The following is a 135,289-nucleotide window of genomic DNA, read 5'->3' on the forward strand; positions in this document are numbered from 1 at the left end:
AATTGGTAACCATATATAGACACTAATTATGGTTTAAACAGGATGAATGATTAAAAAATACGTTTCTTTTCTCGATAACAGCTGTTTGATTTCTCAAGGTTCGTGTTTGTTTTTGGGCTATAAAGTAATATTGTTTGTGACAAAGTGGATTTTATACTAAATGAATGATTAAAAAATATTTTATGCATACAAAATATTAAATTTTTACATCTTGATTTATATTCTAGTCCAGCGGGTCGGCTTATAAAGGTGATATGCATCATAGAAGATAAATTTTCTTTTGACAACAAATCTTATGAACGAACTTAGTTGTATTCATTCAAAAACAAAGCTTTTTATGAAAACCAGGAAACAAATATGGACCATTGGATCAGATCTAATCTAAGGTCATGATCATTTAATAAAAAAAAAAAATAAAGGGGGCAAAAAGGTCATTTTGCAGACATCATATAAAACGGAAAAAAACACGTCCTTCTCCTTCATTCTTGTTTTCTCCGGCGACCAAAACCCTAACCTCGCCACAAACCACCGCCCGATGTCCCCTTTATTACACTAATATTGTTCATCGCCGTCAGTAATTGCCGTCAAACAATCTCCCCGCCGTCATCTTCATCTTTCTTCAATTCGTTCTATTTGTTTGATTTCGTATTGTTAATCGCCGCCGGAATTCAATTTCAATTAACCTCACCGACGTCAATTAAAACAGTAACTGGTTTCGTATTGTTAATCAATGGAGGAAGACGATGTGATAAGCAATGAGGAAATCAAACAAATAATAAAAGGTAATTTAATCTGAAACATAAGTTGTTTGTATCTGTTTATGGTTTCAGTTTATGGAATCACAAAATTGTTGATTAATCTGAATCACCAGGTGTTTGTGTTGCTCAATGACCATTAGATTTCATGTACTTGTGATTATTGTAGGTTTGAATCAAATTGATTGATAATAAATATGCTTAGAATGTGAAACACAAGGTGTTTGGATGGTTTAATGCATTCAATGAAAGAAGGATTGTATGGAATCACATTATTAATCGTAATTACAGTATTTGCTTAATGACAGTAAGATTTTATGGAATCAAGTTATTATTGTTAGGTTTGAATCAAACTAGTTGATAATCAACATGCTTAGAATGTGAAATACAAGGTGTTTGTGTAGCTTAACGTATTCGATGAAAGTAGGATTGTATGGAATCACATGCTTAAAAATCGTATTTAATTGCTTAATCCGTGTTTGCTCATGAACTTACTCTTTGATGCACCTGAATTAAGGTGCTTCATGTGTCCTTGATCGAGTCTGGCCGATACTATGCCTGAAAAGTCTTAGCTTTGATGTATCTGCGATTATGACGCAAATGTAGTTACCTTCTAAACTTTGATGCATTTACCTTTAGAATTTTGATACACATACCTTTCACACTTGATGCGTTTAACCAGTGCACTTATTTGAGGTGCATCAAAGAGTTAGTTAGTTGCATCAAATGCACATAATGTAATTACTTTAGGTGCATCGAGGAAGCGGTTTTCTATGGGGTGATGTAGATTAAATTTTTTAGATATCATTTTTGATGGTTGACATTTAGTCACTCATAGATTTTATAATTAAACTATTGCACATTGTAGGTTTTTGAAAAGTACTAGGGTTTAGCATTATTAGTTTAAGAACATTTAGCTTACCAAAGGTTTGAATGTTTACCTAGGATTTTTTCAAACAAATGCACCATGTTACCTACAAGTTTACATGTGATATTGAGTGTTCCCTTAGAATCAGTGACTTTGTCAAGGTTTAATTTGGCATAATACTAGGAATTTTTCATCTCTAGATTTATTTATGCACAGCTTTGGCATTTCTCTTATATATGAAGAATCTATGCTTGAAATTTTAAATATTTGGTGCGTTTTGATGACTTACTGCAGGATCTGAGCTTGCATTACGTCTTAAGTTCTGCGATATAAACATAGCTCTTCAACTTTTTGTCTTATTTTATTCGTTTTATGTTTATTTTTAGAGAATTTATTTTTATTCGCTATGTATTTAATATTATAATTTTTTAGCTTTGATTAATATATTTTGGGGTCTTAAGTACTAGTGTATGTATATATATATATATTTGAGTTTCTAAGTGTACTTATATGAAATTATATACTTTAAAAGCTACAACTTATATTTGTTACAGCCCCAACTAAAAATTATAACTACGAACTACAACTAATCTTGTCATACATGCCCTTCAGATTCAGGACATTTCCAATTGGTGCCCCCATCTCACCGTGCTTAATTCCCTTTTGCGTGTCGACTCGACCCTAGCACGCTCAGTAAAGGGTGTGACGTGTTGGCTGACGCGCACATAAGGTTTATTGTTATTGGAAGGCATGCTACCTGAACAATTTATAATAGTCATGTTGAGATATGAAATCTCTCAAGATAACCCTCATTAATGAAAAAGTTTTTAGATTACTTGCTAGGTAGCAAAAAAAGAAATAACACACTATGTCCAAAATATGGGTAAGGATTCCCTTAATTACATTATTTCGAACTAAGGCAACTCAAATTTTCAACTTAGGATGACAGTTAGTTACATTATCAAATTGTGTATCTCAATAAATGTATTATTAAATTATCAAATGTATGTTTGAATGTGAGTCTCGGTACAACATTAGATACCCATCAACCCATACGGGCGCCGGTAAAATGCCTTCATCTTATTATCACATGATTTAAGCACCCTTAAAATTAAACCTGCGTCTCTCAAATTCACATGTACGTCTATGATTATCATATATAGATTTTGGTAAATTTGTTGTTGAATACATATATGTCTTTTGATAATTAAGATTTAATAGATCATCTATATGGATACATTTATTATGTCTAACTCAATTATATCCATTGATACAACTTTAAAATAAGCAAAAAATAATTATTTAGGGTTTTTGCCCGTGCGATGCACGGGGTCTAAACACTAGTGATATATAAGCCTTAGATGCCATGCATATTTTATATCATTGATCAAAAGATTTAAAGATCATGATTGTTTTAAGGTTCTCAAAATGACTAGTTTCTTCCTTTTTTTTGATAAGATTCTATGAGAACCAAACGCGACCCATTCCATCTTTGAAAACATAAAAAATAAAAAAGGAAGGAAGGTTAGAGGGTTTCCTAAACTAAATAGGAGTAATTGATCATTAGGAAAAGGAAGGTTAGAGGTTTTCCTAAACTAAGTTAACCACCAATTATAAGGGTAACACTCCGGTGAGAACACTCTTAAAATAAGAACGGTGAGAACACCTTAAAAACATCATTTTGATGCATTAAAAGTCCATAAAACTAACATAGTGCATAACTAATTATCATTATTTAAGTGTTTAACAACACATTCATCTGTCAAAATAAAAATAATCATGTTTTTTATTTTGTGCATCCATCTTGGATGCATATTCATCAAAATGATGCATCCAACAAAAAACGTGATTTTTCAATTTTGATGAATCAATGTGTTGTTAAACACTTAAATAATGATAATTAGTTATCCACTATGTCAGTTTTATGGACTTTTAATGCATCAAAATGATGATTTTAAGGTGTTCTCACCATTCTTATTTTAAATCTGTTCTTATTTGATTGTCCCCCTATATAATAAGTATATATAATAAACATATATTTATGATGATAGACACGTACATTACAATCCAGCGGCTTTACCGATCCGATCGACCTACGATATCAATTATTTATTTTTAAATTATTTTCCTAATTGATATAAGAAGAAGGGAAAAATGAATGAAGAACAAGATGATGAAAAAGAAGAAAATCGACGACAGGTGGAGGTTTCCCAGACAACGATGATATCGTTGAAGAAATAAAATTAGAGACCTCCCTGCCAAAACCCTAATCCAATTCAAAACTACATGTAAGCAATGGCTATCTCTAATCTCCCATCCACAATTCGCACAATTACATCTCACCAACAACGCCACAATTAACTTGCCTATACGTACCTCTTCCACCTCGACACGGACACTCGCCCTGAGGGCCAAATTCAGCCACCCTTTCTTCACTCAAATCAGCGGAGGCTTATTGGGAGTTGTTTATGATGATCGCTTGGTGGAAACCAACCAGTTAAATCCATATCTAGATATTACAAGACCACGAAACAAGCGTTTGGGTCAGAAAAACCATTACCCTGTCCGCCAACAAGTCTTGGGTCAACTTAGACGAGCCTGTAGTACCCCTTGACTTTTCCAGCAAGGACAACCAGTTTGTGTTTTTGCCTAAAAGGTTGCCTAAGAAGAACTCCATCAGCGTACCTGTATTTGACTTGAAAGATGCAACTAACTTTTAAATCCTTGAACTTTTTCGTCGGTGATCATCCGTTTCTGCGCTCTGAATACGCGGAATTCGTCCAGTTTAAGAGCTACATTGGAACCATCTCTCCTTTGATCAACAACATCAAGGCCCAATTCATCGATCTTCTGATCGCCAATGCATCAGCCTTGGGCTTTAATTATTATCTTTTTCAATCTTAACGCTTGTATTTGTAAAAGGATTCTGTTTTATTTATCTATAATTAATTTAAGTTCCTATATTGATGTTTTCTAGCTCTTTGATTCACGGAATGAAATCTGGTGATGTTGGTCTGTTTTAGATCAAAGACATGCAACCTGCTTATGACCATTTGTCCTTTTGGATAGATGCCTTCACTTTGACTCGTGGTGATGGTGGTCTCTTTAATTTCTAAGGGATGCAACCTTATGATCGTTTTTGCTACGAATGTTAAGTACGTAGTGTTGCTGGTGAGCTTCCATTCTTCAGCCAATGTGATTATTACTATTTTAAAACTGAAGTTCCCCTGCCCGATAATTGAGTAGATTAATCTTTAAATCATTCTAAATAAACATTATTAAGGAATATATGTTATGATCTATAACGAACTCACCTTAAGCTAGCTTCTTCTCACAGAGTTGCTTGGCCGGTTACTCGAGGTGTTGTTTGTTGTTTTTGGTTTGCTCCATGAGGGAGGAAGATGAGAGAAGGGGCGAAGTACAGAGAAAGTTTGATGTGAAATATAATTGATAGATCGATTTGGTTTTCAAGTGGAGAAGATGGTATAACGGCAAACACGTCATTTCAGCAGTAGTTATTAACACGTACTACTTTGAATTGTTATATATTATATATAGGTTTTAGGTAAAATTAAACAACTATTAAAGTAAAACAAATAAAACAATCGGTTTTTCTTTAGTGATAGTCATCGTGCATCATGAAAATCATCGTATATCAATTGCTTCGTGAATCTTCGTGCATCAATTTAACCATGATCTAAGGGTCAAAATCTTGTCTTATTTGTTTTACTTTAATATTTGTTTTACAATACTCAACCCCATTATATATATATATAACTAGTGGGTCTATAAGCCCCACTGCGGGCATGGACTATCGTATTTACATGCACAATTACGTTTAAATGTTTGTGATATACAATAAAAAAGCCAAACATGTTAACAGACAACTAAAAATATAAAAAAAAAACATAAATATATGTCTACCTTTTTTTGTATCAAACATAAATAAATATGATAAACGCGGTTAAAAGTTTACATATTAGACACATATGTTTTATTTAATTTTTTTTTAAAAAAAACTGACAGGCAGTTGCGCAAGAAAAAACAAAAAGGATTGCAACATGGTAAAATCCGAAAGGTATTACAGGATGAGACGTAAAAAATGAAATGTAAAAAAATAAAAATAAAAAGGTACTAAAATAACCTTGCTTAAAATTTTGTCATATTAAATACATATATTTATTATTTAAAAGAATCTAAAAAACAAAGCAAACCATTATAACAACATGGATGAGCCAAATAGAAAATAAAAATAAACGAAATCTAAAAAAACGTTACATGAAAATAATAAGATAAACCCGTTAAAAAGTTTAACATATTAAATATATACGTTTTTAAAAAAGTAATAATAAGCAAGCTAGCAGGCAGCTTCGCAGCTACCTACCAGTCTGCTTTACTGTTCATCATCTCATTCCTCTTAATAGAGGTATATAATTCTAAGTATTACCTTTTTATATCTTTGTTCTTAGCATTTTCTAGGTTTAGTTTCAATTCTGTGACTAGAGAGTACTAGAGTATATGTCACACATACATTTGTTTCGCAATAGAGCCTTTCTTTATATTTGAGACTAACAAAAATGAAGTTTTTATTAGTGTAATTGATGAACCAACTAACAAAAATGATTTGACCAAAAGTTGAGAAATACCAACTGACAGCCCAAGCTCGTTTTATTTTCTTTTTTTTTTTTTTTTTGTTGTTTTTCAATTCTTTTTTTTTTCTTTTGTGAGCTACTTTTACTCTGACTAATTGGTATTCTCTAAATAATTTTGAAACAATGACAAATCATGTACTCATATGCTGATATGAACGATCCTGACTTCATCTAAACAAGCATGACAAAATCAATCTGTTTTCAGTAACCGATAATATCCTAACCCGACATAAGGGACAACCCCAATACATCCACTACACTCCACTAGCATAGGCAACCAATAGCCCATCGGGACTTCGACTATCGGTATAGCTAGGAAAGTTGTATATTTATGATGGATTTAATAACAAAGAACATGCTAATGATAATATGTTTTCTATTGCTTCTTGCACTAAAGTGAGTGCAACATAAGGGTTTCACAAGTGGTTCACTAACTAGTGTAGTTAGCTACTAAGCACATTAACAAAACATGCACATAACAAATTTTACAAAAAAAAGGGTGACCATACAAAGAACAAAGGTTTTGATCCTAAATTTGCCTCTTCATCATCTAAATACACAGAATGATCAACCAGGACAAGTTCTAGAATTAACGCAATCACCGACACACTCATAGCAAATGAAAATAATTCGGAAATGGAAAAACCAACCTCAAACTTGCACATCAAAGTTCAAAGTTTTAAATAGAACCCTTACTCTTGGATAAATCCAAAAGCCTATGACAGGAACAAACTTACAAGGCTAATAAATCCAAACCCGTAAACACTTAGCATAACTAGAAGTGAATCAATAATCTCACAAATTTGGGCGTTTGGTGTTATAAGCGTGTTAGTCATATTATTAATCCAGAAGGGATTGCCTAATTAATCACTCAAAACGCATTCCACCAATTAAACTTTGTACAAAGGGTGTAGTTACATCGCTCATTAATATATATAATTAGGTGGCAAAAGCAATTAACTACAAGGAGAAGCATGCAAAAGTTTAAAAATCTTCTAAAGTACCCGACTTTTTCCTATTTAACCCCCCCCCCCACCCACCCACCCACCCACACACATTTTAGTTGGACAATGCCCTCAATGTCCAATGAACTAAGCAAACTAGGGGAAATAGGGAAAAGTAAACAAAAAAACAAAATCAAGAACAAGAAAAAACTTGTCGGGTATGACGAGTGTTCCATGCTTCAATGATGCCAATAAAATATGTCGCTTAACTTACTGCCAGTATATGCATATGACACCAACTTGCTATCAACATGAACACACGATTAACGGACAACGATAATAAACCATGTCAAAGCCAACCAACAACCATCATCAAAGAGTTAATTCACAAACGAAAAAGAAAAATGCAAAATTTAAATATAAACAAAATAAAAGACACAGGATGCCTCCCGACAAGCGCTTAATTTATTAACGAGTCGTTATCTAGACTCCTACCCCAAATAATTACCATGGTGGAGTCTCTGACGCCCTCACACTTAAAGTGTTAGGCGGTCTACCTTTAAATGGTGAAAAACAATTACCTTTCACCCCTGTCAGAATCTAATCATCAACATCACCTACACAAAAGTCTGGTGGCCTACACGAGTAGGGTGAAAAATTTGTGAACTTAACTTTCATCATTACCCGATCTTTAAAATTCACCTTTTTAAAAACTCTCCTCACATGATTTATCATGTCTATTTTTAAAACCGAGTTTTCTACCCATCGTTGTTTATTATACTCAAACAATTTTGGGTTACCTGAAGTATAAAAACGACTCTTTTGAGAGATAATAAAGCACTTATCAATGAGGAAATTAGTCGATGCTCCCTCTAGCTTCCTCTTTTCGCTCATCAGTTGAAAACATGCTTGAATTGTCGGTAATTCATCCATTTTGATGTGTTCAAGCTCAATCCTCTTCGTTGGACCAATTACCAACTCCTCATCCAAGTCGATCATGACTTCATCCTCCAAATATATATTTGGCAACATTTGTATCATCACAAGAAACATCACATACCTTACCAAGGGAAGAGGAACATATCTTCAAATCAACATCTTCGACCACCAGCTCTCTGTTAATGAGTAATAGTTTGTTTTGTTCCGAATGAGTCAATTTATACTCATCTTCTCTCGAGTCGACTCCAATCATAGGTTGTGGAAATGACACTTGTTCTTGTGATACTATCTTAAAAATGCACATATATCACCAATCAATCCAAGATACATTAAAAGGGAGAAATACGCTAAGATCTCAATATAACGTTAAATGAAATCAACATTGAATTATTAAAATTGTACAATCCTTACATGTAGTCTCACTCCATCAAGATAGATGATGAAGCGATTAGCTACTCATTGAAATAAGAATAACAAATCAAATATGAAGAATTCATTGTACCGAATGAAAGAAATCGAAAGCAATGAATGAAATAAATTCAATCGTAATCTTGATCTTCAAAGATGAAAGAACTGATTAAAATCCCCTTTTTGATCTTTAAAAACAGCTGGAGAAAGATGGAATAGGGTTTTGGAATTATTTGCAAGCTATTTATATTTTTCTAAAAAATTACAAAAAATTCGTCCCGGACTGTGGCACGGTCTACTCACTTCGGCGCAGTCAGGGTTGATTGTTTTGACTTTGTTGACTTTTGTTGACCGGATGGTTGCTGAACTCTTGTGGTACTACGGCGCAGTGTAAATGGCTGAGGCACAGTCCAACTCTCGTCCTATTGACTGCTGCTCAGTCAAGTCACTATGGCACAATATCTCTTTACAATCCCACTGTGGCACAGTTTGTAAACTTAGGTGTGGAACTTCTAACATCCTACTATTTTATTATTTCTTGTTTAATGAATAAATGTCTGAGCCCCATGATTTTTATGGTTTAAAAAATTAATATGTGAGTATCCAGCATCTAAGCTTAAGTACCTAACAGCCTTATATTCCCATCCTTTAACTTAATTATACAATACTACCGTATGTCATTATCATACACACACAATAGGCTTAGAACATTTATACTACCGTATGCATGTCATTATTATCATAAAATAAAAAATGGACACCATATAAACATATAGTTGTATACTATGATGACCAAATATTTTTTGGGGGTTTTCAAAACTGATCGACAGATGCAAAAACCAAAATCCCGATGCTATATCAAAAACTGATATAGACCTAGACCCACACACACAAATGATAGAAAAGAAAGACGTAATGCTAACCAATCATTGACTAAAGAGAACGTGTAATAATATACAATGCTACTATACATTCACCACATGCATATACGAGTAATATACTCTCTAATAATTTAGCAACTTATTATATGTAACATTTGGAAAAATGATTCATGAACCGATCTATAGCTCAAAATGGATCAAATTTGTAGATGAGTCGATAGTGCGGATCTATAGCCCAGGTTCCAACGACCCCTTTTTTTGGCTGCTTACGTGCGCTTTACGCGATCTACCTTTGAATCTACTCTAATTGGCAATGAGTCAGTAGTTTGATTCTCGAATTTTTAAAATTATTACTTTGTGGATCTGGATATATGTGACATCTATATAGGTTGCGAGGTCCAGTTCTACGTCATTTGTTTAGAAGAAGATTTTGATTTGTCGCATACATAAAATAGTATGCATAAAAGCTGGATACGTACAATGAACTCATTTAAAGTCCGATACTACTATAAGTTTTAAGCTATAGTTTAATACATTTTCAAGCAAGTAGCCCTAAACTTGACAGAGTATGCAATATATATTTCATTTTACTACTTAATATAGTTGCACTAAATTGTAACATATATGATCATTAATATAATGGACTTTTGATTATTCAAGTACTTCCCATTTTCTTGGAGTAATTTTGTGTTTGCAATTCATAAGCCGAAGAAATCACATGAAATACATAACATCGGACAACTTTTGCAGAAGCACAAAAAAGAAGTATGGTATTAACAACTTTAAAATGAACTAGATACAAAAACCGTATTTCTATCGTAGATGTTTAAACATATAAAATCATACTAACAAGTTATCATATCTTTTATGCCTGAGTAACTTAGATTTGTTTGTGTTCTGTACAATTTTTGCTTATACAGTGACAATGAATTTGCAGTGGAAATGTGTCTAGTGTTTCCGGTGACCAGCTGAAGCCATTAGAACTCCGACAGCCACAATAAACATTGATAGCATGCCTACAAGTAATACATATGTTCTCTTGGACGATTTGCGGTATTCACCAAAAAAGAGCACACCCCAAAAAGTACTCACAAGTGGAAGTGCCTGAAAGAACCTCATATAATCAAATGCATAGATAGGAATTAGAAACTCTAAACTTATAAAGACTTTGAACTGACCTGAACTGCATCAGCTGCAGCATAACCAGCGGCTTGGCCTCCCATAAACTGGAGACCATTCCCAAAACCGCACAAAAAACCAGCCAAAAATGCCCAACCACGACCATCCCAGTCATTCAGATATGCCTTGATTGTAGATCGTGGCAAGTTGAAAGCAGGACGGTAAAGGAATGTGATGTTCAAAATTACGGCAACCACAAAACAAGAGCAAGAAAAGTAGAAAAACGCTGTGTAGACACTTAAGTGAGGAACGCCTTCGTCTAATGTATCCCATTGGTCATTGGTTGCAAGATTAAATGCCGGTGAGAAGAGAGAGAAACAAACTCCGGCAAACAAACATATGACTAAACCAATCAAAGTGCTTTTCCCAAATACCTGCAATACCAATTATATAAAGAGTGTTTAGCACAATACTCGTATAAAAACTGCAAATTTGTCTGGATAATATATAATCATCAGTGGTGGGATATGGATATCGACTCGTGCAAACAAGAAAACAATAGGCCGGAATGCAATCAGGACTAAAAACTCGCATGCTTCTAACCGATTACTACAGAATAATTCAAAATAAATGGACACAAAGGTGTTGGAAGGTCAGTAACCTGTGTCCTTTTTTACCCAAACCCCTTTTGAACCGTTATGTAATATGTCTGACCCAGTGACTGGCCTATTTGTGCCTTCTAGATTGGGGATCAAAACCCCTCAGCATTCGTTTGAGGCAATCAGATACCAAACAAAGAACAACAAGATCTAGCATAATCAACACTATTTCCTATGGTTGAAACAAAAAAGTAAACTAATAGCATATCATGTGTTGTGTAACCTTGATAGATCTTCGACTCTCAAGTTCAATAAGAAAAGTCGCAGTCCCAGCTTTAGCTTTCTCTACTTTACCAGCTCCGTGTTCCAAATCCTTTCCTAGAAATTAAAAAGAAAGATTAAACTAATAACAACTAAAGGTTAAGTTGAAAAGTTAAAAATTGAAGTACTCTTACCCGCTGAATTTGGGTTTGTTCCATTACTCTGTAGTCTGTCAAGTATAATTGCATGTCACTAGAGTTTTAAAACAAAGGGGTATTAATTTGGTAAAGGATTGTATTCGAAGGAGGTATACCCTTTTTCGGCCATGTGAGAATCTTCTAACTTATTAAGTTTCACTTTATTATCTTTGGCATTGGATGCATGCACCAACGAACCAAGACAAACAGCAATCAAGAAACACGCAACGCCTGGGAAAAGTATCTCAGCTCTGTTGATCTTGTCGTCTAAAAAGTAATTTAAAGTTGTACCTATAGTCCCAAGTGAGAAGTTAAAATCACAATTCCAAAGATGTTTCTGCTCTAAGTATAGTCTTTGGATGCCAAAATGGACAAAGTGTGTTGATAAAAATGGTTTATAGTCAATATGGGTAAAATGGTTACAAAAAAATACTATTAGAAAGAAATTAAATCTATTTTTCTTAATAAAAAGATTTATGATATCATATATATATAACTGTATACACCCTGAGTGACTTGCACGTTTAACCGTTCCACCCGTTTCAGTTTAAACACTTAAGTTTAACCTGTTTGACTGAATGTAAACAAAACATAACCCAAAAATGTCATCAATACATAACTGGGTTGAGATTGCCTATTTCTGTATCGATTAAGATGACGATGATAACGATAATGAAATTACCTATGACAACAGTAATACTTGAAGTCATCACCTCGGTTACCGATAAACCAACAAATGCCCAAGCATATTGTGTCGACAAATTTCCAAGACTTAAAACCACCCCACCTGCCATCGCAAATAGAACACTTGGCCAATTATTCTGCAACAAAACATATCACAATTTCCAATTCAACAACGGACATAATATCCACTTCAACATGTCATCAAATAGTTACAAGGTTATATCATACCTGAGAAAGTTGGACTAAAAAGTTGGGTTTGCCATCATTTGTATGGCCAAATTCCCCAAATGTAAAAGCAATTATAACAGCAGCCAAAAGATTGGTGATTGTGTAATCAAGATAAGTGTGTTGAGGAAGCCGGCCTCGTCTTTCTAACAACGTTAAAATGGCAGGCCATGTTCCTAGGAAAAAGAGTGCAAGCAGCATACATGCTATGGCACCACCTCTGCTATCCACTACATACATCTTTAAACCCGACCCGAATCTGTCTGTTTAGCAATCCAGAATCAATATACCCTGAAACCAAAATATCGAAAATGTTAAAGGGTCTTAGTATATATCATTAAGAATCTTGAATTAATCTAAGAGGATAAAGATTAAACTGATGACCTTATTAACATATCAAGTCAAATGCAATAGAAAACAAAAGATGGTAACTTATTTTGGAAAAACACTAACTGCCCATGAAAACTGGGAATAAAAATAGCAAAAAGTTTGAATCTTGATGAATCTTGAGTCAATCCAAGAGGTTAGGATTGGTGAAAAGATGTGTAGGTGATAGTTGACTTTTGCAGTTGGTCAACAGAAACAAGAACTCAATTTTGTGAGTGATTTCAAAAGTGAGAACTTATCTTTAAAACCACTAATTGCCCTGAAAGTTGGGAATAAAAATAGCAAAAAAGTTTGAATCTTCAAGAATCTTGAATGAATCTCAAGATACCGTTGACTTTTCCACATGTAATATGCAACTGAAATTCTAAATTGATAAGTGAGATTCAAAAAAGAGAGCTTATCTTTAAATACTACGATTGTAATTATAATGACATAAAAAGAAACTTGATTATATGAAATATTGAAAACAAACAATAAAGTTAAAGAACAAAGTCAAAGGTTGACAAAATGTTCAAATCCACCAAAGCAGAAGAACAAGATTTAAAAATCAAGCAATAGATAATTAGATAGATAAAAATAAGATGAATCTCCAAAGAACAGACAAGTACCTAAAACAATCACTAAATCCAAGGAAAAGCCAAATAGCATGCGTTTAACAAATCATTATCTTAAAAACATAAAGAAGATGAAGAAACCAAAGGTAACCATAAACAAGATTAATGTCCCAACTATACATGTAACTAATAACAATTAAACTTCATAAAACTCCAAAAGAAAAATAAGAAAAATGATAGAATATCAACCAATCATGGACCATATATTTAGTTGATTACATCTACAAGAAAAAAAAAAGCAGCTTAAATAAAGCCATACATATCATATGCATAAAAGATGGTGGTCACTTACAATAATAGAGACAATATTCAAATATTGTGACCTCAACAAACTATGCAAAAATATATGCAATCTTGGATGATATGATATTTACCTATATAAATGGCTTCAAGATTTCTTGAAGATGAAGTACAAGAAATGATGTGAGCTTGAAAAGATGAATCACCATTAATGGAGACCTGTTCTTATAGCTTTAGATGCTCAAGACTCCAACTTAATTGGTTATAGCTGTTAAGACAACTAGACAAGCTGTAGAATATATAGAAGATGGGGGAGAGATAGGAGATGGTGTGAGACTGAAAATATGAATATGTATATCACTAAGTTTTTCATTTACTTTATTCTAAGATTTGTGACAAAAAGGCTTATTTTCTTTATATATTCTGACAGATACTAAATAGATTCTATCTTATGACATCATGGGAGAAAAATGAAAAAAACAAATTTTGTCATCCAGTTGTACATGTGGACATTAACGTAAGAAATCATGTTTTGGTTCATCATTAAGTAATACGGAGTAATATAGAACTAGTAAGTTTTCGATTCGTGCTGTGGGGCTTCAATTGTCTTGTTGAGATGGTTATTTTATTTTGGTATCTTTACATTGAACCTTCAATCATTTATTAATTAAAAATCATTCTGTAATGAATATGTTTGTTTAAAAATGTGTAATAAATTAAAAAGTAATTTGTAGTAGAAAACAGAATGTGATATGACATAGCAAAAACATTAATATATTAGTTGAGAATTTAAGAAGGTCCAATGTAACAAAATGCAAATAGTGGTACGGCGTGTGTCATAAAAAGTTCGGAGGACTCAAACGAAGAATAGTGTCGAAAAAAGCCAAAAAGTAACTCGAAGTAAAAATCCTACACGGATATGATTGGCAAAGTTCGAAAGTGGTACGGGGTGTAAAATCAACCATTGATTCGGTGACACGTGGTAGGCAATGATTGATGACACGTGGCAGAAATTACAGGGCTTGGCTTGGCGAGTTACTATTCATAAAAAATAGAAAAAACTTAAACAGGATATGATATGACACAATCCAAATAGTGATATACGGGGTGTAAAATCAACTATTGATTCGGTGACACATGATGGGCAATGATTGGTGACATGTGGCGGAAAAATAAAAGGTATGGCACTATTCATAACCATGCTCTTTAATATATATATATATATATATATATATATATATATAGTAATTATCTGTAAATATGTAACTTAATTAGAGGCACTAAACAGTCAAATATGTAACTTAATTAGAGGGACTAAATTGTACTTCTCATTATAGCCCAATGGTTGAGCACGAACTTTACATGTTGGAGGTCTTGAGTTCGAGACATGAGAAAGATATTCCAAAGATTTTCACAAATAAAGTCATCTAGCTAGTGAAACAAGTTTGAGTCTTGCAAAGGAGACAAGGTTTTACCCCAAATTAATGTCGTGTCTTCGGCCGGTACATGGTTAAGACCCTGTTGAGAGCAAATGATACACATCTTTCAAGAAAAATTAGATGGACTAAACTATAATAATTAGTTATGGTTTAAACAAGGTGAATGATTAAAAATATGTTTCCTTGATCATAGTTCATATCTCAATTTGATCCTTAAGGTTCGTGTTTTGGGCTAAGGTATGTTTGTTAGAAGAGGATTTTATACAAAAATGAATGATTAAAAAATAGAATAGTGATCGGTAAATATGTCTAATTTGTATGTCTAAAAATATATTTAAGGATAAGATCATAACATATTGCATGATGAATGGTAAAAATTAACACATGATAAATATGTCTAATTTCTATGTCTGAAAGTATGTTTAAATTTATGTTTTAGAAATATCAATTATTTTCATAAAAAAATATCTTTATGTGAGCAGTTATGAATACAAAATAATTTAATTTAACAACTTGATTTATATTCAAAGTCTAGTAGGGTTGGCTCATAGATCTTAAAGGTTGTGTCAAAGACAAAAAAAAATTCTAAATTGTGTACTGGGTCATGCATTGTTCAATTTATCACTTATTAATAAAGTTATATATTTTTTTTTTACCATTTCTTGATTTGTGTGTTGTTATTGGGCAGGGTCATATTAATCTTCTCTGTATCGTTTCAATTTTATTGGATGTCTCGAAGGAAAACTAGCTAAATACAATCTTACTATTTTATTTTTGATTAATTATAGATATTTTGTTTTAAAAGTTAAACTAGCTTTAAATATAAGGTTAGAAGAAATTTTTATGTCACAATATTTCATTAATTAATTAAAGATACCTTAAATAACAAAAAATAAATAAAAATGTGTTGGATGAGGTATATAAAACTTGAATGCAAATAGCTGGCATTCATCCCATACGACATACTCAAATAAACTTCATGGTTTTCTAACCAATGATAAGTTCCTAAAAGAGGTTGGTAACACCTAACATAGACCGATTTTGAGATGTGATGATTCATAAACCATAGAATTATGTGGGTTCTATTCTATTAAATAGCTCGATGGCATTTCACACGCATAGTTAATTGTATAGTACTTGAATTTTTTAATTTTCCCCCCTTGCTTTCGATCGGTTCATATTATTGTTTAATTAATCAAAGATTGCTACATACAGAATTTGTTAAGTTGTCAAAAAAAGGTTCATCTTTAGCTTGAATTTAAATGGAATTGTTCAAAGGAAGGTGTGTTAGTTTATTATAGTATGAAAATTAAATTAATTATTTTCATTTTAACAAAAGTTTTTGCTTAAGCTTTGGCTTTAAGATATATCAATCTTGCTAATTTAGTTATGATTTTTCTCTAACAATCATTTTTGGGTATGTGACAGCATACATACACAGCCCAACTAGGTAATTCATGGATAAAACTCTACGGACTTATCATTTCAAAGAGTAAAATCCTATACTTCTGGATTAAAATTAAAGAAGTCTCCTCACACTCTTCATACATTTATTAGTTGATCTAAACATTCAAATTATGAAATTTTTCATATGATATTGATTTATAGTTAAAACATAGAAGCCTCCAATGATTAATGGATTTTTAAATTCAAAAACTTCGGTTAATTAACTTATATATGATTTTACGTGTTGTGTGTATATACACAATGGCTAGATAATTATTTTTAGAGAACATTATATATGATGTTTTATCACATGTTTGCAGAGGCCGATTCCAAGTTTGATCCAAAGAGTTTGCGGTTTCTATAAGTCAATACTCGGGACTTTACTAGTAATGGGTCCTATTTGTCGCTTTACAACATAAAAAGTCAAATATGATCACTATATAATTCAACTTTTGACGAAGCTAGTAGTGATATTTGTAGGTCGTTTTCAACTTTTCATTAATACGACACGATAAATAAATACGAAGAAGAAAAAGTATTACATAACCAGTGGCGTGATGTTTATAATTTCTGATGCTTACAATTTCTTACAATTTAGGTAAGCATTTTAAGGTAAAGCATTATGATCAGAAAAATGGTCGTATATGTTCGACACTACTACTTGAAAGTTAAATATTGTTAAATTGAAAGCCTATTGGTCAAGTGAAAAAATAAAAATAAAAAGAAGCAGCAAATTAAAAAGGAAAATGCTGACAGGGATTACCCTTTACCCATGGATGAGGCTGCAAATCTAAATTATAATATACGTATTTTCCACATTAAATTAGATAACCGAAGACATAAGTTGTTTTAACAAAAATAAAAACTATTGCTGTGTCTGACTGTGTCTTAAACTCTTTATGTACCTATCAGTAGTTAATTATAGTGGATAATCATTAACGGCATGTCAAGTATTTCATAGTTCGCTTCTTCTAAAACAAGCATAGTGTCCGCGTGTTACGACGACTAGAAGGTGATGACAATATAGAAGGGAAGCGATGGTGGAGATCGAGGGAGGCGGTAGAGAAGGAGGGGGGCGGTAGAGGGTAATAGAAGATCGATGAAAGTGTGTAATGATGATGAGAAGAATGGGAAAAGGAAGGTATATAAAGATTTTACGTTTAAGTAGAGATGTTTTGGGAAGAAAAAAAAGTACCGAATTTTAAAAAATTCAATACTCTTTATAAGAGAGTATAAATATAATTATAGATATAGATAAATGTCCTTTTTGTGTTTTAAGCATCCCAAAAACAATATTCAATTTCAAAATACCTATCGAAGTTCAAGGGCATATTTTTGGACTCTTTCCCCGACCCATCGATTATCTATGGTGATTGGTTAATGACTTAGGTGTTATATTCGAAAAGAGAAGTAAGTTTTATATCAAACCTTTTGATATATTCATCAAGATACAACTATTTTGATGCATAATCTAAATCTAAACTTCCAAATCTAAACTCGCATTTCCCCTCCAAATTTTCTATAAAAAAAAAAAAAAAACTTGATCTACCCAAACTACCTCTCTACTAAATACACTAATTTGAATAATTTCACCTAATATACCTATAATATCCTTAATGAAATTATTTACAACATATATCCCTTAACCCTAAAAAAAATTACACTATCTCATTTTACATCAATTAATTTTACATTAACGACCACACCACCATCGCCGCCGTCACCACCATCCAGGGGCGGAACCACATATAACTTAGGGGTAGTCGGGGCTACAGGTCCTCTAAATTCATGTAATACAAATTTTTCGAAAAACAATGTATTTTTTATTGGTGCTACGGGTCAAATAAATATGGGATACTGGTCAATGTGACCAACTTTAAACTTTTGAAACATTTTTCTATCAATAAAACTTATAAAAACGTGTCTGTACAACTAAATGATAAATAAAAACTACTAAAAGTGCAAAAAAAATTCTTAAAATTTATTATAAATAGCAAAAAATCATTAAAAAAGGCTAAAAATCGTAACAATTTAGTCGTTATCATTGTTATCGTTACTTTAGACCGATACAAGACTAGTGGGAAAAATTTTGTGCTACCGGTCACTTTTGTTTCTGGTTCCGCCACTGCCACCATCACCCGTCTTCGCCACCACCACCACCATACTGTCGCATCGTGCGAACATATGACTATCTATACTACTTATTAAATAAAATACCCCCATGTTGAAAGTTACATGGGGGGAAATGTCTAAAATGCCCTTCCATGTAATAATTTAATCTACTACCCTTAAAATATATAATATTTTCACTTAGCACTCAGATATTTTCAGTGACACTACCCCTTAACATTAATGATCACGTTACACTATCAATCTTTTATCTTTTAAAATATCTCCATTAACCCTTTATATCAATAATCTACACCAATCGACGCCTCATCTGTCACCAACCGTCGCACCTGCCACCACATCGTCGTCGCCACGATCACCGCAGCATTGCGCGGGTAACGTGCTAGTATAATAGATGTATGTTCTAGGTATACAAATCACGCTCGTTAAAATGATAAATGCAAGCTATTATTAAAACTGTTACTATTATCATATATACTTCTTCTACAACTCCTAGTATCCAACTATCCATGGTCTTTATATTGAAAGTACTTGAGTGATCATTTGTCGACTAAGTATTTGATCTGACGATTGTCTATCTATAAAACATAAAAATAAAAGGAGATGTAATTAATGTATTTTTTGGTAGATATAAGATATCTGTATTGATTACGAACATAGTATACCAAAATATGAATAGTTAATGAACAATAATTTTTAATCATATAAAAATGATAAGGTAAACGATTTGAGGGTAGGACTAACCATCCGAACAAAGATGCCTAAGAGGATAGAGAATAAACTAACATGTGATAGGTCTTTCCAGATCATAAGGTGATACAAGGTTTTTAATCGAGAGATTTAATTGTGATCTATTCGACGGATCCAATTAAAATAAATAAAAATTCAGACATCTCAAAAGAAAACAAAATAGACATGTGATAAACCGCACTCTCACTAGGTTCTGTATCTAAAGCCCAGCTGTTGTAGTCCATGTTTAAGCCCATAAATCCTTGTAGATTTCATGTAGACCCCATATTATGTTGGCAAAAAGGGCATGAGATATGTCTAAACCTTTTCTACTTGGGTTAGAATGAGATGGTAGTCGATCTCGTAACAAACGCCACATGATGAGTTCCACCTAGTCTTGATCGAGCCGATCATAAAATATTTAATCTCATCGTATTATGCGGGTTTGTTTCAGGCCGTTAATGCACTAATCCAGTAATCCCAAGTTTTGTTATGTCTTTGTGTGTGTAGAAAAAACAATAAAATATTTGCTAATACAAGTGACTCATTCAACAAAGTTAGTCAGAGTGAAGGAGCAGGATTACCACATGACCGATAAAAGAAGACACGTGTCCTTTTTGGGGCCGTAGTTGACCAAACAAATGATTTTAAAAAAAAAAACAACCTTTGAGGCGTTTGGTTGTAGAAAATGTTTTTTAGTTTTTCATCTCTAATTTTTCAGAAAATGAAAGGAGTTTTTATTTCTTAAAAAACAAATAAAAATTTTGAAAACGCGTTTTAATTAGAAAACTAAAAAACATGTTATAGATGTGAAGAGAGGGGGAGGAATGAAATGAAAAATGAAAAACAAGAAAAAAATGTTTTCAAATTATCTATGGAAAAATGGAAAACATTGTTTTTGTTTTTTTGGAAAACATTCTTAGAAAACTATGATTAAAACGCGTTTTCTATTTTTCATGTTTTCTTAGAAAACAAAAGGTGTTTTTCGCAACCAAACAACTCCTAAATTTCTTTGTTATAGTGAGCAATTTCCACAAAGAACTCTTTAAAAGGACTCTAGTATGAGCCATATCTTTCATTCTAGCTACTCGATATATAGTAATTATTAATTAATGCCTAACGACTTCCTAATAGTCTTATAACAAATAAACCTTCCAATTAGTCAGGCTAACATAACCTTGTGTACTAGATCGGAGAAGGTACATTCCTTTGAATTAGAGGCCAAGTAGCTAAATCCATTCGACAGTACATTTGAGAATTTTTTTTGAACATTAAAATTGAAACTTTTATTGCTATGAAGACTAGTGAGAAGCTAGGATGTACATAACAAAGAAAACTGGGAAATTACAACCATTGATAGACTAGAAAATGAAACTTTTCCATTGGGGCCACGTAATGTTGGATGTAGATCTATTGGAAAGCCAAAGGAAGCTCGTAGCTTTAAGTTCTTTATAAGCAAAACGAAGAGATGGCTGCTTGTTGTTGAAGACCCGATCGTTTCTGCATTTCCAAATCACCCAGTAGTAAGTGATAGTAATTAGTCTAATGCGCTTTTGTTTGTCACGGTTCATTGAACTAAATTTGTGTGCATCCATGAGGTCCTTTAGCGATTGTGGCTTATGTGTAGGGATACGACACCAAGATTGAAGATAACTCCAAAGGGGAATCGGCAAAGGAGCAATGCAGAAACAAATGATTGACATTTTCCTGATGTAAGTTGCAAAGAGGACACATAGGGTTTGCAGTCGAGATGTTCCTTTGTGAGAGATGATCCATTGTTGCAATTCGGTTCATTTCGATGCGCCAACCAAGAATGTTTGCTTTTGATGGGGAAAATTTGTTCCATGGAAATGTCCAATGGTTAGGTCCATGGGTAGCCGATTGAAGTCGAGACCTGAGTGACTTGACTGAGAAGCTGGGGAGTGAGTCTATATTCCATTTCCAAGAGTCATTTACGTTGGACAAACTAACGTTTTGTATCTTGAAGAACAAATCTTGAAACTAGTGTAATTCAGGAGGTGTTGATGGCGGTTGTATCCACTTCCATTCCCAATTTGAATATGTGCCTTCTCCTGTGCATCGTTCGTTGATGAGGCAGCTCTTATGTTTCTCCAGCTTAAAAAAGTCAGGGTGTGACAAGTATAAAGGGGAATCGTTGATCCAGTTATCAATCCAAAATCTGAGAGTATTGCCATTACCTAGTTTACCTGCGAACAAACGCTCAAGAGAAACATCAAACTGGGAGATGTGGGAGTTTAGGCCCACGATGGACTTCCAAACTCCCACCAGGTTGCTTCTAATCGGAAGAGGTGAACAATTTCTCGAGGAAGAATAAATGGCCGAAATAACCTTGACCCACATGCTATCTGGTTCAACACGGAATCGCCACCACCATTTGGACAACAAGGATATGTTTTTAAAAAGCAAACAACCCAACCCAAGCTCGCCCGAATCGATGGGGGCAATAACCCTATCCCAAGAAACCCAAGCAATCTTTTTATGAGAGGCAGACCCCCCCCCCCCCCACCCAAAAAAAAAAAAAAAAATGATCTACGAATGGACTCAAGTTTGGAAAGCACACTTACCGGTGCCTTGTACATGGAAAAGAAGTGAAAAAGGAGACTGACAAGCACAGACTGTATTCAAGTGATACGACCACCCAAGGAGAGAGTTAGAGTTAGTCGATGCATTTAAGGTTCATTGTACGTGACCATATGTTATATGGACACACAATCCAAAAAGCTTATCACCTGTATATCTTCACTTATTTCTCCAATCTGTATCCATACCATTGGTTAACAAACACGTCTAACAAATTGGACATATAATTCGGCGTGTATTTATTTTGAAGTTAGTAAAATGAACATTCTGGTTGAAACATACAACTCGACAAGATGAAGTAACATTTAAACGAATAAACAACTTTCGGTAGCAAAGTTGGTTTTAAATCACTTAGTACATGTATATATTTTAGGATGTTAGAATTATTAATGAATAGTCAAAAAGTTTAAATTAAACAATATAGGGGAAGCCTAGAATTTTGATCAGCTTATCGGAATGAGGTGGATTTCCAAATTCTTTGTTGATTATTTACATTGCATACATATTAATCTTGGTTTGAGAATTAAAATAGTTTTTTAAAGTATGATTACTGTACATGTTTTTGCTATAATTAAATTGGTTAATTATAGATTATTAACTTTAAACAATAAAAACGTGTTTTTAATTTTTTTTAGAAAAAAACCAACAAATGGTTCAAGATACCACATGCCCTGGTATCTTGTTCTGCTCAAATTCTACGGGATCAATTAATTTCTTGGTCCTCTATGCCAACATGAGGGTTCTTTTATATGCCTCTCCACATGTATACACTAGCAAACGTACTTTATTGTGCAATCGTAACGAACCTTGTCTGGTTGTTATTGCCAATTGGGGAATCTCATTTCTTTTATCAACCTAAAAAAAAAAATCAAATTTATCGTATCTATCTAATATATAATACTAGCATACAAAGCATTTACCTCCTTTCATTTTCTCAAAAAATAACTTAATTTACCCTGATTATCTGTCTCTTTTATCCATTAGTTTGAATATTATCACCTAATATACCTATAATACTCTTAAATCTCAACCCCTTATTTTTTTTTTCTCCTCAAATCCCAACTACTCATTTCTTCTTTCTCCTCTATAAATCGTTTTACTTCTCTACTTCTTTCAAAAACTTTTATATTAAAATCGATAAGTTATGAAAATTATATGGGTGTTCTTAAAACTTCATGATCTTTCATTAGAGATGTCATTCGATATACTTTCGACGAATTTTTAAATCCGGGGCGGAACCCGTCAGGTAGATCACTCCCATCACCGATCCCCCTTATGATCGATTACCTCCTATGACCTATCATATCTTATGACCTATCACCCCTATCATTTCACCGTTGTACCGCGTGGACATTTGGCTAGTACTACTATATAAAAATTATACCCTCATGTTAAAAAAATTAAGATTTTTAGGATGTGAAATTATCATTTTACCCTTAACGAATTAACTTACACAATCATTTACATTATCTTCTAAAAGATATTCACTACTCTTTTAAATCAAATATCTTTATATCAAATACTTACACCACTTGACGCATATACCACCCACCAACGGTTGCCGCCGCCGTCACCATTCGTTGATGCCACCACTTCATCGCCACTGTCATCGCCGCATTGCATAGATACCATGCTCGTATAGATTGAAAACAAAACAAATAATAAGCATACTCAAATAAATCGGTCTAGTTAATGTTAACCACTTCCAATGTATGCTAATGGTTAGCATCCTGGATCCGTTGACGATAAAACTTACATTCGAATCTCAAAAAATACAAGCTTGATGATGGACAGAAAATTTTGGAAACGTTCAAAAGATAGCTCGATTAGACTCTATATCTATAATCCCTTATAAAGAGTATTGGGATTAAGTTTTAAGCACTTTTTTTTATTCCCATTATACCCTCCTTAATTACATTGTATTTTACACCTCCTTTTCTAAATTCCAAAATTACCCCTATCAAAATTTAAACCCATATCAAAAAAAAAAAAACAAAAAAAAAACATCACTTTTTTCCAGCCGATCTCCCTATCGCAACCCTTGCCATCAATTCATCCCATCAACAACTAAATCACAACTTCTCTCTCTCCGGATTCACCGCCCCCAACCACCGTCGCCGGATTCCTCACCATCAACAAGGGTTTTTCTAATATTGACAGCTGTCTTCCAGCCGCCGCAACGCGCGGGCACTAGGCTAGTATTTAAATAAATAAACAACTTGTCTTTCTCTTATACCCTGAATTGAATAATAATAACCCATTCGTTTACCCGTCAATATATGCAAACTAGATGAGCAACAATGCGGGAAATGTTTACAACTATAAAGGGAATTATCTATATTTCTATACTACTATATATCTACATGGTGAAAGTTAAAATAAATTAAAACACACTGATCGTGTATACAAATATCCACTAGATTAAGCATGAATGAGAAAACCATTGGACAAAAACAATTAACAAAGGAGCTCGAGTTATGGCATATAAGCTCGAGATGCAAAGGCAGGTATAAGGCATAACATACATACTCGTGATACAAGAGGAGAGGACCGAAAAATATATATATACATATATATTAGGGGATCGACTCACAAAAATCAGAGATAGACTCGAGGCATGAAAAGCTTGCTCGAATTATATACATATTGGATCTCAAAATAAAAGGCTCGAGATATAATAAAGAGCTTGAGATAAGGGGCTCGAGAGTGAGGAGCTCGAGATGTGACCTCGAGATGTGACAATAGGCCCGAGATATAACAATCACAAAGAAGGCTTGCTAAGGAAGGCTTTTGCTCGAGATGCCCTAGTTCTTGCTCGAGATATGACAAACACATACATGCATATATATACATATATATATTTAGTCTTAAGGTTACGATATATAATAAGCTTGAATAACAAATGGTATAAACTGAGAAACAAAATACCTATTGCTTGATCAAATAAAGTAGGGCTCGAGATACTACTCTTTTGCTCGAGTATCAAAGGAGGGGCTCGACTTATATATAAGTAAAGAGAGGCTCGACCTATACAAATAAAGAGGGCTCGACCTATATAAATAAAGAGGGGCTCGACCTACATAAATTAGAAATAGGCCCGAGATATGAAGGGCATGAGATATGACATACATACTTGATTCGAGTTATGTATATATATTAAGGGCTCGACTTACAGGGACTCTAGATGCGGGACTCGAGATGCGGGGCTCGAGATATGACAAGTGACAGCATGAGGCTCGTGACAACCAAGGGCTCGTGACAACCAGGGGCTCGAGATGCAACAGGGGGCTCGAGGTATGACAAGCCCGAATGCTCGAGATTGGAGATCCCCCTCAATCATATATATATATTTTGATCTATATATAAGGCCATTTAACCTAATGGGCCAGAACCTTAGGTGTAACGGGCCAAAAACCCCGAATCCACCTATAAAACCTTTATCACTTTCTAAAGCCCTCGTGCCCTCTCAACGTATACCCGAGATATGAAAATACCCATTCGAATTATATATGCACATATATATATATATATATGAATAGTTTTATAAATGAGTATACGTTACATCATTACTACAAGAAGGATATTCACTGTAGGTGAATCTTAGAAAGAGTTTTGTCAACCCTCCTGATTATTCCTATATAAATACTCATGCAGGGAATTGTCAGGAGACAGAAAAATTCACATTCAATTCAATCTCATTCAATACCTACAATCAATCAATATTCAATCGTAGCAGTCAAATTAACATTTATTACCCAATCATTCCACCTTAAACTCGCCAAGAGTTTGTTAGGTTTGCATGATTTATCAGGAGAGTAATGATTGCGTAATAATCCTTATTTGTCACTGAGCTAATTAATTTAGGTTCAAACACACACAGACCAAATTAATCTTAATGAATTAAATCACTATTAACTTTTAATATTAAATTACAACATCACTTATTTATATTATAAATTATCTTGTTTACCCCTTAAAATCATATACCTTTAAATTAATTATCTATATTATTTGACGACGTCATCATCATCCGTCGTTGTCATCACACCGGCGATATCTTAACCGCATTGCGCATGTACCTTGTTAATCATTTTCTATATATGTTTTTTTTTTTGAAAGGTGAATTTCGCTGAAAATTTCGTGTCGCGATTCGACAGCGAGAGGTCTAGCATACGTTGTCTTAACAGGATCCGCGCTAGAGAGCTCCCTCGAAATAGAAATGCCTATTTTAAATACCCAGTAGGGGGAAAACCCCCTACTAATCCGCCAGAAGGCACGACGATTAATAGGAGTAAACTCTGCCCCTTCAGACTTGAACCTGTTAGAATATAAACACATAAACATACATAATCACGAGTAAGTGCAACGGAAGAAATCGAAACATATATGCAATCAAATTAATTAACAAAGACTAGAATTGAGTCGTGTACCTTATGCAAACTCCAATAAAGATAATAATAATAAGATTATTATTAATGCTTAGGGTTTAAAGCAAAACCCCTCTACGATCGCACACTAGACACCCCGAATAACATATGCTAGTGCCCGATCACAAACCAAACAAACCTTTGCTTGAACCTTAAACTTCAAAGTCGAAATCCCCTAATGAAAGGGAAAAAATCGGCCACTTCAAAGAGAAAGGAAGAAAAGGAGAGAAAGCTTATGTGAAAAAATGTGTGTAACAACCATCAAAACCTAGAATTAAGCCCTCTATATATAGGGGTTAATTAGGTTAAACCTTGCTTGGAAAATAAGCTAAATTAAGGCTTTTCCAAGCCTCAAAGTGGACAGGCCCCTAACTTTAGAGCCCAAATTCATTTTCCAATTTTCACATTTTAATCCTCCTCTTTAATTAATTAAATACAATTAACCCTTTAATTATGTTTAATTAATCATTTCGTGATCAAACTAATTAATATATTATTTTAATATATCAATTAATATTATCGAGTTACCGTGTCATTTCGTGTGACTCCGTATGCTTAAATTATTTTCGGACATGCGATTTATAATAAAATGATCACACTCCAACAGAACCTGAGTAAACCTAAACCAATCCCTCGTAAAAAGACTTCCTTATGTCCTCTCCAAGGCTTGAAGACAAGATCTCATAAATAAGAATGTTCTTTCAACCATTGAACAAATGATAAAGGACAATTTTCTATATATGTTCACTTGCGGTCAATGGAACATAGTCCGTTCGAAGTGGGGTTGGTGGAGTAGGAGCTCTAACATGGTGAAAGCATTTAATAAGCCCATTTACAATTTTCTGTTTTTGGATCCCCTGTGAACGTGATCATTGGACGCGTGTTTCCAAAATTAACTATCGTGCTTTTCTTTTAATTTTACCAACATTTACCCAAACATAGGTTATTGTGTATTTCTAACTTTTTTTTATAGGGATTCATATCCCAACCAAACTTTTTTGGTATCTAGACCACACCTACTATTTGCTACTATTTGCAGCGATAGTCGCTGCAAATAGTGCGGGCCCCTGTCTGTAATGGCAAATCTGGCAAAAAATAATGGATCCCCTGTCAGTAATCACTGCAAATAGTTGGATATGGACAAAAACACCACTATTTGCAGCGATAATCGCTGCAAATAGTCTAGTTTAATTACCAAAAAAATTGTCGAGATACCAGCCGCCTTTATAGTTTTAAACAGGAGAAGAGATCAATTTTATTCAAAACAAGACCCTCTCTAGCAAGGAGCTAGAAAGAAGTCACACCAACAGAATTACATTAGAGTATATGTATAGTCACAGTTCCATGCCATTATCGAGCCAACTATTACAATTTAAAATATCCACATTATCTTTATGTTTTAACCACAAGTATGAGGTTTCCTTTATTTCGCTTATCCACCTTAACTCTATGTTTTAACCACAAGTATGTGTTTCTAACTATGTATTTTATACAAGAGGATATAATACATGATTAAACAAATAAATGTTTGTTTTTCAATGAGAAATTTTTAACTTTTTAATATAACTTTTTTGTTATATAATTATATGAAAAATATTATTAACGGATTATAAGGGGAAAACAGACGGCTAGTGCTTGTTGAAGCAGACATCAATTTCCTTTAAGAGAATATAATACACAGATGTGGACAAAAAAACCGATTCTAAAAAAACTGATTTGGATAATCTTAGAACCGGAACCGGTTCCACTGTTTGGATCCAAAAATCGGTTCCTACCCAGTTACAATCGGTTCCAAACCGGTTTCAAACCGAAAAAAGCGGTCAAACTTTGACCAAGAACCGGTTTTTCCTCACGTTAACTAGAACCGGTTCCGATCCAATGCCCACCTCAATAATACATGATGAAATTGATCCAATTATTTAACGAACTTTTAATATTTGTTCACATACTCACATAGGAACTTATTGTTATCGATAAATTTATAATTTTTAGTTACAAATGGTAGTTGATTTTAAATTTTTATTTACATATTAAGATCAAAGTTTGAATTTTATAGTAATAATGCAAATTTTGAAGGCTTTTAATATTATAATTTTTTTTCATGACATATATCTAACATCAACCCCATCTCAATCATATAAAAACGATAGCCACTACCCGATAAAAGAAGTGTTTTTAATCATGTTCCGGTTATCAGTGTTTTAAATACCGGTACGTACCGTCCGCTTTTCTTTTTGTTGGCAGTATTTTGTCTGATATTTTCACTATTCAATAGCGGCCGGTATTTCCGGAATGGTAATATCGGTATTTTGATTTTATTTTATTTTTTATTTTTTTTTATAAATACTTTAATATTATGTTTTGTTATTTGTAAACTTTAAAACATATATTTTGTTATGAAGTAGCTATTTGGTATTATTTTTGAGTGGATTGTTCTTATATTTTGACTATTTTCATTAAATTATAACAAGTTTTGTAAAATTTGTATAAAAATAAAAATACAAAAATTAAATTGTTGTGCCGGTACGTACCGGCCGGCATATCGGTAATACCGGTACCGGATACCCGACCGGTACGACTAAAATACTGGTATTTAAAACATTCTCGGTTATCATACATTGGCTTTTTTAAAAAAAAAAAATAAAAAATATATCACTCATAACTCAACCAAAATTTAAGAGTAATGTTTATTGTTAGAACTATATTAATATAACGGTCACTAATCATCTATTTTTTCTAATATGATAATCGATAATAATTAAAATCTTTATGCCTACTACCAACTAAACTAGCTTCATTTGTGTGAGAGGTGTTCAAGAATCTTTACTATCATTCTCTCACAATATTTCCTTTTCTCGAGTTTTTTTTCCAAACTAGTGTAGTGGGAAAAATTATTTACCAAATTAGTATAGTTTTAAAAATATTTACCATTTTGGGTTAGAACTTAAGTTAACAATTTTTTTCATTTAGTTTAAAACTAATTTAACATTACTTTACCCGCTATAGTGTTGTTATTCAACTTTTATAAATATAACAATAACAGTAATTGGTTTTCTTACAACTTATACGTATTTAATGACTGTCAATTTCTTTTTATGTGTTTTGGAAAAAAAACTTGAAACTTTTGGTCAGAATGAACTGGAAAAAAAAAATTTAATTTTTAAATTTAACGGTTGAACTGAATAATTTTGTAATGAGATTCAAAAACGTTATCAAAATTACATATTTACAAATATATAAATGCGAGTAACACTTACCCTTTTGGTTAAAAAGGAAATGAATAATATGGACTTTTGGTTAAAATGAAATGAATAATCTGGTAATCGGATCAAGATCCGACTTTCAAATACCGCTACAAAATTTTAATTTTTAGAAAACCATTTATTATTAAAATCGGCTAAATGGGTCGGCATGAGTAACCCTCAAGGTCTTATGCAAAGTTTATCTTTTATGATTCAGTGTCTAAAATATAACTACAAAGTCATCTTGTTTCGGTAACAAATCAAACTCTAAAAAAGATATTTAAAGAGTTTATTTATTAGTTATAAAAAAATATAATAAAATATAATATAAGATGGTTGACGAAGATTATAAAAAGATAATATAAAAATAATAGTTTGTGAAAAAGATTATTTAGAGAGTTTACTCATTAGTTATTTTCAGTATTTTTAAATTTTAAAGTTTTAATCAATTTCATATAATAAAATATAATGTAAGATGATTGGTGGAAGTTATAAAAAAATAATTGTTTGTAAAATTGAATGTATATTGATGTAATACCATAGTGCTATATAATGTTAAATTAAATTTTAAACCAAAATGGTAAATATTTTTAAAAACATACTAATTTGGTAAATAAAATTCTCTATTACACTATTTTGGAAAAAAAACTCTCCTTTTCTCCGTAAAAAACTAAAAACATTAAAAAGAAAAATAGAAAACCTGACGAGCACCACCATAAATCGCCATCAACCAATTTACATCCATTTAAACTGTCGTTACATCAACACGGTACCCCTACACGGCTAGAACAAGTACTCTGTATAGAAAAATAATAAATGCTACCCGACGTTTAATTAATTCAACGAACTTGACCAAAATCACCCATAACATCTACTATCTTTTACATATTTTTGAAATGTAAAAACCTTACATTTTATCATATTTATTTTTGAAATTGAAATGTAAAAACTCAAAGTAGCCACACTTTGTGAATTTGCTAATATCAACTTGCAAATGATTGAACCAGTTTAGAAGCCTATTGTTTGCATAAATATCGCCATCCTACTTATGTCTACAAAATCATTATTAAATCAACGTATAAATGCCTTAGGAAAAAGTAAAAATACAAACCTAGAAGAATAATTTCTTACCGGCCATATCTCATTTTGGAATTATTGATCTAGAATAATAAGTTACCTTTTCATTTTGGGAAATAATTCATACACGACAACTTTTAGCCATACACGACATTGTATGCATTATACAGTTATACAGTACAACCATATAATGCATATATTTGTTGTGTATGATAAAATAAGTTGTGTAGGAATCACTTCCCATTTCATTTGTACAAAACTGCCCATTGAGACAGTGCAAAAACATCCAAACTGGCCTGGGTGAATAATGGAGCAACATTCGTTTTCTAATTATTAATTAATGAGTGCATTTCTCATATTTTCGATAAGACGAGAGCAAGTATCCGTACGTTTCGGCAGTGAGATAGTGAGTATGATAGGTCATAGAGTATGATAGGTCATAAAAGGTGATATGTCATAGAGTGTCATAGCCAAATGTCTTAGCCGTACGGGCTCCGACTTCAGATTTAAAAATTCGTCGAAAGTTTATCGAATGACATCTCTAATGAAAGAGCATGGAATTTTAAGAACACCCATATAATATTTATAATTTATCGATGTACGGTTTTTGAGATAAAAGATTTTGAAAGAATTAGAAGAATAAAATGATTTATGCAGGAGAGAGAAAGTTGTAGGCAATGTATGATACATTATATATTATCATGTGTACATTGTGTTGAAATTGAAAGTTAAAATCCTATATGCTTTATAATATAGTAAAGATATGTGATATTGTCATCAATATGTGAGTGCATCGACATATCGTAAGATTGGATTGCGATAATAGACATGATTACTATTAATTTAAGAATGTTCCAAAAAAATGTTACTGTATAATATTGACTTCTAATCTTTCATATTAGAATTACAAGTGCATTAAGATTCTCAATTGGCAAAAATATGAATTTTTTTTTTATAACTATTTCCTGTCTATTATCTCTTATTCTTAATGAATAAAAAGTAAAATAAAATGGGAATTGAGCACAAGTGCACAACTATATAAATTGTTGACCAGTACAATTATATTCCAGTTTCTTTTATTTTTTAATTCGTGTAAAAGGAGCAATGTTTGCAGGAAATAGAATAATATAAAATTAGTATAAAATATAATATTGAATAATGAATGTATTAACACGTTAAAATATGTGGCATTTAAATGCGATGTTAAATAGTTACCAAACCCTTTGGCTCATAGTCAGAAACCAAAGATCGGACATAAATATGCTTCTTTGTAAATTGTCGCATTCCCCTTGATGGTGTGAACCATATAATACAGTGACATAATATACGTGCAATGCGGCGGCGATAGCGAAAAGGGGTGGCGGTAACGGCGTTAGCGATAGCAATGTGGTTATAAATGTAAAAGTCTTTGATGTAAAGGGTAATGTAGTTATTTTAAGGTTGAAAAATGCATTATTGTAAACGAGAGCAAGTACCCGCGCGTTGCGCCGGTGAGATGGTGGGAGTGATGAGTCATAGAGTGTGATAGCCAAATGCCTTAACCGTACGGGCTCCGTCTCGGATTTAAAAATTCGTCGAAAGTATATCGAATGACATCTCTAATGAAAGAACATTAAATTTTAAGAACACCCATATAATTTTTATAATTTATCGATGTACGGTTTTTGAGATAAAAGATTTTGAATGAATTGGTGGAAGAAATGATTTATGGAGGATAGAGAAAAAAATGATTGGTTGAGATTTGAGGAGAGAGAAAGGGTGTTAGGTAAATATAAAATTGATATATGGATTTTTTGATAAAGTAAATGTTGAAACTTAAAATGTAAACATGAAATATATACTTTATAATATAGTATAGATATAGATATATAGATATAAATAATTCATTAAGGATATCATATGATATAATATATATATATATATATAATTATAATTATAATGGAATAAAATTTAACAAATCAATTATAGTTTGTGGAATGATAAAATGGTTGCTTTGAAAGTCATATACAGTATCCCTCTCTTGCCCACAAAAACAATAATTGATTTTTCAATATTTTAATAAACCCAAATGTATTTTCAGCTTTTCAAAAGTTAAAAAGTTTAAATGGAAAAAAGAGTCGTTTGTTTTTAATAAGGGTTTAAAGATACAACTATACAAGTGCTTGATACAGTTTTAGAACATTTAGCTTAAAAAACTTCTTGACATGACCTCTGCCTGTCTTATAGTTTATTTGCTTATTATTATGGAAATAAATATTTTTTATCAATGACATTTGATAATCTTTTATAATGATAATAATCACAAGTGGTTTTAATAATTAAGAAGACATTTGTCATACTAGAGTGATACCCGCGCGATGCGGCAGAACCTGAAGAAAAAAAATGGTGGTTAAGTGGCGATGTCGTGTTATTACATAAATATGCGATTCAACTCATGTGTTTTTTTGTCCGGCTGAAGGTGTAAACCGCCGTTATTGTTTGCGGGGAGGGGTTTATATGTTGATGGGTTATTAAATTCATTAACGCAAAATTATTTTGAACAATAATCTGTATGAAGCTATCATCATAACGATTGTTTATCTAAAAGTAAGACAGATGCAAACAAAAGTTTATAACGATGGATTAGTATCAATAAGTCAAAATACATAAATAACACCTTTTTTTAAGGGTAATTTCGGTACTTGCATGATGTATTGTGTGGTGGTAGTTTAAATATAGAGGGTATATTTGATAATTCAAAGGTAGATAGTTGAAATGGGGAGAGGGTAGTTTGTTTATATAAAGAGTATAGATATAGATAGATTATTCTTTTTGAAAAGAAAACAATTTTCAATGAGAAAGTTTTTTTTTTTTTTTTTTTTGTCAAGTTTAAGGTTTTCATAATTAATTTTGAAACTTCTAAAATACGAGTACTAAACATTAGCGTCATCTCATAAAAAAAGAATAACAATCTTTATTGAGTTTTTTTAAGTGTACTTACAGTATATGAAAATATATACATTAAAAAGCTAAGATACAAAAAAGAAATATGGGGCCCGTTGAAGTGCGCCCTGTTCCACACTCTTGTCCCCGGCCATGTTACTTTTGATATCTTATTTCAGGTATGTTCGTCTAAGAGTTTTTTAGAAGCTTTAATTTTTAGTTTAAATAAAAATTTTATTATGTTAGAAAGTTTTATCTGAATGTAACCAGTTTTAACTTTTATTTAAAAGATAAAAAATCTAAATTGAAACGCTACTTTAGAGTTTTAATTTGGATAGACCTTTTAGCTTTTAGCTATCACTTTTAAAAAAATAAAATCTTTAACTAACAGTTTTACTTAAAAGCTATGACAACCAGCTAAAAGCTACAAATTATCTTGTCACAGCCCTAACTAAAAGCGTAACCAGTTATGGTAATCTTGTCAATCATACCCTTCATATTCAGGTCATCTCCCATTGGCGCCCCCATATCGCCGTGCTTAATTCCCTCCAGGGTGTCTACTCGACTCTAGCACGCTCAGTTGAGGGTGTGACGTGTTGGCTTACACGCAAGTCCAGTTTATTATTATCGGAAGGCATGCATATCATGTCGTTAGGCTTGTTGTGTGTTTTCTTTTCTAACAATCAAATAAAAGAGTAATATATTTCAAAGAAAAAAAAAACAACCCCTTTGATATAGGAAAGTAGATTAATATAGGGTGGTATCGGAAAGTAGTTGATAGAAACATTATTTATTGTAATATTGTCATGGGTAATTGAATGAGAACTCTTGATCTCAAGTATCATTTGATACCCATTAATCTTCTAATTAAGTCAGGTAAATCACAATCACTTAATAATTTGTTGAGGACCTCTCTTAAAAAGTGATAGCTGGTGACCTAAGCTATTACCTATTGATTTTATTAATTGGAATGTTGTTATACTTTTTATTAAATTCTACTGTACTATTAAAAACTTGAGGGTCCATTGCTTGAACCAAAATATTAACATGATGAATGGTGTGGGAATGAATGTCCAAACATATATTATATACTTCTCTTATTCTTCGTCTGCTAGCCCATCCGGTGATCTCCAAACTTAAGAAGAAAAAAAAAACTATCTTTCTAAATTTAGATTCTTACTAAGTAAAGAAAATTATGACAATGTTCAAAATAAACATGATGACCAATATTACTGCTGCCATTAATCCATCAATGGGTGGGATATCCTCAGTTTCAAGCAAGAAAAGTAATATGTTTTTCGGAGCATCGGCTGCTGACGTGTTCCCTCCCATTCTGCTCAAAGAAATGGAGAAAATCCAAGACCCTTTTGCTCAAAACTTAGTTTCAAGAATTCAAATGCTGCCTATTGAGGTACAAAAGAAATTTCGTTCTAGTGTCAAAAGGGACTAGTTTGTTAGGGAGTATTTTTTTTTATGAGTAATGATACATGCGACTAATTTGATACTCTTTAAAATCCGGTGGCCGGTGCTTACATTTATATGGATTCCACTCATCTTTTCTCTTAATGTTACGTGTCTACACCAAATTTTTAGACATGTTTATAGGCTTATCATATTAGTCACATTTATCATTTTTGGTTTTCTATATTTGTTGCCTAAACGTTAACTAAGTAAAATTTGATAGGCTTTGGATTGCATAATATGAAAAGAAAAAGAGAGAGTGTAATACACTAATATCAATATTAATAATATATGCATGCAAGATTATTTGCTCTTTTTTTACTGTTTATATAAAATGGACTCATGTATATAGTCATATGTGAACAGAAAAGTGAAGTTTACTCAATATTATCAGATTGTCAGTGGCGAATCCAGAAAATTACAATGACGGGGGCACAAAAACTAGAGGTCATATGAGCAGGTTAAGTGGCATGTCAAATAAGTTCTGGTCAAAAATGTTCGTTTTGAAAGGATGTTTGAGAAAAATGGTAATCATCACCATGTTCTAAATTTATATTTTTCTAAAAGCAAATTGCAAAAAATGTAACATAATCTATCAATATAACGATTGATAGTTGTTGGTTAAAAAGGTAATATACTCCTATCCTTTTAAGGAAGTATGGAAATATAAGCATTGGTCAATAAAGAGAGACAAGAAAAAAAATGATAAGAGAAAGATAATAGAAAATATTATGATTATTATGATTTAACTTTTTACTCTTATACTACAAGAACAAATATGATTTATATTAGTTGAATATAAAATTACTTTATTTGCTGTATTTTTTGTTAGCTTACAAAATTGATAATACTCCTTAAATCCCACATCTTAGAGTGAGCAAAATAGAAGACTGACGTTAGATTATAAAACAAACAAAATAATATACTAAATTATCATCCTTACATTAATGTATTTTAAATGGGATGAGGGCACAGTCAAATTAAGGAGAGGGCACATATACTATTGTGTTGGCTTTTGCATGAAATATGTAAATTTTTTCCACTATTGGATTTCATGCATTTCTCCGCTAGTAAATTCATATAAATAGGTTACTTTTTTATGGATTTTATCTTTTTTCTTACCCTTAATGGCACACACAAGGGACAGATTTTAGAATTTTTAATTTTGTTTTGCCAATGTAAAATAATTTTACAAATTTCCTAAATAGGGGATTTGAAAATTATAAGTTCAATTTGATGATTCGAAATTTCGATCACAACAATCACTTTTAAATCGCACATCCAAACATGAATCCATTGTATGTGTACACTTTAATGTCTGGTGTCTACATTCATATATGGTTTGCCTTACTAACATGGTATTTACTATATGCCTGTTTGGTTGGTGGAGGAGAGAAGTGTATTCAATATTGAAAATTATGTGTGGTAATTTTGGCTTTTAGATAGATAATATTTGTTCATTAAGCTTGTATTCAATATATGGTGATAATGGAAGTCAATGCAGAAAATCAGAATCAAGAGCTTGATCTACCAAATCAAGTCCCGATCGAATTTAGAACAATAAAACAAACACACAATTATTGGAATAAGCTCTCCAATTTTATTCAGAAAATAAACTCAAAATTGAATAACCCTCGTAATCACAATGATCCCTGATGGGTTGATTATATAGGGGTGATCACGACTTGATCAACAAGTAAACATAGATTTAGAGTAGGATATTAATTTCCTAATTAAATAATTTTCCATAGTTATCTAACTAGGAAACATTAACAAAAATAACTCTTTTGTTTATTCTCTAATTATGTTTATTATATCTCATGGGCTCGAGATATTCACAACACCTTGACCCATTTGATCGGGTTCGGATAATTAGTAAGACAGTCCAACACTAAATCATTTAATGTTATTATTTGTGTGCATGTGTTTTCATCTAAATTTGTATGAAGTTACCTTGTTACTTGAAAAAAAAAGGGACAAAACTCTTTATTTCTGATAGTTTGGATGACTGTTTATGTGTTATATCCTTTTCTATTTCTGTATATGCTATACAACCTTCATCATTCAATGTAATTTTTCAAACTATAATTGGAATTCGACCGTTCATTTAGGCAAACTGTTGAACCGTGCAATTACTATGTTTCCAACTTTCGCTTCTTGCAACTATTACTTTGTTTGTGATAACCGATCGATCCTGAAAAAAAGACGATACTAGTTTTGCAGTATGTGATGTTTCCTCCACTTTTGTTAATTGGTACTAATTAACTACTGAATGACTTGTATAGTTTGCTGTTAATTGTATCCAGAATACGATGAAATTTTTTTTACTTTTTCTTGTATCTGAAATGTGATGAAAAATCTTTTTAACTTTCTCTTGACATTAACTGCAGCTTAATGTCTCGAAAAATCATATTATGAGTAGTTGTGTCACGCCAATGGTACAGGACACCGCCAATCCAATTGTTCTACTTCATGGCTTTGACAGGTATGTGGCTGCTTATTTTGATCCAAACGATTGCATTATGCTGGATCTCATGAAATTCCGCCATTGCATTTATGGATTCCATGATCACTGCTGAAACTCTGTTGCGCCCATTGCTTAATATTTTTTAGGGCTATATTTCCACATTTGATTACTTCTTATTCTTCAGTTCATGTCTAGAATGGAGATACACACTTCCGTTGCTTGAGCAGGCCGGATTAGAAACCTGGGCAATTGACATTCTAGGATGGGGCTTCAACCAATTAGGTTACCTTTTTAGTTAGTTTTACTTGCATATGTTATAACAAAAGTATACTTTCGTGTTCATGTTCTTTTTCATGTGTATTTGTCTTTATCAGAAACGCTTCCACATTGTACCGTGGAATCCAAGCGCGATCATCTCTTTCAGGTAACTTTAAAGTTACTATGTAATATGTTATTTAGCTAGAGATGGGAATATGGTTGGGTTGAGCAGGTTGATTAATGGGTCAAAACAATTAAATTTGATACAAGCATTATCTGCAATTAGTTGGTGTGTGAAATATGGTTACCAAATACAATTTTTTTAAGAAAAAATGATATTATGGCCCGGTTTTATGCATATAAGATCCAATTTGAATAACTTTCGATTCGTTTCTGTTTGACCCATTAGAGATAAATCATAAGCTGAATCGACGTGTTCGTAAGTATTGTCTATTTTGTCACCACTAAGATATTTTATACCTCACTGTTTGGCAAAGAACAAACAGATCTGCCAGTTTCAAACAAATATCTAATATGTTCTCGACTAATAGTTTTGGAAGTCATACATTAAAAGGCCTATGTTGCTAGTGGGTCCGAGTCTTGGAGCTGCGGTTGCAATTGACTTTGCTATCCACCATCCAGAAGCTGTAAGTGTTGACAAGTACACTATTATCATGATAATTCTCATTAACTTTAGAGCTATGAAATTCACAAGTTGATTAAGTTTGGGACAAAATATTTAGGAAATTTAGATATCTGGTCTTGTTAAGTTGGCTGTTGTTGTTGTTGCAGGTTGATAAGCTGATTTTGATTAATGCAAGTGTGTATTCAAAGGGCACGGGAAATCTTTCCAAATTACCAAGAAGTGTAGCCTTTGCTGGTGTAAGTACAACGGGCTGCTCATTATAAATTGCATGTATGATAAAAGTTGTTAATCACGTGTTCTATTTTTTGCAGGTCTCACTTTTAAAAATCTTACCATTGCGCTTTTACGCTACTAATCTGTCATATAATTCATTGCCATTTGATAAATGCTTAGATTGGACTTATGTAAGTTCAACTTGAATGACTGTTAAGATTAAATGCATCTTCATTTCTTTGTAAAGTAAATTGTTACCATTTTTGTCTTTTCTGTTTCATCTCTAGATTGCTCGATTACATTGTTTATTGCCATGGTGGGAAGAAGCAACAGTTGATTTCATGATCAGTGGGGGATATAATGTTTCTGCACAGATTAATCAGGTTTGTCTTATAAGCAAAAATATAAGTTATGCATCTTTTAACTTTCTCGATTACAGGATGTTACGTTGACTAGAAATTGAATTTTAAGAGATTTCATCACTAAAGATTGGTTTGGGACTGCAAAAATGCTTTCAAATCAGAATCGCTTTTAGAGAGCAATTTTGCCCATAAAAGCGAAGCGAACTACTTTCCAAATCCAGTATTACCTTTGAGATTTTTACTCACCATTTCTTTCCAAAAAAGTAGGCCTTAATGATTTCCAAACTTAAAACTAGTACATTTGAGGTCAACAGAAAAAAACCTCGATGAGTCAACAATTATGCTCATTGAGGTCTTCTTCTAATCTGGGCTAGTAGAGCTTAGAGGGTATAAAAATGTTTGTTTTACATATCTGACTATATTCCAAAATGTTACACTTTCTACATCAGGTTGTGAACAAAACCCTTATAATATCAGGAGAAAATGATCGAATCATTGACAGCAAACTTGCAGTGGTTAGTATCTTGCCCGCCCTTCTCGTTGTCAAGTTGAATGTCATCACCATTTAACTTGGAGATGACAATTTCAATAGAATCACTATGTTTATCTCCACATGTCAAATGGATATAAGAAAGTTCTTAGAAGGAACTAAGTTGAACGGGCCCAACATGTCCGAAATTTACTCACAAAGTACATTTTTAATGCATGAAACCTGTGTAGTCATTATATTTATATATCTAAATTATTGTTGAAATAAACCTATTGTAATCATATCTGACACACCAACTAAATAAAATAAAAAGTTCAGACAAATTGTGTTTCAAGTCAACTGCGCATGGCCCGGCCCATTTCAACAATGACAAAAATCTTAATTTGACCCATTCCCCAACTTGCATCTTAACCTCTTTGTTTTGATTACACAGCGATTACATTGTGAGCTACCCAATGCCATTATTCGTCAAATATCAAATTGTGGTCACATCCCACATGTCGAAAAACCAGATGTTGTTGCTAAGTTGATCACAGACTTTGTGCCCTGTGAGATGAGCTTCACTCCTACATCATTTCCAGAGAAGCGAAAAAAGATTCTAGTACATCAAATTTAGTCGTTAGCGCCCCCAATTCTCAAATTTATATAGTGGTGTGTTGTCAATGCTAAATGGGACCCAGGTGTGGAGTGTTTTACAAGCGTGTCATCTTGGTTAGTAACAACATTATATAATTAAACTCCAAGATTACTACTTATACATGTCTAGTATGAATGATTGAATGTACAAGTGGCAAAATGGGTTATAAAACTAGTTCCTTTAAGTTGGTACTTGGTATGGGCAATTTAAAATTATGCCAGGAATGTAAAATAGTTTAAATCGTGTTCATTCCATTTTAATGAGTAGTAATCTAAGGGAAATATAACGTTTGAATTATATTAACTAAATATGTATATGTGTCTTTCCAAAATTACGACTAGAACAGCTTGTAAGATGTTTCATCATAAACAACTGTTTTGATTTTTTATTGGACATGTTAGTGTTACAAACAAAACATAACGAATAAATCTGAATATGATTATACAGGCCAAAATTGCTTACAAGCATCTGGGCCACCAAGGTTGAACCATTTGCACAACTAATTTACATTATAGATAATGAGTCAAACATGATTCAAACATCATACAGGTTAATTTGGTTCAACCTATTTAGTGGAAGTACACTTTGATCAAATTTATAACATGTCTTCTTAAGTTGTTTATCGACCTGTTAGAGATAAAACATAACCCAAAAAATTAGTTATGTTAATCCAACCATTACGGCCAAGTCTATAAAGTAAAAAGTGTAAGTAGTATCTAAGATATAAAAAGGTGACCTTTTAGATATACAAAAAGGTGAAAATTTCCTAAAAGGCATCATAAGAACATATTAGTACCCCCACAAACACCCATTCACAGATTACAGCCTCATTTCAAAAGGCATAAATTCCCCACATACGAAAAAGTAAACAAGAGAAAAAAAAAATACCCTCTAATAGTCTAATGGAATACAACCAATAATCCATTTCCTACTAAAACCGACCACCGCGTAAATTACAACTGGATTTATGGATAGACCACAACCATACATTGATAAGAATTGTCATTAGATCAACCTTAACCATAAGATCAAGCCCGGGACCAAAAAAGATAGTAAAGTAAACGATATGGAAGACTCGGCACCACTGGTGTCAGTCGTGCCTCCTGATGGGCCAAGCCCAAACGGTGGGGTCATCCCTATACCCGTGCCTGTGCCCGTACCCGGGTTAGTTCCAGTTCCTGTTCCTGTCCCCGTTCCAGTTCCAGTTCCGGTTCCTGTGCCCGTTCCAGTCCCAGTCCCAGGTGAAGCTGGGGTAGTGGAGCTGCAAAATTTAAAACATTAGAAGAATCGACTTAAGAATAGAAGGTTTCTAAAGTAATTTAGTTTCTGTCGCAAGGCATAATTTATAAAGTGCAACTCAAATTTACAACTGTACATGGACTAGAAATTCAGGGGACAACCGGACAAGAAGAAATGACAAGTATAAAGCAGATTGTACAAGTTCATGTTCGTATTGCATAAGTTTGCTTCAAGAAACAAATCCATATTGAATAGAAATCTTCATTTGATCCTAATAAATATTTCCAACTTTCCAAGTACAAGAATCATAACTACTTTGATTTGTCTTTAAAGGCCCTTAAAAATTTTACAGTTCAATAAATTGAGTACTAGCCGTTTAAAATAAATATATACAGTTAGTACTACAACTTGTATTTCCGTTGTCTCTAAAGAAATTCAAGTTGCATAAAAAATGACTTTTTCCATGAAAGTGTGTCCTGAAGGCATATGATGATCATATGGCCCGATAACTCTAGCTTTCTGAACACTTGATTACAAATCTTTCTTCCAAAATTCGAAAGCCGATACTACTTGGTCTCATGTTGAGTTACGTTAATACACTAAAGCTGGGATGCAAGGTGGCAAACAAGTGCTACTTTCCCCTACCAAAATGATTCTAATTATATCCCGACATGTAATGCTTTGTGATCATCTTACTTAAAAATACCAAGTGCGACAATTTGGCAAATCAATGCTACTTAACATGATTGTTGCTCATTTTAGTGATGATGCATCATGACACAACTCACGGTCATTTTGATCAGTCATTTAGTATCTAAACATTTAAAACATAACAAACCACAAAAGGGTAAAAATTTCAACTTCTACTATTTCCTATTAGGGTAAAAAAGATATTACTTCTTTGCGATAATCATGATCTTGAATCTTGATTACAAACTAGCACTCCCATGGTGGCCACTTTGTAAACATGAGTTAAAATTTATGTGGATTGTGTATTTTTATTTTTATTTCTATTAGGGTAAAAAAGATATTACTTCTTTGCGATAATCATGATCTTGAATCTTGATTACAAACTAGCACTCCCATGGTGGCCACTTTGTAAACATGAGTTAAAATTTATGTGGATTGTGTATTTTTATTTTTATTTTTAATTTTTAAATAGCACTCACATACCATAACATCATAAAGGTTAGATTATTGCTTGTTACGTACATTCCCTATATATTTTGGCCATTATTTTATTATGGTAGGGACATATTTGACCAAAAAGTCAAAGATGGATTTCCAGTCTTGCCCATGGATGCATTTTCATTATTTGTACCTACTAATATCATTATATATCAAAATGAAAGCACAATATGACCTAACATGACCTTTGCTTGTTATACTATCAAAAAATAGGAACCAATATCTTGACAACTCACATGTGTACTAAGCAGTACCTAATCTATCATGCCGGATCTACCAAATGATTCCTGAAAGTTGGCTCTGAACATAATATAACTTATAATGCAACATGTACAACACATTATCATCACCAAGTTCTCACCGAGAGATATTTCCGTGTTGGGTTTGATTCATCACCCTAGACATATATTTGGGGAGGGGTGGCCACAAAAATGGCTGGAAATTGGGTGGAATGTGGGGAAAAAGCCGGGGGAAATGGGTAGAATGTGTCATGGGAAAAACCCAATTAGACTGGTACAAATGACCCAAAAAAACATGCCATCTGGGATCATTTTTAACCTAGAAAAATCTTCCAAATTTTTTTTTTAAAGATTAAAGAAAATCTCTTGAATATTGAAATAGCTCAACAAACCTAAAAATTGTGAAACTTTCAAGTCAAGTGAGACGCCCTATGCAACTACAAGCACTAAACAAAAAAGTGATTCCTTCTTTCCATAGCTAAAACTTCAAAATCTAGAGCATTTACACACAGCACTTACACATTATGCCACAAAACTTGTACATTGCTCTCAGTGAAGTCATAACTCTAAGTGTATGATTTGTTAGGTGACCAATTAGATTTGAACTACACTTATACATGAAACATAAAGAAAGTGAAGAAGATATCATGAGAAAGGCATCACTATGAAAGGATGAGCTTCTTGGAAAAGTAATTCACTTTTTATTTCTTGATCAATTAAAAAGTAAACTCTCTTTACATTTTCACCTTTATAATTGCATAAAACATACACATTTATGCATCAGGAAACATAGCCACATAACTTAATCTAACCATGATGAAAAATAAGCAGTTCAATATGAAAATGAAAAAAGGGGGAAATGTTTTTAGTTATAAAGTTGCAAAAGAAAAAGATACACACCTGGCACTCCCAGCATAACAAGCTGAAATTGCACCTATAAATCATCAAAAAACAACATTTAGAGAGACCACAAATACAAATACAAATAAAATAAAAATCCAAAAGAACATATTCATTTATCCAATGGTGAAAATGACTGTAATACAAAGTACAGCATTCATTGCATAAGGGACAAGTCCTATAGAGGTGATGTCATATTGATGTGTTTCATAAATTGATGACTTACCAGCAGGGGCTGTTTGGCTGACAGTACATGTGCCTGAGAAATCACAACTTCCACCAAGTTGACTCTTTCTTTGATAATAGCTATTGACAGCATAATTGCAGTGATCTTTGACAGTGTTAGGGTTATAACAAGCACCATTTTGAAGGATTTGAGCACAATCAGCACCATTTCCACATGCATAGTCTATGTTCTTTTGAAGAACTGTGTCACTTAATGCAGAGTTACATACACAATAAGCTGCACCTGTTTGAAAATAAAACATAAACAAAAAAGGTGTTAGCTTTAAGCTTAAAAAGCAAATCTAAGTCAAACCCATTTGATAAAAACCAAGAATATCAAAGACCCAAGTCAGAAAAATCATAATTATCAAAAACAAACAAAACCCATATGAAAAATTTTGTTTTTCTAAAAAAAAAAAAATGAGAAACCATGATCCAAAAAAAAAAGACTTACTTGAATAGCCAGCCATGGCCAAGAGAATCAGCAAGGTAAGTGCAAAAGCAGTCATGGTTGTAGCCAGGTGATGAGTGAGAACTAAGTTTGCTTAATTATGACGGACTGTTTGGTTGGTGTTAAAAGTTGGTCCTTTTTTCAAGCTACTAAAAATGAAGAGAGGCAGAGAGAAATAGAGAGAGAAAGAGTGGCAAGTTTTAGAAAAAAAAAAAACAGAGGGGGAGGGTGCATGGGTGTAGACTCTAGAGTGATGGGTGTATATATTTTTGTTGTACTGTATGTATCATGTATGTATGTATGCATATATTCCTCGTAAACTTAAAAATTATTAAAGTAGTAATTACTGCCATTCCAAGACAAAATACTCAACGGATCTATTTCATGGACTGGAGTTTGTATTTTTTGGTACATAAAAGATAAAAAAAAATACTCGGCCAAATTGATGTTTATCTGTATATATATTATGGAAGGGGATCCCTCAAGTTAGACTAATATAACTAGGTTAATTTTGGCCCTTAATTTCCAATCTAAGGGTCAAAATGTCGTTAACTTGACTCAAGTTATAAAAATAACTTTGATAGAATTTTTCTCAATATTTTATTTTGAAAATATTAATGCTTTAACTTATTTCCTTAAAGATAATTAAAAGAGAAATTTAATAAATTACTTTTAAGAAAGGAAGGCATTAGGAAAAATATCAAAAAGGATGAGTTAAAAATACCCTTTTTTATTTTATAAATAAAAGAGATACATATGTTTTAATTTTTAAATTCTTATACTGTATTCTCGAGTTGTATCAAAAGAAAATTAAGGAGAAGACTGAATAGGGAAAGAAATGATAGATAATTACATAAAAAAGAGGCATTCTCGAGTTGAAAGAAAATAAAAAAAAGGAAAGTTGATAGTTAAATGTATTCTTGAGTTAGAAGGGAAAGAAAATAAATGATAAAAAGATACAATTTTACATTTATAGTCTTGTAGTAATTAAAACCTTTATATAAGTTTGAGGGGTATAATAATAATTTCACCACTATTCCTTCCAAATCTTGCCACTTTTGGCAAGAAAGTTTTGGGATCAAAATATCATATTTTTCCTTTTCTTTCCTTTCCCTTTCTTTTAAAACAAAAACTCAATAATACAAAAATTAAAAGTTTTTTACCCTTTCTTTTCTTATTTCTTTAAAATAAAACTTAAGAATGCACTTTTAAAAAATTCTTTAAAAAAATTTATATATGAACCTAACAAACTTTCGACTAACTAGAATGTAACCCCTTTTTTGCTTCCTTTTTGATTCGGTCAAAAAGAAATCCAAAGATAAAAAATATATAAATCTTTTGTTTATAAGAAGTGATATTCGTACCATCAATTTTAGTTGATAAATATACCATAATGTATAAAATAATATAAATGACTGTATTAACTGGTAATGCACAATTATAGTACGTTTATCAAAAGAAATAACATGAACATCATTTCCCTTTTTTATTAGCCAAATACTTTTTTTCTTTTAAATTATGAGATGTACAACTTGAACTCTCCTTTTCCTTTTCTTTTTTTTTTAAAAAAAAAAAAAAAATATTTAGAACTTCTATTGTCTAGTATAAACATAACTTGTAGAATCAGGATAGATTCGTAGCATTAATTTTTCTCACTAGTCTCGTATCTGTGTAAAGTAGTAACAACTTTTAGATTGTTACGAATTTTAGCATTTTAATTTTTAAGGATGTTTGTCTATTGTTGACGGGTTTTAAGTGTTTTTACCACTTTTGGTCGTATTCTTTTCATACTTATTTGCACAAATAGATTCTTATAGGCTATATTGATAAGAAAATCTTTTGAAAGTTTAAAGTTAAATACATTGACCAATATATCATATATTTTTTATTTGAGGCAAATATAGAAAATAAGTCATTTTTCATAAATAAATAAAAAATTTATACTACCAAAGTTTAACATATTCATAGCTCGAGCTACCCTTCTTTTAGAATTCCATTTTGAAAATTAAGATTTGCATTCGTTTTTCCTGTTAAGAAACCATACAACCAAATATTTTTCTATGGAAAATGATAATTCTCTTAAAGATTAAGCTAAGATTAATCTAAAGAATGTGACATGTGATATCTACTAATTCTCTTTATTAATTTTGTCCTTTAATTTTTTTTCACATGTCATCATTTAGTTAGGAAGATATTTAGGCTATTAGTTTAGGAGGATTAATTAATTTCTTATTCATATTGTGTAATTGCGACAATCAAATAAAGCATTCCAAATGCATATCCAAACACAAAGTAAGTGCTATCCCGTCTTATGTTTTTTGATACAAAGAGATCGTCGCTATATCATCTGTTTTTAGCTAAAATGACAAAACACCGTGTAAGAATGTAAGTTATACACTAATTTTAACTCACTTGCTTTTTCGATTAATTGAAGTATTGAACCTAAAATTTTATATTTCATTTTCTTTAGATAAATATTTTATATTGACAATATTAACGGATAACGATAAATATGCCTAATAATGCACTTAAAAGTATGTCTAATACATTCAAATTTTGACAATTCCATATATTTTATTTCATGATCTTTACCATTAAATTTGTCATGTATCAATCTCTCCTCATTAGGCATTCTTTTAGCCCCCATATTTTAGACACAAATTATCTTCCATATTATAATCATGGAATCTTTCAATTCTTCTTACTTGTCTTTAGCTTTCGCCGTTAAAAAAAAAAAACTTGTCTTTAGCTTTCAACATCTATTATATGATGTCATTTGTATGTAGATGCTCTCTATTTTGGTTTCACATGCCCCCTTTCCGTCTTGAGTTTTTATCTGTTTCTTATACTGAATATATATTTATACTATGTTTCCTTTTCTGGCAATATTAGGCTAAATAAGCAATATAAACAAAGTACCTAGCATTAACCATAGATAGAAAATCTTTTAACTTAAAAGATATTGACTTAATTTAATTCACATTCATGTCTTTGCACTAAGTTAGAAAAATGGTTTTAGCCCTTCCTTTTATACTTCAAAAACTTTGAGAAGTCGTTCCAACTTTGAAATAAACAAATTGATTAAATCAAACAACTTGAAATGGACTCATTAATTAATAAAATGTTTAAAACGTTTATTTTTCTTTTGAAAATAGTGACAACATGCAAAACAAATGACCATATAAAGTAGTCAAAAGAGAAGTAGAAAATATACATTAAAAACAAACAAGGTTATAAGTTTAGATTAAATAGTAATAGTATATCTTTTCAAAATAATAATAGCAATAATATATACACAAGTTGGTAGTATCCTTTTCATAAATATGTCAATTTTTAGGTGGCTTTTACATCACTTTACTTTATATATAAACTAGCTAATAACCGGGTGTAACCGGGTTAACTTATAAATGTTTTTCAAATAAACTGAATAGTATCTCAATAGCTTTAAAATATATTGTCATATTAAACTGTATAATAACAACGTTAAATAAGTTGAAAAGTTGTGCTAAATATTTATGTAAAAAACGAAACTAAACAGAAACAAAAGTTGTGTAGTTGTAGATACATGTTGAAACAGATACGGTTGGAAAAATAAAAGGTAAAACCGTTACCTGAAAAGAAACCATAATTTTTGGCCTATTATAACAAAATTATAAGGTTATTAGAATCTTACATAATAATGTGAGTATTTAATGAAAATCTATATAATGATATATATTTTTTAAAAAGAAATATATTTTGAATTTTAAATTAATAAGATATAACGATGTCATAATTTAATTAAAAAAGATAGGTGGCAATACAACATACCACAATTTTTAAGAATCTTATATCATGACAAATGTTTCTTTATTTATATAATATAATATATATATATATATATATAAATGATGAGGCGCATGGACGAAAGACGGTGTTCATTGAGGTTTGAAAATTTTTAATCGTCTCATGTTAGGCTTGGGAATCTTGCAAGACTATCACTACCAAAAAGGAAATTTATCGAATATAATTGTTGGGAGTAGATACACCGTATACTTGTTCGGTGTAGATGCACCTATTTGTGTGTGACAGACATCATATGGACATTCGCACAAAGAAAAAAAAATTATTTCAAACTTTTCAAATTTCAATAGCTAGTTAAATGAAAATATTAAACTTTTTAAATATTGACTTAAAAATCTTCCTAAAAACATATAAATGATAAATATATATAAAATGATAATCGAATTCTACTCTATCTCTTTTTTAATTTACCCCTTGAATTTTCACATGTTACCATCTTATAAATTAAAAGGATTTTTAGGCTTATTAATTAGGAAAATTAATCATTCCCCCTAGCTAAAAGCTAAACTATAATAAAATCAAAATTATATAACATAATTTCAAGATTAGAATATTCTTAATGGAGGGGAAGATCCTGACGTCGAGGGCCAACCATCCCGGCATCCTTGTGTCTCCCGTTAGGTACCCGATGTCATGACGTCGAGGGCCAACCATCCCGGCATCCTTGTGTCTACCATTAGGTACCCGGTGTCATGGTAGAGTGGAAGAACCAAAGTGGATGTGTCACCATTGAAATATGATGGTGTCATTTGATATTAAATGTGTTTTTTTTTTTCTTTTGATTGATTATTAGTATCATTCCTTTTCAAAAAAATAAATAAATAAATAAATATTTTAGTATCATTCGGTTTAATTCTTGAGTGCTGTGGAATCTAGTTTTATAGGATGCTTGCTATGAAGAGAGTGTGGTTATGGCGTGATGCAGTGACCCACTGATATGAGACACCACATTTGTATGTTGATGTGACCATTAGTAATAATCTTATAGCAACGTAAGATTATCCACATATTCAAAAGGGCTCTTTCAATGATATAAGTTTGCTTGCTTCGATCAACATAGTTATTTATTGTATGTAAGTTATTATAGTCATTTTGGTTAAATTCACACAATCACACGGCATGGCTTCGCCCTTAATGGTAAACTAGAAAATTTTGGACCCGCGTTGCGGGGTCTCAATTCCTTTGTTGAAACGGTTCGTTATTTTAGTATATATGTCGTGAATTTTCGACAGCTTAACAGAAATAATTTTGTCATTAATATGTTTGTTTAAAAGTATGCAAGAAAACAAAACGTAACCCGTAGTAGAAACCTGAACGGGATGTGATATGACAAAAATATTAATATATTAATTCAGATATCGGGTGGATGCGATATAGCAAAATGCAAGTAGTGGTACGGGGTGTATCACAATAAGGTTGAATGACAATTAAAAAGTGTGAAAAAAACAAAAGAAGTAACCCGTAATAAAAAAAATCCGAAAAGGTAAAACAAAACTAAAAAAGAAAAAGACGTGACAAAATCCGAACAGGATGCAATGTGGCAAAATCCAAACTATAGGAAACGTGCGATGTGTCACTTTATAACCGATGCGACGTGTCAAGTTTTAATAAGCATGGTGACTATTGATAACCATGCCAAAAAAAAACGAATGAAAAAACTCAAAATGGGATCCGTAATGTCAGAATCTAAATAGTGATGCGGGGTATATGATGAACCAATAAAAGAGATCATATAAGCAAAAAAATGGTATCAAAAAACCAAGAAAAACCAAAAAATAAATAACCTTAACGAAAATAGAAATAACAAAGGAAAAATTAAATTGTGTGTAAAAGTTTCCAATATATTAATTCAGAACACAAAAGCCAAAAAACGATGATGAACACCAAGAAAAAACCCCAAACGGGATCCAAAATGACAAAATCTAAACAGTGATGGGGGTATACGATGAACCAAAAGAAAGAAAACTTAAAAGCAAAAAAGCTATGTAATAAACCAACAAAAACCGAAAGAAAAATAACCTTAACGGGATCCGATATAGCAAAATCCGAAAAAACGCGAGGTATAGGTGGACCAATAGAAAGAAAACACAAAAGAAAAAAAAACTATGTAGGAAACCAAGAAAAACCAAACAAAAAATAACCTTAACGGAATTCGATATGGCAAAATATGGGAAAAACGCGGGATACAGGCGAGACCAATAGAACAGCGCCACGTGGCACTGTTCATAAGCCTCGCCATTAATGATATAGTAATTGCATACACTATAAATAAATACGCGCACGTTGCCGCGGAGCTTTTATAGTAACGTCGTAGACAATGATTCATTAAGCTTAAACACGTTGCCGCAGATTATATTACACAGCTTGCAGCGAGACTCAAGTAGATTATCTTTTCAGATGACAATGCTTTGGTACAAATTTGATAAAGTCACCAACAAACATTTATTTGACATTGTAACAATAAAAACTTTAGGGGGTTAAAAGGTAAAGACGTAAAAGTTGATGGACTAAACTGTAAAAGGAAAAAACTTTGGGAGTGAAAAAGTAAAGAGAAAACTTTAGGGAGTTAAAATGTAAATTAGTAAAAGGTGATGGGCTTAAATGTAAAAAGTAAAATCTTTAGGGGGTTAAAAGGTAAATAATTCAAAGTTGAATGCATATGTAGTTGTACCATGTGCATAGAAACTTGTAAAAAACCACTTGGTTTTTAGTATATATATAAATGTATTTTATGGATAAATTTATTCAGTTGCATTTCCATTCGATTTTAAATGTTTTGGTTTGTTTCTTAAAGTTTTTTCTATTAACTTTAACGGTAAATATTTTTGCATGTATTATATGTTTGTTAATAAAAATTATATAAATAAAAAGTACAGTTAAAACTTAATCCATTCATGTATTTTTTTTTATCAAATATTATATGAATAAATAAAAAAATATTATGACCAATGTTGAAATAAAAAGATTCTAAATATCAAACTATGACATTTAAAATGAGACAGATGAAATATTAGGTTAAATTATACTATTTGTTATATTACGGGTAAAGTTCAGGAAAAATAAATTGCCTGAAGTTTAAAATTTTAGGTCTTACTCGAATAAAATTTGATTCACATTATCATATTAGCGTTATATTATTTTTAAAATAGACTATTATTAATCATATTCTTTCTCTATATGCTTTAGTTGAAAAGAAATTTTTCATGCTAACGCCATTATTTAGAACAAGCTTTGAGAAAACGCCTACAACACGATGATTGGGTGAGACCTAAATTGGAATCTTATAACGAGACCAAATTTCTATTTGTGTAATGCATGACGGTTCATAATTTCAAAATTTCGGGTAAAGATTTAGCTAGAAGCAAGGTTGCAGAATTCGGAAATCGGGATCGGATCAGCGAGGGGGGAGACAAGATTTTTTAAAAATCGGATCGAAATCGGATTGATGAATAATGGGTTTTTTGTGTATAAAATAATAGTTTTTGAAATTATATATAACAAAAAATTAAAAATATATATAAACTTCAAACTTAAACATAACATGATTTTTCAACTTAAACATAATTGTTTAGAAACAATAAGATAATTAATAAAAGCTTTAAAAAAAAAAAACTTTGACTTTGGTTAACCGATCCGATCCAGCCGAGTCTTGACCGATTCAGCCAAATCTTGACCGATCCGGCCGAGTCTTGACTGAGTCTCACAAACTCTTATCGCCAAAGGGCCGATACACGAGCCGATTCTCAAGACTCGGCTGTATCGGCTCGTGTATCGGCCGAGTTTTACAACCATGGCTATAAGTGGTGGTAGCGGACTTTTGTAATTGTAGGCTATGATTATGGTTTATGTCTTGACGATGATGGTGAAGTAGACTTTTTTAGTTTCTGAGGATTTTTTAAGTAGTTTCTTTTACATTTTAAGCAATTTAATTATTTCGACTTCTTTTGACTTTTACATTAATGATGTTAAAAGTGAAAGATTTGCAAATAGTAGTTACATCTACTTTAGTTTTTAAAAATCAACACAAAATATGGATACAAATCATAAAATAAGGCTAGTGATATTGGTAGTATACTTTTAGATAAAGAAATTCAGTGAAATGAAATGGAGCAGAGAAATAAAATGTAGAGAAATAAAATTAGATGATAAATTTAATCAACTCCTTCGTGTTTGGTACTGATAGAGAAATAACCATAGAATTCTAAAAGAAATCAATTACGGTGTTTGGTAACATAATAACAGAGAAATGAAAACTGGGATTTTTTTCATGTGAGTTAACTTCACAACCTTTGAATTCCTGCAACAAAATATGATTTCATAATGGTAAATTGGTAACTACTATTCTATGTTTTCTTTGCTTGCTTGCTATGGATTTTATAACAACGTAATCATCAACCCTACCAGCCCAAACCCAAATATGATGAACTTGAAAAAGAAAAATTAACCAGTAGACTAAAAACTTTACGAACTAGAATGTTAATCTACCATGAGCAGATCCAATCAAAGTTTTCAACTTAAAAATCCTTGCAAGTTGCAACCATTCATAACCATCATCTTCCTTGATCCTTCTGATTAACATTTCAATAACAAAACAAGAACTATCTCAAAATTTGAAAGTTAATAATAATCAACAATTCATCATAATGAATTACTTAAGTGGTGATAATAACATTAATAATAAAAATCAATACTAATAATAATAAAAATAACAACTACTTCGATTAAAATCTCTATAACATCATGATCGATCCCAGCTTCGAGCCTCCGATGACGAGATCTTTGCGTGTGAGAAAGATGATCGTGATGGCGTCAGTGATGGACTGGTGGTGGTGGCGTCAGTGACATAAGGTTTTTAGGCCCAAGGATTTGTAGTACGATCTAGTTGGCAAGCGAAACAAATAAAATCAAAATAAGAAACTCAAAAGATAGATGTGATGACTATTAAGAAAGAAGGAAAGATTGATATTTGTGATCATGAAAGAGTATGGATCTAGTTTCAAGGATTTAGTTAAAAAGCTTTTTAAGAATGTGCCACTCACGTGATTTGATTTATATATTACTAGCATTGTATCCGTACGATGCTGCGGTGGTCGTGACGGCGACGGTGTTGTGGTGGAGGCGAGTGTTGGTGGTGGATGCGACGTCAAGTGCCGTAGATAATTCATATAAAAGTAATTGATTTAAAAGGTTAATGAAGATATTTTAGAAAAATAAAGGATTGATAGTGTAATTTAATTATTAAAGTTAAGAGAATAGTGTATGTGAAAATATTTTAAAGGGTTGTAGCCTTGTAGGTGAAAATATTACATTAGAAGACATTTTAGACATTTCTCCCCATGTAACTTTTGACATGAGGGTATTTTCTTTAATAAAGAGTATAGATTACTTTAAGGAACAAATAAAGGAGAAATGGTAAATGTATAAGGAAATTTGGTATCTATATTGCTTCTCATAATATAAAAATTAATAATGCATATGACTAATTGCTCGCAGGGAAAAAAAAAAACTATTTAAAATCAATAGTCAAGTTTAAAGAGTTTTGAATATTTTTTGTTTTAAATTTATGAGACCAATTACCCATGCATTGCGGTGGTAAAATTATGAGATGGATAGGTCACAGAGTGTGATCGGTCATAGGAGGTGATACATGATAAAGTGTCATAACCAAATGCCTTAGCCATACGGGCTCCGTCTTGGATTTAAAAATTCGTCGAAAGTATATCGAATGACATCTCTTATGAAAGAACATGAAATTTTAAGAACACCCATATAATTTTTATAATTTAACGATGTACGTTTTTTGAAAATAAAAGATTTTGAAATAATTAAAGGAATAAAATGATTTGTGAAGGGGAGAGAAAGTTGTATGCACTGATGTATGATACATCATGCATTATCATGTGTATATTGTTAAAAGTGAAACTTGAAAAGTTGAAAGTTGAAAAGTATATTTGCTTGGAGGACAATCAAATAAGAATATTCTTAAAATAAGAACCGGTGAAAACACTTAAAAACTACATTTTGAAGCATTAAAAGTCCATAAAACTAACATAATATATAACTGATTATCATTATTTAAATATTTAAAAACACATTGACCTGTCAAAATCGAGAAAATCATGTTTTTTATTTTGTGCATCCATCTTGGATGCATATTCATCAAAATGATGCATCCAACAAAAAACGTGATTTTTTTGATTTTGACAAATCAACGTGCTGTTAAACACTTAGATAATGATAATTAGTTATGCACTATGTTAGATTTATGGAGTTTTAATGCATCAGAATGATGTTTTTTAAGTGTTATCACCGTTCTTATTTTAAAAGTGTTCTCACCGGAGTGTTACCCTAGTATATATATAATATAATAATAATTTATTAATATACTAAAACAGGATTGATGTATTGTTTAATCAACACATGCCAGATTACTTGGACGACAAGTGTCCCTTTTAATATATCCTTAATTAAATCAAATTAAAATTCCTAACTAATTAATTTTTACTTTCCTTATAATAATTATTAAATATATATTATATCTAACGAATGTCGACATGCTATATGTTATATCAAACTAAATTCAATTCCAAATAAAAAATAATAATCGCTTGAAATTTCTTTTTCTTCCAAATCCTCTCCTAAAAGCAATTCATGATTCTATATTTATATATTTTAGTTTAATTTTCAAAGGAAACATAACTATCTACCAATAAGCTAAAACATAATTGTCATGTTCTTGAAACGACACGTGACGTAATTCTTAATTGATATGTATCCTTTTAATTTATTTATTTTGTTAAATTAGCTTTTTTTTAATTGTGTATAAATTCAATTTTCTTATTAGACTTAGAACTAAAATCTAACTCTTGACTTATTGATACAAAAGATATTATATCGTTTTCTCATTAATAAATTGTCTTTTTTATTTTCTCAATTCTTAACTCCTATTACTTATATTAATTATAATATGTTATTAACGTGAAGACTTCAAAATTTTGAGTTTACGATCCGAAATCACAAGGTTATATGCTATCATTCACTATGCTTACAAATTACGATTTTGATGTGGTTTTCTAAAACTTTAAGGTATATCTAAAGTTCTAACTAAACATACATTATATTTATCATATGTTTATTATAATTTAGTTTCGCTCTTCAATTTACTTTAAGCACAATTTATTTAATACTCGCGAATCATGTATTTTTTTTTATGCTACAATCTATATAGTTATTGTACATCGTACGGGTATTAATAGTAGTATATATATATATATATATATAAGTATTAAATACCCCGTTAAGTCCTAAACAAAATTTTCTTACATGGAAAAGCCCATTTGATTGGCCCGCTTTTGTCATTGTGTATTTGATTCACTGATTTGGTGATGAAAATCCAAATAAGCCCGTTTGCAAAAAAAAAACATGAATAAAAACTGGACCCAAGGTATGCAAAATTCGGTAACGATTATACATACCAAGAACAATTATGATTAACTTTGTTATATTGGTAGATTTTCTTAAATAGAACTCTAGTTATCTTATGTAAAACACATCTAAATTTTCAAGAAAAATAATGGCAAGGGTGCAGTCGACAAAATGAATAAGCAAATTCTATCGGCAAACATTGGCTCTTTGGTAACCTTGTACCCTATTAATTGACAAGTATTGACACTTTCGATTGGCTTCTTCTATCGGCTATATTTGACCAATTGTTGCTTCTCTCTGGCTTCTATTTTGTTCACAAAAGCAAATATAAGGACGTAGTGGCGGATCTTAAAATTTTTAGCGGTGGGGGCCAAATTTATTTTTTTTTGCCATCGCTATGTTCCGGGTATTATATTATGGTCATGCAATACACTTAATCGGGTCGGGTCAAACAAAAATAACACTAATAATCTAAGTTTTCCATTCAAATTATCAATACATAGTTTCTAACCAACAAAAAACTACCAAGAGAAAAGGCGTTGGATTGTGGATTGTGGGAGAATATCTTGTTACATGGATTGTGGATTGTTGGCTAAAACATAAAATTATGAATGGACTAAGGGGGTGCTTGGTTTAATTAGGGGAATGGAAATGAGAAAGATAAAGGGAATGCTAAGGAATGCAAAGAGTATTACATTACTATTAATGATGCTTGGTTAAATTAGTTTAATGTACAGACATATAAAATATATAGAATTCTATTAAATAAGTGTGAAAATAACTATTTATTTAAAAGTTCTAATTATATTCATATATTGATGTATCATTCATACATAGCATATTTATAACTATAATAATAATAATAATAATAATAATAATAATAATAATAATAATAATAATATATAAATTAGTATTACTAATTTACTAGTACACAGAACTAGCTGGAATGATATATAAAATGCGTATGTATTCCAAATTATGGCAAATGAATAATATTGTTTTTTTGAAACCATATTAGGTGTAGTTACCACTTTTAGAACGAAAATCACGACAAAATGGGGGAGTAACAATGTAACATTGTTTATTGGGTAATGATAGTTATTACCCCCAAATTAGTCTATAATGATCCATTACCCATTTCTAGTATTTATTAACCACTTTTTTCCCTAACAAGCACAATTATTCATTATATAATCCATTTTTTACCCCTAAATACCCCCAACCAAGCACCCCCTAAGTGAATTGTAGGTTATAAAAACTAAAAAGGTAAATTTTATTTTACAAGGAGCCTAAAACTCGAAAAAAGGAGGAAAACCTTGTTACGTGGATTGTGAATTGTAGGCTAAAACATAGAATTATGAATGAACTAAGTTGATTGTGGGTTATAAAAACTAAAAAGGTAAATTTTATTGCACTATTAAATTTATTAAACGTATCAAAACTTTTTTAAAAAATAATCCTTGGGGGCCGACTTAATATGTATAAATTCTTTTGGACAAAATACAGATATATTAGTACTACTAAACGAAAAAACGACGATGACTCGGGCCCCCACGGGCCCCTAAAGAGAACTGCCATTGCAAGGACACGCCATATTTTTTTGTTTTTTGTGTTTTAGCAACTTTTGACATTTTGGCAAGACTTTGGTATTACACCTTCCATATTGGCAAGGTTTTGGAAAAAATCGGTAAGCAATTGGCAAAGAGACGTGACAACATATAATTGGTTAAAAACAAGCCAAAGTGTGGCAGCTACACCCTTACCCCTAAGGATATAAAACTCATTTTTTTGCAAAATGAAAAAGAAAGTTAGAGAAAAAAAAAGAACCAAATACATCGAAATTTTTTAGAATAATGACATATGAATGTAACAAATTATAACAAAATTTTAGGTAGTCGGGTGATACCTTGACAAAACAGGTAAATCTTCTTGCTATTGTTCGGCTGACATGTATAGCAACTAAACTCTCTACACTTTTCAACTTTTACCTCTTATGAAAACAGTCTTTATTTTTAAGTAAAAATAAGACTTTACAGCTCACCTTCCATACCCTGCTTAAGGATTAGGTCGCGTTTGTTTCACAGAATTTGATGAAATTGGAATTGAATTCCATTTCTTAGTGCGTTTGGTTGTTCAAAGAAGGAGGAATCTCATTTCGTAGGAATGTAAACATTTCATCATTTGATGGAATCTCCATTCCTTGGGCATGGATGAAGGAATTTCATTCTTTCCGTCACTTGAATTCTCAAAAAATCAAAAACATTCCGTCAAACCAAACGCACCTTCGTGTTTTTGTTTGAGAGACTACCTTCTATCTATCAAAACATTTTCATACCATGCTTCAACTTCAAAGCATATTCAAAATCACCCTCCAACTTCAAAAAAAATCAAAAACTACCCTTCAATTTCCATGTATATTAGAGCATTCACAGTCGTAGACACTCATTTTCCAAGAACTAGTCCCTGTCAGCACCACATCAGCTCCACATCAGTTCAAGGACTAACCAATGACTAATCCCCCAAAACACTCACAATGCCAGGACTAGTCTAGGACCCACCATTTATTTCACTTTACACTTCTATCTAACCAAAGGAAAATAAAAAAAATAAAAAAATGAAGGTTTCATTCGTCCCTGGGGGGATTAACCAAGGACGAGTCACACCTAGTGGTGTGCACTCGTCCTCCAACCAAGAACGAGCCAAGGACTAGCGAGAACTAGTCCATTGTGATTGCTCTTATAGTATACTCCATACTACTTTAGCTTCAAAACAGTTTCAAAACCACCCCTCAATGTTCTCCCAACCATACCATTTCCACCCTCTCTTTTCACAAACAAAATGAATACAAAACCCTAATAACAAACCCACATCACTCAACACTACTCTCATCACACACACACAAAAAATCTTGCAAAAATGGCATCAATGGCGATCTTAACACGCAAATTCAAACCACTATCCAAAACCCTAAACCCCAGATTCATAACCACCTACTCTTTCCTTTCACAACAACCCCAGCTCGCCGATCACCCACCACCACCGCCACCGTCGCCGTTACCACCAAGTCCGGCCACCGGAAGTCCACTTTACAACGAAAACTGGCGAAACCCACATCCAAACATACTCAATTCACAATCTTTAATCCCATTAGGGTTTTCCCAGATAAGCCCATCATCAAAGTTTGAAGCTTTATCGAAAACCCTTGATCGTGACTCAATGTCGAATGTGTTTGCTGACTGGATGACGTCACACAAATGGGGTGATATAAAAATGTTGTTTGAGAAATGGATTAGGTGTTTGGATTATAATGGGAAGCCTAATAAACCTGATGTTGGTTTGTTTAATCATTATTTAAGGGCTAATCTAATGATGGGGGTTTCAGCTGGTGATTTGTTGGGTTTGGTTTCACAAATGGATGATTATAATATTGTACCGAATACGGCGTCGTTTAACTTGGTGCTTAAGGCTATGTACCAAGCCAAAGAGTCTGAAGCTTCTGTTAAGTTGATAGATCGGTTAGTTTTTTTTTTTTTTTTTGTTTTACTTGCATTTCGTATGTTTTATTTTTGTTATTTTGTAATCTTAGTATTTTTTATATGAAGTTAGTGTGTAATTTATGCAAAATGATAGAGATACCTATAAGTTTGTGCAAAAGTACGCCTTGGGTGAAAGTGTGGAATCCGCGTGTTAAGCATTTTATGCGTTAGGCGTGTTATAAGTGTGATTTTAGTGTATAATTTATTTGACTTAGATAAAGGCTATAAATTTGATTGTGAAATGAGGCATTTGTCTCTGGTGAGTAGCCGGGTTGGTTATGGAGACGAGCCTTTTGGAAGTTTCCCGGGTTCAATCTCAATGAGGAACCTGATTAACGGAAGTTCATTGGTGACGCTAGGTTTATTGGTTGGGCCACAATATGAGAGGGCGATGTGGAAATGAGGGATTTTGTTAACATATGAATGGAATTATATATAACTGGATGTATAAGTTGCAATATTAAGATTTCATGACATGCATATATTTTTTTTTTTTTTCTAGAAATGTGTAGCATTTCTCGTTTATTGTAATGCGGATGACTGGATGAGGTACTTGTGGGAAAAGCAAATAGTTTTGAGGAAAAATAAATAGGTACATATAAAGGTACTATAATCATTGTAGGTGGGAATTGAAGTGATGTTAAACCCATAGCATAATAATAATAGTTACATCGTTAGATGAAAATTTTACTATAAGATTTAACTTGGAACAGATTATAGAATGGACAACTATTTTAGATACTTAGTTTTTTGTGCTGAAGTGGCTTGGATATCAGAAAGCTGCTATGTGAACTTATTTCAATATTAATATGTCTAAGTTTTGATGGAAACCATAAGTGATTATGCTTTGAAATAATAGTTCACCTTATTGTTGCTATTCGGTGTTCTGTTTCAAAATCTGAGAGGTAGACAAGTTAATACGTTTTCAGTGATTAAGTGAGATTTTAGGTGATGTTTATCGAGACTTCCTGGCATTTCTGCACTATACAGAAAGACTGATGGATTTTCTTTCAAACCATTGACTACATGATAAATGGATCTATATTCTGTGTATTAGGATGATCCAGACTGGAAAGGAATCAAAGGGTGCCTTGCCTGATGACGAGTCTTATCACTTGGTTGTGCGGATGTTGCTAGAGCAAAATCAGGTTGATGCAGCATTGAAGTACATTGACTTGACCTTGAACTCAGGCTATATGTTGTCGGCAGAAGTATTCTCTGAGTGTGTGAGGTGCTGTGGTAGGCAGGGAAGACTGGATACACTATTATCCATAATAGAGAGATGCAAGGTATATTGGGTTCTTCTTCCTTTTTATTTCTATTGTATTATTGAGACGTCAATGTTGAACCATTTACTTCGGAATGGGTTGATTCAATTTATTTTCTATCTATAACACGTGAATTTTTTTTTGCATAAAAGGGAATGTGCCAAACGGGTGAAGATTAACCCAACTTTTAATTTTAACGAATAAAACCTTCTACATCATATCTATAAAAATAACACAAATATATACATCTCAGCACGTACAAAAATTGTCGTTTTGACCCGTTACTCAGAAGCTTCATTTTTCATCTTTACCATGTTGTAGACATTGATTAATCAATTTAAGCTTCTTATATTGCCTATGCCTGCCAGAAAATGGATCAAAACAAAGCCTTATGTCCACCCTGGAACTTATGCAATGACATCGTTGATGTTGCAATTCAATCAGATAATAGTGAATTAGCATTTTATGGTCTTGAGTTCATTGCAAAATGGATTGCTCGCGGAGAAATTGCCAGACCACCCGTGTTGCTTTCTGTAGATGAAGGGCTAGTAGTTAATGCACTAACAACTGCTGGTAGAAACTACAACTCTAAACTTTTGGATGGCGCGTGGGCAGTCCTTAAACGATCTTTACGCCAAAAGAAAGTCCCGAGTCCAGAATCTTATATTGCAAAAATATTTGCCTATTCCTCATTTGGGAATTTACAGAAGGCTTTCAGTACTTTGCATGAATTTGAGACTGCATATAAAGGTTCGGCTAAAGAAGTTGAAGAGGATATGTTCTCTCCATTCACCACATTATATCCGTTGGTTATGGCCTGCTCGAAGAACGGATTCACAACCTTAGATTCAGTATGTATTTCATTTAATGTTTTTTATACTTTATCTTTGTTCGAGCCATGTTAATTGCCTATTAAGGTAACCTACTCATCTAGAATCATCTTTTTTATTATATTTGTATATTGTCTCTTCCCCTGACATTGGAAAACCATTACTTGTTTTCAAATTACTCAATCAGTTTATCTATGGAGTGGACATTGTTGGTCTCCCAAAAAAATAAGTTGGATCAATGTTGGTTACATTTTTATGCTATTTGTTCATAATATTTAAACGATTTGTTACTGAGTTGATGTTTTTAATTTCATTCAGGTTTATTACCAACTGGAGAATTTGAGTCGTGCCGATCCTCCATACAAGTCTGTTGCTGCGGTTAACTGTGTTATTTTAGGTTGTGCAAATATTTGGGATGTTGATCGAGCCTATCAAACATTCAGCGCCATGGAGTCAAGCTTTGGGTTGACTCCTGATGTCCATTCATATAACGCTCTCTTGTGTGCGTTTGGGAAGCTCCATAAGGTTACTATTATGCATTTCATGCAAATTTTGATTTCTTGCTCGCCAATATTTTTTTCTTTATGAGTGTATTTCTAACGTAAAATCATTTATTCAAATGTTAAATTTTTCCTGAAATCATATTAATTTTCGCACTAGTTATCAAACAAGTAAATGATGTTCTGTTTTTTCAGAGAGATGAAGCAGTCAAAGTGTTTGAGCATATGGTAAGCTTGGATGTAAAGCCTAATACAAATACTTATGCTCTTTTAGTCGATGCTCATCTCACCAAACGAGATACAAAAGGCGCATTGTCTTCAATCAACGACATGGTAATGGCATGTCAAAATAAATATGGCCATCCTTTATGATTGATTAATGATTTATGCAAATCAATTTGTGGTCTAAAGTTAGAAATTTTGTACTGGATGCAGGTGGTTTCAGGATTTCGACCAACAAAGGAGATACTGAAAAAGGTTCGCAGACGTTGTGTACGGGAGATGGATTATGAAACTAATGACAAAGTGGGATTGTTGGCAAAAGAATTCAATATCCGATTGGGTTCAGAGAATCGCCGAGAGATTTTATTCAACCTAGAGTTCAGTACCGAGTATGCATAAGAGGTGTTTTTGCACGAGAGAGGCCCCATTACATCTATACGCTGAAATGTAAGGTGCCCACCTTTTGTTCTGTAGAAGTATAATGTGATTTGTAGAGAGGCAAAAAATTTGTGCTTTGTTTGTTGGGTTGGGCCGGAACACGTTTGTCCACATTTTCTTAAATTTTTTAAAATTAGGCATGTGTCTAATATGATTACATAAAGTCATGAACTACAGAAATTCGATAATAATCATTTTATTTTATCTTTGAAAAAGATGTCAGAGTTGTTATCATTTAAGAATACCCCAAGGTTGACTTTTGGCTGAAGTGTCCCTTTTTAAGAAAATTTTCAAGTTACTTTTGAGACCTTTTAGAGATAAAACACAACCCGATTTGACCCATTAACTTGATTAATTTTCTGTTCTGTTTTCTTCTCTTTTTCTTATAGCAAATCTATTAATACTTGTCAGATTATTATCAAATTTGCTACATTTTCCACTTTAGAAAAGACATGTGTTCTCTCTATTATAAGGGGGTGTTTGGGTTTGTGTTCTGTAACTAGTCAGTATATTATTGCCACAATAATTGGTTCTTAATGGAAGTTAAATAGCGTTGCTTATATATCCTTGGCTTTAGTTGAGATACATTTCTTCCATTTCACTAGCAGTCTCTACTTTTTAAACAACAAGCAGTTGCTAAATGCCAAAACATCTTATTATCTGATTTTATTTAAACAATCAAAGCACATTCGTAAGCTATTTCAATAATTTATTTGATCACGTCTCATTATGGGCTCTGGGGAGGTTATTTATCTTCGGGTTGGGTTGGTGGTGGTTTTATGTATACATATAGCCATAAGCTTCAATAATGGCTCTCATCCTTCTGCAGTTTGGTTACTTGTTTATCGTACCATGACCCTAATTAGTTCCTTTCAACTTTTCAAGATAAGATGCAACAAGGTCTTCTGATTTTTCGTGTTAGCAAGTCGTTAGTACAATAAAAAAGTAAACATTAGGTATTTGGTAATTCTGTTTGTCTTTCTTTCACATGTTTGATATAAAGTGCACGATCTTATATACGATCATTTGACTGTAATAGGTTTGTGAAAAATGTGGTGCAGATATGGTATGATGGGGTTTGGCGTCTGTTGCATTTTGGCACCATGACACTTGCGAAGTATATTTTTTGCAGTTTGCAGAGTTCCCTAATCTGCACTTCTATAGGCCGGCTGGTGAGACCTTCAAACCAGTGTAAATTACTTGGTTTTTTGCTCAACTTTTTTGGTAGTATTGACTCTAATCAAGATTGTAGATTTTTCTGCCCCTAGTTTCTTGTATATCCTCGTGCTTATCAAGTGGCACCATGAGGTTGATTGGAGTTATGCAAAATAATCGTAGGGTGATAGAAATCTGATTTAATAGGATGGTGCAAGATGTTTCTGATGTCTGTCATTGCTATGAATCATTGATGCTTGTGGTTCACAGTAATCTCTTTTCAGTAATTCAGTTTGAAGGGTATTTTAGTTATTCTTTAGTATACATGGCAGGCATTTTGGAAATAAAATATTAGGGCTATGTTAATGATGAAATCGAATCAGAATTGTAGTTTATAATTTCTTAGGGAGGTTTTTTTTTCTCTTCCATCTCGCAATAATGTGCGAAATTTATATACAAAATCACATGCCAATCGGATGGGTATCTATGTTTACGATTAATCTACAACAACTGCGTTGGACAAGACTAGAAGTAACCATGTTAAATGTACAAATCAAAACCAAATGATTCATGTTACACAACTTAAATTAAATGTTTATTTGAACCAGTTTCACAAATAGTTTTTACTTCTAACATCTTCTGTTGGTGAAAAGAGTCCTGGAAGGAGTTGTTTGGTTTTATTACCTTCAACCAAAAAATAATGTGGGTCAAACTCGATATAAAATGTGTCCTGAATGGTAAATCCACATACACTATAACTAGATTTTTCGTTATACTGGAAATGATGAGCATGTTATTTGTGTATGTCTCATTGTCTCGGGTGATTAGGTATTTCTTGCATGAAAAATGAGAGAACAGATGATCATTTACGAACTTAATACATAAAACATGAGTCATTAAATATGTTGAGTTTGCCACCCATTTTTATTCAAATTTTGAACAGAAACACTAGCGCATGTTAGATTTATCATTGGCTAAACCTTGCAGATCAGGGACAACCGATGGTAATATATATCATATCGGGTCTCTCTCCGTCTGAGCTTTCAAAGATATCCCGACCTTCGATAACGTAGTAACTAAAATGTGGACAAGGTAGTGGAGGTTTAAAAGTTTAAGATGTGATCGTCAAGTTATATGTATATGAGGTTTTAGAGTTGGATGGTAGGTTTCAGGTTTTCTTTTCTTAATTTAGGTATCCAAATCCAATCCATTTTGCGAGCGTTTCTCTAAATATACTTGAAACAAAAACTAAATTGTATAATGCTGAGACTAAAAACAAAAATAATTTCCTAGTAAAATTATGTAATACTGAGCCTAAAAACAAAATTTGCCTAGTTAAAATGTATGATCCCTTTTTAAATGGGATGTATCGTGGAAGAATGAAGAAATTTTTTTCTTCTTCAATCATAAACGAAACTTCGAGACTAATCCGTGGGCAACCACCCAATTTGCGATAGGCCGGAATCATCGCCGGTGAAATTCTGTGATCACAACTCACAAGGGGCGTATCTTTTGCTTATAGGATTTGAACTTGGAACCTCCGGCAGAGACCAATTTTTTACCATTGAACCCCCACTTAAGTGGTTGATGGTAAGTTTAAGTTGTCGAAGCACGTATTGTTATGTTACAGAACCTACAAATTATATACTCATAAGAAAGTGAAAAAAGTGAAAGAATGTGCTTGCAAAGATAGAAAATTCAAGAATGATATGAATGACATGGAAAGATTTGTACGGCACGTATGTATGGTGTTTCACATATTTCTGTCAAAGAGTGTAAAACAGTATATCTGGCATTTCTAATGCCGGGCTTAGCCATTTCATCAAAGGCGGATGTTGGTAACAATGGTCTATGCGTACGTGTCATCCGTTGTTACCAAAATGGCAACACCAACTTTTGATGAAATGACAAGACCCGGTGTTAGGAACACCAGTTATACTTGTTTTACAATTTTCTTTCGACAAAAATACGTGAAACTCGATGCTGATCAATAATAATCATATGTGCCGTACAAAATTTTCACATGAGAAATCCAGTGTATGCACATTTACCTCCTTATAAGAAATTTAGTGATATACTTGTAGACTTGTAGTCTTTTGGGAAGTGTATGAACATTTACATTCATGTTACATGTTCCTTAAAATTGGGAGAGTAGTCTACTTTGATTCTTAGGTGAAGTAGGAGATATTTTTATGTACAATAATTTTCTACGTGTTAACCATAGCCCTAATCGTTATAATTAGCAAAAATACATTATAAATCGGCTATGTTGTTGATTAATACTCGCAACTTATATCAGGATTACTCGCAGTTCTGTTTTCTGATAAATCTATTGTTCAGTATCAATAAAATATAAACATTAACCGGCGACAGAGTTGTCTAAAACATCAACCTTAACTAAAGATTAAAAATATAAATTAGGAAGAGTAAAACACAAGCAACATGGCTTTCATAGTCCAAAATAACCACTGTAGATCAACAAAAAATGGCTAAAGCTCTTATGAGATCAACAAAAAGAAACTCAAACAAGATCCAAAGACCAGGCAGCAATATGGATAAAAAATGTTAATATTGTAGAAGCTTTGATGACCCAAAACAAGATAATAGTTTGTTTCCTTTTGTTTAAAAAGATACTAAGTTTTTCCAGCAAGAATGCTGTGTAAACAAGCTGGTAAAAGCACTATGGCTACTGCTTGCCGTCGGCTTGATCTTTACCTCCCATTACTGCTGCTTCTCCTGCAAAAAAGTTGATTTTATTATGAGCTGATTGAAGTGACATATTTCGACCCACTTACTTTTGAATGAGTTGCTTCATGTTATGTTCGATATCTAACCCGTCAAATAAGTAGAATAAACATGTTTAGTTTAAAAATTACTGCTCAAATGGTTCAGACGGGTCAATAGTTTCTGAACATGTATTTTTAGTGTGTAAAAGCTCCCAGCTCTTTTGATTTAAAAAGCAGACTATTATTCAAATAATGTAACTTTTCTAATCATATTTCTCACTAAGCATATTCTAAAATTCATAGATTGTGGACGAAATGAATATCTAGTCACCCTGACCCGTTTCAATCCATAATAATTTTACCCCTTTTCACCTGTTGGATTACCCATTTTGTATCTATAATACTCATAATTAGTTGTCTAGACAAGCAAACTAAAGTGTTGTGCAGACCTCGGATTCAGCTGATTTGGATTCTTCGCCCTTGGGCTGGCTATCGTCACCTGAATATACACATAATTTATTTTATTAGTATTATTGTTTATGCGTGATGAAGTACATATACAAATATAAGTGACACAGTGTGCTAATTTGAATCTGTAACTAGAAGTCTAGTTTTAGATATCATTAATTCAGGCTACTTATTCGCGATTTTTCCAACCATGCATCTCTTCATTATTACGCGCATATTTTTGGAAAAGCTGCACCAAGCCTAGCTAAGGCACATTAATTCAGTTCATTGTTAGCTATTTCTTTTGCATCCCGAATCAAATTTGCACTTTTGTTTCAATTAATACGGTAATCTTCAATGAAACAGTAAATGAACAGAATAGATGATATATGCAATATAACTATAAAATAACGGAGAAGGGAATGGAGTACCTCCATCCTCAGGTAAATCAGAGGTCCACAAAGTGAGGTTATCTCTCAAGAGCTGCATGATCAAAGTGCTATCCTTGTAGGATTCTTCACTTAAGGAGTCCAACTCGGCAATTGCCTCATCAAAAGCTTGTTTAGCCAAATGGCAGGCCCTGCAATGATACACAAAACAGTTGAGAGTCGACTTCATGGACAGTTATTTCATAAGGAAGAATATTTTCTATAAAGTGATAAAGTTCACCTCTCAGGAGAATTCATAATTTCATAGTAGAACACTGAGAAATTGAGAGCTAGGCCAAGACGAATTGGGTGGGTTGAAGGAAGCTCTGTATTTGCAGCAGCAGAAGCAGCCTACAGCAAAATAACAATACACAAATGTCGAATAAAGGGTGTTCTCTTGTTTTGATTTTTAAAAATAAAAAATGCAGTATATGTCACTTAAAAAAGCTATATTCATTAACTATAACAAGGATCTAACTCCATTTAACAGACCATTAATGAGGTTCAATGCACTTTGAAAACACTTTGGTTGATTTACAACCCATCCGACCCGTGCAACCTATTTGACTGTTAACGACTTTTTTTAACCACTTTATACCCATAAATTTGATGAAATTTATACTTCTAAAATAACTTAATTTCTTCATCACAAGAGATAAACTGCATCTGTTTTGGAGTAGAAAAAGAAAACATGCCTCATAGCCCTTAAGGGACTGTTCAGCAGCGTCCTTCCTTTCCTGGTCGGTCTTGAACTCAGCCAAGTAACGGAAGTAGTCACCTTTCCTGGATCCACATGAATCAAAACATGATAAAAACAAAGTAGAACATGAAATCAAATAGCTAGATGGACAACTATCATCAAACACTTCATATACAATAGTCTGATAAGTCAACATTGACTCACATCTTGTAGTAGAAAACAGTGGCTTCCCCTGAGCCAGAAGAGGGTATCAAATGCTTATCTATGATATCGAGAATGTCACTGCAAATTTTGGCAAGCTCATCCTCAACCTTTTTGCGATAGCCCTTGATCAGGTTAACATTGCTCTCGTTTGCTTTTGATTCCTCCTTCTGTTCAATGGATGACATAATACGCCAAGATGCCCTCCTTGCACCAATGACATTCTTGTAACCGACTGAAAGCAGGTTGCGCTCTTCAACAGTAAGTTCCACATCTAGTTTTGCAACACTTTTCATACTTTCAACCATCTCTGCAATACATATATATTTACCGTCAACAAGTTTACATCATTCAGAATAATTAGTACTTCAAAAGACTCAACGTACATTGAAAAACTAAAATTAAACCAACGTTAAATTCATCTTGGACATAATTTCTACATATGTTAATAGCCATTTATAAAGGGATATTGCACGCGCACGCAGAAAATCATTTTTTTTTTTTTGTAAAGAAACCCTCTGTAGTTTATTTCATCAACACAAATTTATCATATATATACACGGACACACGACATTTGTAGAGTAATATGTATAGATGCAAATTTAATTGATCTAACGAAAGAATTGAAGATCCATCTCGTACGATCACATCACAATACTGCATGCGCTTAAAGCACACAAATTTTTAATCGCGATCAGTACGATATATACACATAATAATGCAAAAATTAAGTTTAGATACTAATTTTACATATGAATATTTTCTGGTTACGTCCTCCTGATCATATATTCTTAAGTTTGATTAACATCCATACATTAGAACGATAATTAATACACACAAGATTTACGTTGAAAACACATATATCTATCTTTACACATCATCATAATAAGGAACATCTATAAATGAAAACTGATATGTATTAATGTATATAATATGAATGTATATACCTTCATAACGTTCGGCTTGTTCGGCGAGCTTAGCCATGTAAACATGGTTTTCTCTATCTTTTTCGTTGGACATTGTCGTTAATTTTCTTCTTTAATTCTTGATGGCCTTCACGTACGTACGTATACTCTGCCTACAAACTAATTATTAATTTGTTAAAATTTGATTGATATTTAGATTTACAGCAAATATTAAGATTAAGATAGGTTATTAGGTTAGGAGAAAGAAGGGTGTAATCTGGACCGTCGGATTGGGTTCGAAGAATTTAAGGAGAATATCTTGCAAATCTTGTGGTCGTTTTTGGAACTACGGATGCCATTCTGTCGGGACTCTTTGCACTTTCTTTCCTTTTTTTAGTTTAAAAGAATAAAATTATTTTATAAATCATATTATATACTCATTATCATACCTTCACTTTCATTCAAAACGGCGCGTTGCCACGAAAAGCCAGGTCTTAAAGTAGTTACTCCGTCTTGCTATACGTAGTATAACATCAAACGAATATTGTAGCATCATGAGATTATTTAACCCTCTGACTAAGACACTCGTCCAGTCGTCCATACAAAGTAAACCATTGATTCAATATCACATATATTTGACATATGTATCTGCAACAGAAGTTTCTATAATTTGTATGTATTTGAAACCGAAATTTATCGAATTATATGACAGATCAACAAAGAGAAAAAGTTCAATGGTCACTTTGAGTTACTTTTAACTATGCCGTCGTATCAAAAGGTCCAATGTAACACTCTGACGTCGGAACATGACTTGACTTGTCGTGTGTATTCACTCAAATAATGATGTTTGATACAAAATGTAATTCGTGTTACAAAATTGATCAAGAAAAAGAGATGGAATAAGACAAACAAATTGGGATGAATGAATTACTACAATTCCTTTTTTAAAAAGACAATAAAAAGCACTCAAAGACTGGCAGCAAAACTTTCTCTAATCTACAGCATGCTTCAATCTCAGGCTTCTTTTTTATCTACCATATGGCAAGCCAAAAAAATTGTGGAGCTGCTCACCTGGCTTGTTCCTGATACAGAATGTTAAGAATCATGCATTACAAGTGAATAACTTATAGGGGACATAATGGACAGGGCAGGGCAGGCTGGATAGAAGGTCACAACAGCTCAGGTCAAAACTGGTAGTTTGACATAGTATGAGTTAGTTCGGTTGACTCGAAACACTTTTGCCCAGAGTTTTACATATATTTTACAAAATATTAAGTGTCATATGATTAAAAGAAATTATAATTATTGTACAACAATAAAATGATTTTAAGAGGTTTTTCTGTCCCTTTTAAGCTGATTTTACATATTTGACCCGTTGGAGATAAAACATAACCCAAACCAATTCATTCATATGTAAATGGGTCGAAATTGCAACCTCTATGTTTATATCTAGCAAAGTATGTTATGCAAGGTATGTACTAACCAGAGTTGTATAACATGGAAAGATTCCATACATGTTGGATCATGACTCACTGCAGGATTCATTTTCTTACAAAAGGCTTTTGGCAGACGAGTATTCTCTGGTCACTACCATTTTCAAGATCAATGACCCTTGCTTCCCATCGTATTTGTGTAGCAATCATGCGTGCCTTTTCTATTGATCCTACTTCATCTGAAAGAACAACCCATCCCTGGAAGAAACAGCATTTTAAGTTCCAGTATCCAAAGTGCAAGAGGAAGTAGCATTAATATGAAATAGCACAATTATGCTTGGACAAGTTATACAAAGGAACATGTCAAGGCTATTGTGTTTTTCAGCTACAAACCATCAAAGAATGACCAAGTCAAGATCATGGAACGAAATCCCAAAGCAAGAAACAAAAACTAGAAAATACACATGGTAGCAAAATGGGAGACTTGAGTAAAGTATTAATTTTTCATTAGGGTTGGAGAGGGTTGGAATGATGCGAAACACTTTTGTCAAATTTATAAGGTTTTCTATAAACAATAAGAGTCAAACATGAATATAAAGTAAAGAGCATGTGTTTATTTACAATATAGTGATTTAGGAAGCTTGATCTGTTATAGTTAAAACATGTGAACAGTTTCCTTTGTAGTTATTCTATTTATTTACCTGCTTGATCTGTTATAGTTAAAACTTAAAACATAACCCGAGTCAACCTATTAATAAGTAAATGGGTCAAATGCCCACCTCTAAATCAAATCATTATCTCCGTTTCTATGTTTTTATTTACTGGGCCCTATCTTAATTATCTATATAAACAGGCCCACAGATGTCTTCTTCTTTTTAATCACACCATTCAAGACAAAACGATGGCGTTGAATAAAAAAATGGCCTAATTGACCAAGTGTACCTCAGGGCGTAGAATACGATCCATCTCCAAAAGTAAGTTTGTGATGCTGCATTGCTCAGATATAAGGTCTGAAAGGAGCCCATTTGCATGAAGCATGTCATATGTCCGTGGATACGTGGGAAATGGTTCACACCTACACTTGAAACAATGCACATAAGCAAATTGAACATCATCCATTATACACTATACTTAGAAAGGAATTATGAATTTAATACCATTAATATGTGAAAATTTTAGATCACATGGAATCAATCAAAACATCTTACACTATATATACAGATCATCGGAAGATGGAAAGCCATCTAGAAGATTTTAATGGCACTTTATCATATATATAATTCCTTAAGCAAATTGACACATGTCTATTAAGAAATGCTTTAATCCTCGACATTGTCTCGATTTAAGTACATATAATTGTAGGAGTTAATGGCTTTAATTATGTTACGTAAACTTAGAGTTAGATGCACAAACTCATACAACATATGTTGTCAGAAATCTTTACAGAAAATTCTCACCTCAGATATACCTCCCAAATATCGAAATTTATGTTCAAAACTTCAGAAGTAAAATCTTGAGAAACAAATGAATTTTTTTATAAGAAACTCACCACAAGTCTAAAAAAGATTACAGTTTTGTAACCATAACAAACACATTAGTTGTTTTAAAATTGGCCAAACCAATGGTCACGGGTCAATCTGGCCAACCCTGTTTCAGCTTTAGCAGAAACATTACCCACTTTGACCCTTCACAAAATCATCATCACCCACTCATAATGAGACCCCTAAAGAAATGGCTCATTGGATTAGGGTTGGACCCATGGAAACAATAACATGTAAAAACGAATAAGAAGCCAACTACTTACCAGTCATGCAAAACACCCGCAAAACCCTGATTGAGTATTATTGGGAGGGTATTACGAGCTCTAATAGGCACGACATTCATCACCCACACTGCTTTTCCTTCTTCCAGAAATGCAGCATTCAGACCACCATAACGTGCATTCATGTCCATCACATTCCTTATCATATTATAAGGAGGTAATGGATCTTCATCACCTGGCCTTTTAGGATGATCAGAAAAAATCAAGGGTGTAAGCAAAGACCAGTAGTTTCTTAAAGCTGATAATGAAGACTCTAAGTCTTCGTAGAAATCATCCTGCCGAATTCCTGCAGTGACAGATGTATATAAACTAGTTCAATATCTTGGGTAAAATTTGTTTGCTGGTGTGATGAAACTTGAAATAGAAGAGTATGAGCACAATAACAACAACTTTCCATAAATTTCAAGCTCAGCAGGGGTAATGTGGAAACTGGAAGACCTATTTTGGATGGGAACCCAGCGTTTGCTGGTAGTCCCTCCCACACAAGACGCAAGTGGCTGATAATAGGACTGAATTTCCTCCCTTTCATCTCTACAAGGGGGAATAGCACCCTGCATGCTACATTTAAGAAAAAAACAAGATATTAGGTTTTTTTTTTTAATTCAGAATGTCTACCTAATTTAACAGAAGGGGAAAGGTACACTATAGACAGCGTACTGCAATAGTAGAAAGAATTAAAGTTGTAAGATGAACGGACCATGTGGAATGGGTAATCACTAATCAGTACGTGTAAAAGTAGTTCTGGTCAAAAGGGGCTGGTTCAGTCTGTCCAGGGAGCACTTTTCTATCTCTTATTTTCTTGATTACCGTACATAAAATGATTAAATGATATGTAATAAACTATTTGAGAGGTTATATGCATTGTGAATACAGATTTGGGAGACATTTGACCTGTTTGACAAGTTCGTGTTTTAGTTCAAAATTTACCCATTTGACCTTTTAAACATAACATAGATGAGTTTAAAGTGCCACCATCCTGGGACTTTACATATTGAAGAGCCTGATAACATTGTTTAAGACAACACCCTTCATGATAAACTATAGAGAAAGTTACCAAAATACATATCCCACTAACAGCCTCACCTTGATGCATAACACTGGGAATCAATGGTTTTCTGCCAGATGAAAGTTTCTTCTTGCTGGGCTATAAACGTCCAACAAATTTTCTGGGCAAATTCTTCAATAGGGCTGGCCATGCTTCCCTTCTTTGTACTTAATGAACTTCCATGTAAAACAAAGTAGCCTCCAGGCTTGAGTATTCGGTCAGCTTCAATAAGTAACAATCCATCTGATTTGATGAAAATCACTGTTAGAGAAAAGGAAATTATATTTTTAAAAGTTGTACACTGGGTATGGATCTTTCTACTTTCTATATGTAAGTATCACCTAATATGGAGGATTTAGATAGAGAAACTTTGATATTAAGAATGGGAGGAACTGTCATAACCACCATAACTAGTAAAAAAAATCCTTCAGATAGAAGACAACTTTTACATCTACACCTATGCTGCAGCAAGAGGTCAATTTTCCAAACAACTAACATGTAAAATGCCGGAAAATAGATAACATAACAGAATATAGTACCTTTGTCATCCCATAGAATACCACACTCTGCACAGTGAATCATATCATATGATAAGGATGGAAACGGAAGCTGGTTAGAATTGAAGTTGCCAATTATTGCTGGAAGACCTCTTTCAAGGGATATCTGAACTTGGCTACCAGTTAACTCATATGCCGCCATACAAACTGTCATAAGTTTCAGGGAGAGCAAATGAGCCCCAAAGCTACCAAACCCACAACCAACATCCAGTACTGTCCGCACCTGATGACAAGATTAAATATGAATCAGACGTGGACTCAGACACTCAGTACACAAATAACTAACTGTCTCACCCAAAAAGAGTTTTAGTATACTGCTAATTACAAATGCACTTGCTATGAAGATCAGCTTCCACCGTTGAAGTCAAAATAACCAGTCAAGAAAGGTTATACATTACAAGGTAACACTTACACCAGCTTGATGAAATTCCACATCGCTCCCAAGTCCTATCATCTCCGCTACCTGGTGAGAATAATCTTTGACGCCATCAAACATCAATCCATCATCTGAGTGGAAAGAAATTTGGTTCTCTTCCATTAGCATTAACCTAGGAGCAGATTGAGTGGTGAATATCAAAAGGGCTATAATTAATTTCAAAAGATCTAATGCAAAGCGAGTATTAGTCTAGTTAACAGATTTAAGTGGGAGCTTCCTTTACATCCTTCAGGGTTCAAGCTCAAATGTTGAGAGAACTAATCGATATTTCAAACTAGCTTGTTTGTGACGGATTTTTTTAAAAAAGGCATATATTGCTAACGTGTTGATATTGAATATATGGTTTTCATCCATCTTCACGTTAAAAAAGAAATACCTTTTCGTCATGCTTCCAGAAGAAAGGAACTGGTCTTTGGTAATCTTGACATTCTCATTCCATATGACATCTCTACCAACCGGCCAACTCAGGGGCGTTTTATAATCTTTCGGAGGACGAACCAAGCAGTATGGTTCACCTTTCGATATTTGACAATACCGATCAAACTCGTCACCGTTACTTAACCCAGCTAACATATTTGCAGAAACATTATAACAAGGAACATAATGCTCTCTTTCCTTTCCACAAACACTAAGCTCCTTCAAATTACTAACGCCTAACGACAAACTAGTCAAATCAAGATAATCATTCACTGCCTGCTCCTTTAATCTCCGATAATTCGCATACATATCTACCTTGTCAGTCAATGGGACAGAGCTATACGTACTAGAACTAAACGATCTCGACAACACTATAAGTACAAAAACGCTAACTCCGCATAGAATTAACCATATCCTTGGCAGCCTAGGCCCGAAAACTAAACAAAGTTTCTTTAACCACCGTCTTCTCATATCCAAATATGCAGATTCCTAAGTTTCAATTTCACCTCATATTTTCAACTAAAGTTCACTATATCATCAAATTCTGAACTCTAAGTCCTAAAATCGATATAATTATATACCGAAACGAAAACTAGTGAAGTATAGTACTTTTTTTGCAGTTGAATAATGCAATTCAGATCAACCTACAGTTATTACCAGAAGTTAATATATTGATTAAATTTAAAATATTAAAAACCTAATAAGGATTAAATTAAAAAATACATAAAAATAGGAAGAAATTATCAATTTTTTATAGATCTGAATAATAAATGAAATGGGATAATAATTGAAAATGTAAATGTAATGATTATATAGGGTTTTAATTGAGAGGAAATAATGAATTAATTACCAGAGAGAGGGAGTGAGTGATGAATATAGATATAGAGACAGATACAGATGGAATGTATAGGTGACAATGCGTGGAAATTGTTAATAATGATAGTTATTATAGTAGTTGTTGTTGTTGTGATTCACCATTGACAAAAAAAAAAAAAAAATTTAAAATTAAAATAATAATAGAGAGGATTGAGCGAGAGAGAAGGAAGTGCTGTAATTTCGGTTATTCGTTTTTTCAATTCCAATGTGAGTGAGTGTCATTCGTTCATTCAAATGTCACTTTTTTCTTTTCTTTTCTCTCTTTCTGTTTACGTACGTACAAACTACATTTTGTCACCCCTACAAATGAAAACGAGATATTTATTTATTTAGGGGCAAGAGTATACCCGACAAGTTTTATCGGTAAAATGGATCGGCTAACATCGTCTCTTTGGCAAGGCTATAACATGTACATCGGCAAGTTGGATCGGCTAGTTTTGGTCGATGCCGGTGAATGTTGGGAGCTTTTTTTTTTTACCGTTTTCTTTTTGTTTTTAGCAAAATATGAACGTTGGGAGCGATTGTGATTTTTTTTTCTTATTCTTTTTTCCAACTTCTATATACATACACAAACATTAATCAAACAACCAAAAAACAAACATACTATCAAACAACAAACATACTCTCATATTATCAAATTTCACTAGCCAAAATGTCTGACGACAAACAACTACCCAAAACAATAATCCCTGGATTCAGAACTTCTGATTTCTCGTCATCGTCGTCTTCTTCTGGCGGCTTCAGGTTGTTGGCTTTTGTTGCTCTTGCAGCCTTAGAAGAAGACACTCCATCTTCTTCTTCTGCAAACACACGACGATTTATTTGGAGAGATGGGCACACGACTCATGAGAGATTGATGTCCTTGTACTTTGTAGATGAGCCGATGTTTGAGGACGATGTTTTCCGTACGAGATATCGTATATCGAGGCGGTTGTTTCTGAAAATCATACAAGATATCACTGCATCATTTCCATGGTTTTCGGGATTCAGTGAATGTGGCGGGTATCAGAGGGTTCTCGCCAATTCAAAAGTGCACGTGCGCAACTAGCGTACGGCAACCTCGCCGATAACTATCATAAGGGGTTGTCGTTCCCTACTAGAACTGCACGTGAGTGTCTATACAACTTTTGCATCGCCATAAAGCATCTTTATGGTGAAGAGTATTTGCATTCTCTGACTAGCCACGATGTTGCGTATTTATACGAGGCGCATGAAGCTAGACATCATTTTTTGGCATGATCGGTAGCATCGACTGTACCCATTGGACTTGGAGAAATTGCCCACATAGTTTGGGTGGGCAATACCACATGGGTGATCATGAACGCCCCGACTATAATACTTGAGGCTGTTGCTTCCTATGATTTATGGTTTTAGCATGCGTATTTCGGTGTTGTAGGGTCAAACAATGATAATGTGTTGAAACAATCGCCATTGTTTATTCCCGAAGTGAATGGGAAGTTTCCTGAGTACGGGTTTACTGTAAATAGCCGTCATTACAGTAGATGATACTATCTTGGGGATGGTATTTACCCACCTTGGTCTTGTTTTGTTGAAGCGTATGCATACCCGGTCGCTCATAATGAGAAGGTTATGAAAAAACTCCAAGAGTCCGCGAGAAAAGACCTTGAGCGAGTATTCGGGCTTCTGAAGAACAAGTGAGCTATCATCGGACGACCGACACGGATGAGGAACAAAGAAAAGATCGTTAACACGATGTATGCGTGTGTTATTTTACATAAGATGATCCTCAAGGACGACGACAACGTGATATCATCGGTGTACATCAGGGATCCTCCAAACGATCGTCGTGTTACCGACCCTAATTTTCTCTATCACTTACGTAACGAAGAGACGCATTACATGTTACGTCGTGATATTACCGAGCACGTGGGAAATCTAGACATAGATATCGATGTTTAGTACTCTTTTTCTTTATTTATAAGTATTTGTGTGTTTTATGTTTTAAATAAATGTAATGTTTTATTTAGTTGTATTGTGTTTTTTAAGTTTAATAAAAGTTTAAGATTTATTTGGTAAATATAAATTTGGCAAGAATTGTGTAACATCCCGAAATTTTAAAGTAAAGAAAATAAACCTTTATTATAGTTTTAACATTAAAATAATTTCCTGATATTTTATTTTTAGATGCGGGTTTAATTTAGTTGGAACTTTAGTGGATAGCGGGTATTTTACCCACCAAAAATATTATGAGACGTGGCATGTAGAAAGGATGTCCAGCCATCTTCACCTTGTGAATCATTCTCCTTTTCCTTCAAACAACTTCTTCTTCATCATTCTTCCAATTTCTTCTTCTAATCTTCTTCTATGTCATTGTATAATAATTCTCATTTAAATCAAATAATTCCCCAAGAAATGATAATAATAATAATAGTCATCATCTTCTACTTGATTCTTGAGATTAAGAGGGAGGTTAAATCTGAAAATTATAAAGGGAATTAAGAAGAAAGGTTAATTGGCTTGCATGAATTAGAAATCACCATTTATAATTGCAAATTGAGGTATTGTTCTTAATTCTAGTATTATATTTTTATTAGGGTTCTTGAGTATATAAATTGGGAAATTTGGGGGTTTTCATATATATGAGTTAATTTCTATAATACAAGTTAGGATTATTGTAATCAAATCAATTTAGGGCTTTTTTTTAGTAGGGTGCATGTTAGATTTTGATGAGTATTAGTGATAACAAAGTTGGACAGATCTGTCTGTGAGTTTGAAACTAGTTAAACACCCTCATGACAGAGTTTTCACTTGTTGAGTCCTAAAAAGAAAATGTACCTAAGTGTGTTAAAAAAAATTTTGCCACTGGAATAAGTTAAAAATACGAAGTAGAACTCCAGTTATGAATTTTTGAATTCAGTAGCGTCATGCAGATCTTTCAGCAAAAATGATTCTGTGTCAGTTTTTAAAACGAGTAAAACTCACGTATATGGGTCAAATCTTGTGTTGGTCACTGAAGATAAAATGTGCTAAAATGTGTTAAGTAGAAGTGGCCACTGGAATGAGGTCACAATATTGTGTAGAACTCAATTTATGGTCATTTGAAGTCAGTAAGGTCAAAGTTGTTTAACAACAACAGTTTTTGTTTTTAAAACGACCAGAAGTCACCTTTGAAGGACAATTCACGTATTGGTCACTAAAGATAAAAGGTAGGTATTGTGTCATGTAAATTTGGCCACTGGAATCATGTTAAAAGAGTAAGTAGAACTTGAGTTACACTCGTTTGAAGGCAGCTTGGTCAAATGATGAAAATGGTACTTTTTGTATGAAAGTGAGCTGGCCATATGAAAATGATATAAGAGATACATGTTATGTGAACTAACCCAAGATTAATATAAAAGTGTAAATGATGGGTTAGGTGTTGGAATGCTAGTGATTATGGCTAGGTGACCTTATACGTGATGAATGACCATATGTGTGTTTTTAATGTGAATTGATAGGTTGATTGCAAATACGTTGTTTTATGGTCATCTTGCAATTGTGGTCGCAAATAAGGTGAGTGTATATGCGTATAATCATATTCTGGTTATTGAGGTCATAGGTGGGTAAATTCCTATGACCCATAGTTGATTGTTTGTAAGAACTAGTAGGTGGGTAAATTCCTACTAGTCATGTTGTATGTAAGAGCTAGTAGGTGGATAAATTCCTACTAACCAAAATATCCATGGCCATGTTGAAAATGATTGTGTGAGCTAGTAGGTGGGTAAATTCATACTAGCCAAATTGATTTTGTGAGCTAGTAGGTGGGTAAATTCTTACTAGCCAAATTGTTTATGAGAGCTAGTAGGTAGGTAAATTCCTACTAGCCAAATTGTTGATTACAACTAGTAGGTGGGTAAAGTCCTACTAGTATTATGAATGATATGGATGAGATGCCTATCAATTGATAGGCTATAATTGATGCACTTTTGTATGGTAACTTGTTTATGATTATATGTGTATGCATTCACTAAGCGTTTAGCTTATTCTTTTAGTTGTTTACCCTTTTTATAGGTTGTCCCGGATGCGGAAGAAAGGTAAGTAATGTAAAGATTGAAGTTAAAGATGCTTAATGGATATAGGTTGCTTTGGTTAAATGCGGATAATGGTATTGGTAATAGGACCCATAGTGACCCCTTCGAACTATCGGCTCATTGTACTCTTGTTATGTCTTTTTGAAAAATTATTATGATATCTAGTGTTATACTCGAGTTTTGGGTATTTTCAATGGGTCGTTTTGTAGTTGTAATGTATTGATTTTGTTTAAAAGTGTTTTGGAGAAACTCATAATCCGTAACAGGTTTGGATAATGATTTTACGAATGGGTCATGCCGAAATTTTCAATTTTGAAAGTCGTCTTTTGTAATGTGTCAACTTGGGTAAAATGACCCGTTTCGTGGTAAACTTGCTCTGGAACTTTTGAAACTTTTTTTTTAAAAAATGTTTAGTGTTTGTGATTAGTTTTACTAGTTGTTAATATGCGGAAATGAATTTTTGGGTCAAAATGGGTTTGTGTAGAAGTTTGTGGAGTATTAGTCTGTTGTAGACTAATATGTGGAGTATTAGTTTGTTGTAGGCGATAACCATACTTACTTTAGACATGTTTACAAATTTAGGAATTGTATTGTGATTTCTTTATTGACAGGTTAACGGTATTATTTTGATGGGGCATCATTACTACGTTTAATATAATGGAGTTCATATATTAATTTTGTATTGACATATAGAAGTGTTGTTTAGCTTATAAATAAAAGTTAATGCATAGAATTAAATAGAATAAATTAGTTTCCATATCTAACTATTTAGTTTCAATGGCCAAGATTAATTTAACTTTGAATTTAAATGGTTAAGATTTAAAGTTGTTTTTATTTTTTTCTCTTAGCTCTACCAACAATATATATATATATATATATATATATAATATATATAGGGGTTGGGTATTGTAAAACAAGTATTAAAGTAAAACAAATAAGACATGATCTTGACCCTTGGATCATGGTTAAATTGATGCACGAAGATTCACGAAGCAATTGATGCACAATGATTTTCATGCTGCACGGTGATCTTCAGTGAAGAAAAACCTATTGTTTTATTTGTTTTACTTTAATACTTGTTTTATATTACCTAAAACCTATATATATAATATATAATATGAATGTAAAACTACATTACATTCTTCATATTGTTTGTTGTAAAATTATTCATCTTTTTGTTCAAAAAATGTTTCATTCGAATTCGAATGAGAAGGATATGGTGCTTTTATAGTGTAAAATTATTTATATAACTTAATGGGAATTAATTACATAATTATCATTAATTATATTTTTTTTATTAGATAGCTAATTGACAACCAATATATTTACGTTGCCTTTGTCTGTGTATACGCGTTTTTGCAATTCTATTTGTAAGCCAAAATATAATTTTCATATTTAAGTAAAATATGAATTTGACTTTTACGTTTCTATGAATTCACAGACTATGTAGCATGCATATGTAGTGATTGTATGTATTTAACTTAACCATGTTTCTATATTTACAAAATTTGACTTTTTATTTTAATGGCTTAGATTAATTACCTTTATATTTTTAATGATCAAGATTTAATCTTTAAATTAATTTTTTCTTTTGACTATGGTAACCATATATATATATATAATATCAAAATAATATTTTAACAGATATAACATGTGCTTAAAAAAAAGTTTGAATTTTAGCTGCCTTTTTTTTTCATTCATATTAACGTTTAGTTTGTTCAACGAACCTTGAACTAACATATTACATCAGGATTAAATAATTTTTGGATGTTAAGTACTTTTATTAGTATCTCGTTGTAACCTTGCAAAGGGGTATAACGATAAATTACATATACTAACTAATAAATTTGTTAATAAAACATTAGTTATGAATAATTTATACTGTATTTAATGTATATTATCATAATTTATTAGGAAAAGTTCATTAAGCTCGAAATTTAATTAGCAAAATTATTATTATTATTATTATTATTATTATTATTATTGTAATTAGTGGCGGAGCCGCTAAAGACGTTGAGAGGGTCATATGACTCATCCTAAATATATCTATATCTATACTTTTTTATAAAACAAACTTCATCTCCCCCTCCTTAAATTTAACAACCTGAAATGACATATTTACCCTTCATCTTAATACATTTTTATTTTTATTTTATAGACTGTGACTAAAATGCCTTTAAAAAAAATTCAACCTCTATCTTTCTCACGCAAAAACACATAGCAAAAACCCTAACTCAGAATTCTTCCTCCTCCTCACCTTTCATACCCCACACAACAATTCATCACATCTCCGACCGCAATGAAATTACTTTTACATTAATAACCATACCATTACCGTTGCCGTTACCACCGCTGCATTACGCGGGCACCAATCTAGTCGTCAATAATACATACTGTATTATGCAATGGAATACCTAAGTAAATCTTGATCCAGAAACATTCGGCCCATCCTATATCACAATTTACAAAAACTTTATAGCTATATACGATTAAAAGTAATTAATTCGTTCAAATAATTAAACTTTTGAGCATTTTTTAAGGGAAAAGAATTCTCTAAAGTTATCCCAACTTGACTAGAGATGGTGATTTGTTTTGGCCATTTCAAAGTATAAGTTTTAATTCCGCCTCTGATTATAATTATGTAATAGTATTTAAAACTTCATTTTCTTAGACTGGTAGATGATTTAGTTAGCAAATTTATTAATAGATAATTTAATGGATGGTTGAGTTTTAAAAAGTAGAGGTTATAAAGTAAAGGTTGTTGAACAGTTTTAACCTCTATCTGTTAAAAGTATTAGCTGCACATTATGTGTTTTCATATTAATCATCTCAAATCTTAATCCACGTCGACTTCGCCGAATACTCGATCACATAATTTATTAGATTATAAATCTGGGCGTCTGTAAAAAAGTTGGTAGTGCTCCAAAAGATTATAATTCATCAAGTAACAAAATTTTGTAACAATTATGTTACAAGAACTCATCTATTTTGAAGAATAACTATAATGACCAACAAATTTTCCTCATTTTTTCCATTTCTGATTGTTCATTCAACGTTATATAAGGGCTTAGTATCTTTATTGCAGATGTACAAATCATGGGAACTGTCTCTCTCACATGAGGAGGATTTATTAGGTGCATCTTGTAAAAATTCAGGGGGCTGGAGGTATAATTTTATGTTAAAAATCTATCTGTTATATAGTACTGTAATAATACAGTATTTATTCTTACCAAATAGTTCCCAATAGTTATTGAACAGATATGATACTAACCTAGAACACTGAACACACATAAATTAAGGCATAAATATTACCTACCAACACCTGCCTAATATAACCACCACCTCATCATCATCATCATCATAAGTATAAATAAATAACTTTTCCATTATTTTCTTTATTATGTTAAATTTCAGTTTTCTATCATCTCAACTGCCCCAGAAAAGTGGCAAAATTACTGTTGTAATTCTCTAATCTTCAAAAAAAACTCAAGGTTACAAACTGAATTCAATGACATAATAGTTGATATGTAAGCATTACAACAATTAACATCTTGTTGAGGCACAAGCTCTAAGAGAGTCGAGAAGAATGTGTTCGTTTAGAGACCGACCTGCACAAATCATACAACATCTAAGAGCAATCCCATATATTTACTTGGCTTGACAATTTACGAATTCATGCAGACCAGAGGTGGCAAATAGGCAGATTAGACAAGTTAAATTCTGAATCGAAACAGATTTTAGGTATGGGTCAAATTTGCTCCGAAAAGACCGCCAACAATTAGTGTACATCTACAATCACCAATTGTCTCAAGCTAGACTTGAACCACAACCTGTTGATTGGAGGGTCACCCCAACCCGCTAGGCCGCTACTATTTTTATTTTAAAAAAAAAATGATGATATTTTGATATTTTGGTGTAAAATAATCATTTTTTCCATGAAAAATACAGTTAGAGGTTGTTGGCATTGGATTTCTTAGTCAACTTTTGACCCCTTCATTTCCAAAGGATGTAAATTTTACACGTATACAAGAAAATGAACCTAATAATACGTATAATGGGCCAATATTGTCATCTATGGTGACCCAATCAGTAGGTGGTTATAGTATTACCAATGAACACAACTTTATTTGTTCGATTTTCTCCAGTTCTCCACTTTCGTGCAGGAACTATCTCATATATCTCCCTCACAGCCTGCAAAGATTAAACCACCAACAAACATTTTTGGGTTCAACTAAAACACTAACATTAAGCCATAAGTGTTCCTGAGCAGAAGTACTAATATGAAGAGTATAAAGTAGTCTTGCGACCATTCTTAGAGCTAACTACCCTTATTGTTTCGGTTTTTATTTATTTCTTGTTGCTAAAAGGTAACAGATCTATATGTTTTGAATTAAAACTTACCTGTATGGTGTGCAGTTCATCCGAGTTCACAACACTCAAAACGCCTTTGCAGCGGTATACATCCATATCATGCTTCTTATCCCATAGGATCTCCTCGAGCCATAAACGCACCTGTGGGAATAGAACACACTGTGATACAAAATCTATACCAGAAGCAGATATGAGATCTTATACTATGTTCAGCCGATTAGGGTTATGTTTTTATTAATCTATAATGAGTCAAAACTGTATTTTTGGTGCATATTATATTACAACCTAAAACATTTTACTCCAAAAATTTTAAATTAGATCACTAAAAATTATATTTCAGTATTCAACACACTAGGAATACAAATTTGGACTAGAAAGTGTTATGGGCCTACCCACCAGGTTCAAACCCTATATAAAAAACATAGTCAGCCTGTACCATAATTACGTATTTTGGCGTGTTACCCACCCCACCTGACCTGCCGATTTGCCAACTTTTATGTAAAAGAAATAACCGTTCAATTTACCTTGTCAAGATCAACCTGGTGTGAATCAGAAATACACATAGTCCTGACGCCACTATCATGAAGATCTTTAGTAGTTAATGACTTGTTTTCTTCTAGTAACTGTTCCAGATGAGCAGCATGCTGAAATGCAAAAGAGATCGGAAGTAAAAACTATAGCCATCAACATACATCATAACTAAGTAGATACAATTTAGAATGAGAAAGGAAGATAAGTCACTAACCGAAGCATCATATGCTCTGCAATTTAAGACTATAGATATATCAACTTGACACCTCACAGAATGAACGACATTGGCAAGTGAATTAATGCTATGTATTTCCTTCTCGAGTTCCTCTAGATCATCTGGAGAAACCAGATCAACCTTGTTAAGAATAATAACATCCTACAACAAATGAGAAAAGCAGATGAGCAAACGATATGTCTCAACTTTTTCAAATTGAACATATAATAGGATCAACATACAAACTGGTACATGTAAAAGATGGCAATTTCAAACTGCACTTAATTATAAAATTCTTATCTGAAAAAGCTATAACTTCTGAATATATTTCACACCATAGCTAGTTACAAATATTTAGAAAAAATTACTGGATACCCAGCTGGGCAACAAGAAAGATGAAAATTACGTCTTGACCCGATATCCAACTGGCCGACGCGATAACTCTAATAAACATCATCATGGCAGCTTGAGATTAACAAAAAAAAGTGAGCTAAATTAAATCAAACAAAGAGCAAAAAAAAATGTGATTTACATGTTTAGCTATTTTCTTAGGTGGCAATTGAGTTTAATGATTTAGTCAACTTTTCATGGGGAAAAAGAGTTGACCACGAAAAATGCCACCAGCCATGATCAGCATAACTCTGTATAAAACACCCCTAAAACTATGTATATAAACTATCACTTACTGCGAATGCTATTTGTAAGAAGGCTTCGGGAAATGTGGATGAATCTTCATGCTTTCTGAGCTGGAAACGGAGATTTTTGGCATCCACAACCTGCCCATAGATAACGTCAGTAATATCAAGACATTAGTCCAGTTCATTTAGCACTTTAGTCAATCTGATTTTTAAGCAAAAATTGAACATTTTAAGCTTACATTGGAACATGAAACTTACAGTAATAATCGAGTCGAGCTTGACTGCTGATTCCAATTGATCATCCAACCAAAGAACAGATGCAAGAGGAGCAGGGTTTGCCAACCCAGTAGTCTCTAGTAATATATGATCCAGTCTACATGCACAAAAAATTTGTAAACCAAAACTTCAATTTCAAGCAGATATAAATACTCATGAGCAATTGTGTCAACATTGCAGGACCCCCCAAAAAGTTAAAAAATGATAATTAAGAAAGAACACAGATACACACATGAAATAGAAGGATAAACAAATTTTCTTTCACAGACATATTTAATATACACCTAGATCCAATATTTTGATATATTAATAATCGCTAAATGGTGAGATGCAAACTAATTGAGTAACCTAAAAACTGAAAATAGTTAAATTGTCTAACTTATTATTAGATAGAACAATAACAAAAACATAATAACATATACGAGTAATCACTAAACAAAGGAGTTTTTTTTTCTTGTCTAGAATAAGAACTTTACTTTTTCAACTGTCTCGGTTGGGGAAACTTCCTATTTTTGGGCTAGGGTGACATTAAAAGTTGGGATAAGCATTAGGTTAGAATTATATAGGCTCATCTGCTTACATGCCCATATCTTATGATAATGATGGTAAGATTTATGTTTTCAAGTTTATTAATTTTCCCACCTTATTGTTACATTATCTAGGTACATATATGCACACGCACGCACACACATGCATACACTCTCACACAGATACATATTCTCACACATTGTTCACACACATATACATACCCACACGTGCAAACATATATATCTTCACACCATAGCTGGAGGTCTTTTTGGAGGTGACCTCTATGGTTGTCTAATCTCAGCTCTCCCATAATTGGGTATAATTGTTGTTGGTGGTGGTGATATTAAAGTTGGTTCTGATTAAACTTTTTCAATCAAATGCCGTGATTAAAGCTCATGACCAAATATAATGCTGACTGTCATTTTTTGTTTGAAAAGTACAAAATCTATAACAGCATGGTTTTAAGGCATCTTATTCATTTCGAGTTGAATATACATTCACACACTTCACAACATATGTATGAGCCATGTCAACAATATAAGAGCTTTAATTACGATCATCCGGTAAAAACCCTTCCGACAACAAACAAGATATATGAATTTACTTATGTGAACTCAGTCATGCTGCAAAAATCAGATAAATTTATAATAAATAGGGCAATACCTTTGCCTCATCTGCACAAGTTGTTCCAAGGCTTGAACAAGGCTATGTTTAACAGTACAACAGACACAGCCATTAGCAAGCTCAACCCATTCTTCAACAAGTGCGCCTCCGTCACCTTCGCCTTCATTAATCATTGCTCTTTCAACTCCAATCTCTTCCCCGAACTCATTTAATATTACAGCTATCCTTTTTCCATGTTTCCCATTTAATATATAATTTACCAACTGGAATCAGACCAAGAAACCTCATTAGTTTGTTACACATATTATTTCACAGAAATATAATATCATCAAGCAATACCCGTTTATATAAACATTCCCAAAATGAATAGTTGAGAAAGAAAATGCTAAAAAAATACAAAACTTTATACCATTATCTAACTAAATACATAACATTGTTTGGCTCATACGAGACATTAAAGTTAGTTGTAAACACATTTTGGAAACTTTTTATTTTTTCAGAAAAAAACGTAATTAAAGCTTATATCTCAATACACCTTACCGAAGTGCTTCTAAGTTGTTGAAAATTACAAAATATATGGAGTAAACAAATGTTACCCGTGTCTTTTTAAGACGTCCCAACTAACTCGCTATGATCCTAATTTATCAGACACCTTAACAAAGAATGTGTCACGTAAAAAAAAAAAATGTTAACGTGTCCATTTTCTCAGACTCCTGATCAAAGTATGTGTCACATAGAAAAATAAGAGGGTGTCACCATATGATAAGCATCATATTACGATAAAAGCTTTAATTAGGGTCATTTTACATAATTAGAAAAAAATGTTGTCCAAAAGTGTAATGGAAACCAACTCTTAACGCCTCTATCTGAACCAAATATTAGTTGCTAAAGGCGGAGTATGAGGGAGGTGGGGGTGGACAGAGAAACCTCTACCCACGGGAAAAGACTGCTATTTTAGGTAACTATGTATCCTATATGTATGGAAAGGGCAATAGGTTTATTTCCAGAAACCTTAAGCATACCGCCCCCACCCCCAACACGTGAGTAGGGATGGAAAAAAAACCCCGACAAGACGAGGCAACCCGATACCCAACCCGAAAGGACCCGATATCAGTACCTATATCTACTTACTTATAAGTGATTAGTTTTTAATCTATATTCCACATTAATATCAACTAATTTTGTATTAATATTCCACAACTTGCGCATCCATTTCTCAAAGCTTTAAGAGCAGGTAGTATCCTTTTTCAAATCATACAAGTTTTATAAATAACTATCCTTATCGGGTCGGGTTACGGGTTTTAGGCATAATTTTATCCCCTGACAGATGGGTAACATATTCCTTATCGGGTTCAGGTTTGGCATGAACCCGACCCATTGCCAATTCTACACGTGAGAGGTAAATCGAGCTGACTGGGTTACAAGAACATGGAGAGTTGTCAGACCACAAGGATCGAACACATCACTTTAATTTATGGAAAGGGGTTCCACCTTTTAACCAAGTCGGCTTAGTGCCCGGGTCATGTATATAATCAATATATATAATACAGTAATAATAATAATAATGATCATATATACGAGTAATATAAAGGAAGAGAAATGAATACAGTGGATTTTCCGGCACCGAGATAACCGGTGATGACGGTGACGCCGACCGGTGGAAGATCGTCGACGTTATGAAGAGATTGGTGGGTATGGTTGATATCGACGGCGAGTGGCGGTGGGTCTTCGTCTTCTTCCTCCATTTTTGATGTGTTCATCTTGAGAAATGAAATTCAGAGTCAGTCAAAACTCAAAACCCTTTTGTGGGGTTTTACGTTTACACCTAGACAAGGTACTCGTATTTTTTAATTTTTTACTTTAGATATGAAACCACAAATATATCTTCTACCCCTGATTTGATTCGATTCCTAGGATTTTCATTTTCCCGGGATTTCTCGTTTTATTTTGAAGAGAAAAGAAAATAAAAGATAAAAAACTTTTAGTTTTTGTATTTTTGAGGTTTTGCTTTAAAAGAAAGGAAAGGAAAAGAAAGAGAAAAATAAGATGTTTTGATCCCAAAACTTTCTTGCCAAAAGTGGCAAGATTTGAAAAGAAAAGTGGTGAAATTATTATTAACCCCTCAAATTTATATAAAGGTTTTAATCTATAAATGTAAAATTATATATTTTTATCTTTTTTTTTCCTTCCCTTCTAACTCAATAATACATTTAACTATCAACTTTCTTTTCCTTTCTTTCAACTCAAGAGTGTCATATATCCTTTCTTCCCCTATCCAATCTTCTCATTTCTTTTCTTTTAATAAAAACTCGAGAATACAGTGTTAGAGTGCATTCTTGAGTTTTATTTTAAAGGGTAAGAAACTTTTAGTTTTTGTATTCTTGAGTTTTTGTTTTAAAAGAAAGGGGAAAATATAATGTTTTGATCCCAAAACTTTCTTGCTACTTTTGGCAAAATTTGGAAGGAAAAGTGGTGAAATTATTATTATACCCCTCAAACTTATATAAAGGTTTTAATTACTACAAGGCTATAAATGTAAAATTGTATCTTTTTATCCTTTCTTTTTCTTCCCTTCTAACTTAAGAATACTTTTAATTATAAACTTTTTTTTCTTTTCTTTCAACTCGGGAATGCCTTTTTTTATGTAATTATCTATCCTTTCTTCCCCTATCCAATCTTCTCCTTTCTTTTCTTTTAATAAAAACTCGAGAATACATAAAGTCTTACATGATACAAACTCATATATTTTAACAACTAGAAAATTAATAATAGTTTTGTTCACAACATATATTTATATATTTTAATTTTAATAACATGATCGACCACAAATATTTTCATGACATAATCAAGGTAATCACGTTATACAGCTTAATCCCATTAGTTTAAGGGGATAACAAGTATACTGCTAGAAGCATGCTTTTAGCATGATTTTGTGAGGGATGATGATTTTATATTTAGACATGTGATTCATAGGAGGGAAGATTGTGAGGGGAAATAGAAAAGGATATATGTTTCTAATAACATATTTGTTTTTCCCTTAGTTTAAAATAAACTAGACATTTTTATGGTATAAGTTGTTTTTAATGTAGGCATTAAAACGTAGAAGTTTTTGTATTTCTAATGTAAAGGTTTTAATGTTAGCATTGAAGGAGTCTTAAGAGTATCGAGGATGCTTCACTTTTACCTTTTATATTTATATTTATGTTATATAATGATGGATGAATGTTCGTGCAAAAGTGGTGGTGATGACTGGTACTGATGGTGGTTACGGCGATGGCGACAAGTAATATAAATTATTGATGTAAATATAATTGATGTAAAATGAGCTAATATAGTTATCTTAGGAGTTGATAGATAGATTTTATAAAGTAATTCGTTAAGTGTCTTTTTGGTGGACCATGTTTGTAAGTTATTAGATATGTTGATTATATAGGGTACAATTGGTTTTTAAAATGTTTTTAGCTTAAAAAAAGGAAGAGTATTCTCCTAAGTTGCCCAACATGATTAGTCATGTTAGCCAACTCTTGACATTTGGATGTAAATCAAATGTCAAGAATTAAAGTTTATTTTTCAATTTTGACTCTTGATTTTCATCTAAGGGTCAAAATGTTTCCAACTTAATAGATCAAGTTGAAAACAACTTGTGGAGATCCATATAAAGCGATGGTTATAAAGGCGACTAGTAGTGGTGGAAGCGACTAGTGGTGACAAGTCGTGTAATGTATTGATTTACATGTAATTGATGTTAAACAAATAATGTATTATTTTAGGAGTTGATGGGTAAATTATGTAATTTATTTCATTAATGATATTGCTGGTACATTATTTAAAGAGGTGAGTAGAGTAGTTGTCTCTTGCATAGTTGTTAAACTCTTACAAGTCACGAGTCGACTCGTACAAATCAATTTACACCAAAAACGAATTGACTCGTTTTTTTCGAGTCTCTAACGAGTTGCTATGTGAACTTGGACCGAGTCACGAGTCACAAATCTATAACTATTGTAGTTTGATAGTATGGTTATATATATTATATCTATTGTTACATTATTTTGTTTGTTACCTATGTAATTTTGGTCCTTTTGTTGCGTATATGGAGATAAATTATAAGTTTATGACTCAAATCTATTAAATATGTAATGTTTTGGTAAATCTATACAGACAACGAAGTTATATTTTGCTTCTAAAAATGTCACATATATATAATTACAATATATCTTTTATATAAATAAAACAAGATTCCTATGAAATCATTATTTTCTAAATAATGTTTAGTTGTCATTTTTAGACTTATTTCTATCAATTATTTCTTTTTTATTTTCTTGATTTATGACATCAATCTATAAAAAGTTTAAATCATTTTCTAATTGATTTATGATTTATTTCATTTTTAGCCCAAGTCCAATGTAAATTAAAATATAATTATCAATTTTTAAGCACTTTCCTTCTTTAAGTTTAGTTAATTCTTATTTTTGTTATTTATGATGTCCTTTTCTATAAGAAAAAAATTATTTTATTTTGAAAACTCTAATATTTTATACATGGTCTTATAAGTTTTCATCGTCTAAATAGTTTTATCATAATAGATTTTAAATTATCCACATATTATGTGGGTTAATAAGATAATTATGTACATTTGAAATATAAGATATACTATTTCGAGATTATGAGTATGGTTAAACTATCTCATAGTTCTTAGACATCGACGTAACTTAATATTACAAAAGTTTTATTAATAAGCCCGGGTTGAACCCGGGTTAATTAGCTAGTTATGTAATGTCCAGACTCTCACTAGTCGGATCACGTTCTAAGTCACTGGTCAAAAAATAATATTTTCGAGTCGAGTAAAAAATTACGAATTGACTAACTATGATATTTTGTGTTATTTGGTCTTAAAATGAAAAGCTCATATGCATCATATAGGAGATGAGTGAAGGTAAAAATCGGACTCATTATCGTTAGTTGATCTGTAGGAGTCTTTGTTGTTTTTAGGTAAAAATTGTTTTTTGATGTAGACATTGAAGTGTAGAAGTTTTTATATTTTCAATGTGAAGTTTTTAATGTTAGCATTGAGGAAGTTGAAATGAAGATGCTTCATTTTTACTTCTCATCTTTATCTTTATGTTATATTGGTGTCATATCTTTTTTTTTTTTATTATTATTATTGAATAATTTGAAGTGGCAGCATATATATTTGAAGTTATTAATTGAATATAAAGACAAAAGTTCAACTAAATTAAAATATATTAAAGTATAGGGTAATCGAAGTGAAAATATTTTTAAAATAAGAACGGTGAGAACACTTAAAAATATTATTTTGATGCATTAAAAGTCCATAAAACTAACACAATGCATAACTAATTATCATTATTTAAGTGTTTAACAATATATTAAAACGACACTCGCCTATACATACCACCAGAACTAAAAGTCTAGTTGATACTTTTAAAAAGATGTCAACAAATCACTCTATTTCTGATTTTCGTTTCATCAAAACAGATGATTTGCAATGTCATCAATCACTTTATCCAAAAGTCACAATAATATATTTTCACATATGTATCATCAACGATAGTGAATCACGTATGACAATTATAAAACACTTTCGTTTTGCGCAATTGTCTTGCAAAATATATACATTCATTTAAAGCAAGCAAGATGTGAAGTGTGAGCATTCTAAAGTTAACCATCACATATTCACACTTGAGGCCCATATGATGTCAAAATCGTTCCTTTCTCTTTCTTTGAGTTTGTTCTTTTTATGGATAAATTTACAAAATAGATTTAGCCATGATGTTTACTGATTTCTCAAATAGGGGTCAATTCAAGTTTGATTTTTCCTTTCTCTAGAGGAGTCAAAAGTGACCTTAAATGCACCATGAAAGATGTATACTTATAATATGTTCAATATCAACTATTCTCAATTAATATTGGTATATATGAACAAAGTGTGAAAGATGCAAGATGTAGATTAAAAATTTAAAATTATCATGCTAACGTGATACACATTTGATATTTGTTTTCAAAGAGAAATTAAGCATTTCAGCAAAACAAACCGATTGGAGTATCAGTGACTTTTTTTCACTACGTGTGAAAAAATATTTCGGTCTTTAATTTATAATAATGTCATTCGTACTCGTATTTTACAAATTATAGAATAAAACCAATTAATTGTACATGTCATTTGATGTAGTCGTAAATAACAAAATCTTGTCACAAGATTTAATATTTTAGTTAAATTGTCCCGTGTTGTGTTAGTGAAGTTTATCATAGTATCATTCTGTGAACTTTATTATAGTGAGTATAATTTAAACTCTTATTGTTTATGCAATTGAAAAGGTTTACAAAAAAGTTATTATGAAACCTCAATATATGTCATTTTCTAGCCTCGTTGTTTATAACATTGTAACAAAATTTTATTAACAAAATGGTACCGTATATATCATTCTAAACGATCCGTACACTCATCTATCCGTTCGGCTAATACCGTAACTATGCCACAAACAAGCAATGACGATAAACTAGATGCATGGTTAGGCACTTAGGGATATAATCAAGCAACACATATACTGTCGAAAAGCAATAAGAATATAATATTGAACTTTATGATTTTTGTCTTTGGAAATTAACAATGAAAGCCCTGGTTAATTCGTTGGAAATTACGTGAGTATCGTTGGATTTTTCTTTTAATTAGTTAGTTTCTTATCTAAGAATAAAATTGTTTACACGTCATCTTCGAATTTTCTTTATACAATACAGTGGTCGGTATAAATACAAAGTGGGAGCAAATCATTGCAATATGGATCAAAGATTGACTAATATCCTGATTTACTTCACCCTGTCCTTATCGGTCCATCTTTTTTACTATTTTTTTCATTTTATTTTATAGATAAGTAGACAAGTAATTAACAAGTTGTTAACAATATCATGGTAAATGATATATTGCCTAATTACTTTATAGAAATGTTAAGACGCGTATTATCATCATTATAGATATGATTGTGGTGTAGATTGTAGAACTTTGGGGGGGATACACCGATACATGGATAATTAACTTCTTACCATTTCAAAACACATACAACATTTTCGTTTACTGGAATTTTTTTAAACATGTATTCGACATCAGAGAACACCTAACCGTATAATGGTGAAACCTTGCACGTACTCTAGACTACGAGATATAAACCATATGCCGTTACAGGTGATTCAAAGAAAGAACCCACAAACTTGTCACTCCTAAGAGGAAAACTCAAGACCTGTGGGAAAAACCAGGAATATATATGCCAGTTAAGCTAACTTCATTTGCAGCTTAGTGGATTGTTAAGGAAGTGTGTAGTAGCATTATATTATTAGCGATTAATGATGTAGGTTTAGTTTTTTTCTTTGTGTTTATTGAAACATTGTTGGGTATAATGTTGGAAAAATACTCAATTAATTTTTTAAATTAAACAATAATTAACTTTAGCTAATCTAAATTAGAGAGTACCCACACAATGTGACGACAGTGACGGCGGTCAGTGACAGGAACAGGTGGTGATGGCGGTTATGGTGCAGGCAACAGGAAATGGTTACGCTATCGGTGTGATAATTAATGTAAATGTAATTGATATAAAATGAGATCATGTAGTTATTGTAGGGGTTGATGGATGCATCTCATAAATAATTTATTTAAAAATGTTATATGTATATTAAGTGAAAACGTTTAAATTAGTGGATGATAAAGATAGGAATTTGGAGATATTAATTTTTATAAAAAGTTTGGAAGAACTATATATTTTGTAATTATAATATATAATGTAGTATAAATAAGACCAGATAAAAAAAAACATAGCAACAAATATATGTTTTATAATATGAGTAAAACTAATATGTTGCTAGAAGTATAGAAAAAGCATACTTCCCCTCACAAATTCTCCCTCATGAAAATCATATGTTTGAATATAAAATATCTCTCTTCTAAAAATCATAGTGAAATCATGTTGCTAGAAACATACTAGTTAACCCCTTACAATATATATGTATAAATATAATTTAATTATAAAATTAATTAATTAATGTCACTCGATCACATGGTATGGAAAGGAATGGTATAGTATATTTGAAAAATTGTTTTTAAAAAAAAAAAGTATATTTGAAAAAAGGGTGTGAAAATAAGACTTGATAGTGTTCCAACATACATACATACATTCCATCCAGCCAGGCAGGCAGCAACTCTATTGGTTTGGTATAAAAACCCCCCACACAAAAAAACTTTTCAGTGGAAAGCACACAACACAAACAAATAACATTACAATTCCCGATTGTTTTTGGCAATTCAAAGCTATTCCCATTACCATTCCCACTCACTCACAGCTGGCCTATTTCTTAATCTCTTCAGGCCCGCGCCACCGTCCACTTATACATAGAGGATTACCGTAATTAAATGTTGTTTTTGAGGATGAAAACAACTAATAGCGTACTCATGTTATCGTTAGCTTTGGTGATTGTATTGCTTCTTCTTGATGGTGGTTGTATTTTGGTTGAGGGAACAATAAACAGAACAAGTTTTCCAAACGGTTTTGTTTTTGGAACCGCTTCTTCTGCTTACCAGGTCTTCTTTTCCTTTTCCTTTTTCTTTTTTCATAAAAAACTTGTTATTATTACTTAATACGGAGTACATGATAGATTTTGCTATTCATTAACAATTTAACACGCACTAAATGTTACGTACACAACAGTCATTAAAATTCCGAGTGGTTAATTTTCAACCGACATATGCAAACTTTATTCATAGTGTATATTAGTGTGGGTCATGTTCGTTTTATGTTTAAACTTTGAAATGGTAAAATACTACACATTTTAAGATTACACTTTTCCTTGCTTTTCAAACTTTACTGGAAAATGCTAATTATAGCCGTAATGAATAACCTTTTATATGCATAGAAAATAATGGTAATACTTTTTAATTTTTTATCCTTAAGATAGAAGTATAGAACCCCCACTCTCGAATACCACCCCATAAATGTGGTAATTGAAAGTCAAACCCAAATGAATTTTTCAGATAAAAAACTTTAATAATAAGCCAGCAATCCCATACACACATAAAAAATAATACTATATATTAAAAACTACTCATGAATTTTCTTACAACACAATACATTCACCATCGATTTTTTTTATTTTTTTTTTAAATGTGACAAAGTACGTTACATTTGTAAGTGTTAATTTTTTGGTTTTCTTAGCTATAAACGAGTATATAACTATTATGAATGTTCAAAAAAAAAAAGTATATAGCTATTATGACCGCGATTAAGCTTAATAGATATGAATAAATGAACATTAGTTAAACCCCAATATTATAGTTTTTCGATACTTAATTTCTATATTATGATAAAGAATTTATAGAGTTGTGATCTAAGTACCACTTAATCAGATATTCAAAAACTAGCAAGTTTAACTATATCTTCTTAAAGGCTACGGTTAGTAAACTACACTATTACGTAATAAAAGTTTTTGTAATACAGATTCATTAAAAAAAAAAAAAATTTAAATACATCCAATTAACTTGCATAAAAAAATCATTGTCTTCCATATTAAAAGCTCATCCAGAATTTTTATTGTAAATATAAAACTATTTTATGCAGACACCTTTAATTAAATTACTAATATCACAATGATTGAATTGGATATAACTGTAGAAAAAATGGATAAAATTTGCTATGATATAATTTTCTTTTGTAAAAAGTGATATTAATTTAATACTAATTTTATAACTAATTATCACTTTTATAATGTAGTGTATATCTATATTGTTTATGTCAAGTAAGGTTCATCTTAAAAACATTCACATATGAACATAAGTAAAATTAGTTATAACTTGATATATTTAATTCATATATGCACGAATTAGTTCACATATACCATTCACATATGAAAATCAAATTATAAGTTATAGGTTCTCATGTTTCCATCTTTTGTTGTTTATGTCTATATAAGAGTAGTAATTAAGTTTATTCGTTTAGCATTAAGCATGGTTTTCAAAACCTATGTATAAAGGATTTTTCAAGTAAAGGTTCAAGGTTGTCTTCAATATTAGAATATTGTACATGAAAATGATCATTTTTCATAAAGTAATGATCACCCTCCATATACAATTTACAGTAGTATTTTTCTGTGTGTTGACAATAACAGATTTTTTTTTTTTCATAAAACATGTAGTATTTTTCCATTGTGGTTATCCAATATGACGAAGAGGGCCCATCCACTTCTGTTTTCTTGTTACATGCTTTCTAACTACCTAAAAATGGAAATTTGTACATACATAGATATCATCATCTAGCATACCAAAATCAATTGTCAGTATGTGACTTTAACTATCGATAAAGGCTAACCATTAAATTTGTTTGTTAAAAAGTGGCCATCGATTACTACCATTTAATCCAAAGTTTTTTCCATTCTGAAATGTCTATAAATAAAGTATGTTTTTTGTTACCACTCCTACTGGTTGCCCAATTGGAAAATAGGAAATGCTAAGGGCTGTATTTAACGTGCATAAAAAAACTTGTACCTTTCATATTAAAAGCCCGCCCCCTGATTTTCATGGTAAATGTACAAACAATTTATGCACCTTAAACATAGCCCTAAGGGCTGTATTTAGCAAATCCCTTGGAAAATAACGCCAAATCAAAGTGTTTTAATATCTTAATCCATCTATGATTAAATGTTTATCTCCATTTAGTACTTTTAAACTTACTCTAATTAATCTTATTTAATTATCATTAGGGTTGTCAAATGTTGCCTTAGATAGTTGTACACTTTTCATAAATTTTAAGGGTGAGCTTTTGATATGGAAAAGAGAATTTTTTTTTTAAGCCCCTTAGTCATTTAACATTTTTATTATATATTTTTTAATGGTAAACTATCTTACAACGACTCGTAAACTAGCCACTCTGAAATTAACAACCCTTTCACCCACCCCATAGAACTCTTAGGATTTATATATGGATAGAGACAAACTAACAACTATCTAAGTGAAATGAAAATTTATATTCATGTTGTTGAAATGAGGATTGTTATAATATTTTTCTACCACTAAAATCATGTGTAATGCTTGTTGACATGGTCTAATATGTTTTTACTTTTAGTATGAAGGAGCTGTGAAGGATGATGGAAGGGGTCCGGCTATTTGGGACAAGTTTGCCCATACATTTGGTAATGTTTTATACGAAAGATGTTGGATTCATAATGGTTATTGGGTTGTGTCTGTATAAATTGACAAGGGAATGATCATGAGTGAGGTTCTGTTGTTCAAAAAGAAAAAAAGAAAAAAAAAAAGGAATGAGTGAGGGCAATATAGTCTTTTAGATTCAATTTCTGTAAACGAACAACTTTCTTCAGGGTAAAAATCACTACCCATCCATAAAAAGCAACCACTATGACGCTAATCTGTACATAGTAAGGTGGTGTAACGAGATTAGACTTTGCATTTGACTCTAGTCGTATCTTTTTTTTTTTTTTTGAACGGCAATTGACTATATGGTGGACCTGGGTCGGTCTGTAATAGTAGAATGCATTTCTGTTACATGATAGAAGAATAAATGTGGTTCTTTATAGAGAAAAATAAACTATAATGGAGTTATAAGCAATTCCCTTGATATACAGTCCTTATTTTGAAACTCAATGTAAACTTATCTTGTAATAATGCAGGTAAAGTGACTGATTTTAGTAATGCTGATGTTGCAGTTGATCAATACCATTTATACGAGGCAAGTAATGTATCAAACTATACGCGTTTTTTAAAAAAATATTCACACACCACATGATTATTCACACCTTTGTATTGAACCAACATTCTTTTGGTTGTTCAGTCACCTCAGCTCGAATATATAGCTAGACCAAAGATATTTGCAAGATATTTTGTTTGTGACATGACAATATCTCCAATTAACGTAATTTCCAATATAGCCTTCGTTACCAATCATAATGTTAGCTTGGTTAACATACTTGTCACGTCACACGACTTAAATAGTTAAATTTCTCCCAACAGAAAACAAAACATACCATGAAAGTTGTCAGGTTATTTTTGGCAAGGCTTTCTTCTAAAGTAGAAATGGCCAGCCCCATAATGATTGACAATTGTTATTGCATAAGTTAGAAGTTATTATAACATTATTGATATGATTTTAATACTGTAATAATTTTTTTCTTTTGTTTGTATAAGGGGTTTACTTACCTTAATGGTTAAAATGCAGGATGACATAAAATTGATGAAGGATATGGGCATGGATGCTTATAGGTTTTCAATCTCATGGACAAGAATTTTCCCAAGTAACGAAATTTTGAACTTGTTATATACTTATATCAAACATTATAAAGAGGATCAATAGTGACAATGGCTTAAGTGTATAAGCTAATAAGATTTTGAAACTATGAGGTTGTTGACGATCGAAAGTCACACCGGCACAAGATTAAACTTATAAAGATATGTATAACTATGGATACCAAGGGTACACTGCACATATGATAAGTTTAATAACTTCCATCTGTTGAACGCAGATGGTACGGGTTATATCAACCAGGCTGGAGTTGATCACTACAACGCCCTTATCAATTCGTTATTAGCATATGGTATGATTTTGGTAAAAGACGAAAATAATACTTGTAGTATCATTTCCTTGGTTCAAAAGTCATGAGTACACAAAAAATTTAACATTCTTTTAAATAAATAGATATTTTTATACATTCTTTTGGAAATTAAACTACAGGGATCGAACCATACGTGACCCTCTACCATTGGGACCTTCCTCAAGCACTGGCTGACAGATACAATGGATGGCTTGACACCCGAATCATGTAAACATATATAATGTTTGTTCTTATTATTTTATTTTTAGTATTTTTTTTAAGTATTCATTATGTTATGTGGTTTTTTTTTTATTTTACTATGAAACAGAAATGATTTTGCGACATATGCTGACACATGTTTTGAGAAATTTGGTGATCGGGTGAAAAACTGGATGACATTTAACGAACCACATACTTTTACTGTACAAGGATATGATGTGGGGCTTCAAGCACCTGGGCGTTGCTCGATACTCCTTAAATTGTTTTGCAGAGCCGGTAACTCAGCCACTGAACCTTACATTGTTGGTCATAACGTTCTTCTTTCGCACGCAGCCACCGTTGATATCTACAAAAGAAAGTACAAGGTAATATACAATCACGTTTGGCATTAAGTGATTAACTTGTTTGACAAATACTTATGTTTACTGGGCTATGGTATTATTACCAATACTATGCTTGTCTGTTGATGATTAACCTTTTTTTGTTATCTTCATAGGCAAAACAACATGGGCGAATAGGGGTTGCATTTGATGTCATATGGTATGTGCCTGGTACAAACAAAACCGAGGATATTGAAGCGACTCAACGAGCACAAGATTTTCAATTGGGATGGTAGATCTCTGAATAGAATTTAGCTCTTTTTTGACTTCATATGTTATCATTGATCATGATAGATGATTATTTACATGGCATTATAATACAGGTTTCTTGATCCTATCATGTTCGGAGATTACCCAAGCTCAATGAGGACAAGAGTAGGAGACAGGTTACCAAAATTTTCTAAAGTTCAGTCGGCCCTTCTCAAAGGGTCGATTGATTTTGTTGGAATTAATCACTATACTACGTGGTATGCTTGGCATAACTCGACTAGTATCATTGGAGTTTTGCTGAATGACTCTGTAGCAGATTCTGGTTCCATTACCCTTCGTATGTCATCTAAAAACATCCCTTCTGGTTAATTTATCCAAGTCTTGTGTTAAAGATCCTGACTTCCTATTCAGATTTCAAGTCTAGGTTCTTTATTATGATTATTTGTCATTGATACAAGCAACCAATGGTCTGATGAAGTTATTTTCCTTACATTTTTTCAGCATTTAAAGACGGAAAAGCCATTGGTGATCGGGTATGTAATATTTTTTTACATGGTCTTAACCAATTTGTGAAGAACTTCAGGCTTTCTTATCTTGGCTGCTATCGAGACTTTTTAAGGATTATACAATACAAATATTATTGCTATTTACTACTTATTGTATTTTGCAGGCGAATTCCATATGGTTATACATAGTGCCAGGAGGGTTTAGAAGTTTATTGAATTATGTCAAGAACAAATATGGGAATCCTCTAGTGATTATCACTGAAAATGGTAATTTGTACCATATGAGAACCTGTATCTATAATGTAGTACCATTTATGCAGAGAGGAGAACATTTTAAATGGTTATCTATATGTTTTGCTTACACAGGGATGGATGACCCAAACAACGTGTTTATCTCTCGTAACGATGCACTAAAGGATGCGAAGAGGGTCAAGTACTATAACGACTATCTCACGAACGTGCAAGCTGCCATAAAGTAAGCCCATTTAGACCTCTACTTTGAAAACGATTCAAATGTTTCTACGGTGCTAGTATCAATGTATTAATATCTGATTTGGTGGGATTCTGAGCAGAGAGGACGGGTGCAATGTGAAGGGATATTTTGCATGGTCGTTGTTGGATAACTGGGAATGGGCTGCAGGATACAGCTCAAGATTCGGGTTGTATTTTGTTGATTATAACGACAAGCTTAAAAGATACGCAAAGGACTCTGCTGTTTGGTTCAAGAATTTCTTGACCACGAGATAGAAGATTAAGATACTTTTTAATCATTTTCTGGTATCGTTTTCATTATACGTAGATGTGACCAGAAAATGAAAAGGAAAAGACGACGTAATTAATTATTTTTTCTTCGTTGTATACAAGTTCGAAAAGCAAACATATACCCATTTTCTACATATTGTGATTGATGGAAGAAGTGTAGTGATTGTAAATTGTAAGACTTTGTTGGTCTGTTGTTTCATGTGGACTTTGTTTCACAACATCCACCACTATAAAGCACATCAAACGAACTAGGTTTGAAGTATGTATGTATTCTTATACAACTGAAAACATGTGGATCAATAATCTCTAGTCCTGTAAATCAATACTCCAAACAGCTAAACACAGGCAAATGGACGGTAATCCATAAACTTTTTCCTTACACATACCAAAAGAAATTTACCTAATGATGTGTAAAACGTTTAGAATTTCTTACCAGTGGCTCAACATGGAGATAATTTAGGGATTAAAAAGAAAAAAGAAAAAAGAGGAAAAAGAACGGGGTAAATGGAGAGAGAACCTTGTTCAGGCTATCCTAGAAAAGTCAAGCATTTGACTCTAACTTATACAGCTTAACCAGTACTTTCGTGTCCAGGGTCCTAGGGATGGCAATAGGCAATAAATAATGTCAATTCCGCAAATACCCATCCATTCACTTGCAGGTGCGGTATAGGTGAAAAATTGTACCCATTGTGATGGAGGTCGGTTGACGGATACGCACACTATTAGTTGTAGGAGAATCTGGTTGACGGGAACCATGAAGTCCCTAAGACTAGCAATGTACTCATGAATTTATATATTAGTATATATGATTTGATTAAAAGGAGAAAATTCACATAAGTAAAAAGTTAAACAAATTCAAAATCTTGACGAAACTTCACAATAAAATTACAAAACCAAGTTGCATTAATGTTGAAGTATGCGTTAAGATATCTCAAGATCAACTCTAAAGCATCCTGTTAAGACAATATGTGGGAATTTTTCAATGATGCTAACTTAATGAGTTAATTCAATGTTTTCTTAACAAACTATAATTTATATGTATGACCCGTGAATTTAAGTCCTTTTCTGTAGTGATCTGAAGCCAAGTTATAATACTACTTGATAAAGTTGTGATTTTTGTAATGCAAAAATATATGGTGTCCATTTTATTAGTTTTTATTCTCTCAGAAGATCACAACTTGATCTATCAAGTTAATTTATAACTTAGAGAGGATTTTCATCCGATCACAAAATTCTTACCCAATGATACCAAACCCTCTGAGCTTTTACCTCGTAAAAAACTGTAAATGATTGATGGCATGACATACATCTCACTTAGATGCCTGAAACACGATATCACAGATTTACGGATAAAATGTACTTCACAGTTCACAAAAACCAATATTTGACTAAGTAAAAGCTTTGTGGATACAAGAGCTGAAAATAATATCAAACTACCGTACACAAGCAAAAATGATGATAGTATACAATGACTTCGACCATAATGTCAGAGATAATAAGCTTGACAGTAGTAAACCTTTTAATCGAAGTCGAAACTGAAGTTGTACAGAGGCAATACAAAAAAAGCCTTGGCTTTATTCTTGCTTGAAAAGAAATAAAATCTGTCTTTAACCATACAAAAGGACATCTTAGGCAAGCGTATGCCTCATGCTCCAAGAGATTGATGGTAAAAATCGAAGACCACATATAAATAAAACAAAACAAAACAAGGGTCTAATAACGGAGCTTGTAGGTACGGCGGCGGAACCAATTGTAATCTGGCAATAGCTTCACGGGCCCAGATGCGGCAATTGCTATGTCCTGCAATCCCCAAAAACAGAAAACTTATACAATATATTTTTCGATCCGTCCATGATTTTCTAGTTTTACTAATGCAATAACCAAACTATCCTACGGAGCAAATACTTTTGGCTATTTCAATGTTTTAAGAAAAGTACCACCAATTCGGTATTTGAGAAGTCTGGTACTCTAACTCAGATAAAGGGAAAATATACATTGTTGCAATATTCTGGGCTATATAGAAAAAGGGATTACCTGGTCAAATATGAATCTGTTAGCTACGCGTTTGATGGTGGCAGCATCCACAGCTTCGATTCTAGCAAATAATTCAGCACACGGGATTCTACGTCCATATGTAATCAGCTGCAAAATAAATAAAAAAAAATATGTAATGGTAAGTAGAATCCAACACAGCTAGCTACAATTTAAGTATGATCCACGATTACCGCCAAGCATAGAAGCCAAAGAAATAGAAAATTCTAGTATAAAGCTATTTCTTAACCAGAGATTATTAAAAAGAATGGGTGCATTATATTGAAATTTGTATCTGGTGTACCTGTCGTCCAATGTCTTCAGCAACAGGGCTGGTACCATCAATGTGGAGAAGCAATGAAGATTTAAGCTGCAAACAGTTGCAAATAGTTATTCCATATAGCTCAAAAGATATTATATCTAGATACCAATGCAAATATAGTCGGGCAGCTTTGTAACTGAAAGCATTGCACTTTCTCTTGCCATAACAAATAAGATAATGATAGACACCAAGGCATTGGTCATAACCATCAAGCACTACACACGTTGATCTGACCAGGGCCTATACAGCTAAAAGCAAAATGCACAACTCTTGGGTAAGGACAGGAACTCAGCCAACACGAGTAACAGATGAAAAATAGTTCTTTCATAGTATGGGCAACACAAAACAAAGCTGGTTGGACCGGCGTGCAAATAAGTTTTTATGATTAATATAAGATTAATGTATTATTAACTATTATGATGAAAGTTGTATTATGATGAGTTGATGACATAAATCCACATTCAAGAAAAAACTTAATGAGGTTCTATGAACTGGAGCACAGTTTTGATGACTTTTGGCCCTGTGACCGGCTCAACACATATGACACGCTTCAGGTTAAATCATTAGCTTAACCCATCTGACCGCGATAAATATGACAAGTCAACCCATTTGTAAGTGAATAGGTCGCAACAGTCACCTCTACTCTACTGAATGAATAGTGGTGAGCATTTATATTGAACCATCAACCTAGTCAATAACTTTAAAAATGACGCAGCACAAAGATGGTATTTTACGTATTATCTGTGAGTCTTAGTAAGCATATTGCAAAATAGGTTAAGACCATTATGCTTTAAAAAACAGAGTAGCAACCTACTGGTTGCAATTCTACACAATATTGAACACTCAGGATGTGAAAACAAAATAATAAACATGAAACTTTTAATAAATACTCCGTATATTTAAGAAATATTTTAAAGTAAACATGCAAAGGCTATAAATATAACAATAAAGCAGAGATCACTCAGCTTACCATATTTTGAGCGCGAACAACATCATCCTCTGTGACGTTGTAACACAGTTTGCTGATCTGTTGCATTATGGCAAAAGCCAAATCATCCAAGCAATCCGGCTACAATAAAAGAGAAGCAAGTAAGACGGCAAGAATAAATCAGAAATTCAATATTATTGAGTCATAAGAACACCAATGTGGGGTTAGCCCACTTGTTAGAGAGTCATGCCTCTTGGGGTGAAGTCCAGGGTTATATCCCTAGCATGGGTGATTTTGGACAACTTGGGGTAGTTTATGAATAGAATTGCCGTTTAGAAAAAAAAGGTAGAATAGAATTGCCGTTTAAAAAAAAGGTCATACAATTAACACCTAACTATAGTATTATTATAATGTAAAATGATACACATAGTAGTTTATTATTATCATTATAATGTAAAATGATACACATAGAAACAACACAACTATAAAAAATTAAAAACCAGTCCACAATCCACAAGAACTTAGGATTCTAGTTTAATGAAAGATCTAGACACCAAAACGCCAAATACTTGAATATGCCAGATAATCTTAAGTTACTATTATAAAAACAAACTAAAAGGATGCAACGATCTTCTAGGGGAAGTAACAGATTGTAGCAGTGAACAAAACACACAGGGTGACATGTATATCTAAGCGAAGAACTAAACAAATTTACTCCAAAGCTTCATGTCTATGGAATAATTATGTTATGTATAACATAAGCATACACATTTCATTATACATAAATATCTTATTGGAACTAAGATATTTAATGGGTAACCTAGAAGCAGACACCACACACAGACATGCGGCCTTAATGTGTTACCAATTGACACTTTAAAAAAGAGAGCACTTTATGCAACAAGCTTCCCCTTCACGTGAAATCATCAAGGGCTGCACTTTTTAAAAAGAGGCTTTTTACACACCTTGGCAACAGCATAAACACCAAAGAGGCCAGTGTCTTTATAGTTGGTGTTGAAAGCCATCATGCTCTCAGCAAGTTCACTAATCGCCACCATCTGAGCAAGCTGTGAGCTGTACATAGTTTCAAAGAATCAAAGGTTTAAATAAGCAAGGTTGGACTCAATTATCAAAAGAGAGGCATGCGTAGTTACACTACGCGAAGTTATAACAATAAAAAAATTCTCTAATATGGGGGGGAAATCATAAAAAATGCATATAAGAAAAATCAAAGACGGGAACACCGACCCCATATGTTTGCCAGATCCTGCTGTCTTGTTGTATGCTCCAAGCATAGCTTGCATGACCATCAAAGCAACAGAATCTGGATCTGTCCATGATGCTCCATTGAAGGCAACGGCAAACTGAGCAAGAGGTGCGTCATCATCCCTCATACGAACCTGATCATTTGAGATTCAAATAACATTAAACTAAAATTTATTATTAAGAGAAGAACATAAAATGTTCAAATGTTAGAAATCTACGACAGCCAAAAATAAAAACACACACCTCTGATCCAGTGAATATTGCTGGCTCCTTTTCTACCAGCTGTGTTGTAGTTGTGGGATTGGTAGATAGTTTGGTGAACATCTTCTTCACCTGCTCTACAATATCCTCATGCTTTACAGCCCCGGAAGCTGAAATGACCTGTAATAGATGCATACAGAAGAAATTAATGCTGTCACCAATAAACTATGTTTATAACATAAAGATGGCTGGGAGAAATTAAACTCTAATAAAAAATCATAACTAGGAAAGCTACAAGCCATCTACTAAAGATGGTTTAACTACACAATTATAATTAAGTTTAGTACCATTCTGTGAGCAGAATAGTGGGTTGAAATGTAATCTTGAATATCCTGCTTTGTTATCTTCTGAATGTTTTCAGCAGGTCCAAGAATGGTCCTACCAAGAGGAGTGTATTGAAAAGCAGTGGCATGCAAATGATCAAAGATTACTTCCTCATTTTGTGCTCCCACCTGAAACCAACAAGAAACAAACATATTCAGTAAAGAGCTTGTGTAAATTAGTGATAGAGCAAGCCGAAGATGGCGGGATTAACTAAGCAACTTAGATATCCTATAAAGTGATCACCCTGATACTTGAAATACGTACAAGTATACAAGGCCAAAAGATTGAAACTTCACTTTGAGGCCAAATCATACGCAAGCCTTCTCACCTACTTTTTCAAGAATTAAGCAACCCGGAGATGCAAGCATGCTTCTCGGGTAGGTCCAAATGAACAAACCAAGTAAAGTATAAGACTTTCTTTCAAAAGCTAGTTGACATGAAGTATTACATATATACATTAAATTTCACAGTATCATATCTGGTGTTCGAGTCTTATAACCTAAGGTAAACATCCTTAAACTTTACACCTTACAAACCAAATAACTAGTTTAAAAAACCAATTAACAATAAGCCTATCATAGCATGAAAGAATACACAATACAAACTAATGAACTATATACATATATAGCAGTAAAGCTAACACTTTTATAATAAAAACAGAAAGAAACACAATAGATTCACTCATATAGTCTCCAAAATCAATAGATTCACATTCGTACATCTCACCTACGTCAAAAAGATCCCAACTTTCATATGCAAAGCACGGCAATGTTTATAATTTATAATTGTGAAGTGAACCTAATAACTTTATCATCATGTATACATATACATATATTATATATTCTAATTCAGCTCAATCCTACAAACAAACAAAACAGAGCAAGCAGGCTACCTCTTCCATCTCCCTCAGGATAACACCGCGTTCGCGGTTAATCAAACGTTCATCAAACGTCGAATTCTGCAAAATATCAGACAAAATATCCAAAGCCTTGTTAACATCACCACTCATAACTTTCGCATAATACGTCGTCTGTTCTCGACTCGTATACGCATTCAAATGCCCTCCCATGTTCTCTATCTCTTCTTCCAATTCCCGCACCGACCTTTTCCCCGTCCCTTTAAATATCATATGTTCCAAAAAATGCGCCACTCCGTTATTCTCTTCCGTTTCGAATCTCGACCCCGCGTCGATCCAAACACCAACCGTTGCGGTTTTCGCGGCCAGGTTCGACTCGGTCGCGACTCGGAGACCGTTTGGGAGCGTGGTGACGCGTGTCTCCGGAAAAGTCAAGATTGGTGTGTGGGTTGTTTGGGTCGGGATTGGTGAGTTGTGTTTTAGGAAATTAGGGTTAGGGTTTGATAAAATTTTGAGCTTTGCGTTGACTTGTGATGAGATTTGGTCGTAGATCATTTGGGTTGGGGATGGTGGTGATAGTGGCTGTGTAGATCTGGGGGTGGCTGACACCGCCGCGGCTGCGGTGGAGAGCTGGCGGTGAGATCGACGGGTCAGCTTTAAGAGGTGGCGCGTCGCCATGGTGTGTGTGTTTTTTGGAGGTGTTTTTTTTTGTGTGTGTGTGATTCTGTGATGTGAATGTTAGATTAGGGTAAATAAAGGGTGGCGTGAAATGGAGACGAAGATGATGATAATATAATATATGTTTTTTGATGTAAAAATTCTATATATTTTGAACTTTTTTTAATGTAACAATGTGTTAAACTAGATCGAACATGGTTTGTGTTTCTGTGTTTTTTTTTTTTTACCGTGCATATCTTTTTACTTTTACACTGTATTCTTGAGTTTCTATTAAAGAAAATAAACCTTTCACTTTCTTTTCCATCTAAATCAAGCCAAAATGGCCTAAAAATTTTTAGAGAAAAAACCCTGATTTTTCCTTCCTTCCATTTTCTTTTCTTTTAAAAAAAAACTCAAAAATACAAAAAGATAAAAATTTATATCTTTACTTTTCAATTCTTTTAAAAAAAAAACTCAATAATGAAACCTTAATAACAAAAGTCACATCTAAATTTAGAAGCTTGGAAAAACATTTGTGAAATTTTTTTTCAACTTAAAACAACATTCAACGAGATATGTTATATATTTACATAGCTTTTTGGTAATATATTAAAAACATAGATAGATATATAAAAGACAGATACAAATTAAAAGTAAAACCGTAATTATGTGAAAGTTGTTTGCCGAAAACATAAACCCAAAAGTTAAGTGTCAAGAAAATTAAAAAAAAAAAAATTTAATGTGAGACAAAAGTGAAAAAATATAAATTTTATGGGGTTAAATTAAAGTTGATAAAAATTATTATGTTTTATAAAAAAGTTGTACGTTTCATGCATAAAAAACTTGCACATTTACATAAGTTTTTATTATATATACACACGTTACGTTTATATATACATATGGTAGCACATTAATTTTATATGATTTTTGAAACGATTATTTTATGCGATAATATGTAAAACTTTTGAATTGAATATACTTGCTTATCAATTTTTGAAGTACTTGTAATATTTATGTAGTTTGTCACAATATGTGTTCAAACCAATTTAAAATCTAATTGTATGAATTAATATCTTGCTTATCAATTTTTCATTAACTTAACATACTCAACATTATTTGCTTTAACATTGATCATTAGTCTACTTGATGAATGTGGTACATTTCTTTTATTTACATGTGAATTTTATCAAAGTTTTTCACTTTTGTATTTTTCCAATATAAAGGTTCGTTGATCATGTATACAAATAATAAACGACATATTTTGTTACAAGTCTAAGCCTATTAATCAATTGACTTCCAAAACAAGATACATTTACAATAATATAGTTGATATTCATTCGAGTATCCTCTAATATTTTATCTTTTCATTTTGGATATTTGTCTGATAACTTTACTATGAAAATATAGTACTATCGCTAGTACACATTGGCTGGGATGACAATAAACACACTAGTTCTATTGTCATTCTGTTCGCTCAGCCTGGATTGTCATAACTAGTCAAATGAAACGACATGTTGGAGTTTGGTTTTGGTTATGATGCTTATTTGTTTATTCGTTTACAGGCAGACAAACACAAAAGATAAAAGGGGCAGGTGACATGGCAGGGACATAGTTACTTTGCACCGGTTTCTGAGAGTGATAACGGAGGGAACGATAGTTATGATGACCATTGTCTAAAATCGCTTTATGACATTTAGTGGCCCAACTCAACCAACGAGTCACTGGAGTGGAGTGTTGAAAATATTAATACTTGTTTGTTATTTATGTTGAATCTGGCAACTATGTATTTTTGTTTAACTGGATTTTCTAACATGTGCCTATGTTTACGAGCGTTAAATAAACTAAAAAAATCTCATAAATAAAGATAAATACATTTAATGGACATTAATGAAGTGTAAAACTTAACGAATAAAACTTTAATATTTTAGGAAACAATTTCATTTAACGTTGTTAAACATGTGCCCACAAGGCACGTTTACAAGTTTTGATGAAAGCCATTAAAACTTCGTTTGACAAAACTCTAAACAAAAAAATTGTCTTTTTGTTTTCTCAAAATTTGACTATATGTGATTTTAAAAGTTAAATTAGGGTGAAAGACATGTCATTGTCTTTTTTATAAAATACTAGTCATTTTATGTTTTATTGTCTTTTTATATGTTTTTATCCAAGTATTATTTGATACCCATTACAATTTTAAAAATATATTTAAAACTACGTATTCTTGTTATATTGCACAAATGGTAGTAACTTTAAATATGTATATGTTTATTATAAAATTGTTGTGATATGTTCGATTCAGATGATCCATAATGTTTAAGTATGAATGTTTAGTCCCAAATTTGTATTTATATATATATATATATACATAACCTTGCGAAATTTAGGATGTTCTCAATTGGGGTCGTTATTCTCATGTTCTCCCATGTCCGTATTGTCTTTAATGGCAATGACCAAATTCTCGTTACGTTCTCAACAATAAATTGTCCCTAAGATGAGTAAACGTGAGGGAGTAAGGTCCGAGTGAGTTAATATGTGTAGTGTGTATGAATTGTGTTTAAATATTAAAATATTGGATTATTCTGGAAACAATGGGGGTGATACGTTGTTACTTGTTAATATGACAATGAAAATTCGATGAAAATGGTGAAATTATTGTGAAATCTAGTAGAACGAGTTTGGTTCATAAAATATTTTTGGAGGAATAAAATTTGTCAAAAGAATTAGAATTTGATGGAATGAAATTTGACGGAATGTTTTTCATTTTTTAAAAATTATTCCTTCTCCTAGCCGGAGATTTCTCAAATGAGAAAATGTTCACATTTGAACTGAATCTTTAAAAAACTAAGGCTCTGTTTGATCTTTACTGAATGGAATCATTTAGTGTAGAATGCTGATTCGGTCAGTAACCAGAGTGTTTGTTTTCTCCATTTGGATGACAAACTGATGCTGAACGAAATAAAATTTATACTGAATAGTTCATGCTTATAACACCTCCTCACCCATTCAGCAACCATACTTTCCTCTATTGCCCTTTTTTACATCCTTTTATTTTCTTTTAACTTTGCTCCCTACCACAATCTGGGTGTCGATATTTTTTTGTTCTTCATGATTTCATGAAAGGTAAGATTCTTCTCTTTTTATCTCCATATATGGTTCTTTTTTTTCTTTTATTTAACTATCTATTTGTAACAAAACAATTTGTTTTTCTTCCTAATTACAATAATAACAAAATAATAAATAAATAATCCCTTTTAAAACCTTACAAAGAAAGAAACTCATGGATCTATATCTATTTGGTAGCCACGGTTTCTAAAAAAAAAAAGTGATGTTTTTTATATAAGAATAATAATAGTAAATAAAAATAAATGAAAATAATAATAATAATAATAATAATAATAATAATAATAATAATAATAATAATAATAAAGAGAAGGTGATGGTGGCGATGGAAGGAATTAGTTGTGAAGAGAGAAAAGGATGTGATTTTTTATACAATCATAATAATTAATGGAAATAGAAATTCCTCAACATTATCACCAGGTGGTGATAAGAAACTCTGAACTCTGTTAATAAATCTTTTGGGTTTTCGTACTTTTCTATGGTGGATGGCTATAATTCCTATATATTTTTTCTATTTATAAAATACTATAGTATAAATTGCTATCTAGTTTTTCCTTGCAATCTTTTATTATACTAAAACACAGTTGCTCTAATAACTTATTGACCAATCATAGCTCTCGATTTCTTAATGTTGACTATTGTTTTCAATTTTGACTTACTTTACACTTTTTTATTTTTCATCACAAATTTACACTTTTTACACGATAAATTTAATATAATAAAAAAATAATAATAGCTAGTATATATCCAATAGAATAATAGCTAATATTTATCCAATAAAATAATAACTAATATATATCCAACAATATGTTTTATCTTATATATATAATTAATTAATTATATATAATTAATTAAGAATAAATTAAATTTAATGTAAATATATTTAGATTTTAATAGTAATTGTACTATTTTAATTTTAATTTTAATATATACTAAAAGACAGTTGAGCTAATGACTTATTGACTAATCATATCGCTCGATTTCATCAAATTGACTCTCGCTGATGTCATCGTTTAGTTTTTTACATAATTTTATGTAGTTAATACAAAACAAATAACTAAAATAATTATTTTTACAATGTTTTTAAAATTGGTTTCTATTTACAAAGCCCAGTTTCACACACGAATAATTGTACATTACAGTATCTCGAGTTAAGTCGAGAATGAGCTTTAAGGTGTTAATATGTTACAAAGATGAGAAGACAAAAAATATTACAACAAATTTCGTCTATGATAGAATTCTTTCTAATGATAAAGGAGGGTATATGTTTCCAATGTTATTTTATTATTAGTTTTCTTTATATTAGCTTAACATTCTTGACATTTGAATTGAATACTTAGTATCTACCTAAATCTTCAACTTTGAACTTATAAGCTTTTATGAGTTACATGTAGTAATATCTAATATTAATAATGTCGTAAGTCCCATGTCTAGTGTTGGATACGGGTCTATAATCTAGTTGGTTCCTATAACCAATATATGCAAAAAAACTTTGGTGTTAATAAATTGAAGATGTTGATAATAATTCGGACTGGATTGATGGTGTTGAACTGTTGATGATATATGGAACATTGACAATGTTATGATATGCTAGTATCATATTGTTGAAGACGTTGAAAAATGCATTGCGAATTGTGAGGGTGAATCTTATAATGTTGTTTTTTTAGTTGTATTATTTATGTTATTCAATTGAAGGTTAATATGGTAAATTTTTATTATTCAAATTATCATTCAGAACCATATGTATTCAGAGTTATCAAATCATTTTTTTGAATCATTCAGAACAAATCTGATATATTAAACACAGCCTAAATGTACTAAAAAAATTGTGCACGTGACACAGCCTATTTCGCCCGCGGTAATGCCCGTTTTCCCCCCTTTCTTGTCTCCGAACCCGGTTTATATACCCGCTTTTGTAATAACTTTATCATCATCGTCGTCGTCATCATCAAATTGACAGAAACTGAATCTCATATCATTTCCCCCCAAATTTTTCCATCTCTCAGATCAACCTTCAATTCCTCTCTATTTGTTTAATTAAATATAGGCTCTTCATTCCAATTGCATTCAATTCTCGTTTTATTCTTTCAATTTCAATCATAAACCTTAAAATCACTGAAAAATTAGGGTTAGGGTTTGTTCTTTAATGTTTACCCTATGAATCCCTGATCCTAATTTTATTCAATTCCTATCAATTTATAGTAATTCTTTTCTTTTTTGGGTCTAATTTGATAATCCAGTGTTCGTAGGTGCTGATATTTTGGAGAAGCTCTTATTTGGTAAGTTTATTCTTTAATTATGATTTGGTAAGCTCTTATTAAGCTTTAATATATATATATATATATTATATAGTATATTCTCATGTGTTAAATTGAGTGTTTGGCATGTAGTATCTTTGTTATTAAGCAACCGTGAAATAGCTAAACAACTTTTAGTTATACAAGTGTTGTTAGTGCATGTCGTTTGGTTTCGAAAATGTTATCGTTATGTGTTGCTTTGCTAGCTGAAACTTCTCATCAAGCTATAATGCATCGAATAATATATAAAATATCATCATTTATGAATGCAAGTTGGGATATAATGCATCGAATCCAAAGATGAATGTATCATATACTTGTTTGCAAGATTACGCATAATCTATAATCCATTCATTTGTATAACTATACAAGTATACAACCATAAGAAAAACTTATTGTAAGTGTGGCAATAGTTGGGAAAAGTACCCGCACGTTGCGGCGCTGAGATGATGGGGGTGATAGGTCATAAAGTGTGGTAGGTCATAGGAGGTGATAGCCAAATTCCTTAGCCTTACGGGCTCCGCCCTCGGATTTAAAAATTCGTTGAAAGTATATCGAATGACATCTCTAATGAAAGAGCATGAAATTTTAAGAAAACCCATATAATTTTTATAATTTATCGATGCATGGTTTTTGAGATAAATTTTTTTGAATGAATTAGAGGAATAAAATGATTTATGGAGAAGAGAGAAAAAGTGAGTGGTTGAGATTTTTGGAGAGAGGGAGAAAAATGCGTGGTTAAGATTTCTTCTAGTGGTATTATGAATAAGTGACAGGGGTATTATGGGGTTTTCAATTACTTAAAGTTGAAAAAATGGAGGGAACAAATGCTTTATAATGTAGTAGAGATGATTGGGAAAAAGTTGCAAAATAAGTTAATAGCACGTTAAACATATAAACACTATTGAAAAGGTAATATACAATTCATATGTATGTGCCCTTCAATAATTGTATAATCTACGTTTTTGGAGGTGCTCGTTGTTGTGAGAGGTTGTTCCTTCACTAAGTCATAGACTCAAAGGGGTTTTTGGTAAATTGCTTGATTATGATTTTGGTTTGGCTAAAGTTCGGGAATTTCCGTATTTACTTGCATATGTTGGTTGAGAGATTTAGTTTTTTACAATTGAAATGGAGCGTATGGATTTATGAAATGATGGTTTCTTTACTAGTAATTAAAAGTGAACATCATCACCAATACATGCAAACTTGTGTATGATATAGTGATATACACATCATTCTACTAGCGAAGGGCGTCAACATATGAACATATTCAAATTGAATTTTAAACGTGTTTTATATATTAAAGCTTTTCAAATTAAAGCATCAATACAAAATACACTAAAAAAGCCTCCATTTAATCTATCCATTTCAATATTTAATTGTAACTGCAAAAATTCAAGCTTCTAGAAATCGTGAAACAACTTGCTTCCCTTGAGTATTTAGTTTCTTGATTGTTCTTGATTATGTATTTTTGTGTGTGTTGATATCTATATGGATCACAATTCTTGGCTTTGAAAAATGTAGCTTTGATTACATGTTAAATTTTCTGATGAATTTGCGTTATATGCATCTTCTGTTAACCTCTTTCAACAAGATATCATTCGTCCTAACATTGTCTTATTCAGTCTATTGCATCCATATTCGCTACCTACCCTTGTGCATTTGGGGTAGTTAGGATCAAGTTTCTAATGTAGGAACATTGAAAAAAACAACTTCCCTTATCAGCAAGTCTATACTCAAAAAACTTAGATGCAAATTGAAATGGGTTTAGGTGTTTGTATTTTACCCATACACACAACATATTCGTGTGTAGTCAAGGTTTGAAATTCCAATTAGGAGCATTGAAAAGAACAACTCCACCTTTTATCAGAATGTTACTTTTCATAAAAGTTCAATCCAAATGGAAACAGGTATAATTGATCGTGTCATACACAAAACATATTCGTTGGTCCATTAGTTATTATTGCAATTGCTAATCTGCTAATTGAATCTCAATGTTGTAAGGTCTGTAGATGGAAGTGGCTTTTTCTAATTTTTCCTTCAGTAAAATTTGAAACTCTGAATTGCAGTTCTGCTATTGTCTGATAAGTAGATTTAGTTTCATATGTTTCTTATTTTAATGTATCCAACAAATATCTTTCTTTATATGAGGTCAAGTATCCACACCCGCGAACACTTATTTAAAATTTGTTTACAACGGGAATAGATAACCCACAAGTCCACAACAGCCATGTCGAATACCAGCAGGACCAAGTCCCTTTAGTCAACATCTCACATTTTGCTATAGTATGTATACAACATTTGAACTTGCTTTTGTATGTATCAAACTTCCATTTTGTTTAACCTTTTGATGTATCTGGCCTTTTATAATTAATAAACGCATGGCAGATGATGGGACATCTTATATGGCTGTCACATTTACAAAAAAAATACCGTCTATCTGATGAAGAGGTTACTAGATGTATACAATAGTATTAAATTGGAAGTTTGGTATATGTAAGAAGCTTTGAAAGTATGACAGCAAGACTTGTCAAGTTGGATGCATTTAAAACACGAATTATAATGTATTAATTTTTAAGTATGATACAAAAAAATATATCAAAATATGACAAGTTGGATATATTTGGGGATTTTGTTTCCTTGCAAATTTATCTACTGCATGGGAATTTTGTGATACTAGGTTTATATTACTTGCCTATTAATCAAAGACCTGGGTTCATGGTCTACACATGATTAATTGCATTGTACAATACTCATGTGAAGAAGTTCATAATTTGGATTTATGGGAATTTTATGTCAGGACATGTCTGAGTCGTATCTTGGTTTGTATTATGTGAATGTCTCAGTTGCATGATGTCAACTTTAGGAGTTCATGCAATGACAAACTTTTTTTGTGTCTGTCGAATTAAGTGTTACTGGTTGCTTATCTAGTCAGAGATCATTTACTTTTCTGCCCTTCAATATAATACATTGTGTATATATTGCAGGTTGTAATGGGAACCAAACGACCTTTTGATGAGGATTTGCAGGAATTTTTTAAGCATCCAAAGCATATTGAAAGTGAAAATAAGCCTGATTTCTTTGGAGAAGATAAATCCTCTTTTGAAGCAGCTCAAAATGTTGTGGTTGCAGGTGAGTAGAGAATTATAGTTATAATACCTTTCATGTGTATTCTTTGATCTACTGATCTAATTGCCATCATTTTATTTGTTATGCTCACTAGAGTTTTGAACTGTGCTCATGTTGTGTATTTACAGTCAATATGCAGAATATACAACAGAAAAAGTTATAGCAGGAGGACCATTATGAGATATTTCTTAGTGGACTACATATAGTATTCAACTTTAACAAACTGTAAATAAAAGAGAGGGTAGTATTTAGTGAAGTGTTAATGGAAGTCCTTTATCTGTTAGTCAAGTTATTAAGATATACACATTAGACATTATTTGATCAAAGTTTTGGATAACAAAATATTATGAAAAAATATAAAATGTTCATTTGACTAATGGAGTGCCTAGAAGGAGTACTTTTAGTCAACTAAAAGCCAAGTACATGTCTTGTTTTTCGCATTTACTTTTTTGCTTCCTTTAATCTTTTAGTTTGTCTTTTTTTGCTTGCTGTTCAAAACAGTGTTTTTGCGCTAGTTTCCCAAAAAGTGGTTAGTTTACTGTGAAAATTCAAGCTTGAGGGCTCAAAAAGTTGTCGACTTTTCGACAAGTACCTCTTTTTTTGTGTGAATAATATTACTATCGTGATTAATGATCTCATAGGTTGTGACGTGGATGCACATCAAAATATTTGAACGTTTTCATACCCTATCACTAGCATCAGTTTTGGAAATAAGACGGAAGGATATCTAAACTATGTTTAGTCACATCATGTTAGTTTTTTTCTTTCAACAAAAATGTTGTGAAACCTGGAAGTTCCAAGTGAGATACACTTTTTTTTTCTTTTAAATTTAACATGATTCTCCCATGTGTAAGGCTAATCACACCAATTCATGTGTATGCTTTCAGAATCTGCTCCTTTGTGTGCTAATCTGTTGTATGCTCAATTTCCTAGTGTTGGTATCCAACAATGTCCCCTGTTCTTGCCTCATTGTTAAGCTTCTGTTAGATAACCACGAGCCTGATTTTGACTTTTCAAAAACTTTCAAGGTTATATTTGTTGGTGAAGATATTATTGAATTTTGGATTATTTGCACTCTTGTCATAGTGATCATGATGAATGAGAATTTTATTTGGCATACGGAAGGTTTAGAAAATGGAAAGCTCTCTTGTGATTGCAAGCATCATAGTAAAAATTTCCTGGATAGATGCATCGTTATATTTAAATTTAGTGCTGTGTGTAAATACTTAGTCTATTCTCACTGTTTGATGTGTTTCCTGTATTTATTTGATTATAACCATTTGATGACCTGTTTGAAAGAATAGAATAAACAACCTAAATCTACATATTTATTAGGAGATTGGGCCAGAACTGCCACCTTTATCATCAACTAACTCGACCACAATTTTTCTGCCATGATATAGGCGAAGGTGTGGTTAACTGCTTCCGTGAAGGCGACCACGAGGAGGTCAATGCTCTCCCAGATTCTGACAAGACGTATGAAACCAATGCTTCCTTACCAATGTTTGCTGGCATCAGTTGTCATGAAGATGTCCCTGGACCCGGGGTCTCATTTTGTTCAAATCTTTTTCCTGAATTATTTGAATTTAACTTGCCAAGGCGACAAGTAGTTCATTATGATGATACATATGCATCTTTATTAAATTGCTCCCCTAGGAAAGAGGTTCCTCTTGGACCAGAACATCAAGCTGACATATCTGAATTTGATTCTGATTCAGCTAGAAAATACAATTCTGATCCTGATAAAGTGGAGAGTTTGATGGGAATTTGTGTCATTCCCAACCAAGAGGGTGAAATTTTGATTTATCAAACAGATTGCAAATGCTTAGATGGTGGCTCCATCAGATGTGTGCAACAACACGCCAATGAAGCGCGGTTAAATTTAAAAGATTCTTTGGGGTTTGAGAAATTTGTCAATTTGGGGTTTAATAACATAGGTGAGGAGGTAGCTTCTAACTGGACCGAAGAAGAAGAAAAACTTTTTCAAGATGTTGTTTACTCTAATCCTGTCTCTCATGGTAAACGATTCTGGGATGAACTTTCAATCGCATTCCGGTCAAGAACAAAAAAAGAATTGGTTAGTTATTATTTCAATGTTTTTGTTCTCCGGAGACGTGCTGTTCAAAACAGATCAAAATTGTTGGCGATTGACAGTGATGATGATGAATGGTGGGGAAGCAAAAGAGGGCCTTCTGAAGTCATAATAGAAGATCAAGATTTTCATGTAGTGGGACCTTTGGTTGACCACATAGATCATGATTTTCAATCTGAAGACGGTGATCACGATGACAATGTTGGTGCTGATGGTGATATTGTTATTGGTCTTAAAGATGGCCAAAATGAAGTCAATGAATGCTCACTAAGCAATATAAATGATGCAAAAGCTACAAGTAATCAAGAGCAAGAAAAACACTTTAGTGTTTATAAAGGACACAATGGTGGGTTGAGATCGGAATCATATTTGCATTGGGATCCGCCCTACTCAACGATGGGCTCAGCAAAAGGTGTTGACCTGTTGCCTACATGCAGCATGATCGAAGAAATTTTTGGATCTTCCAAAACTGGCAAAAGCAGTTGAACTGCACTTGATGAGGTATAACTTATTTCAAATGCATTACTCCTAGCCTCAAAAGAGAGAGAGAACATAAAAAACCACACTGTAACTTATTGTACATTAGTTTTGTGAAATGGTAGTCCATATAGGGGTTCTGTTAACATATGAACTCGTCTACACAATAATTTGTGTTCGTTGTTGTCTTCTGGATTGCAGTTAGAATTTTTATTTAGCCTTCTTAGTCTTGCAATATTGATTGTGTTCATAAATGTGTTGAAAGGGAAGAGTTTACTTAAGAGAAAGCAAGTCAGGATTCAGCAAATACCCTTTTTTCCATCCTCTTTTCTTTGAATTTGCAGGTTATCCTCCCTGAATGTTTTCTGGTGCATCATTTTTAACTTGGTATCTTTCCTAGCAAACCATACCTGGACATGTTTTTTAATTTCATCATTGAAACTGTGAATGCACATGGCCTTGCAAGTTTTGAAAAGTTAGTGGGTTCTTGTGAGAAATTTTTATTTATAAAGATTACTACTGATGAAAGTTGAATGGTTTTGATGACTATTTGGAAAGTCCAATGGGACCAACTAAAATTTAAATGCATGTGTTGCTAATTGAATATTGGTTGCCTTTTTTTTTTTTTTGAACGGCAGGCTGCTTTTTGATACTGCTTTTGTGATATGGTCAACGTTGACTTTAACAAAAGAGATTTTTTTATTGGACATGTTTATAAAATAAAAATTAAACACAGAAGAAATGTTTCTCTGACATAACAATCTGAAAGAATGTAAATATTGGTGACTTGGTGAGAATGATGGTCAAAGTTTAGTCAAAGTCAAAAGTCATGTAATTCCAACTTCAAGGTGGTGGGTCCTGTATTTCTCAACAGTTTTTGCTAAGATTCGTCATTCATAATAGGTAAGATTATAAAGTAAGGCTTTGTAAAGAATAAATATATAGCACAAAAGTAAGATAAATCACTTGAAATAAAGCGTTTGATGAAAATAAAATTTTTTATGGAAGTGTCGTCTAACAAAGGTCCTTCCAATACACGTTCTAATAATGAATAAGCGGATTTACGCCAACGATATAGGTCCTTCCAATACATGTTCTAAGAAGAATTATTAGAAGAATTAATGAATAATCATTTCATTCTTTGTCGATGAGTATTTTTTTTGAGAACATCGTATGTTTTAATTTAGTGTTCATTTTATTATCAATATGTGATAGTCGCTTTTGTGGGGTGTATCTGAGCCAATTCTAGTCGATAAACCGCCATTCTCGCGCTCAATTGAACCAAACTCAAAGCTTAAAATTCAACACGAGTTCAAGCAAATCGAGTAACTAATCAAAGCTTAATCAATACTAGAACAAGTATTATATACTTAAAAGTTAATACCAATAAACTCAGATTATTTAGCTTGGTTTTACTCAACTTCGACATTTTTTTTTAGCATGACTCACATTTAAAAAAAAAAAAATTATTTATGTCCAAATACATACACATATAGTGTAAAGTTGTTGAATTCGTGAGCTTAACAACGTGGCTATTTTGATACTTGAACTCGATTTAAATGTCAACTTTAGGAGACCGAGCTTGACTAAATTTAGGCGTGGTCAATTTCGGCTAGTTAGCAAACTTTGATTACACCTTTATTCTGCATATCGCCACATATTCGTGTGTATAATTTGAAAATATATGTTGCAAAGGACCATAATATTACGCATCAAATAAGTAAAACTATGTTATGTACAAGTGTAATCTGTACTCTTTTAACATGTCTACTAAATTAATTGTAACAAAATTCATAAGACTATACATCCAATGTAACATTATTTGTCTAGAACTCTAATGGAGTGAATATGAATATATGATTACTCTCTTCCAATAATTTAAAAATGTTTATATGGTCTAGGCGTTTAGCTATTGGTCTCTCAACTTTGTTAGACCAACTATTTATGGAAACTTCAAAGATATGATATTATTCTTCACATAATGGTCCATGACACCCATATTACGTGGACCCAAAGGCAAAGCAAGATGGAATGTATAGGAAATTAACTTGGTCGAAAGGACCAGTTAAAGGTTTGGTCTACTTTAGTTGTAAGTACCTAAAAAGTATCGAATTTTGTATTCAGGATTGATAGTATATAAAAACATTTCTGTTTATATTCGAGTTGAACAGAATCACAGATAATATGCAAAAAGTTACAAAAAATGTAATCATGTATTTTAGTATTATAGTTGCGAAATGCTATACATCAACACGTATTTGAAGGTGAAACTTAAATCTTGTGGCCGTAATTCGCTTGTATACAAACATTTAAGTTGAAATAAAATCCAAATTAGATGCTTATGGTAAAATTTTTTTTTTTTTTTTCACTAAACTAGAGAGTACGTACCCATATAATGTTACGATGGTGGTGGCGATGAAAGTGCAGAGTAAGACAATTGGAATAAAAAGAAATAGTTTAAGTATTTTAGCAGATAAGACATATACGATGCTGAATAAAGTAGGTAACTTATATATCCATGTGTTAGACAATCCAAATTGATCGAAGCCATCTACCGGCCACCGTTATCCAAGTACTGATCAAAGTTTACTAATGCTTAATTTTAAATCCAATTTAGACTGACAATTAAGAACTCATAAACCACTACAAATTATGCAAGTATACATCTGGTTTTAATTTTTAAAAAGCAATAAGTTAATTAATAGTATATCAATATTTGTCAGAAAAAAAATTTAAATAAAGTTGTTTCATTTATACATAAAAAACATGCAAACAAACATAAATAAGTAAATGCATGCCACCATCTTAAAGTATACTTCATCTCTAGTAATAACCATTTTTGGTATGCTACTAAAAGAATTAATTACACAAATCTTGAATATCTTTGGTGTGAAATCATACGCATCTTTTTCTAATGAGTCTCAATCTTCTCATATATGTTAACAGCAAAAATCCATTTTTACCCTTACAAAAGGAAAACTAGAATTTTAATGATAGTTGTAAAATATCAAAACTTGAGGAATTAGATGTATGCAATGTTAATTGGTAGTACCACAGTCTCAAATATTTATTACCATCAGTAACTTTTTTGGTATAGTCAATTAAAGCAATGATGCTTTATTTTGTAGCTCAAACAATTCAAGTAACTTTTCGTAAAAATTTCAGTAAATTCATAAATTCATTAACTATTAACAAATGTTGACACATGCCAGTTAGTAGGTCATTAGTATGTCGTTTTCCCAAATATAGACAATACGGAAAGTCTAAAATTTATTAATAGCATCTTGACATGCTCAAAGAAAAAACAATAACCAGAAGTCCAAAATAAAGAAAAATATACTGTATTGATTATCAATTATAATTCATTTATTATTGTTATTGTTACGTAGTATATTATTTAGTTTCTCCATCCAAATTTAAGTATTCATAATTTAATAACAAAATTTAAGCTGCTTATCAAATAATCACTTGCTTTTTACACCCTAACAAAGAGTAACAAATTGTACCACCTGCATGTCCTGGTGTGAATACAACTTTCACCCAAAAAATACATGTTCTAACACATTGTCCACAATGTGCCTTCTCTTTAAAAGAAAGTTACAAGTACAATTAACTTTGTTATATTGATTATTGCTGCTATTTCGGTATTTTATTTTAATTACGGCTTTACGTTAGGTCAGAGTTTGTGTTTTCCGGTAACAAGAAGATGAAATGGATTATGTTATCGATACAACCGGGCCTTTGAGATCTTTTATTTGTAATTTACTCTTATTATTATAATTTTTTAAATTATTAGTATATTTGTTAGGCAAAGATTTAATTGTAAATAAGTATTAAGTTCTTAGGTGTAAAGTTAAATAAAATAAAAATTTCCTTTTATTATCACACTATAACAATAATTTTATGGTGACAAATTTGTAACATGATAAGGATTACAATTTCTCTTTTATTTAGATTAGGTTTGTAGGAAATAAAAAATCTGAAATATCTTATATTTTGATATATTGAATTGATATATTCAAATCCAACTAAGATATACCAAGTCAGAAGCTAACTTTATAAACCGGTTTTAACAAAATAAAATTCATTAAACTTTATAGAAATTGTATTAAGGTACTAAATCCCCTGTTTTTAATAAATATATATATACACACACCCAACAAAGAGGAACAAATTGTAGTTTTAATTCCACATCACAAACTCATAACAAATCATGCCTTCTTCTCTCTGGTAGTTTCTTTCAATTGTTTCTGTAACTCTCTATTGAGATCCCCTGAATTCGATCCATCCACAATTATTGACCGTCAGATCAGCTTGCTTCTCTCTCTTGATTACACGTGTCATTCTCTCTCCTTCTTATTAGTACTCCGACTTTACTTCCATGCATGAAATTCTCCTAAGACTATACACATAATATAACATATATATATATTTTTCCCAGAGAGAGAAAAACAATAAACACTAAAAACAAACACACACTAATTACAACACACACACTCTCATATGAAACAGTCTTTCTTTCATGGAGTCTGTTTTCAATTTCACATCTCATTGTTCTTTTTTTATACAAAGTTTTGATTTTTACATATGGGTTTTGTTTACTTTATGCAAATCTTAAGAGTTACTTCAGAATTTTGTTAGTTTTTGTGTTTTCATTTTTGGTTTTTAAGTAGTTGATTTTTTCAAGATTTGTAATCTTGAACTTCCCCCAAATTGAAATAAACAAAAGGGCTTGTTTTGATTTTATTTTATTTTTAATAATTTTTTTTTGTTTGCTTTGAGAAGTTAAAAAAAAGGAAAATATCCCTGAATTTGATGAGCTTTTTGAAGTACTATTGATCCACTTTTTAATTGGGATTTGAGCCATAAAAGATGTTTGTTGAAAATTCAGCAAATGTACTAGTAAGCAAATCAAACTGATTATTTTTTTTTAAAGGGGTGTTTTATTTTTTGGTTATTTGAATTGGGTATTCATCAAAATTTGATTTTGATAACAAAAAATTTCAAGATGGAAGAAGAGCATGATGAATTGAGATATGTGTGTAAGTTGTGTGATAAAAGGTATCCAAGTGGGAAATCATTAGGTGGACATATGAGGTCTCATGTAATTGCTGCTGCTGTTAATTTAGCAGAATCAGATGATAAATTTGAGCAAGTTAAAAAGATTTCAACTCTGATTATAAATGGTAATGAAAATGCGAATTCGAATTCGTATGGATTAAGAGAGAATCCTAAAAAGAGTTGGAGAGCAGTTGGTTCATCATCATCAACTTTACCTTTCCCAAATGAGAAAGTTTGTAAACAATGTGGTAAAGGATTTCAATCTTTAAAAGCTTTATGTGGTCATATGGCTTTTCATTCTGACAAAGATAGAAGTTTGAAGGATTATGATCATTCTTGGACTGTTACAAGTGACAATCTGGATAATGATCAAGATAAGTTGTTGATTGAAGACAGTCATTCGGATACCGAAGAAAACGAGCTTGGACAAGATGATAATGATGATGAGGAGGATGATCCTGTTTGTGTTACAAGGTCCAAAACAAAAAGGTACAAGAAACTTGTGGTGAAACCATCTTGTTATTCTTTGAATTATGCTAATTGTACTAGTAATAATAGTAATTACAATAATGGGTCATCTTCTGTTTCTGAAATTGATGAACTTGAACAAGAAGAACTAGCAATTTGTTTGATGATGTTATCTAAGGATTCTACTAATTGGGGTGGTGTTAATTCTGTTGTGGAATCCTCTGACAATAATTCAGTTGTAGAGACTAAATTGTCTTCAATGGAGTTAAAGAACTGTAGAAAGGAATGGAATATGGCTAAGAATGAGACTGAGAGTTACCCGTTTGAGAATTCGAATACTGAGTATTGTAAGAATGGAACCAAGAAAGTGGAATCTGATATTTCAGTTGAGGAGCAACTTAGGAATGGTGATCAACAGAAGAATGCATCAAAAGAGGATAATGGTTTTGACTACAAAAACTTAACATATGCAGAAAAGCAAGAAATTAGAAGGAATTTGTTTAGGGAATTTGGTTATGATGAGTTTTTAGAGAAGAGGATTCGAGATAGTGATGATTCGTATTATCCAGACAGGGAAGGACCATATAAGAAGAAAAACAAGTATGAATGTATGAACTGCAACAAAGTTTTTAGCTCTTTTCAAGGGCTTGGAGGACATAGGCCCTGCCACAAAAAGAACAATGCTTTTGGTTCGGGTGGAAACAGTTCAGATGTCGAATATGCCCGTAGTCAAAAGGCTAAGTATGAAAAGAAAATCAAGCCAAAAAAGAACAAAGGACATGAATGCCCAATCTGTTTTAGGATGTTTAAATCAGGGCAAGCTTTAGGGGGTCACAAAAGGTCTCATTTCCTCAATGGCACTGCAGATAGGATGGATTATATGGCACCAATTGGATATGAGGAACCAGTATATAATGATATGATTGATCTTAATCTTCCAGCTCCAGAAGAGGACTAGGCTCAGAAATCCTGCAGTTTGGGCTCGTTTTTGCTTGTTTACCAAAGGATATTGGTGAGGTGAGAGTTCAATCTTTCATCTTACTCTTTAGACTGTTTTTTTCGTTTATAACTTTTGCACATTTTCTCCAATTCATTCAAAAGAGCATTTTAAGTTGAATTCCCAGTTTTGTTTTATAAGTTGTTTCAAGATACTGTGATGCTTCTTATTCATCCAACTCTTGAATTTATGCCTAATTTTTCAAGAAAGTTCAAAGTTAACTTCCCATTTATGTTTTATTTGTTTCAACATCTTATCATGCTTCTTCACTGTTGCTATACTTTTGATATTTCCCCATTTCATCGTAATCTTGACTTTATGCCTTAACTGCAAGAAAATGCTAAGTTGACCTTTTAAGAGCTCAACTCTGCTCATCACGGAATTAAGTCTCATTGACATTAACACATTTAAGAACCTGCTCATGACGCGGTTGGATATCGTTGATATTGGGAGGTGCTTGTTCCTTTTAGAATTTGGGGGCATATGATTTAGTGGGAGGTACTATGAATAATGGGGATTTGCTTTTTTGAAAGTTCAATATGATTCCATGATATTAATGTACATCTTATGTCTTTGTATGGTGGTTTTATATGTGCTAGACTATGTGTGTATGTGGTAGGCACCCAAAGAAAGGCCTTTCTTGAAGTTGATTTGGAACATTGAAACCAAATGGGGCCCTACAAATATGCTTTTACTTCCAGAACTAGAAAAATGGTCGGTTACAATGTTAAAAACTTTGGTCATTTGTTTAAATGCCCTCTAAAATAGAGGATTAGTATGCAGTTTAACTAGCTGATCCTCCGAGTACAAAAATAGTTCAAAGAATGATCATTGTTAACCTGACCCTACATCTTTTTAGGGGTTGTTAGTACTTGTTTTGTATAGTTTTATGAGATTTAAGTTTAAATCTTACACTTATATTGGTAAGTTGTTTGGAATGTAGAAACCAAACGGGGCCAACGGAATTTTTTTACTTCCAAAACTAGAAAATGGGCAGCAGTAATGTGAAATCTATTCGGTGTGCTTTGGTTTTTATATCCTCTAAATTAATGAGTCACAAAAGGTTTTAGTCATTTGTTCTCTGCTACTATGCAAAAAAGTTACCTTGTATCCGAGAGGTAAACCAGGATCGCTGGTACCTCAATGAGCGCGTCTTTAAGGGTTAGTAGTGGTTAGTATATGATAAAATATTTTGGCTGATTATTAGATTGATTTTCATGTTAATATATGGTTACTCATTTTCTAATATCAAAACTCAAAAGGCCTTAAAGGCTCAACTCACTCTCATGGCCATGGGCTAATGCCCCTGAAGAATTTTACAAGAACAATAGTCTCTTTGTAAAGTTAAAATCCATAAGCTTCAAAACTTTAGTTAAGATAGTTACAGTTCTGTTTATAATTTTCTTGGAAAATTATTATCATACACTAATGATATCAGGAGAGGGGTGATGTTGAGCTACCCTAACCAAAAAAAGTCATCATTTCTATTGGTTGTTTGCAAAATGTACTAATATTCAAGCATGGAATACAAATTAAAGATGCTAAGAGTGTGGTCCATAAAGGGGTCCTTGGACTCTGACTTTCGAACCTTTAGCTTTTCTTGCATTACAATAGAAGTTTGTGAGGGGTTAAGACTTAAGAAATGTTAACAATATACAATTTTACAAACAAAATGATTACTAATAAAGAATTTGTACACAAGAACTTGAATGCACTTTTGATCCTTCTTGCTCACCCACCATATCTTTAATTTTGTGCTTTTGTACTCAAACTTTTTGTCGACCCATCTTTTTGCTAAATCGACTTCTAGTCTTTTCATACTAATATTCGTTTTATTCATTATTTTATACCGACAAATATTGAATAATATCGTTCCATTTATGTTGAAACAAGTCAAATAAAGACTCATTTTATAACAATGATAAGTCTTTGGCCGACAAGCTAGACATGGAAAATGTATTTTGGTTTGGCATAGAGACTCATTGTTATTGTACATTCTCTCAATTTGAATGACTAAAAAAGTGAGCTGTTATTTCATGCATAAAAATGTACTTTTGAATAGAATTTTTCTTAGTTATTAACTTAGTTGTCGAGATTACATATGAAATCGGATGAAGATTCAAGTTTAAAACTTTTTTAGTCTATATAACAGTGCTCAAACCTCATGATAAAATAGGTTATGGAAAAGTAATCCCAATCTTGAAATTTGGGGGAAAAAAAGTTGAAACAGGAACTCTAGATCATTTTGATATTAAATAATTATATAAACCAATGTCGGTCAAGGTTTTTTCTTTGGCTTTAAACGATATCAAAATTTGGGGTTGAGTTTATTAACATACTAATTAATTAAAATAAATAAAAACAGTGTTGTTAAACTACTAATAAAAAAACAGTATAAATGACAACGGTACCCAATCCTGGCATAAGCCGGGGTACGGGGGATGTATAATGTAGACAGACCTTACCCCTACATAAAGTAGAGAGGCTGCTTTCATATCCATCGAAGTGGAAGGGACCTTCGGCCCAAAGAGTGTAAAAAAAAGGGTTAGATCCATCGTAGTGGAAGCTTTAACCGGATGAGAATAATCTCGATCTCAAGCTCTCAATCTCAAATACACGATCTGAATCTCGAAATCATAGGCTCAATCTCCGATCCAAGATCTAGGAGAAAGAGCCGTTAGAGGTGAGAGAGCAGAGGATGGAGAGAGATAGAGAGAGAGAAGAGAGAGAAACCCGTTGAAAAAAAAAAAACAGTATAAAGGCTGATGCAAAAAACAATAAGGGTGTTATTGCAATGAAAATTATATAATAATACTTAGCCTCATGTTTAAACACTAAGCCTACTATACAAAATATTGAAGCCTTCGAATTTTAGAAGCCCAAAACGATTGCTTAGTCCCTAATAGCTATAAATTCGACTGTGATAACATTCGCTCTGGTTTTCTCCATGTTGCGGTCATCACACCAGCAATACACATTGATGATGGTGTTAAAATCAGATTAGAAATTAGTGTGGTAGGGTCGTAGGGGGCATCACGATGTGAAAAACCTAGTGCTCTTGGTTCTTTTTGGGCTGGTTGGATATACCTATATAATTTAGCCTATTTGAACTAGGATTTTACGAGCCTATATGATTTAAGTTAAGCGAACTTTTTATTAACTACCCATTTTATGAATGCATTTGTTGCCTACAAATTCTGCTTGCAGCTACTGGACCTTTAATTAAGTAATAAGTACCCATAGTTAATGTGATAAATTAATTTAAATCAAGTATTAATTTGATCACCGTTTAACCACTCCTAATTAATGAGATAACCGGTTTGGGCATATAAAGATTTGCGAAAGCATGAAAAGAATGATAAACCTACTTTTTACTGCTTAGTATACTTTAGTTTTCCTCTTTGTTGCATTTGATTTTAGTTTTTGATGTACATAACGTAAATACATTGTGTACATCAAAGTGTAAAAAGTAATTACTATCAAATTTTAGAAAATAGATGTAGGGCCCGTTTTTTTTTTAATTATTAAGTGCGGAGTGTATTAAGTGATTGAATGCATTAAAAATTTCTGTATGTATTAAGTAAACTATAAGTAATTGACAGTTATTTTGTTTATTAAGTAAAAAAAAACATAAATTAAATTCTTAACTATTAAGTTTATTAACTAAATATGAAACAAGGCCCTATACTTGTTAGTTGTTACCCTTTCTAGTTTAACAACCTAACTTTCTCTAATACAAATTCACATACAGATAGTATCTATGTAAAACCACGCATGTGTCAAATCCACTTACAAATTCGTCATTAATTTTGATCTAATATTTTTATTTTTGAAGACATTAGCTAAAACCAAATATAAATCATTCACCTTTTTATAATCTCAAGTACCTTTAACAAAGCATGGCAGTTATAGACAAGAAGACAACAAACTTGTTTTGCTTTATTCTTCTGCTTTTCCAATTTCATTCCTACTTGCTACCTTAAGGTTTGTAGCTAGGTCTGTAGCAGAGGAACAAAAAGGATGTTATTAAGATTTAGATCTTAAGAATTTATGATCCAGATTAACAGAAACGATCGAGGCTCGTATAGGTTGTATAGTCTTGAGGCTGATTACAAGATTTTAGGATCTCATTCTGGACCGATCTTGTTTAACTTAAAAAAATAATCATATTATTACCAATGAACTAAATTTGTTGTAAAATTTGCTGGTAAAATAGCCATTTGACTTTTAAGAGTAGAGTTTATAGATAAAAAAAAAAAAATTAGGTCGAATGTTAAACACTTTAAAATCTAAACCAGTAACATCAAATTTAATTAGCCATTGAAGTTATCTTTTTTGTTGTTGGTGATACACATACACTATTGGTTTGATGTTTATATCATACATAAATGGATTTGAACATGTAAATAAGATCTTTTAATATTGATCATTTGATCAGGTCTTACAATCTTAATTTTGCAGAGACAAGGAACGAAAAGTTGATCTAAATTTTAATTGGAACTTTACATTTGTGTAGACTTCTTATGATTTCTATCTTTAAATTAAAACTTATTTACAAAAAACGGAATGATGAATGCACCTACTATTAGTTGCGTCACTAGTTTTGTTGCAATTCCAATCATGCCACTTCATTCCGATATATATGTAGTAATGATACGATGATACATCCTACACGTAGTCATAGTCTTATTATCTGAATATAAAGATTATGACATATAATCAAATCAAAAAATGTAACAAGGATAGAGATTACAATAAACCACACACGTGTGGTTTTTGGGATTATCAAAGTGACATTCAGTATCAATTTTCTATCCCTAAAGGAAAATGATAAATCTACTAACAACTTTTAGCTTTCCACAACAATGTTTGTTTTATATAGTTGTACACTATGTAGTATAATGTGTATAGTTGTTGTCAATGACAAAAAATTGTTGTTTATATCACCCATCTCTAAAGTGAGTGCATAAGTCTAATTACTAGTCTGCCTTGGATTAAAACTATTTGTCATTAGTATTTGTTAATTGTTGCAGAATGCAGAGTAACTAGAAGATGTGTTATTGCTTGTATCTAGTAACCTCTCTAATTAAAAAGAAATATACGATGAACATGATCGTGATGAAAGTAATGATTTGTCAAGATCAAATACTAAGATTATTTTTCACGTACTTTAAATAATAGTTAAAGGGGAAAGGTTAGGTAAAACATGCAGTACCTATCTTAAGTAAAACATGGGGGATTATGTAAAATTCAGGGGATGTTATGTAAAATTTAGGGGGGGCTATGTATGTTTATCAAATTCAAAGGTTTAATTTATAACTTTTTTTAAAGTGACAGTACCTAAGCTTCGGTAAATTCTGCGGTACAAATCATTTTCCGTAAATAATATGGGGTAGGCATGTTCCGATAAGGTGTTTTTTTAAAACTTAAGAAATCAGTGTGCACTGTGCAGTATCATAGTTTTAAAATGGTCAGAAAGTATGGGCTTGTAAAAAGTGGGCCAGAATGTATATTTGTGTCATTATGTGGTTTAAATAACTTGAAATCGTTTTGGGCCTAATAGTCATCGGTGATTCATAGGAGCATACCCAATCCAGAAGGCGACATTGCTCGACAATTCGACAAGGTAATTAAAGTTGACAAGATAGCGTCTAGCCTTTTTTTTTCCTTTTTTTTTTTGAATGAAAAATAAATTAGTTCGTAATTTATTTACAGTATAGTACTAGTTTTTAGACCCATGTCTAACACTTGACACGAGATTTACGATATTATCAATGCTAGATATTCATACATTTGAGTCATAAAAGCTTATAATTTTGAATATATACGGTTCTAAGTGTTATATTTTGCAAGTTGTAGTACAATAATCATAAGTTCGTCACTGTCATTATTAACCGATATATATTGATGGAATTGTTTGCCGTAATGATTACACAAGACACATGCTATAATAATTTCTCTATTATAAAATATTTTGAAATCAGTTGTACTCATGATGTAATATTATTATGAAAGATAATTAAGAATTAAAATATAAACATACTTGTGAACATATACATGACATTCCAGTATATGTATTTGATCATGATGCGGGCCCATAACACACATAAGTTTATTTTTAACCATCTATCCTATGATAATTAGATAACAATTAAAATTATTTTTATATTCTTTGATAACAATTAGGACTCTTGATTTAAGTGACAACTGTAACTTTAAACATTAATACGCAAAATTAATATATATAAAAAAAAGATAAAATTATATATATTTTTTATTGAGAGATAGAATAATCTTGAATGGAGTACATATTGATTTGGATTTAGTATTCAAGTAATGCTCTGTTGAAAATCGTGTTTTGTTCTGTGATCGTCTCATGTTCTGTGATTCCTATTATGTTTAGAATAATGATGTTATATATCGTCTCTTTATTATGTTTGGGATATGTATCTAGAATTAAATTGTGTTTATATTAAAAATTAAACTAAATATTAATATTTATAATTTATAAAAATCTAAAATATTTGTTAAAGTCATAAGGTTTTGAAATAATTTTTCGTAGAGAATATTTCATATGTTAAAATTTTTTTAATTAATTAAATGATTATAAATATTAAAAAATTCTCTAAAGTTGATTGCTAAAAATAAATATATGGTAAATATTGAGGGCTAAAAAGAGTAAATTATTGATGGAAAACAAAAAAGTGTAAATTAATGAGATTTTTTCTACAAATTAATATAAATACTAATATAATAATATATTTGGATAATGATTATTAGTATTTTTAATTTGTAGTTAATCTAAATAATGACATAAGTGAAAATCAATTTGATGAAATTGAACGATTTGATTGGTTAATAAATCATTAGTTCAACTTTGTTATAGTATATATTAAGATAACATAGTTTAGTTTTGGGTGATAAAGTCAACTTTTTTGTTAAGTTTTGCAAACAAATAAAATAGGTGGCAATTTATACACACAACTTACTTCACATATAATGTGTAGAATGGGCCAATGTCCATTTATAGTTTTACACACGTACTAATAACTAAATGATAAAACACAATGTGTAAAGCTATTATTTTTCTTGAAGAAGTTATTATCCTACTCTTAAATTATGAGTGGTATATCACATTTTTTATTCATTTACCATAAGGGATTTTAATTATGAATGTAAATAACTATGTTCAAATGTCTATGTTATGTAAAAATCTTGTAAAATGTCTATGTCATGTAATAAACTTTCAAGTCTCGATTATTGGATGTACCTAACCAATTAAAAACTTATACATGATAGATTATATGGTTGCCACATATACTCGAATACATCCAATAACCAGGATTTGAAAGTTCATTACATTACATAAACATTTTACGAGATCTTTACAAAACATAGACATTTTGTCATAGTTAGTTACATTCATAAGTAATAATCCATTTACCACAACGTACAGTATTTGATGCAGATTATACAAGTTAACAATGCATAATTATAATATATTAATCAAATGTTGTGATACTAATATCATCTTCCTTAAATTATACAGAAACCCAAGTATATCTCAAGGTATGTAATGTGTTTTTCCACTTGTCAATCGGTTTGACAACATTGGAGGTACTTTTAAAAAGTGTTATTAGTATCCTTTTGATGAGCGCAAAAAAGTGTTAATACATCTCACAGTATAAAAGTTAGGATCGTTCGTTCACTTTAAAAGTTCCCTGAACAATATCTATAAAATAATAATGAACGGTTCATAAGGTTTGTCATAGATTAAACAAATGATTATTATCAACTCCAACTCTTGAAACCCTGTTATAGTATTATTATTGTCCTTATAAAAACTTCAAAATCCACATAAGAGTTAATTGGCCTTTTCATAAACTACATGACATTTTTTCCAAGTGTAATTTTTTTCATATATAAGGTGTATATGTACGTTTTGTGAATCTCATGACATTTAGTCATGGTCTTTGATATTAAAAGTTTTTCATTTTCATTTAGTTTATTAAAAAACTTTTATCTCAAAAGTTATAATATATGTACTTGATTGTGCATATGTTAAGTGTCTTGAGTGATGACATTGTTTGATTGATGAAATTGTTAACGTGTAAATACGTGGTTGTTATATGATTATTGTATGTACATGTTTGGTTGACTTTTAGGTTAGTTGTGTATATATGGAAGACGATAATACCTTCGAAAGGTTGGAGATGTGGTGGAAAGGCTGCGAGTGACCCTATATATAAGCATCAAAGGCCTTTCAAAAGTAATATCGTACGAAGTATATACACATGATGTTTGTTTCTGGGTGAACATTGATGGTCATGTACAATTGAGTACAATGAAGTACATTATATACAATTGAATACAATGAAGTACATTACGTGCAATTGAGTACAATAAGGTACATTACGTGCAATTGAGTGAAATTGAGGGACATTGATAGTCATGTTTGACATTATAGAACTTGTTAGATACTTATCGATATAATTATTACTTGTTCTTGTTTACTAGGCGTATTCTAAATACCTTGCGTAGTTCATTATGTGAATACATATGTGAGGGTCATTGATGGACATTGATTGATTATGGATTGTTCGAGTATGATTGATTTATCTATGATTAGGATAGTTGTACATACATGGAAGACAATGATACATTTAATGAGTTGCAGATGTGGTGGAAAGACTGCGGGTGACCCTATATACAAACATCTAAGATTCCTTAAATGTAAAGTCGTATGAAATGTATGTGCATTGTGCATGGTTGAGTTGATGGACATGATGGATTTGATGACATTAAACGGTACTTACGTACTTGATGACATTAAACGGGTACTTATGTACTTGATGACATTAAACGGGTACTTATGTACTTGATGACAATAGAGGGACAATGTGTGCATGTGCAATAAACGGGTGCTATACGTATTTGATGACAATTGGATGACATGAGAACAATTGAGGGACATTGATGGACATGTTTGACATTTTAGAACTTGATGGATATTTGTTGATGTCGACATTCTGTGTTCTTGTGCATTATGTGTGTTCTAGCTATGGTATAACTGTGCAATGGATACATGTGGGTCCAGGTTGCGCTACGAGCCAACCTATATTGAGTACTTGTGCCTTTTAAGGGCATACTGTAAGTGTGTTCCTTGTTCATTAGCTTTGTTCATATTGTGAATGGCTTTGGCATTAGATCCTCGTCATTCGTCCGTACGAACTCACCAACCTAGTGTTGACCTTGTTTAGTACACTTTTCAGGTAACCTTGTGAATCCAAGACGTGATGGTTGATGGATGCTTGTGCTAGAGTTTGGGCTTAGTCTTACAT

The 135,289-nt window shown here is 32.2% G+C and overlaps 11 protein-coding genes and 1 non-coding gene across 16 annotated transcripts; 5 read left to right on the forward strand and 7 right to left on the reverse strand.

Annotated features, from left to right (window-relative positions):
• Positions 1-10,198: 10,198 nt before the first annotated feature.
• Positions 10,199-14,143, reverse strand: LOC122585742 (ureide permease 1-like). The gene is made up of 8 exons (XM_043757867.1): positions 13,908-14,143; positions 12,536-12,823; positions 12,306-12,444; positions 11,740-11,914; positions 11,621-11,655; positions 11,449-11,543; positions 10,626-11,000; positions 10,199-10,551 (listed from the first exon to the last, which is right to left on the reverse strand). Exons 2-8 carry the CDS (start codon positions 12,770-12,772, stop codon positions 10,396-10,398), a joined length of 1,212 nt encoding a protein of 403 aa, XP_043613802.1. The 5' UTR covers positions 12,773-12,823; positions 13,908-14,143; the 3' UTR covers positions 10,199-10,395.
• A 1,712-nt stretch (positions 14,144-15,855) lies between these two features.
• On the reverse strand, positions 15,856-15,957 carry LOC122586205. The gene has a single exon (XR_006321911.1). It is a non-coding gene; the product is annotated as a U6 spliceosomal RNA (small nuclear RNA).
• Positions 15,958-34,877: 18,920 nt separating this feature from the next.
• On the forward strand, positions 34,878-40,479 carry LOC122585632 (uncharacterized hydrolase YugF-like). Its single transcript, XM_043757760.1, has 10 exons — positions 34,878-35,197; positions 37,638-37,732; positions 37,899-37,996; positions 38,089-38,138; positions 38,524-38,619; positions 38,765-38,854; positions 38,930-39,022; positions 39,119-39,214; positions 39,643-39,708; positions 40,117-40,479. The coding sequence occupies exons 1-10, from the start codon at positions 34,982-34,984 to the stop codon at positions 40,297-40,299; spliced, it is 1,083 nt and encodes a 360-aa protein (XP_043613695.1). The 5' UTR covers positions 34,878-34,981; the 3' UTR covers positions 40,300-40,479.
• A 717-nt stretch (positions 40,480-41,196) lies between these two features.
• Positions 41,197-44,786, reverse strand: LOC122611188 (PLASMODESMATA CALLOSE-BINDING PROTEIN 4-like). Its single transcript, XM_043784172.1, has 4 exons — positions 44,566-44,786; positions 44,113-44,355; positions 43,887-43,920; positions 41,197-41,581 (listed from the first exon to the last, which is right to left on the reverse strand). The coding sequence occupies exons 1-4, from the start codon at positions 44,618-44,620 to the stop codon at positions 41,326-41,328; spliced, it is 588 nt and encodes a 195-aa protein (XP_043640107.1). The 5' UTR covers positions 44,621-44,786; the 3' UTR covers positions 41,197-41,325.
• A 13,924-nt stretch (positions 44,787-58,710) lies between these two features.
• On the forward strand, positions 58,711-64,091 carry LOC122585269 (pentatricopeptide repeat-containing protein At1g26460, mitochondrial). Of its 4 annotated transcripts, none has more exons than XR_006321680.1 (7): positions 58,711-59,345; positions 60,424-60,655; positions 61,003-61,485; positions 61,783-61,989; positions 62,160-62,297; positions 62,400-62,638; positions 63,664-64,091. XR_006321680.1 is itself a non-coding variant. In XM_043757389.1 (7 exons), exons 1-6 carry the CDS (start codon positions 58,747-58,749, stop codon positions 62,583-62,585), a joined length of 1,845 nt encoding a protein of 614 aa, XP_043613324.1. In that variant the 5' UTR covers positions 58,711-58,746; the 3' UTR covers positions 62,586-62,633; positions 63,664-64,091. The 4 variants fall into 4 exon arrangements, 2 of the variants coding, with proteins under 2 accessions (XP_043613324.1, XP_043613323.1); XR_006321679.1 differs by having other exon boundaries at positions 63,686-64,091; XM_043757389.1 differs by having other exon boundaries at positions 62,400-62,633.
• Positions 64,092-66,270: 2,179 nt separating this feature from the next.
• LOC122608689 (14-3-3-like protein GF14 iota) lies at positions 66,271-69,433 on the reverse strand. Its single transcript, XM_043781783.1, has 7 exons — positions 69,229-69,433; positions 68,285-68,591; positions 68,076-68,163; positions 67,622-67,731; positions 67,384-67,532; positions 66,955-67,004; positions 66,271-66,515 (listed from the first exon to the last, which is right to left on the reverse strand). Exons 1-7 carry the CDS (start codon positions 69,299-69,301, stop codon positions 66,501-66,503), a joined length of 792 nt encoding a protein of 263 aa, XP_043637718.1. The 5' UTR covers positions 69,302-69,433; the 3' UTR covers positions 66,271-66,500.
• Positions 69,434-69,985: 552 nt separating this feature from the next.
• Positions 69,986-75,807, reverse strand: LOC122585202 (probable methyltransferase PMT5). Its single transcript, XM_043757312.1, has 10 exons — positions 75,747-75,807; positions 74,856-75,540; positions 74,456-74,591; positions 74,026-74,266; positions 73,525-73,729; positions 72,836-72,999; positions 72,424-72,727; positions 71,562-71,694; positions 70,670-70,877; positions 69,986-70,268 (listed from the first exon to the last, which is right to left on the reverse strand). Exons 2-9 carry the CDS (start codon positions 75,365-75,367, stop codon positions 70,728-70,730), a joined length of 1,845 nt encoding a protein of 614 aa, XP_043613247.1. The 5' UTR covers positions 75,368-75,540; positions 75,747-75,807; the 3' UTR covers positions 69,986-70,268; positions 70,670-70,727.
• Positions 75,808-83,168: 7,361 nt separating this feature from the next.
• Positions 83,169-88,799, reverse strand: LOC122599765 (COBW domain-containing protein 1). The gene is made up of 9 exons (XM_043772333.1): positions 88,593-88,799; positions 87,025-87,248; positions 85,816-85,930; positions 85,606-85,695; positions 84,920-85,081; positions 84,699-84,818; positions 84,205-84,315; positions 83,913-83,994; positions 83,169-83,411 (listed from the first exon to the last, which is right to left on the reverse strand). Exons 1-9 carry the CDS (start codon positions 88,743-88,745, stop codon positions 83,347-83,349), a joined length of 1,122 nt encoding a protein of 373 aa, XP_043628268.1. The 5' UTR covers positions 88,746-88,799; the 3' UTR covers positions 83,169-83,346.
• Positions 88,800-95,227: 6,428 nt separating this feature from the next.
• On the forward strand, positions 95,228-101,832 carry LOC122599750 (beta-glucosidase 40). 2 transcript variants are annotated; one of them, XM_043772314.1, is made up of 13 exons: positions 95,228-95,572; positions 98,106-98,172; positions 98,668-98,726; positions 99,213-99,288; positions 99,517-99,588; positions 99,726-99,813; positions 99,914-100,169; positions 100,301-100,416; positions 100,508-100,731; positions 100,896-100,927; positions 101,065-101,167; positions 101,267-101,375; positions 101,473-101,832. In XM_043772314.1, the coding sequence occupies exons 1-13, from the start codon at positions 95,405-95,407 to the stop codon at positions 101,645-101,647; spliced, it is 1,545 nt and encodes a 514-aa protein (XP_043628249.1). In that variant the 5' UTR covers positions 95,228-95,404; the 3' UTR covers positions 101,648-101,832. The 2 variants fall into 2 exon arrangements, with proteins under 2 accessions (XP_043628249.1, XP_043628257.1); XM_043772322.1 differs by having other exon boundaries at positions 95,558-95,572; positions 98,113-98,172.
• Positions 101,833-103,163: 1,331 nt separating this feature from the next.
• On the reverse strand, positions 103,164-108,423 carry LOC122606449 (probable mitochondrial-processing peptidase subunit beta, mitochondrial). Its single transcript, XM_043779307.1, has 9 exons — positions 107,687-108,423; positions 106,758-106,922; positions 106,453-106,590; positions 106,192-106,343; positions 105,909-106,017; positions 104,986-105,084; positions 103,998-104,063; positions 103,697-103,804; positions 103,164-103,462 (listed from the first exon to the last, which is right to left on the reverse strand). Exons 1-9 carry the CDS (start codon positions 108,326-108,328, stop codon positions 103,376-103,378), a joined length of 1,566 nt encoding a protein of 521 aa, XP_043635242.1. The 5' UTR covers positions 108,329-108,423; the 3' UTR covers positions 103,164-103,375.
• Positions 108,424-113,423: 5,000 nt separating this feature from the next.
• On the forward strand, positions 113,424-119,659 carry LOC122578072. Its single transcript, XM_043749944.1, has 3 exons — positions 113,424-113,706; positions 116,712-116,856; positions 118,257-119,659. The coding sequence occupies exons 2-3, from the start codon at positions 116,718-116,720 to the stop codon at positions 119,429-119,431; spliced, it is 1,314 nt and encodes a 437-aa protein (XP_043605879.1). The 5' UTR covers positions 113,424-113,706; positions 116,712-116,717; the 3' UTR covers positions 119,432-119,659.
• Positions 119,660-124,403: 4,744 nt separating this feature from the next.
• LOC122585595 (zinc finger protein ZAT9-like) lies at positions 124,404-126,135 on the forward strand. Its single transcript, XM_043757718.1, has one exon. It carries the CDS (start codon positions 124,431-124,433, stop codon positions 125,907-125,909), a length of 1,479 nt encoding a protein of 492 aa, XP_043613653.1. The 5' UTR covers positions 124,404-124,430; the 3' UTR covers positions 125,910-126,135.
• The last annotated feature ends 9,154 nt before the right edge of the window (positions 126,136-135,289 follow it).

This window comes from Erigeron canadensis, chromosome 1 (genome assembly GCF_010389155.1).
Source record: "Erigeron canadensis isolate Cc75 chromosome 1, C_canadensis_v1, whole genome shotgun sequence".
Taxonomy (NCBI): Eukaryota; Viridiplantae; Streptophyta; class Magnoliopsida; order Asterales; family Asteraceae; genus Erigeron; species Erigeron canadensis.

Bases quoted from the DNA above. Each gene is read 5' to 3' on its own strand.
- LOC122611188 (XM_043784172.1), bottom strand. From the start codon at position 44,620: ATGACTGCTTTTGCACTTACCTTGCTGATTCTCTTGGCCATGGCTGGC. The intron at 43,921-44,112 runs GTAAGTCATCAA...GATGATTTATAG, and splicing joins CAGCCAAACAGCCCCTGCTG to GTGCAATTTCAGCTTGTTAT. The intron at 41,582-43,886 runs GTGTGTATCTTT...TAAATTTTGCAG, and splicing joins TGTTATGCTGGGAGTGCCAG to CTCCACTACCCCAGCTTCAC.
- LOC122599765 (XM_043772333.1), bottom strand. From the start codon at position 88,745: ATGAACACATCAAAAATGGAGGAAGAAGACGAAGACCCACCGCCACTC. The intron at 85,931-87,024 runs GTATTGCCCTAT...TTGTGCATGTAG, and splicing joins CTTGTGCAGATGAGGCAAAG to ACTGGATCATATATTACTAG. The intron at 83,995-84,204 runs GTAAGTTTTAAT...TAATCTTTGCAG, and splicing joins ATGAACTGCACACCATACAG to GCTGTGAGGGAGATATATGA.
- LOC122606449 (XM_043779307.1), bottom strand. From the start codon at position 108,328: ATGGCGACGCGCCACCTCTTAAAGCTGACCCGTCGATCTCACCGCCAG. The intron at 104,064-104,985 runs GTAAGCTGAGTG...AACTGTTTGCAG, and splicing joins TTGTTCGCGCTCAAAATATG to CTTAAATCTTCATTGCTTCT. The intron at 103,463-103,696 runs GTAATCCCTTTT...TGGGGATTGCAG, and splicing joins ACAGATTCATATTTGACCAG to GACATAGCAATTGCCGCATC.
- LOC122608689 (XM_043781783.1), bottom strand. From the start codon at position 69,301: ATGTCCAACGAAAAAGATAGAGAAAACCATGTTTACATGGCTAAGCTC. The intron at 68,592-69,228 runs GTATATACATTC...TATGTATTGCAG, and splicing joins ACAAGCCGAACGTTATGAAG to AGATGGTTGAAAGTATGAAA. The intron at 67,533-67,621 runs GTGAACTTTATC...GTATCATTGCAG, and splicing joins ATTATGAATTCTCCTGAGAG to GGCCTGCCATTTGGCTAAAC.
- LOC122599750 (XM_043772314.1), top strand. From the start codon at position 95,405: ATGTTGTTTTTGAGGATGAAAACAACTAATAGCGTACTCATGTTATCG. The intron at 100,170-100,300 runs GTAATATACAAT...TTATCTTCATAG, and splicing joins TCTACAAAAGAAAGTACAAG to GCAAAACAACATGGGCGAAT. The intron at 100,928-101,064 runs GTATGTAATATT...TGTATTTTGCAG, and splicing joins GAAAAGCCATTGGTGATCGG to GCGAATTCCATATGGTTATA.
- LOC122585742 (XM_043757867.1), bottom strand. From the start codon at position 12,772: ATGTATGTAGTGGATAGCAGAGGTGGTGCCATAGCATGTATGCTGCTT. The intron at 11,544-11,620 runs GTAAGAGTACTT...TTTAATTTCTAG, and splicing joins AACAAACCCAAATTCAGCGG to GAAAGGATTTGGAACACGGA. The intron at 11,001-11,448 runs GTTACACAACAC...TTGGTATTGCAG, and splicing joins AGAGTCGAAGATCTATCAAG to GTATTTGGGAAAAGCACTTT.
- LOC122578072 (XM_043749944.1), top strand. From the start codon at position 116,718: ATGGGAACCAAACGACCTTTTGATGAGGATTTGCAGGAATTTTTTAAG. The intron at 116,857-118,256 runs GTGAGTAGAGAA...GCCATGATATAG, and splicing joins TCAAAATGTTGTGGTTGCAG to GCGAAGGTGTGGTTAACTGC.
- LOC122585269 (XM_043757389.1), top strand. From the start codon at position 58,747: ATGGCATCAATGGCGATCTTAACACGCAAATTCAAACCACTATCCAAA. The intron at 60,656-61,002 runs GTATATTGGGTT...TATGCCTGCCAG, and splicing joins CCATAATAGAGAGATGCAAG to AAAATGGATCAAAACAAAGC. The intron at 61,486-61,782 runs GTATGTATTTCA...AATTTCATTCAG, and splicing joins GATTCACAACCTTAGATTCA to GTTTATTACCAACTGGAGAA.
- LOC122585202 (XM_043757312.1), bottom strand. From the start codon at position 75,367: ATGAGAAGACGGTGGTTAAAGAAACTTTGTTTAGTTTTCGGGCCTAGG. The intron at 74,267-74,455 runs GTAAGTGTTACC...TCTTGTCATCAG, and splicing joins TGGAATTTCATCAAGCTGGT to GTGCGGACAGTACTGGATGT. The intron at 71,695-72,423 runs GTAAGTAGTTGG...TTTCAAGTGTAG, and splicing joins GCGGGTGTTTTGCATGACTG to GTGTGAACCATTTCCCACGT.
- LOC122585632 (XM_043757760.1), top strand. From the start codon at position 34,982: ATGACAATGTTCAAAATAAACATGATGACCAATATTACTGCTGCCATT. The intron at 37,997-38,088 runs GTTACCTTTTTA...TGTCTTTATCAG, and splicing joins ATGGGGCTTCAACCAATTAG to AAACGCTTCCACATTGTACC. The intron at 39,215-39,642 runs GTTTGTCTTATA...TTTCTACATCAG, and splicing joins TTTCTGCACAGATTAATCAG to GTTGTGAACAAAACCCTTAT.
- LOC122585595 (XM_043757718.1), top strand. From the start codon at position 124,431: ATGGAAGAAGAGCATGATGAATTGAGATATGTGTGTAAGTTGTGTGAT.